Source organism: Lytechinus pictus, chromosome 7 (assembly GCF_037042905.1).
Source record: "Lytechinus pictus isolate F3 Inbred chromosome 7, Lp3.0, whole genome shotgun sequence".
NCBI lineage: Eukaryota > Metazoa > Echinodermata > Echinoidea > Temnopleuroida > Toxopneustidae > Lytechinus > Lytechinus pictus.
The window spans coordinates 43870909-44015087 of record NC_087251.1 but is presented as its reverse complement, the minus strand read 5'-3'; the positions used below and the strand labels follow the sequence as shown (position 1 = coordinate 44015087).

The window sequence follows — 144179 nt, the reverse complement described above, 5'->3', positions numbered from 1 at the left end:
CTCTGATGGCAAAGTCGAATCAGTCAATAAATTGCATTCAATGCGGAAATACTGATTTTGTAAACCATAAAGATATTGCAAATGTTATGAATAATTCATTTGTGGACGTATCTAAAACCTAAAACTTGCTAATTTGCTCACAATATCTCGATAAAACGGAGACTGTCTTTTCTTTCTTACAAAATAATCACTGGGTCAAAAGGGGCCTAAGCTTTCGATCCTAGCAGAATCTTCGTCGGAGGCATTTTTGCCTCCGACGAAGATTCTGCTAGGATCGAAAGCTTAGGCCCCTTTTGACTTTCTAATTTACTCCATTGGCTCTCTTTTATTAGATAAGCAGTTTTCTGCAGCTTCTTTTTGCCAAAATAATCACTGACTGAGCTTGACATCGTTAAGTCTTTTGACACCATTCCTAAAGATGAAAAGCAAAATTACTTCAAGTCTATATAGGCCTACTGTTTAAAACGCGTGAGACCAGGGGTGGATCCAGGATTTTTCGAAGGGGGGGGGGGGCACACTTTCCCGAGGAAAAATTTGACAAGCAAAAAAAGAAATTGTTTAACCAAAAATTAAGGGTATTTCGTCCACGAAAAAATTTGACTGTGCCCCCCCCCCCTGTATCCGCCAGTGTGTGAGACCATAATTATATCTCAAACTGCTATGTCATTTTTTATTGTTCATAATTTGGAGAAATGCAGAGAAAACCCAAATTAATCGTTTCATTGTAACGCAGAATAGGGCCCTTAATTCAAATTCAGCATTATACACCAAATTAAATGCTGAACCAATCGTCATCAGATGAAAAAAAAAACAAGCACTTGTATTAATATTTATGTTACTCAATAAGCTTTTACCACATTTTATATGTAATAGGATTAGTCTTAAGCATCATACTACCCACACAGTTCTATTCAAACAATATGATGAACTTAAAAACACCCAAAACAGACTTTTCACGTCATAGAAGCCTATATTTTGCCATACTTGATTTTAATTCATGGGCAGAACGTATTCGCACTTTATCAAATCTAAATTTATTGAATCTGCACAGCAAAAACTGTGGTGTTAACCGGTGTACATAGAGGACCACACCAGTTATTTTACACCAGTGTTAGTTTTACACCTATAGGTGTTATTACAACACCTTTGGTTGTTACATTTACACTCATTGGTGTTCTGTTCAATCTCTAGGGTGTAATTTTAACACCTCGGGGTGTGGTCCTCTATTAACACAAACTGGTGTCAGTTTTAACACCGCAGTTTTTACAGTGTGAAATCGAAAAAATCCTGCAATCTTGATTATCCTTTTTTACCCAACTTATTTTATTTTTGTTACAATTGTGTTTTTGTTTTCTGCTTTGATTTTGTTTCTGTTTTGTTTCATCCCCCTCTTTGGTTTTGTATATATGTTTTGTTTTACTTAGTTTATTTTGTTATGATTTGTTATTCTTTGTAATTGTTTGTATATGGCACGGCCTCTCTGAACACCAGCCATTGGCTGATCGAGGGCTTTTTACCGTGTTTAAATGAAATAAATCAAAATCAAATCCTTCTCCTCCTTCTTTTTTTCTCTTCTCCTTAAAATCGTCCTGAAAGATCAAATGTTGCACCTTATTTGCATTTTTAGTACCCTTAAAGACCCAAAGTTGCACCTTATTTTCATTTTTAGCATCCTTAAAGGTCCAAAGTTGCACCTTATTTACATTTTAAGTACAGGCGCGGATCCAGAGGGGGGGGGGGGGGGGCTGAAGGTGTGGTAGCCCTCCGTAGGATTAAAAATAAAAGTAGACGAATTGAGCTTAAATATAGGTGAAAACCTTTTTTTTGGGGGGGGGGGGCCAATTTCCAACGGGTAAAATGTGCCACCCCTTTTTAAAAATCCTGGATCCTTTAGCATGCACCCCGTAAAATTTCAACTCTGGATCCGCGCCTGAAGTACCCATTAAGATCCAAAGTTGTACCTTATTTGCAAGTTGCACTTTTTTGCACTTTTAGCGCTCATAACATTTAGAAGTAGCACCTTATTGCTTAGTATGTGTAAAATAACTTTATTAAGACAACCTGTCAGCCTTTTTCAGCTAAAATTAATGCTTAAAGCCAACAATGGCGCCTGGTGCGGTTCAAGGGAAGGGCACTGGGGGCGGGGGTTGATGAATATTAAAGAACAACATAAAGACAAAATATCAACACTAAAACAATCAAAATCACATGATTTTGTATCACCTTCCTGGTGAAATCAAGAAAAACTTTTAATATCATAACTTTCTTATTTTACATTCAATTTTAATGAAATTGTGTAAGTTGTATACTGACTCGTTTCAGTTTTCTATGTTTTTTTAAAATCAACTTGTGGTTTGTGCTGGCATGACCCTTAAGGGACGCATCATTAGATATCCGAAGGGGGGGGCGGAAGCCCCCCCCCCCCCACAAAAGAAACTTGACTTGCTATACGAGCACCAAAAAAAATTGACTCACCATCAAAGTAAAAAAAAAAAACTTGGTCCACTGACAAATCATCTGAAAGGTGCAAAAAAAAAGAATTGTCTCAATATAGTACGGAAAAAAAACTTTGCTCAAAGAAGAAAGGAAAAAAATTGCATCAACCCAAACTCCCCCCCCCCCTCCCGGGGTATCTAATGGTGTGTCCCTATTGCAAGACGCTAATGAATAAAAACAAAACTTCGATTTAAAAAAGGCATTAAAATTATAATACGAGAAGATTGAATATATAGCTGGCGCCCTTCAAATTATGTCAGCGAAATTGATAAACCTGTCAGCCTCAAACACGGAACAAAACCACCAGTCAGCGATGCTTGAAGCACTGGCGCCTGGTCAGGGGCACGGGGATATTCAAGTATCCCTCTCCCACTAAATAAGATAACGGCCATGATCAATATTTGTGGACAAAAAAGAGTCTATTTGGCACCCATCTAGTGATTGAAAAGATATATTTCCTACTTATGTTTATTGTATTTTTTTATTGAAAAATGCCTATTAATTTTACCTCACTCTCCATGCACCCACTCACATATCAAGATGAGGGTTATTGAAAAGAAAAAATAAATTCAGCAAGTGCGGTAACCATATAATAATATTTAAAGATGATAATCTATTACAGGTCAACGGACCCGTCATAATTTGCTTTTTTTTTTTTTACTGAGGTACAAAGTAGGCCTAATAATTTACTAGAAAAGAAATTCAAGTCCTTCGAGTACGACGACTCTTACCATAAACCAAAAATTGAGGAGCCCTATAGCCCGTATAGGGTTGAATAAACTTGAATTGTTTTTTCAGAAAGCAAATAAATTCAGCAAAAAAGTTGGCTGAATGTAATGAAACATTATTCATGGCATGTTTTCCAGTGGCGTAACAGGCGGGGGGGGGGGGGGGGGCAAGCTGCCCCCCCTGGCGGAGCTCACCGGGAAAATAAAAAAAAACGGGGGAAAAAAAAAGGGGGGAGGGAAGGGAAAGGGAAAAGAAAACTAAGAAAAAACATAAAAAGGGACAACGGAAAGATAACGGGAAAAGGAAGGAAAAAAGAACAAGTGAGAAAGAACAATTCGCCCCGATATACAAATACATTAGCATGATTAGTAAGACAGGGAAATAAATTAAAGATGACAAAAAGGCAAACAAAAGCGGGAAATAAAGGCAGAATGGAATTAGCCAAAATCTAAATTGGAAAATAAAGAATAGGGACAAGATAACGTACTGTGACGGCCTCTAATCCAACTTTCAGCTGACACGGTTTTCTTGTCAGGATGCCACCGTGCCTGACCGTCAGTTGCGTTCGTTTGGTCAAAGTATATGACCGTTGCTGATGGTTTATGGAAAAGACTGATTAACAACCATCACCAACCGTCGTCTCTGGTTTCTCCAGTCAGATAATCCGTCGATTGCAATCGATCACCTCTCTCGTCTCATTTCAGTCAATCGGACATCCGTCGACCATTCAATCACCAGCATTCGTTCCGTACACCAATCATTTGATCCTTTATAACACTCAAAAGAACGTAGTCCAGAGTGTAGGTTCAATGCTTGATCTTTACCTTTAATTTCTCAAAGATATATCATTGTACAGAGCAAAATGAGATACAAGAGATGAAGGGCAGCATTTGCACTACGATAAAGGGCCGTAACACAGAACGTCCTTCATAGCAGTTGGCTCCTCGTATTTATGCATTTTTTAACACTTCGATAAAACAGTTACTAAAGATGACTTCAACAACTACAATAACCTAATTAACTTTGCTAATCAACCAGCTTTCTCGAATAAAACAACTGGATAATGCTTAGGCAACTTTGCTAATAATAAATTAATCAAAAGGTTTCATGACAACTCCAACATGTTTATAAAATGTGCGATTTTGGCTAATTCTCGTTAAATCATAGAACGTCTACACATACGATTTCCATATAGTCTACGTTTACAGACCGTATAACATCTCTATGACATTAAATCGGAAACATAGTTCGTTACACGACTCCCTCCTCTCTCGAGCTTGGTCCCCAAGCTAATTAATAACAAACTGTCAACTACTAAACAGAAGGTAACGAAAAACTTCAAAACAACATAATTTCAACTTTAAGTTTCGAAACACAATAAAGACTTTGTCATATAGTTTCTTGTAACAGGTAATTCAGTACAACTTTTTTTTATACAATGCAAAGCAACACTGAAATTATGCATTGATTAAAGACCACAAAAGTCAATATTTTTGACGTCCGGTATCCGTAAAAAGCTTGAAGATTGCAATTGAGTTCATTATCATGTATCCTTCAGAACTGGTAACTTAGTCCTGGTTAAAGTTGTAGGAAACTCATGTCACAAAATAATCCCGCAGGTATGTAGCAGGTCGTCTGTCACGGGAGGGATACCGTCTGGCTGAAGTTTCTTTTTCAGGTGTGGTTTCTCCTGTAGCAGTGGGTAATTGTTCATTAGTTGTACCCCCTGCTGTTGCTCCATCTGTTGCGTCTGCTGGACTGTTGTCTGGTGGCTCTCCAGGTACATCGTCATTGGGTGGAATGTCTCCTGAGGAGCTTTCCAAAGTGTGGTCGTCCGCCGAAGCTTCATGTGGTTCACCTGCAAGGGTATCATCTGCGGCATGGCTTCTGTCTGGTGGATCTCCAGGCACATCAACATCTGGCATAACGTCTTCTGGGGAACTTTCAGTATCATGGTCAGTTGTTAACGTGTCATCTTCTGGTCTATCAGATGCGTCTTCACCTGCTGGCGTCTGGTCTGGTGGGTCTCCAGGCACATCAACATCTGGCAGGATGTCTGCTGGGGAGTCGGTTGTGTCATGCCTGTTGGCACTACTTGGCGAACTTTGTCCTGATTCTTCATCCGCTGAATTCTCCGGGACCAAGTCTTCTCCAGCGGGTCTGAATTCCCAAGTGGGAAGCCTTACGCCTTGATAGGGCTTCAGCCTGTCAATGTGTACGACCAGTGGTTTAGACCTCCGTGACTGTTGAATCCTAACTGTGACATCTGACAGGCGAGTAACAACTAGGTAAGGGCCAAGCCATCGTGGTTGCAGTTTCGGGCAGCGGCCCTTTTCTCTGGTTTTCTTTCGTAGCCATACAAATTGTCCCACAGCATAAAGAGCTGTATGCACCTTCCTGTCGTAGAACGACTTCTGCCGACGACTCGCTGTCTTCAAGGATTCTCTTGCTACCTTGTGAGCTCTTTCTAGACGATTCCGGAGCCTGGCACGTACTGTAGTCTGTCTGGTCATCATATTCGGCGGTCTCAGGAGGAGGGAGATCCCAGTCCATAGGCATGGTTGTTTCTCGCCCTAACATTAACATGTTGGGTGTTTCACCGGTTGATCCCTGGGGGCAACTTCTATAAGCACATGTAGCGAAGGGGATGAATTGATCCCAATTCCTTTCTCCATCCATGTCCAGGAATGCAGCGATTGTATCCACCAGGGTACGGTTGTACCTTTCGACTAGCCCATCGGACTTGGGATTATAGGCAGTGGTTCTGGTTTTGGTGACTCCCAGGATCTTGCAGACTTCTGTGAAGACTTCAGACACGAAGTTGCGCCCCTGGTCTGAATGGATATACCTAGGAACCCCAAACCGACATGTAAACTCTGTGACAAGTTTCTCTGCCACCGTCTCAGCTCTCTCATCGGGGATTGGGTATGCCTCCATCCATTTTGTGAAGTAATCCCCAACGACAAGAACATACTTGTTGCCATTGTCGGTCTTGGGTAGAGGGCCAAGGATGTCTAAAGCAATCCTCTCCATGGGTGAACCACTTATTCTTTGCTGCAAGGGGGCTCGTCTTGTTTGGCCATGTACTTTCCGTCTAGCACAGATGTCACATTCTCTTAGAGCAGAACGGAAATCCTCTTTCATTCCGACCCAGTAATACTTTAGTCTAGCCCTTCCCATTGACTTTTCCACGCCAAAATGACCTCCAGTTAAGGTTGCATGAGTCTCCTGGATGATGTCCTTGATCATGACTTTTGGGACGACCAACTGCCGGCGAATTGTTGCTCCATCCTCAGATTCCCAGCGTCGGTAGAGTACCCCATCGGTGACAACAAGTGCTCCCCAGTGTTCAAGGAGTCTTCTAGCTTTAACTGACCATGATGCACTTTCTTCCTCCAAAGGTTTGGTTGCTGAGGTCTTTGCATTCAGCACAGGGCTGATATTCTCGTCTTCTCGTTGTAAGTCACCAATGTTTGTTGCTGGCTCGGGTGCAACCTCCCATGTAGCCATAATCTGTCCAACACAACCTTCATCCTCCCGGCAGCACTGCAAACAAGGTTTCCGGGAAAGACCATCAGCATTCGCATGACTCCGTCCCTGCCTATGTTGGATGTCAAAGTCGTACTCAGCTATAATCTCCATCCATCTAGCAAACTGGCCTCTTGGATCTTTAAAGTGAACCAGCCATTGCAGAGATCCATGGTCTGTTCTGATGGTGACATGTCGGCCATATAAGTATTGGCGGAACTGCCTCAGGAATACCACCACTGCCAAAAGCTCCTTCCTGGTGACACAGTAGTTCAGCTCTGTCTTGTGTAGAGTGCGACTAGCATAGGCAATCACCTTCTCGACACCTCCTTGCACTTGAGAAAGGACAGCCCCTATGCCCATGTCACTAGCATCGGTGTCCAAGATGTAGCGCCCTTCTGCAGATGGATAAGCAAGGATAGGTGGAGTAATCAGTCTCCGTTTCAGCTCTTCAAACGCTTCCTGACACTCTTTTGTCCACTCAAATTCTCGGTTCTTCTCCGTCAATTGATGTAATGGTTTTGCCACCATTGCAAATCCCTTCACAAAGCGTCGATAGTAGGACATTAGTCCAATAAAGCTTCGGACTTCTTTAACGGACCGTGGAGTTGGCCAATTTCTGATGGCTTCTGTCTTTTCTGGGTCTGTTGTGACTCCATCTGCTGATACCACATGCCCCAGATAGACGACACTGGTCCGGAACAGATGACACTTTGACGGTTTTAGCTTCAATCCAGATTCCCTCAAACGTTGGAAGACAATTCTTAGTCTAGCTAGTTCCTCCTCAACCGTCTCCCCATACACGATGATGTCATCTAAGTAAACAAGCAACATCTTCCATGTCAACCCGGACAGTACTCTATCCATCAGCCGTTCAAAGGTGGCGGGCGCATTGCACAGTCCAAAGGGCATGACACGCCATCCATACAACCCACCATTGGCCATGAATGCTGACTTCAACTTGGCTTGTTCATCCAACTGGACTTGCCAATAACCACTGGCAAGATCTAGAGTTGAAAACCACTTGGCACCACTTAAGGAATCCAGGGTGTCGTCAATCCTGGGTAGGGGGTATGCGTCCTTCACTGTCACCTCGTTCAGTTGACGGTAATCTATACAGAACCGCTTGGTGCCATCCTTCTTGGTAACCAGAACAACATTAGACGACCATGGACCTGACACCGGTTCGACCAGCCCTTTAGTCAGTAAGTCACCAAGTTGCCTGTCGATCTCTTCCCTCTGGCCTGCTGGATGTCGTCTTGCTGGCTGTTTTACCGGTCTTGCATCCCCTGTGTTGATCGAATGCTGTACCAGGCTGGTCTTCCCCAGGTCATTTGCACTTTGTGCAAAGATGTCTGCAAAATCCTGTAGCAATGCCACCACTTTTTCACGCTGGTGCTCAGGGAGTTGCTCTGTACTTCGTTGATACAGATTTTCTAGATGTTTTGGTACAGAGTTCGACATCTGGTCAGATTGGGGACAGCGGGCTTCCTCCATATCTTCTACTTCTTGAATCGAACTCAAACTTGCCACCATCATGCCCTTCTTGACAGTGGTTTGCCTTCTAGTTGAGTTGAAGATCCTTATTGGCAAAGTTTCTGCATCTGCTGGAACCACAGCCCTGGCTACTAGGAGGCCCTTCTTGCTCAATTCTGTCGAACTGGTAGGGGCTTCCAACAATCCGACCCCGCTAATGGTCATGGAGTTACATCCAGCCACTTCTCCTTTGAGAACAACCTCATGCCCGGCAGGGACGATACTGGTTTCGGAGGCCACGACTCTGCAGCAAAAGTGTCTGCCCTCCTGGTCTTTACATGGGATGGATTGCCAGGGTGTTCGAAGTTCCATCTTATGGCAATCTAGTTCAGCATGCATCTGAATTAACAGGTCAAGACCGATGATACCCTCATTCTTCAATGTAGCCACGGTCAGTTCGACCATGAAGACCAATCCTCCAATGTGCAGTTCCATCGCGGCTTTTCCCCTTGTGTCTAAAGGTGATCCATCAGCCTGCTGCACCGTGTTATTCATTTCCTCCAAGACTGGCTGCTTTTCCTTGTCGATCATGTTGAAAACATTGTCGGCAATAAAAGATTGCGACGATCCAGTATCAATCAGGAATGTTACTGACTGCCCATTGACTTTAGACTCAATGAAAATGCCTTGCCGCTTGACGTTTCCTGACGTACCAACTCGAACGTGTCCAGCTCCTGGTTGGCCATCCGGTCTAGATGTTTGCTGTCTGTTCCCTCCTGAATCTTTTCCATCTGGACTGGAATGACTGGATTGCCCCCTCTCAATATCTAGTAGATTATTTGGGCAGTCCTTCTTGAAATGTCCGGTTCCATGACAAAGGTGACAGCGTTTGGTGTCTTTCTCTTCATAAGGACAATTTCGGGCGAAATGTCCCTGCTGTCCGCAGTTATAGCAGATTCCGTCATACTGTCGTCTCTTTTGGAGTTGCGGTCCGGTGTTGCCTCCCTGTGACGCACTGCTTACATATTTGGTTAGCAAATCCAACCTAGCTGTAAGATCAGCTAGCATCTTTTCCATCTTTCTGACGACTTCTGCTGTATTGGGGCTAGCAGGGCTCTGCGGCTGCTCATTGTTGGTCAGTGCCCGACTATGACTGTGCCGGGGAGAATGTCTGAATTCGCTTCGCTCTGTCTCCATCTTAAGGAATGCCTCTGTGTTCAGAGCTGCCTGTATGGCCTCATCCAAGGTACGTGGTTGAGCTCGAAACAGACCTTCTCGAATTGCCGGGTTCACCACTGCATCCATGAAATGACTTCGGGCTAGTTTATCTTGACCATCTGGGTCAAACTCTTGATAGGCCATCCCTGCCAGGTCTCGGATGCTTTGCCCAAGTTCTTGGAGTGTCTCTTGTGGCTTCCTACGTCGTGCTCTTAGCTCTGCTAGAAATACATCAGCCTTCCCTGAAGGACCAAAACGTTGTTTAAGCCTGTTGACCAACTCCTGATATGGCAGCTCCATCTCACCATGCTTCGCCAAAAGTTTCAGTGCCGGACCCCTCAAACTAGCTGCCAGGAAATGTGATGCCTGCCTGTCCGTCCAGTTGTTGATGACAGCACATGCCTCGAAATGCTCCAAGTAATCAAGGATTGGAGCCTTCCCGTCGAAGCGATCTGGTAACATGCAAGGCTTTGCATTAATGTCCTCTGTTTGTCCTTTGAAAGATGGTCGATTATTAAATCGATCATGGTGGTCGCTCATTCGGCCAGGGAATTGATAGTTTGAGGCAGTTTCATCCCTAACTGGAAACTGTTGGTACATCTGAGGACTATATGACCCAGGAAAGGAAGGCCGGGGAAGGGGCGCGTTGACTCGAGGGCTCTGCCGAATTCCCTCTACTGTGTGGTCAGACGTCGTAGGCAAGTTATCAAATGTTTGGTGGGAATTTCCTACAGGCGGCATGCGGGGATAACCGATAGGAGTTGTTGAGTCAGCCGCAATCTCATGTGCGGTACTCCCTCTGATCAGCCTTCTCGGTTGAAGAGATGGTTCTGTTTCTCGCACTCCGTCATTCATAGCCGATGTCCTAACGCCAGTGGGAGGCATGCTAGCAATCCCTGTATCACCAGAATGTTGGAAGAGCGGAGTGCTCTGCTGTGAGTGACGACGTGGCAGTGGAGACCCAGATGTTCGGTGCAAATCAGTGAGTTGTTCGTTGATTTCTGTAATATGGTCTTCCACTTGTTGGATCAGCTCCGCAGGTGTTAAATGATAAGCAGGATTCCCCTGTACTGCTTCCATGTTCGACAGCTTAATTCAGAAAATGGTGATTGTCAACTGTTGTAAACCGATTGATCTTTCTCCAATTTTTGCTCCAACCAAGTCCTTCGCCAACCAGTTCCCCAGGTAACAATACAGCGTTGGACCAACGTTGGATCAACGTTGGGAAATTTTTTCCCAACGTTGCCTCAACGTTGGCAGGCAAACGTTGCATCATCGATAGAAGTGCACGCGCATACATCGTCAGACCAACAACATTTCCAACGTCAGTTCAACGTTGTCCAGCAACAATGTTTCAACGTTGTCTGGCAACGTTTATCCAATGTTGGCTAAATAGTCAAATACAACATTGCTACAACGTTGGTAAGCAACGTTGCATCATCGATAGAAGTGCACGTCCATACATCGTCAGACCAACAACATTTCCAACGTCAGTTCAACGTTGTCCACCATCAATGCTCCAACGTTGGTATAATGTCGGCTGAGTCATCAATAACAGCGTTGCTGCAACGTTGATGGGCAACGTCGAAGCAGCGATGGACGTGCACGTGCATACATCGTCAGTCCAACTATGTTTACAACGTTGGTTCAACGCTGTCCAGCAACAATGCTCCAACGTTGTCTGGCAACATTGCTCCAACATTGTTACAACGTTGTCACAACGTTGCTCCAACATTGCTCCAACGTAATTCCAACGTATGGCAGTAATTAACAAAACATTAATTGGTTTCAAGGTGAAGTCCACCATTACAACTCTACACTCTAATCTTTATCATCATGTCTTATCCTATCCTAAAATCCTACATCCTAATCCTATATCCTATTCCTATCATCCTACACCTATCCACTGTATCCTGTCATTGACTCCTATATATAGAGCAACTTTGCTATACTTGGCAGAATACAGTTAATATCATTTTCCACACTTAACCTTGAAAATTTCACTTAGAATAATATGTTTTTATCATAAATGATATGGTAATGGAGCCACATACTTTTCTGAAACTTTTCATGGTGGAAATATTGAATAAACATAAATACTCTAATTATTATAGCAATATTACCTAAAATTTTGGTCATTTACTGATGTAATGAATATTCATGAGTGCATAATCATTATGTCCAGATGAGGCAGGTATGGCAGCGTTGGTTCAATGTTGGTCCAACGTTGGGTGACGTTGATCCAACGTTGGTATAATGTTGGTCCAATGTTGATGGAAAGTTGATTCAACTTTAGTCCAATGTTAGTTCAACGTTGGCGTAAACGTTGATTCAATGTTTGTCTAATATCGGTTAAATGTTGTTGTAACGTTGATTCTTTGTTGGTCTAATTTTAAACAAATCCAACGATGCGCCATCTCCATCAAACAGTTTTCAACACTGTGCCATCATCATCTGTAACCTGTTCATGATTCTATCAAAACATCACAACTATTATTACAGCTATTCATTTCTTTTCATTCTTTCTGTTACAAGTCTCTTCACATAATTAAGAGGAATCAAGATAATTACGTGTGATATTTATTGAGGCCTTTGTAGCATTCAAACTTTTTTGACATCCTCTTTTTCTCAAACAAGACTAATACCAAAAAAACATATGCATATGTAATAAGAATTAAGATGTACATGTATTACATTTTCTTGCGAGTTGCAATCTCTGTTTCTGTCTACAATGGTTTAATGACTCGGTATGCAATGCCAATTGCAACGTACGTCAGTAATCATCACAAAAACTCACATGTGTAATTGCAGTCTCTCAGTATTTACAAAATCTAAAAAGGAGGTCGCGTAACTTGGCCTCACTCAGAGTAACGTAGCTACTGACTCTTTTTGATTAAGATAGAAGTCAACTGATATCTCAATATGCATGGCCATGGCCTAGTCTCGCTCGTGCCATAACTATTAAATGATATTTCAGCGTCAAGTGTAGCATGCCTCACATAGCAACTACAGGTTTGACTGCAGTTTGAAAACACTCGGTCCAGGCTAGGCCAGGCAGGACCGACCAGGTCAATTCAAGGCAGCGTATAATAAATAAGGCAGGAATGCCAGGTAGCAAGTCATTTGGGTGATTTCAAGTACGGTGTACGGTGTTAAGAGCGTGAAAGGGCTGCTGAACTGAGCTCCAACACCAAGCGTAATATTATTTTTCATTGAATTGTATTAAAACTCCAATGATTTGCTCTCATCTTAAATGTAAAAGATAATTTTACGGAGATGGTTCGTCGTGTTCGCCCCCTGTTCGTGAGCTACAGTTCATCAACGCCAACACTGAACTTTAAATCACGATTCTCCCAATCCCTGGGGGTCGGTGTTGCTGAATGGGGAAATTGCATGTAGATATCATCAACACCATGCAGCCACAGTGCAGTGTTGGGTTCAGCAGATGACAATCAACACCAGCCTTCAACACAAACTGCCGGAAATACACCATATTTTCTGAGGTCAATCTCAACACCAGCCTGATTCAAGTACGGTGTTGTCACAACACCAACACCAGATTTCAACACTGTACTTTAAATTATTGAAATCACCCAATGACTGTTGCCTTGCCCTGGCCTTGGTATCGCATACTCGTTCCCACTCACACGTATTGCGAGGTTAGTATTAGTCACTCACACAAGCTTATTACGAGGTTAGTTAGTATGTTATACTGTGCAGTGACTGGTGTTCAGTACTACTTTACAACTACTTACACGAATATACTAGCGTCGGACTGTACGCGCACAGAAGCTGACTTTGCAAGTGCAAAGAAAATTCCACTGTAGATTGTAGGTCCTAAATATGCAGCTTATAAGTACTATTCCAGATCACTAGATATTCTGGAATTTAATTGTCTATATCCAGCCCACATTCTGCCAGATTCTTCAAGTTCAAAATTGAAGGAAGCAGACTACACAGACATGACAGAAGGAGTCCGACGTCGCGATTAATTATGCGCATCAGAATAGTATGGTATTTTTAAATAGGCACATTTGATGCTTGTATTTCCTTCTTCAATTTCTTCTATAGTTATGTGACGGTGGGCCTATGACATATCTCGTACTTACTGTGAAAGGCCTAGCCAGCTGCAAATTAAAGGACGAGGGCGTTTCTGGAAATTCTGGTCTTGAACTACATTTTTTTCCTTGTTTTTCTCCTTTATTTTCTATATTAATCGACACATTTGCATCCCCCGGTGCATGCAGCCTCTCTATTCTACCCCATCTTTATTTTTGTTATCCCCTTAGACTTAGTTTTAGTTCCTCTTTCCCTTCCCATTATTTTCCTTCTCTCTCGATTTCTTTTCCCCTTATTGCTGGGAGATACCAAGGGTGACATGGATAGACAAGCAAACTTACTTGATCGACCCCCCCCCCCTTGGCCCCATTGGAAATTATGCAAGTAGTCGTCTGTATATCATTATCAATTCTCCAATGAACCAGTTTCTAACGTTCTCAACACTGTGTATATTATGCCGGGATATTATGTTGACTGTCAAACAAATATCCAACAAACTATAGTTTCTAACATTGTGTCAATGTTAACTGTCAACAACTATCCAATAAACTATTCCAATTACGCTGTCCACGTTGTGCCATTGTCCGTTGTTCAACAACTCTCCATCAAACTAGTTTCCAACTTTGTCAACTTTGTGCCATTGTCGACTGTCCAATAAATCTCCCAAAAATAGTTTCCAACGTTGTTCCTTTGTCGGTTGTTCAGCAACTCTCCATCGAACTAGTTTCCGACGTAGTCAACGCTGTGCCTTTGTTGGCTGTTCAACACCTATCCAATCAAACACGCGTTTCCAACGTTGTGACGTTGTTGGCTGTCCAACAAATCTCCAACACACTAGTTTCCAATGTTGTGCCATTGTCTGTTGTTCAACAACTTTCCAACGTTGCCAACGTTGTGTCATCGTCGACTATCCTACTGATCTCCAATCTACCAGTTTCCAACGTTGTGCCAGTGTCAGTTGTTCAACAACTTTCCATCTAACTAGTTTCCAGCTTTATCAACGTTGTGTCATTGTATACTATCTAACTAATCTCCAATCTACCAGTTTCCAACGTTGTGCCATCGTCGACTATCCAACAAATCTCCATCGAACTAGTTTCTATCTTTGACAACGTTGTGCCATAGTTGGTTGTTCAACAACTTTCCATCGAACTAGTTTCCAACGTTGCCAACCTTGTGTCATCGTCGACTATCCAACTAATCTCCAACCTACTAGTTTCCATCGTTGTGCCATTGTCGACTGTCCAACAACTCTCCAACTAACAAGTTTCCAACGTTGGCAACGTCGTGTCATTGTTGATTGTTCAACAACTTTCCAGCGAACTAGTTTCCAACGTTGCCAACGTTGTGCCTTTGCTGGCTGTCAACAACTATCCAATCAAACGTGTCTCCAACGTTGTGACATTGTCGACTGTCCAACAACTCTCCAACTTACTAGTCTCCAACGTTGTGCCATTGTCGACCGTCCAACAAATCTCCAACAAACTAGTTTCCAACTTTGTCAACGTTGTGCCATTGTCGGTTGTTCAACAACTTTCCAGCGAACTAGTTTCCAACGTTGCCAACGTTGTGCCTTTGCTGGCTGTTCAACAACTATCCAATCAAACGTGTTTCCAACATTGTAACATTGTCGACTGTCCAATAACTCTCCAACTAACAAGTTTCCAACGTTGCCAACGTCGTGTCATTGTTGATTGTCCATCATCTTTCCATCAAACTAGTTTCCAACGTCGATTCAACGTTAATCCATCAAGTTTTTCCAACATCCAACGACTTTCAAGTTTCCAACGTGGAACCAACGTTGGCTTGTTACCTGGGCGATCTGCATCGACGAGTCCTTCGCCAACCAGTTCTGCACCAACCAGTCCTTCGCCAACTAGTTCTGCACCAACCAGTCCTTCTCCAACCAGTTCTGCACCAACCAGTCCTTCTCCAACCAGTTCTGCACCAACCAGTCCTTCTCCAACCAGTTCTGCACCAACCAGTTCTTATCCAACCAGTTCTGACCAACCAGTCCTTCTCCAACCAGTTCTGCACCAACCAGTCAAACCAGCAGCAATCCCACTTCTGACACCACGTGTGACGGCCTCTAATCCAACTTTCAGCTGACACGGTTTTCTTGTCAGGATGCCACCGTGCCTGACCGTCAGTTGCGTTCGTTTGGTCAAAGTATATGACCGTTGCTGATGGTTTATGGAAAAGACTGATTAACAACCATCACCAACCGTCGTCTCTGGTTTCTCCAGTCAGATAATCCGTCGATTGCAATCGATCACCTCTCTCGTCTCATTTCAGTCAATCGGACATCCGTCGACTATTCAATCACCAGCATTCGTTCCGTACACCAATCATTTGATCCTTTATAACACTCAAAAGAACGTAGTCCAGAGTGTAGGTTCAATGCTTGATCTTTACCTTTAATTTCTCAAAGATATATCATTGTACAGAGCAAAATGAGATACAAGAGATGAAGGGCAGCATTTGCACTACGGTAAAGGGCCGTAACACAGATCGTCCTTAAAAGCAGTTGGCTCCTCGTATTTATGCATTTTTTAACACTTCGATAAAACAGTTACTAAAGATGACTTCAACAACTACAATAACCTAATTAACTTTGCTAATCAACCAGCTTTCTCGAATAAAACAACTGGATAATGCTTAGGCAACTTTGCTAATAATAAATTAATCAAAAGGTTTCATGACAACTCCAACATGTTTATAAAATGTGCGATTTTGGCTAATTCTCGTTAAATCATAGAACGTCTACACATACGATTTCCATATAGTCTACGTTTACAGACCGTATAACATCTCTATGACATTAAATCGGAAACATAGTTCGTTACAGTACACTACCGGGCTGCCGAGGATTGAGATAACGAGCGGGAAGAAAAAATGGATGGTATATAGCATAATGTCGTATGAAAGTATATCATAAACTTGCTAAATCTCCAAAGGCTCTGTCCAAGAGTCAAGACCCCGTGCAGTGGGGGTTCTTCATCTGTAACATTTAATGGGTTCTCTAACGGGCCCCTATATGGACCCTTCCTGCATTAAGCTTTACGTTGAAGCACTGGCGTACCGGGGGGTGGTTCCACAGCCAAGGGGAAATAAAAGAAAATAAAGGAGGCAGCGAAATGAGATGAATGAAAAAAAAAATGACATGATATTTGCTATAATGATGTAAAAATCTATCACATAATTAGAATTTCATTTTAACAGGCCATTTTTTTTCTGGCTCGCTTCGCTCGCTGGCGACTTTTTACAAATTTTCCCACATTTGCTATGGTGTGCCCCTCACAATATTTGGATGATTACGATACACAACAGTATTGAATTTATGTGTTGTGTTAAAGCTATATAAATATACACGCAATTTGATTAAAATAAGTGGCCATCTGTAAGGTTTAAAATGGCTTTGATATCAAGAGGTTCCGGGGCTCTGCCCTGGACCCCACCCATAAAGCACTGTTATATGGATGAGTTTGGACCATGGCCCCCAAAAGTTCTACAACCAAACAAAAAAAAATGAGGAAAGAAAGGAAAGTGTATTATATTTGTCTGAATATCACGTTAAAATCTATCTTCATGTTAGATTCTCATGAAAAGGTGCTTTTTTTATCTCACTCGCTTCGCTCGCTCGGGACCTATATTAAGCTACTTCTTGCCAGAAGCGCCATACTCAGCCCCCTCGAGCATATTGAGCTTCGCCCTGATGCTCACAATCATAACAAAAATCCTGTTCACCGTGGCGTACAAAAAAAGAGAGAAAAAAGGAAAGAGAGGAGGGTGTAATATGATATCATCTTTTTAACATTATGTCAAAACCTATCACAAAATTGTATTTTTGCAATAAAAATGTCAAAATTTTTTGCTCGCTTCGCTCGCTCGCTTATATATTTGCCCGATACGCCATATCGCCCCCTCAAAATTTTTGCCTTATTACGCCATTGCCTGTTCCATGATATGACCGGGAATTTTTTGGCTCTTGCCCCCCCTGGCCACCGACCCCTGTTACGCCGCTGATGTTTTCATGAAATGATAAAACTTCCATCACGAAAATGTACTTCCACGTCTGTTACGCTTGTAATATATGTATTCAGGATAGTGTTGGAGATTTAAGAACTGATTCACTTCTGGCATCGACCCTTTGCTTTGTTGTTGGGTTATTTAGTTCAAACCCCAAGAAGCCCCCCCCCCCCCCAAAAGAAAAAAGGTCTAAAACTTCGCCCGAGTGACGTCAAAGTATTATCTTTTAATGAGAGGGAGATGTCTGATGACCCAAGGATGATTATATCTAAATTATTAAACAGGGCCTATTGGGGTATTTCATATCGGGGGGGGGGGGGTTGCCCAAATGACGTACTCAACGGGAAATGCTTTGCTGCAAGTACATAGAAAAATAACTAAATAAGAAAAAAACAAAGTAAAAGGGAGTTGAAAAGGGCCACCATCAAATTGTTGAGTCCAATTGTACAAAGGCAATTGTAGTAATATCTCTATCTCTCTCTCTCTTCCTTTTGTTTTTATTCTTATTTTCTTTTTCAGATTTTCATTCTTTCTTTTGTTTCTGTTTGTATATCAGGACACATACCTCATGGACAAATATACGCCTAGACACTTGAAGAACCCCAAGGACATCCGCCTTCTGTAGGCCATGTAGTCCAGGGCAACTACAAAGCTCTATGAAAGGCATCCCGGACCAGAGGACCTACCAAATGGGCCTGCCCCTTGGGGCTCTTTGATAACTACTCCCTAAAGGACAACCACAATCAGGACAAGTACTCCAAGGACATCAACCCAATGGGACAACCACTCTCCAAGACAAATATCCTCCAACAATCCTGGTGGGTTTTCATAAAGCTGTTCGTAAATTACTACTTTGAGTGACTGGAACTGAATCAAGTTCAATGAAAATCTGGTGTGGGGCCTTTATCATTAAAGGGATGGTCCGGGCTGAAAATATTTATATCTTAATACATAGAGTAGAATTCACTGAGCAAAATGCCGAAAATTTCATCAAAATCGGTTAACAAATAATAATGTTATTGAAGTCTAAAGTTTAGCAATATTTTGTGAAAACAGTCGTCATGAATATTCATTAGGTGGGCTGATGATGTCACATCCCCACTTTCCGTTTTCTTATGTTATTACATAAAATCAGTATTTTTTTTATTATTTCATACTTGTGTGAATGATATGTCTCCCTTATAATGAAATAAGTTGCAGCAATAAATATCTAATGCACTAAATTAGTTGTCAATCCAATTTTTCTAGTTCTTGGAGGAAAAAATTTGAATAAACCTAATTTCATATAATAAAATACAAAAGAACAAGTGGGGATGTGACATCATCAGCCCACCTAATGAATATTCATGACTGTTTTCACAAAATATTGCTAAACTATAAAATTCAATAACTTTGTTATTTGTTATCCGATTTTGATGAAATTTTAAGCATTTTGCTCAGTGAATTCTACTCTATTTAAATACTTTCAGCCCGGACCATCCCTTTAACCAAAAGAGAAGGTCATCAGTCATTTGTGAAGTCGCTTGTAACTTACGAAAAGCTTTACGAAACACCCAACTACCCCTAATAATTGATGATGATGAGAACAGCAATAATGATTATCATCATTCAAACAGGGTAATATAGTTGAATCTAATACTACTGTACACATTGGAATATCTTTTTATCAGTGGCGCAGGGAGCCAAAAATTTTGAGGGGACTAGGTATGGCGTGTCACATAAAATTTATGAAAAGTTTTGAGTGAGCGAGCAAATATTCAGACATTTTATTTTACCCCCAAAAAAATCAAATTTTGTGATAATCTTTCAAAGTTTATCACAAAATTGGATTTTCCACTCATTTTTTTTCGGCTGACTTAAAAAGAAAAATAATTCAAATGATCACACAAAGCGTCAAAATCTATGCAATGCTCCATTCATCTCTACCAACAAACCCCCGCATAGAGGGCACACATGGATCGGACACACCTTTGCGGGAATGGAATTCCCATTGGCTATTTGTATGATACCTACTCACAATATTACACTTAACATAACTTAGCCATTTCTGAATATAGATTCTTACACTGATACGCAGCCACTCTCATTCCAGCCAACTTCTGAACCCTGCATATAACTATAATATGTCCATCGGCCAAATCACAAACATAATACTGAAAATCATTTTACTGTAAATACATACGGTAGACGGTAGTACAATGATAATTTTTCACATTTTAATGTAAATACATTTCACAAGAACAAGATGGTAAGACTGCACAGGGAGGGAGGGGGGGGGGGGCAACTAGGGCTGACTGTTAATTTCTTGTGTGGGTGGGGTGGGGTCCACTTCTGAACCCTACATTTAATTTCCATCAGCCAAACCACAAGCATAATACTGAACAATATTTTACAGTAAATAATGGAGTGCAATATCATTTTTTCACATTATGAACAAGATAATCTGTATCTGTGCGGGGGGGGGGGGGGGGGGGGGGCTGACTGTTAGTTCACTTTGTATGAGAGCGTGCGAGGGATCGGATCAGAGTTTAAACTTCATTCCTAAACAATTGGTCTATCAAAACAAACATAACGAAGCATGGGTTTGAAGCACTTCAAACAAGTAAGCTCTGGCCCCTTGAAATAATATGGCAATCATCTGATGACACAATGGATGTTTGGGTGCAGTTCAGCTTTTACATAGAACAAAATATTTGGGATTGAATAGCGAATCACAATGGCCCGAATTCACAAAGGTGGTTTTGAAAACCATGGTTGAGTCCATGGTTTATGCAGATTTCCCGTATAAATTACGCTTATTTTACCGCGTATATTAAAAAATGTCCAATGCTGATGCGCGCTTTTGTCAGTGCACAAAATTGACGCCTGTTGCCGTGGTTATCCACGCTTTTTACTCATGAGTCCACTGTTTTGAATTAATGAGTCCACTCTTCAAGCAGTGGACTTGTGAATAAAATAGCGTATCTAACCATGGTAACAGGCGTCAATTTGGCACTGTGATAAAAGCGCGCATCAGCATTGGACATTTTTTTATTAACGTGTCCGATACGCACTAAATTAAGCGTAATTTATACAGGAAATCTGCATATCCATGGATTCAGCCGTGGGTTTTAAAAACCACCTTTGTGAATTCGGGCCATAGAGGTACAAAAGGTCTTACAAAATAATGATCTCAAGTTATGAAAACAATTTGAAAGTATCTTCAGCATTTCACATCAAGACAAGATCAGCTACCGACGATACTCTCAATGAAATATGACAGATGCCTATTTGGAAAGAAAAGTTCATCCAAGAGTGAAACTACTGTGTAATCAACTCCCTTTAATATGAAGTGACAGCTTTGTAAGGTTTCAGCTCTTGTTGATTACATTCACAATCCTGGGCCCTGTATCACAAATTGAAGCATTTGATTGTAGAGCTGGTTTTTATGATTGATCCCAACATGCAATCAAGCACACAGTTCAACTGGATGATCAATCGCTACACTTTGTTTTGCAAGCCCCATAATTGTTTTTAGCGAGTTTTCTGAACAAATCTTAAACTGAAAAAAAGACAAAAAGAAATGGGGTCCGATACATAAAAGTTACTATTATGATATCATTGCCATGCAATGGTAACTTCAATAAAATCCTTGATTTTGATTGGCTGTCACGCATTGTTACCATGGTAGTTAACATTGGGTGGCAAACTTACGATAAAAAGTACTTTTATTCAACAGGACACTTAAACTATCATCATTTATTATCATCATCCCATGACAAAATTATACTGTTATTTCACAACTGCACTGACTAATGAATATATAAAAAATCATATAACTGCTTCAAGATAAATAAAATGGTGAAAATGCAAATCCGAAAGAATAGATTACAGTACATGAAATTGAACTGTATGCCATGGGACTCGTATAACAAACCAAGCATAGAAACCATTATCACAGCATGTGTAATATCTAAGAAAATAAAACTATACATTTGATTCTTTCAGATTTCAAATAAACGTTTGTAATGCGCAAATGTAATAATATCTCCAGTAATGAAAATTCCAAAATGAACTGCATAGTCAGAAAGTAAACATGCCATGACACAGATAACTATCATTATCATTTCAGACTTGCAATTGAATTCATAGAAAATCTCCCCCTTCAAAACCCACCTTAGGCTAAGGTCACAACCCCCAAAATTAGGCCTGCTCGGCTGGGAACCACTGGTTTTTGGGGCATCGCTCGGTTGCAGCTCAAGATTTAACACAGAGTTACAAATGTGGCGGAGTCTGCTTACTTTTCACTCGCCGCCCTAAATACGCTTGGTGCCAGGACGTTTGCCGTCCGGGCGCCGACGTAATCGACAGGGCACTGCTCGGCCACGGATAAGTTTTTACAGCCCGCTTGACTTCTACACAAATCGTTTGGCGATGCCTCAATTCCAGCGGCGCCCGAGCAAGCTACTAATCGGTCGGTCGCTGCTCTGAGTTGTGACTGAAGCCTTAGTATTACATACAAGATTAGTTTTTAGAAAGATTGTAAAATTATGCAACTTACTCTCAATACAATATAAAATAAATGAAGACAAAAGCATATTTGTTATATTTTCACATTCGTGAAAGTTGTTGGTTGAAAAATGACAAAACATTTTGTTCAATCTCAGTATCCCAAAGAATACTATAATTTTAGTAAACATTTGGATATATCACAAGCAAGTAAGAATCTTGAGAATAACCGGGACCCAATTGTCCTAAGTTAGTTCACATATAAGGAAGTACCATATTTCTTCATTTTAACTCACCTAAATTGAATTAATCAAAAGTGTTTTTTTCACAATTATCACTAACATGAGATCGACCTAACATATTTTCGATGCAATAACTCAAACTTGCAAGGGACATATTAGTCTTTCAATAGCAAACTATTATGTATTTTTTCAAATTTGCTTTTGTAACTCGACAACAAATTTTTGAACATTGGCTAAAATGCCTTCTAGATGATGAAAGATATATACTCCCATGAGTATTTTACAAACTGGGAAACACACACAGACACACACATATATATTTCGCTTTGATTTATAGATTTTGACTCTACAACACATAAAGGCCAGTCCGTGCGGCAGCAAGTTTGAGGGCTCGCATTAAAGCAATGGCAACTTTCTCTTCAAATTTCAAGGCAAGATGCTTCTTTTTAAAGTATCAAAACTAATTTCCATCCTATATGATACTTTGCTAAAGTGGCTAATTCGGTTTGTTTACAATAGGTTAATTAATCAAAGTAACACTTAAATTGTTCATCAAATTTTATCATTAGTTTCACGTGTGGAGAAAATCTGTGAAATTGTTTTATTCATTTATTTATTGATTTCACAGAACAATTTACCTGACTAATCTGATTTCTAATTATTCATTAATAAAAATGCTTTAAAGGAGAATGAAACCCTTGAAACCAGCTGAATCCATATCAAAGAGAAAAATCAAAGAAACATATTGTTGAAAGTTTGAGGAAGATTTAATGAATAATAAGAGAGTTATGAGCATTTGAATATTGGGATCACTAATGCCATGTAGATCCTCCCATTGGCAATGTGACCAAGATCTGTGATGTCACACACGTACAACTCCCTCATTACTTTAGTACTTATTTCACTTATATTCTCACTTTTATAGAGTCTATCACAAGGTGAGGTGTTCTCTTTATGAGAGGACAAGTACAGAGGTTTCACAACATTATATCATTGATGAATCGTTTGTCATATGATTAGAATGAGCAAAAAGAGATGTTTTGGGGTATATTTTCAGTGTCCAAAAGGGGAGAGTTGTTCATCTGTGACATCATAGATCTTGGTCGCATTGCCAATGGGAGGATCTCCATAGCATTAATGATCTCGACATTCAAATGCTCATAACTCTTCTATTGCTAGTCCTAATTTACTCAAACTTTTGTTGATCTTATTCTTTGATTTGTCTGCTTTCACAAAAGCTAACTTGCTCCAAGAGTTTCATTCTCCTTTAAGGATTTCACATTTAGTTTTGACATAGTCGAAAACGAGAAAATCATTTCTTCACATTACACGGAGGAATGAAATGCATGTATCTAAGCCTAGTTTAACACATAGTGCATTTCAAGCAGCGTTGGTCTGATCTGCATGAATGCTTACATGTTAGGAAAATAAGTGAACTTCCATCCTTGTTTGTGATAGGACGTGGAAATCACAGGAAATGATCACTAAGAATCTTAGAATTATACCACAATAGAATAGCAAAAATAGTCAAGACAGTATACATACATCGAATATATCAAAGTGCGGTGAATCAGACATGAAAAGTCATCATTAATCGTATTCGTCAATTATAATATCATCATAAAAAGCATATCAATTCAGCCACTGATTTATACAAACATGATTAATTAGATTGTTATTTCAAAAGATCATATGCATAATCAAGTATCGTCACAACCTTGTTTAAAACAAGGTGTTCTTCATTTACTTTTCATTCAGCTTGTCAATTTCTGAAATAAAATCACGTCTTCCATTCATTCTAATATCTATACATTATCTCAATGACTATAGAACATGATTAATTCATATTGTAATAAAAGTCACACTATATCACATTAATTTCAATACAATATCATGAAGGAAATGATGGGGGAAAATAGTATTTGGTGATTCACAACAGGAAAGAAATTGGTAATTATAGAAAAAAAAGTTTTGGGTGACAACAAAAGCGGGGGGGGGGGGGGGGGGGAGAGGGTTTAGAAACAGATTTCCATAATAAACATGACCCAGTTTAATAGTCTATTCATTGTTATCCATTATCAGATAATATCATAGAGCAAAGATTCGATTGACATGAATAAATATTCTTCAATAGATTTTTCCAATAATCATCAGAAATAGTCCCAAATGACAATTTTTCATTCAATATTATCCGTCAGAGAATATTTCCAGGATTAGTTTTTCAATCCTAATAGTATTTAAATAGAGAAGGGAAAAATCATCATATCCTTTCTATTCAAACCATCATATAAGAATGCAGCAAATATGGGATGCAATACAAAACTTAAATTAGAAAATGTTGTTATACAAAAATCAAGGAAATGATCAATCGACTATAAAACTTCTTCATATTCTGCAATTACAGCAGCACATCAGTACAAAACAAGAGAGTACCATTTAATGAAAGAGGCAGGCCAATGCTTTATAAATCTCTAATCAAAGTCTTGTTGACCTATAAACTTCATTTATATACAATTTCACCATAAAAAGAGGCTGAGGTATCATAATACCAGTGTTTGCTTTTGCAATAAACAACAATGTGGACACAAATATTTTTGTACATATAACCCCCTCCACTTATTCATACCATGATTTAATTTTTTTTTTAAATTCCATATAGAATGCTTTAGATAAGGAAATATTTCTTGCAATTACATCTTCCAGTGTCTTTACCCTACAGAGTATTCTTAAGGTATAGTTTCTAAAGCGATGATTGATTATGGTACATCATATAGTCTGAGAATGCCCATCCCTTCCAAAACTGTGGTCAGATTTCCCCTACAGTGCCCACATGGTGGATAAAAAACAGCTATTTTATTCAATTCTAATAAGCCACCTGGTACAAAGAGCGTGATTTACTTATAAAACGGCTGTTTTTGAATTGCCATTCGCCCTCCATAGGGGAAGTGTGACTGCGCCATTGACAAGAACCGTTTGTGAAAAATACTCTCTGTTCTGTGTTAATAAAGAGTCATGGATAAACACGATACATGAGACAACTTATCAAGTGGTCCTCGCTTTATGCGTCAGATCTTGCGTGAAGTTGAAACTTGCAATCGAGATGTTGTCGACTCCACCAAAGTACTTTCCAATGACCACGTACGCTGTCATGATGACGACGGATCCCCAGAGCACGAAGGAGGATGTGAGCATAAGGTAAGCAGAGAACAACAGACCGTACACCCAGCATGCAATAATGAAGTAGACTTTCCAGACAGACTGGCTCGACAGGTTCTCCAGTTTTCCATCCTCCTGCCCCTCGAAGGTCTTGTTGCCGGTGTAGAACTTCTCCAGACGATGCTCCTTCTCCTTCCACTTCTCGACGCACCAGTTGTCAAGGTCTTCCTTGTTCTGCGGGAGAGCGCTGACGGGGTACTTGTGGATCAAGAACTGCATCTCCTTGGGGACGTTGCCTCTGAAGATATCGATCTCACCTTTCTCAGGGACGGTGTCGCAGTAAGCCACTGTCACGTCGTACACGGTATCGATCATCTTGGCTGAAAAGGGTAAGACAACGACGGAAATACGATATCATCAAGACATGATCACGCAAAAAAATTTCATAACACTGTTTCTTCAAGGTATTTTTGTGACACAGATATCATTGAACATACAGTTGAATAGGCTTAATGTAGATGATGTTTTAAGGTTTGGTTGGTAGGATGTGCAATCACAGAAGTGGTTTACAGTACAACAGGTGTAAAGTCCTGGAAAGGACTAAGAGAAAGTGGATACAGGTAGAAGTGTATAGTGGAAAGGCAAGAAAATGGAGGTAAGAAAGTAGAGTATCTCTCCGGAAATGAGTGTAGTCCTTAAAACGACTGTAAACCAAAAGGAGTAGGACAAATGAGAGGCTTAAGTGGAAGGCTGGTTGAGTTGAAAGAGGCTTGAGAGAAAGCTGGTTTGAGTTGGATAGATAAGAGAAGGCTTGCTTGCGTCCGCGAGTAGAGTTGTATAGCAGTGAGCGGATGAGAAGACTCGACGTGTCAGGCAGGTTGACTGTTCGTCTTCACGAGTGGGTTAACTTCAAACTCAAAGAGAACAAACAATTATGTTGAAAGAGTAGTTAATTGGTAGGTACTCACTCTGTCTTAGGTAGTCCACAGTAAAAGAAAACCCAGTAGTGTGAGGGTGGAGTACATATTTATAACGTGGTAGGTCATGTTTCTGGGCATACGCATTGCTGATCTCCTGTCCAGTCCGACAAAAGTTGATTCCTAAATAGCAAGATAAAAAGATAAATAGGAAAAGATTAGGTTTTCAGTTAAATGTACATATTTCCATCTAGAATCACATTGTAACAATTCATAAACATATAGAATACCATAACTCATATCATACATATTACTTGTAAAAATTAACATTAAAAAAATGAAAATATTTTTAACCTTACACAAAATCATTCATATTACCTTTAATAAAAATGCATATAAATTAAATGTAAGTATTTTTAGCATTAAACAAAAAAAAAAAAAAAAAAAAGGGAATGGCTCAGATATGATTATTGTACTTCACAATGAAAGATACATCTTATTTCCAAATTTAAACATTTGAGATGAAAAGAAATTGTAGTAAAACAGTTTCTTCTCAGCTAGGATGTGGCAAATATCTGCCCTGCTCTAAAATAAAAATCAATTAAAATAAAATGAATAATAAATAATAAAATTATTTCACAACCAAGACAATGGAATAATCCAGCTTGGATTCGGCAAAATATCTGTAAGATTGTGATGTCAAGATTTGTCAACTATCCCTTGATAGGATTTAATGCTTGCTGCCATCTGTGTATCCTACATCGTATACATGTACATGTAGTATTTCATTAGAATATACAGGTACCGGTAGTTCCTATTCCTAAAATAACAAACCTTCTGTAATTATTGCATAAGATTACTTTTTTTTTCTTGGGCAACTTTTCACAACCTCCTGCCTAAACTTGCTGAATTGAAAGCTTTTTAAAACATTGCAGTGAATGGAGTTTTTTTTAAAAAAACTATCCAGGGCTCTTTTGAACATTTTGGGGGCAAACTCGCCCCGAGCCCCCATGCAATTTTACATGTACTCACTGTTTACTGACACAATCCGAAATAAATGGTCAGAGTCAACCAGGCTTGATCTATATTTGGTAGTTCTGTGTTTGAATATATTTACAAGGATCATTACAGATCTCTATTTTACAGTGTGTATATTTATAAATCATTATCTATGTACAGTAATAAAATAAAAAAATATAACCTAAGTTTGTACATGTTATTTATCTGTTAAGTTTGTACACATTGTTCATCTGCTGATTTTCCTTTATAGTATCGTTGTGGCGTTGTGGCCCAGTGGATAAGTCTTCTGACTTTGAAACAGAGGGTCGTGGGTTCGAATCCCAGCCATGGCGTAATTTCCTTCAGCAAGAAATTTATCCACGTTGTGCTGCACTCGACCCAGGTGAGGTGAATGGGTACCCGGCAGGATTAATTCCTTGAATGCATGAGCGCTGAAAGGCAGCTCGAGCTAAAGCCGGGGGAATAATAATAATAACAACGTGCCTCGGAATAGAATATTTCTAGATAGATGGCGCTATATAAATGCCTATTATTATTATTATTATTATCGAATGTTATTTCATGTCATGATTTTGCTTTATATTTTTGTTGGAAATGAATTAATACAAAGTTGGAACATGAATGTGCTTTCATTGATACTCTCAACGCTCCTAATATCTCAGATGGAAAGTGATTGGATTGTCGAGAAAAGCAAATTCTGTATTCACATTCCATCTGCGGTATGAAATGAAATCATACACACAAATCTTATTTCACAGAAGGGGCAGAAAATATGGTTGTAAAAGAACACCCCCTCCCCTTTCGCCTTCACCACCCTCATACAGTAGCTACTGCATTAGATTTAGATCTTACACATACAGTTGAGGCCAAAAGTGTACACCCATGGAATCCTGTGAAATTTCTTCGCTTGCCACACATCGTAAAATTTACAATATCTTCAGAAATTATATAAATTCTACCATGACGAATTTGGTATCAAATGAAAGAGCGTATTTAACTATCAACCTTTTTCACATGATTGCGATGAAGTTGGGATTAGAAAAAAATAATATTTGTGCCAAATGTATTCTATTGTTTATTATATTTTCAAACATTGTTTCACAGAAATATATAAATGTCAAATCTATGATTTATATTACATTTTTTTCATCATGATATATGTATGTCACCACTGAACAAAAAGTGTAATCTGAAATGTTTGTGTTGAGAAGTAACTAGCACAAATATGAAATGTTTTTGTTAAGTTTTTATTTTCAATTTGTCTGAAAACAAAATGTAAAGAGTTTGGGGGGAAACATGACATATAAATATTTTTCAGCTCCTGATGACAAAGCAATGTGATGAAAGGCGCATGACACACTCATTTGTTTGATATCAAATTCGTCATGATAGCACAGATATTTTATAAGAAATAGTAAATTTTATGATATTTGGCAAATGTCTACTATTCTTTGAATTTCCTGGGTGTACAATGTATGTAAACTTCTGGCCTCAACTGTATGTAGACTACATATGGTTGATCATACAGTAGAATTTCCATTCCAGCACACCATTGTATTATCTGACTGGATCGTAGCGTCTGACAGGAAATTTCACCTCATAATTGATATTGTAAACAGTCACAAGGCCACGGCAAACTTTTTTTCTGACTGAAGGTAAGCCAAACTTTTAGGTACAAAGTGTCTTCTATTTGGACTGCTGTCAAATATGTATGCAGTCCCACAATATGATCAGGGTCAGGTAGAATCCGGTTTAAATCCAAAGTCATTTTAATGAAGAAATAAATATAACGCAAATATGCTTTTCACACTGCACTTTTTGTCCTTAACCCCGAGAAATTGGTGGGGCTAAGGGGAGGTCTTAGCCCCACCAATTTCCCGGGGTTTAAGCTTAGCTTCCCACTTCGTTTTCACACTATGTTTTGGCAAAGTGGGCGAGCACGGTAAATAGTATGGTACTATCTGGCCCTGCAAAAAGGCAGGGTTAGCCGGCTTATTGTGGTGCTAGCACCACAATTGCAGTGCTAAGAGATGCAGTGTGAAACGAAACAGGGCTAAGGAAAAGTGGGCTAAGCATTAGCCAATCACAGAAGTCGAAATTGCACATTAATCGCGCTCTGTCTGGTAAAATCATCAATATTCATGAGTTGTGTGATAGTTCGGGGTAAGGCATTAACCCCGGCTAAGCAAATAGTATGGGGTTAAGAAGACAGTGTGAATCGAAAAAAGGATAGTATGAGGTTAAGGATAGTCCGGGGTTAAGGAAATGCAGTGTGAAAAGCATAAAACTGTGTCTTGCAAGTGTTTTTCCCCTCCTAAAATGCAATGTGACCTTTACACTTTATGGAGCAATATTTTCTCCATTAATCCTCCCCCCCAAAAAAAATGATATCAGAATAAAACATAAAAATTATCTAAATTTGCTTTGTTACTTTTTCTCCCTTCACCTTCCAAAAATCATATGAGAAATCTTCTAATTCTACTATCTTGCACTCTAGCGATTCCTGTTTATTTGTACATCATTTGGTCTTTTTCTCCAAGTGCTGCAATATCAGGCAAAGAACAAAAAGATTTTCGGGAGCAAAATTGCCCCGAGCCCCATGCAATATTTTTCCCTGCACTGCATTATGGATGGACCTGGGTTCCTCAATTAGTTTTCCATTCAACAATTTGCAGCATTAAACAAAAACAAAATTAAAACCTGTATCACTGGTGACCCCTAGTGCTTTCCATGGATTTGTCTGTTACAAATGAACAAGCTCAAATATGAGAATTGATACGAAACAGGAGATGTCATGATTGGAACATTGGATTAGAGTAAACAAAACTACATGTATGTATCAGATATGTCACTCGGGTGTTATAAGCTTGTATCACAAATTTGAAAATTTTGAGGACACCTCAAAAAAGCTCAATTTTCAAGGTTTCAATATGACATAGACCTACATGTAAATAGCAACCTTCATTTGCCTGAAAGTGTTCTCTACTGGAACTAGGAGATTGTTTTCAGACAAGTTGTCACCATTCCATATTTCTAAAAATCAAATATATATTTTTTCATAGCTGCCATCAATTCTTTATCTTAATTCTGAGATACATGGTTTTAACACCCCAACCCAGCGATTAAATGCACGTACATCTCCAAGTAGGAGGTTATTGAACTTGCATCTGGGCAATTCCATAAAATAATTTATATGTTTGTCATTTTGCCTCCGACGAAGATTCTGCTAGGATCGAAAGCTTAGGCCCCTTTTGACTTTCCAAACTTTTTATACGTCCGATCCCAATTTCTCTCAAGTTTACTTCACTTTATAAACTGACCAAATCGTGGTCATTTGAGAGCATTACAGACTGTCAAAAGAACAAGAAATCAGAGACAGACATGTCTATGAAGGTCCCACATATAGGGGGTCGGACGTAGATATTTTATGAAATTGCCCATCTACTATTAATTTCACAATATGATACTGTCAAGATCCCTACACAGATTACAGAGATCAGTTCAAATCATATATACATAAAAACATATTTTCTGGTGGTTATACAAATTAAAAAACATGTATTACAACGCATGTATGCATGTACAAACATGAAGAGTTTGGTTAAAAACTAGAAGAAGATAAAGAATCCTGGGTCACATGTCTGAAAGCATGGAACTTTGGCAGCCATATACAGGGTTTTAAAGGGGAGGGCTTCACAAGATCTTGAGTGGCAATTGACATGACCTAATAGTAACCGTAACAACGTAATGATATTAAAATGATGCTACAGATACTACGTCATCACATTTTATGGCTTCTGAAATTATTGATGATTTTGAAATAGACATAGATGATGTAAATGAAGAACAAATTTTCAGACCCAGTCAGCAATCTTTGACAATATCTGACATGGACACTCAACTTTACACTTGGAGCCAGAACAAAAGTAATGTTCCAGTAAATCAATTTTTCTGGCTTGGTCACTCTATTTTTCTGGCCCTAAGCGTCGAGTCCAGTGCAATTACAAAGTGGCCGTTCTCATTACGCTTTCTAAAACTAGTTTACTGGAAACCGATTCAGGAAACCACTTTGGAAGATCGCTTTGCTAGCGTTCCCACTTGATCACACGAAAGTGGTTTTCAAAATCACTTCACGTAAAGCGCTCTTGTTGCTATGGAAACGCTCTCAGTGGGGTGACACGTTTCGCGCGAAATTCGAAACCGCAGAATAGGCATTCTCCACCTGTCGTGTGGAGTAGCGCGCTCAAAATGTGCGAAGATCGCTTCAAGAAGAACGGTTGTGTCCTCACTTACGCTAAAACCAGTTTAACGAGGCAAAGCGATCTTGAAAACTACGGTACATCGCGAGGTGGTTTTCCAAACTGGTTTGGAAGATCGCTTCCAAGACCGCTTTGACCGTTCTCACTACGCGTTAAACTAGTTTCCACTAAACTAGTTTTAGGAACGTAGTGAGAACAGCCTCAAAGATAAAGATTGCCGACTCCCACTGTACCTGGTTACATCATGAAGCTATTAATAGCTTCATGGTTACTTGTTGAATTAAAGATAACTGTATATATGTAGGGCAATCAGTGGTGTGGATCCAGGGGGTAGGGGCCGCGGCACATCCGGCCCGTGCCTTTTAGTGAAATATGTAATGCATCTAGGCATGTGAGGACCTTTTTTTTCTTTTCCTTTTTTTTTTGCTCGTCAAATTGTTCATGAAACAAAATGACATAAATTCAAGAGTGAAGACATTTTTGCTTGTCAATTTTTATTTTGTGGAATAAATGACCTTGATTTTGGTAGTGGAGATCTTTTTTTATGGGGGGGAGGTTGTCAAATTTTTCCTGTACTAAATGCCCCCCCCCTTGGAAATTCCTGGATCCACCCCTGATGACAATCTACACGTACATTTCATAAAGCATGTGCCACAAGCACTCACTATTACAGGGGTGTGAGTGGTCACAAATAAAAAGATCTGAAAAAAGCTGAAGAGTGTTGAAAAAGTCTGAAATAGAAAGAGCTCCCATACTTTTTGTACAGAGGAAGGCCAAAAATAAGCTGAAATTAAGCTGAAAATCAAAACAAAAAAAATCTGAAATCAGATAAAAATCTGAACTCTCACACCCCTGCTATTAAGAGCAGCTTGTGGGTCAATCACTTTTTCTAAAATACATGTAGCACGAGTTGAACATGAAAATGAAAAATTATTGAAAAGAATTATTTTGCTAAACAATGAATCCCAGCGCAGGGAAGAAAAGGGATTTAAAATCAGTAGAGCCAAGGACGTGAGAGGGAGATGTGAGATCCCAGGAATACTGAAGTGTATTATTGCTAACTTAGTCACTTTGAAAGAGAAACATTCTGATTAATGCATTTAGAGTTGATGCAAGTGGTCGACCAATCTCTCAGGATTGATGCTAAACAGTGACATCCCAATGCTTATGGCTGGCTGCATGTATTGTGAATCACATGAATTTAAAGTACGAGTACTTTATCTACAGATGTTACAACGCCAGGTATTTTAACAATTAACTTGTGATGTGATACACATTTTCAAACCTGTAATAGATCTGTGGTTTAAAAAAAAAATTCTTTCTGATAAATAAACTATGTACAGGCTAATATTTCATTGTGTTTCAATATCAGCTCAGTATTTACTCATGCATAGAGCCAAGGACCTACGAGTAAAGCCATGGTACATGTACTGTAGAGCCAGAGACATGAGGTGGTTTCAGACCGCCTTGAAGTTCGTCAGTTCCAGGTATTCTCTGATCGGGAAAGTTACCCCGATCAGAAAATACCAGGTATTTTGGTAATGTGAAAGCAAACTACGCGTAATTTCTCCGAAAGAAAATACCCGCTAAATAGTAGGTACTTGGCGAAATTACGAGAACTTTCGCGGGGATTTTTCCAAGGTCGCAGGTATTTTGGCAATGTGAAAGCAATTTACGGGAACTTTTAGCCTAGCGTGTCGTTAGGCGCGGGCGCCGTGGGTGGCTGCTGGGCTAGTGGTTTTGAATCTCGCGCCTTGCCTGCTTATTAGACCATACTGCGCATGCTCCTAACTTCAGGAATTTATCCCGAAGGGTATGTTTCGGGGCGGTGTGAATGCAGGAATAATTAATGGGTATTTTTTAGCCTAAAAATGTTCTCGTAATTTAACGGGGATTCTTGTGATCGAGGCGGTCCGCCTATGTACAGCTTTCCCTGGGATAGTGAGGAGCAATAGGTCTCACGGTATGCATGGGTACGGTATATGGGTGGATAAACTCCACGGGACAGAATGTGATATGACTTTGTATTTATGGAATTAGCATAATACAATATTCAATGCTCACCTCAACGGCTTGTATAGAATGAGTAATCTCCCGCGTCAATGCTCTTCAATCAAACAATTGTAAAAGGAGTGGAATAAACAATTTTATAAAGACAATGAACGTCTTGCATCAAGCCATCCAGCTTCTATATGTTAATTACATAAGCCATGTTTTACTGTTGTACTTGCACAAAAAGATACGGAGTCTATCAACATAATAATAGCGCGCCTCATCTTTGGAATAGATTGTATGTAGACAGACGGTGAAATGCCACCATATTACAAATACAATCCATGTTTTATCATCATTATATTCATACAGGTATAACCTCCCTGAAGGGAGACACACGTATAAAATGCAAACAATTAATATACAGTACACTGCCCATTTTTTTTTGCCAGCTCGCTTGCTTTGGTTATTTTATCATCATTATATTTATACAGGTATAGCCTCCCCGAAGGGAGACACACGTATAAAATGCAAACAATTAATATACAGTACACTACCCAATTTTTTTTGCCAGCTCGCTTGCTTTGGTAATTTTATAATCATTATATTCATACAGGTATAGCCTCCCCGAGGGGATACACACGTAGAAATGCAAACAATTAATATACAGTACACTGCCCAATTTTTTTTGCCAGCTCGCTTGCTTTGGTTATTTTATCATCATTATATTCATACAGGTATAGCCTCCCCGAGGGGAGACACACGTAGAAAATGCAAACAATTAATATACAGTACACTGCCCAATTTTTTTTTGCCAGCTCGCTTGCTTTGGTTTAATACAAATTTTGACCCTATCTAAAAATATGCCAAGTCTGGTCCCATCAAAATGTTTTGCTCATTACGCCACTGACATAGTACATGTATGAAGAAAAGTGGTTGGTACACAAAATGAGAAGTATAATACCCCTTTCATAAACCCAATAAAAACCAATTATACGGCTAATAGCAGCATAATTTGGTCGTAAAATCAGAGGAGGACAAGAGTTATCCGCATTATTCTGATGCTGCTATTATCCACATAATAGCGGCATCGGGACAAGATTTTGAGTTTATGAACATATTTCCAAATAATGCGGATAATTGCCATGGTGCGGTCACAAGGTCACCCTTTTCCAACACAACCGCATCGGAGGGGGCGTGTCCAGTTGTCATGACGATTATCCGCCTTTTTCAGGACGGGCGCTCGTAAAAATAATGCGGATAATTTTCGGAGTTTGTGAACGCAATTTTTATTGAATTATCCGCATTACTCTTAGGCGGCTAATTGGAGGATAGGTTTTATTGGGTTTATGAAAGGGGTATTAGTATGTCTTTGAATGGCGCAAATTTCAGAATTTACAAATTTTGAATATAAACCTTCGGCAGAATGTTTGAAGGGCCTACTGAGTAATATTCTGTTCCTGCCCCCCCCCCCTACTACCTGTCAATCTCTCTCACACTATTAACCACAATGTATAATAGCATCTTATCAACTTGATTTCATTTACAAGTACCCTGGAGAATCGACGGAAAAATGATTCATAAGGTGGTTTCAGACCGCCTCGAAGTTCGTCAGTTCCAGGTATTCTCTGATCGGGAAATTTACCCCGATCAGAAAATACCAGGTATTTTGGTAATGTGAAAGCAAACTACGCGTAATTTCCCCGAAAGAAAATACCCGCTAAATAGTAGGTACTTGGCGAAATTACGAGAACTTTCGCGGGGATTTTTCCAAGGTCGCAGGTATTTTGGCAATGTGAAAGCAATTTACGGGAACTTTTAGCCCAGCGTGTTGTTGGGCACGGGCGCCGTGGGTGGCTGCTGGGCTAGTGGTTTTGAATCTCGCGCCTTGCCTGCTTATTAGACCATACTGCGCATACTCCTAACTTCAGGAATTTATCCCGAAGGGTATGTTTCGGGGCGGTGTGAATGCAGGAATAATTAATGGGTATTTTTTAGCCCAAAAATGTTCTCGTAATTTAACGGGGATTCTTGTGATCGAGGCGGTTTGAAACCGCCTATAGACATATCTCATCAGTTTTCAAAGTTGAATAACTGATTACATTTCATTGCTACCTATGTGTACTAGGCACTTCAGTAGCATATCAAATCTGAAATTGATCATAAGAACAAACACAAGAAAGAGAGAAGGACAGTCAAAGTCCACTTTGCTCCTCATCCAAAGACTTTGCAAGATTTCAGCTCACCGGCACGCGTATATCACAAGCACATGTGTATGTCATGACCTTCTTCAAGGAGAACTTCAATTTAAATTATTTTTCATTATCAATTATATTTTCACAGTGAATTAAATAATATGAAAGAAGAAATGATGGCAGAGTTCGTGGATCCGTGGTCTTGTAATCTGATGACCCAGGTTTGATACCAAGTCATGCACTAGTACACTATTACCAGGTGCATGGGAGAGGATGTTGAGAAGTAAGTCCTCTAGTCGTTTCTTTAAGAGCATTCAAACTTATTCTTAATAGCAATTGGGGTAAACTAAAAAATTACTGCCACCAAAATGAAATGGTACTTTATTTAGAACTCTAATTAAGACGAGGATGATAAGGAGAGGAGCTGGAATGGGTTGATTTGATAGCAGGCCTGGGACCTTTTTGCTATTTGATTGTTTACCAGGGTAAACAATTGAATCGTTTGAACAATCAAGATTCCTAGATTATCAGAAATCACAAAAAAAGTTGACCTATTAATACATGACCTACAAGTGGTCACACATAATGGTGGGTCAGAGGAGTAGATGCAAGGAGGAAGGAGGGAAGGAGTGTTAAAAAGGGAGTGGAGAGGGGAAAAAGAGGGGAGGAACGAAGGGGAGGAGGAGAAGAAGTGGAGGAAGGAGGAGGGAAAGAAGTGAGGGTGAGAAGAGTGGGAGGAAGAAGGGGAAGAAGGAGGGAGGGGAAGAAGGAGGGAGGGGAAGGATTAAAGAGTGGGGAGGAAAGAGGAAGGGGTAGAAGAGGAAGACAAATGAGGGGAGGAATAAGGGTGGGCAGAAGAAGAAGAGGTGAATGGGTGAGAGGAGGAAGGAAGGGAAGAATGGGGGAGAAGGGAATGGATGAGAGAAGGAAGGAGGGGAAGTATGAAAGGGGTGGGAGAAGAAGGAAGTGGAGGCAAGGGGAAGGGGGAATGAGGAGAGGAGGGAGGGGTAGAAGGGAGTAAATGAGAAGGGACAAGGAGGGGATGAATGAAGAGGAGGAGTAGAATGAAGTGGAGGAGAGGGATGAAGAGATAAGGAAGGAGGGGAAAAATAAGGGTGGGGAGTGGTAGAAAATGGGTGAGAGGAGGAAGGGGGAATGAGGGAGGGGAGGGGTAAAAGGGGGTGAATGAGAAAGGACAAGGAGGGGATGAATGAAGAGTAGAATGAAGTGGAGGGGCGGGGAAGGGGGGATGAGGGGATGATGAAGGAGGGGAGGGGTAGAAGTGGAGAGTGGAAAGAGGGAGGGGAGGGGTAAAAGAAGAGAGGGGAAGGAAGTGAGAAAGAAGTGGAGGAAGGAGGGGGCAAAGGAGGGGGGCAAAGGAGAGGAGAAGTGAAGAGGGGAGGAAGAAAAGAAATGATCGAAGGGAAGGAGAGTACAAAGGAGGGGAGGAATGATGAAGGGGGTAGAAAAAATAGGAGGGGAGGAATGAGGTAGGAGAAAGAGTAAGGGGGGGGGGGAGAAAGGAGGGAGGGAGGGGGGAGCAGAAGGGAGGTGGAGGTGAGGTAGAGTGAGAGGAGAAGTCAGAGTGGGATGGGATAGTGAGGGGTGGGGAGGAGAATGAGACAGAAGAGGATAAATAACAGTAGGATCACTAGTTACCTTCTGGGAAGAGAAGGAGCTGAAAGTCATAACGCATCTCTGAGAAGTACTTGAGCACAGAAGTCAACCACACACAATCCTTGGCCCACTGACGAGCTAAGAAGATAAAGCATGCTACCTGCATAGCCCAACCTGTACAACGGAACATTCACAATTCAAATTTATATTGTATCAAACCATTCACTGTACATGTACGTTCTACTGTTAAAAAAAAATGAAATCATCAGTCACATTTTTTAGTGTTCAATTTATTTGAAGCATTCATGTATCTCTAATCAAAGCATGCTGACTGACAGAATCAAAGATAAACTCTGGTAAGTACTGGTAATAACAAAAAAAAATAAAACGGCAGAATTGAAAAAAAACATTGTAACACAGAATTATAAAATTTATAAATAAATTATATAGATCTGCCAAATTGTTTTTTTCAGGAAAATTTATAATTACAGCTCTAGTAATGAGCAAATGAAGATCAGAAAAATTACTGGAAAAATCCCATTCATTTAATTATATTGTGCTCCCACATGTTGTGTCCAGTGTTAGCTACACCATCAAAAGCATATGTGAAAGGAATATAAAGTCAAACAAGTCTGAATCATTTTAATTAAACTTTGCTGTTCCAAATAAGCATTGCAGCGTAAGGAAAACACTCTAGGATTGCTTCCAACCATTTCCCATCAAAATTAGATTTCTAGATCAGAATTTGACGCTGATTCCATGAAGGTAGGGTCATTCAAAACAATCATCATTGAATCGATTGAGGTTTCCATGATGTGCAAGTTTATTCAAACATATCTGGTTTACTTTTGAACAAATGCAAAATAGACACACTATACAGAAATACACAAATCAGTGATTTTCTATTTTTTTTCAAAAAGGAAAGAACTTCCTTTACAATGTCAACCTAACAATGACAATTCCCTCTCCTTCTTAAAAGATCGGTCGTTGAACCTACCAAGACAAGGAGATGATTTGAGCTGATTCTTAAGAATGATTTTAAGGTTGGATGGCTGGGTGTGTCTCAACAAGCAAGCGATGAAGAACAGCCAGTCCAGCCTCGTCCGATGGTTCATGATGAACAAAGTTCTTTCGTTCGGCTTCAGCTTGTCACCAATGGCTTTGAATTGCGTTCCGAAAAGGGTCTCTGTTAACAAAAACACACAATAGGAAATGGAATAAAAATACATGGCAGAGATAAAGAATATACAATGAAAAGATTAATGCACATCATGCACGTTCAACATACATTCATCGGCATGAAATGCTTATACTACAGTATATTTGTAATAAATAGATAAATATGAAATTTATTCATTATAAAATTCTAGAGATTCTTAACATTCAAATTATTAAAGGTCAAGTCCACCCTATAAAAATGTTCAACGATGAAAGGACGTACTTTGGGGGAGGGAGCAAAATTTAAGCTTTTTAAAATTAAATTCAAGTGTTTATTTGAGACATTAGAATAAATACATAAATAATCAGATATGAGGTGTTAATTCAGATGACAAGACATTTGAAAAGACTGCCAAATATTGTCCATTAATATCAGACGTAGGCCTACAAATAACCTACTCCTCAAAACTGATGGTTTGTATTATCATTATCATTACATCAACATTGATCCACATTAATTATTTTCATAAAAGAAAAAAATGTTTAATAATTGGTACTGACATATATAGCATTAAAATCAATTTGCATCCTAAGAAAAACAGAATACAGGTTGCTGTTGTAATGAATATTTTCTGAAATTATATCAAAAATCCATGACAAGAATTCTACATTCTAGAGTCTAGACTATAATACGAATAAAAATCAAATGCTTTTACCAGTACAACTATAAAATAACTTACCCATCAAAGACTGGATTGATTGATCATTCAGAGTCAGCAAATAAAGGGCATGGAAGAAAAGTGGAGAAATGGGGGAACAAATTAATATTAAATGTAACCACAAAATGTAAATAAATCCTGACTTTTATGAAGTATATTGCATGACAATGTTCAGAGGAAATGCAACAAGATTTTTTTAATAATAATGATATGATGATGATGATAATAATAATAATAATAATGGCCATGTGTCAAGAGGTCGCCCATCAAAAAGGGCGCTGCTGTTACATACAGTATTTTGCTTAATTTATCAAGTTATTCCTTTAATATTTTCAGAACGAAAGAAACAATGCCAATAAGTTTGATATTGATCATTTCAAAGTTGAATTCTTTGGCTAATAATCTAAATTCTCATTGCTCTATGATAAATATAACTTGAGTCCAACACAAAGTCAATGGGTATTCTCAATACTTTGTGTCAGTTTGGGTAAAACGTTAATATTTTTGTGAAAACTTGACTTCCAACTATAAATTTGGTATCACATTAAAGCTAGAACATTCTTCTTTACTGCTGATTGATTGAAAAGTAAGTTTATCATAAATGAAAAAAAAAACAAGGTCAAAAGAAATAGAAAAAATGTCAAAATTTCTCATTTTTCACAACAATTCTTCCGTATTGACACAAGTATGTATACTACATGTATTACAGTGTATCCTTAATTTAATTATAGTTTTTAGTAAAAGCAGACAATGTGATTTCTACTATTCTGTAGGATGACAGTGATACCTGATTTTGTCACAGATCTTAAAGGTCAAATGACACAGGTCAGAGACATTCATGAGTGGAGAATCTTAGAAGTAGTCTAATACATAAAATCAGAAAACACAGTAGACATATTGACCATGTAATGGTAATGCAGGAAAAAATAGAGCACACAATAGACCTCTACATGTATACATTTCTTATTTTTTTATTACATGTATAATAAGTTCCCATAAACCCAATAAAATTATACATTGATAGAAAGGTCTCACTCTGTACTATACAGAAATATGAGTATTTTGGTCATAGGGGATTATACAAATTATCATGATCGCATATGAGATCTTAGAAAATTAATATTTTTCTATTCAACACAATATTACACTTCCACCTTACACCTAATGCTATTTCTGAGTGCATATTTGGGTTCATTGAACAATTTCCTTAAAAAAAATATATACTTTAAGTATCATAGGTTGTATACGTAATAGTGAGATAGAAACTTTTGAAGTTAAAAAGGCGATGCAAAAGTAGGCACCCTCATAACACATGACCTACACCTACTACTCCTACTACTACTAATAATAATGATAATAATAATAATAGTAATAATGATAGTATTAGTAATTATAAATAATAATAATAATGATAATATTATTATCATTATTATTATATTAACAATAATAAATTCTATTATAGTTGAGTGTTCTTAACTTCTTATTTTTCCCTTTAAAACTTTCAAAGAAAAAAAGAGTATCCTACACACAAGTCCAAGCATACATGTTCATCGCAAAATAAAATGATCATTAGGACTGACCAAAACAGCTCTTGAAAAAAATTATTACCAAGTAACCAAGTTACAATGGTCGAGTACCAATCAAAGATTATGCTTGCAAAATACAACTAGCAATTGTTCACAGATCATCAAATTAATGTACCACAAATTTCTATCCACTATTGACAATTACATGCAATGCATACATGTACATCATATTTCACAACTACACCTACCCTAATAATCTGCAAACATGTAAATGTATAGTCTTTGGTATCAACAGGTTTTACAATTGCTCTATTAAATGCACTTTTCTTGTATTAATTCAGAAATACTTTCTGGAAGTTTATTTCATAGAAGCAGGAAAGCAGTCATCAGACCCAACTAATGGTTGGGCTGCAGTAGTGTATTAGAATAACACTCCTGGGGGCCGTTTCATAAAGCTGTTCGTAAGTTAAGAGTGACTTTAAGAATGACTGGTGATCCTTTGTTACGCGCTAAACCATCGCCAATGTATATACCATTTACCACAAGAAAGGATCACCAGTCGTTCTTAAAGTCGCTCTTAACTTACGAACAGCTTTATGAAACACCCACCTGTACATGTACATTTCACATACTACATGTATTTGGAGAGATGCCAAAAAAATCAACAAAAAGAATTTTATATACATACAACACTGAATTGATGCAAAATAATCAATGGTTGCTTTGTTCACTAAACAATTCAGCTTTTGTTAAGCTTTCTTTGCCCTACCCCCTACCAACCGACCAACTTTCCCTTCATCTCTTCCACGCTGAAGTGAAGGCACATATTTTTTTTTTAAATGACAATGTATTGGTGTAAAAAAAAAAAGTTTAAGGTACATGTACATGTAAGGTTCAGTATTAAGAGCAGAACACACATCATGATACTTGTACACAAATAAGTTGGAGTGCAGAACAGATTACAAAAATACAAAATATACTTTGCGCAAGAATTTTAAAGTTTATCCATACTGTACATGTGATGTGTACATGAAATTAATTTGTTTTTCTTACAGTTGTAGCTGACAGTGATATAGCCACAGTGGTCGGCCAAACTGGCACAGAAGATTTCTGACCACCACTCATCATTGAAAACACTATTTCTGACCACTACTAAAATTTCAAATGAAAAGTGTTTCAAACAGCTCCTAGCTTGCAAAGTAAAATTGCACTTGCATTGATTTCCATCTATAATCTTGTTTTATTTGTAATATTTACACTAAACATTCTTATATTTGATGAATATTAGACTATTTTCAGAGATTTGCTTATGTCAGGTGTCATTACATGTACGTGATGTACCTTTTCTTTCCACTTTAAGACCACTAACTCAGCCTAAAAAAATTGTATTGCTATGAATTGCGACCACCACTAAAAAGGCCCTAGCTACAATGTAGAACACTGGTACCGATTAAATTAGCCTACTGATAATTTCTCCACTTTAGACAAAAAATAATATTTTTATTTATATGTACACTAACAATATGTACCTATGAAAAAGGGTTGTCATAAATAGGGAACATATTGGTCTCAGTCTTGAGTGAATTACCAACACTTTGTACCAAAATAAGCAATAAATTGGTCATCCAAATGAAAAATTGGAAAGGTCATTGAGAAAAGTTTATCATATTCATAAGCTATCGGTGAACTGGCTTATCTTGGTTGTGATCAGTGAAATTTTTTAAGGGTCACTGCACTCTAATCATTCCTGATCATATACATATGTACTTCCTCAATGAATGGACACACCCAAAGTCTCATCTGGCAATTCAAAAACAGCGGTTTACAAAGTACAAACACATTTTTACGAGCGCTATTCTTGCAAATTTCATGATTCAAGTTCCATATTTTTCTTCAGATATTACAGTACTTAACTAAGTTCAAAATTGTTTGACCCACATCATAAACAGGTAGTTTATCCTTACATCAGGCTGGTAAAAAAGGAGAAAAATGAAAGTTCTAAACATTGGATGTACATGAAAGTTTGACAAACATCCATACAAAATGGTCATAAATTTGTGAAGCAATCACAGCAAGCATCCCCTCTAAATGTACTGTACATATATACAGTCCATTACCATTCTTTAATATTTTTATTGTTTAATATCAGAAGAAAATGTATGAAATAATTACATTATATTGGACGGCTCAGAAGGGAATACCAGAAATATTTCAAGAGTTTGAACAAATATTGGCCCTAAACGAGTGGAATATTTCTGGTATTCCATGAAATACAGCCATCTAATATAATTATTATTATCTATACCCCCCCCCCCCCCCCGAGGGAAAATTTTGATTGAGCAAGTACCACAATTATGAATATGGACTCATTTCCTATTAAGAAAAAATATGATCGTTGAAATGCGATTTATTATATTACTATTCATTTTAATTATGACATCATTGAGTACATGCTGTGCATCGCATCACGTTCATTGTGGGACGCATTGTTTATTTCAACCATTCGCACATGTATGCAACCTTGACAGTTGATTACAGTTGAATATGGTCTCACATTGAACAGCAAGATTTGTATGTACAGGAGCCTACGTGATATTCGTTGGATTTCGGCCCTTTTTGGAATACGCTCTCATATTGTACAGGCAATTGATGCAGACCAAAATAAGCATTTTTGCTGCATCGCTAAAACACACACACAAAAAACAACAACTTTAATTATCTTTAATTTGATTAGATTTTTCAAAGCTAAATTGGTAGACACCATCCCCCCCCCCACACACACACAACCAATTCACTTTAATAAGAATAAAAATCCCCTAATATTCTCTAACTTCTTTGTACAGATATTTACATTAACAATCTCATACCCCTTTCATAAACCCAATAAAACCCAATTATGCGGCTAATAGCAGCATAATTTGGTCGTAAAATCAGAAGAGGACAAGAGTTATCCGCATTATTCTGATGCTGCTATTATCCGCATAATAGCGGCATCGGGACAAGATTTTGAGTTTATGAACGTATTTCCAAATAATGCGGATAATTGCCATGGTGCGGTCACAAAGTCACCCTTTTCCAACGCAACCGCATCGGAGGGGGCGTGTCCAGTTGTCATGACGATTATCCGCCTTTTTCAGGACCGGCGCTCGTAAAAATAATGCGGATAATTTTCGGAGTTTGTGAACGCAATTTTTATTGAATTATCCGCATCACTCTTAGGCGGCTAATTGGAGGAGGTTTTATTGGGTTTATGAACGGGGTATAAAACTACTTTTTATTACACTGTAGGCTTGTGTCTGGTTTTGCTTTCATACTGGGGGCGTAGGTAGTATTTACAAAGAGGTTGTTGATATGTTCAATAATGTACATAAGACTTAATGGAATACTTGTCTTTGTTGTAGACCCTTTCACGGCACAAATTAGAAGGGTTGCAATTGTACTTGTTAGGGTAACATTTGTTATGGAGTGCTAATACTGTAATTTTATGTAAAAATACATTTTACTGTCCATGGATAGATATCTAAATTTGACCACTACATGTACATGTACATGTACATGTATGCCCTATTTCCGCACTGTTCCGTACACGTAGCCAGACAGGTACATGTACAAGATAAAGAGCTCTGACAAAAGAATTATTTTTTTAAAGCATACTCTCAAATTTATTTGTTCAAACATCAATACCTTCATCTGCATACAATTCATATTTTCTCATTGTTGTTTTTTTCCTTCTAAGTATTTTGATGCATTAATCAAAGCATACATGTAGGCAATTTAATATGAGAGCAATGACACAATGAATGAATGTTTTTCAAAATAATGCTTCTTGATAATTTACCTTGGATTGGGTTCCTTTGTAAAAAAAAAAAAAAAAAAAAATAGCTACCTTACAGGGCCGATCTAACAATGAGTGGTGAATAAACAAATGAATTCAATTGGTCTACACTACAGACTCATCCCTGAAGAGATGCAGTGCTCGCTGCTCATTCAAAGGTCATCTATTATCCCATCAGTAAATAAAAATGACAAGGCTACATGTACTTAAGCTGATCATAGGAAACCACAATGCTTGGTCCCCCTATTGTTTTCAGACCTTCATTTTCTGGATGGGCAGATGGTACACAGTTTCAGATTTTTAACAGTTATTCCAAAATGGCAACGGTAACAGTCTCGGGGAAGTGAATGGTTCATAAATAAATGGATTATGAATAATAAACACTCTTAAAGCAGATACGAACCAATAGCGCCATCTCGAGTCCTCAACTACTCATACCTGGCCAGTGTCCCGACCCATAATGCTAATGTAGTCTAGTAATATAGACCCACTTGAATGACAACATGCTAATTAACTACTCAATACATTTATACCGCAATAATTATGTAATACCAAGTAGAAAAACAATTACTTTTCCTCTCAAAACATTTTAGTTTCTCTAAACAAAATACAATTATATGTCAATTTATTCTCTGAAGTATTACATGTAGTAGATATCTGAAAATGTATATTTTAAGACTATGTATTTATAACACACAGTCAATGAGAGACCACACACAGTTCACTCCCCCTTTAATCAAACAAACATGTGCACATGTCCATTCTTGCTTTCTTAGGAATCGGGTAAAAAATCACTACCATTTTTAATACCATTAACTCTTTAAATGCCGTTGGCAGCTATGCGTGCCCTTAGCCCTCTAATGCCATTGGCACGTATACGTGCCCAGATAACTTTTTTTTTTTTAACCAATTTTACAGCCAGAAAATCAACACCATATTCTCTGTTTTTTATGTTGTTATACTGACCAGGAATTCACAATTCATTTTATCATATGAAAAATAGTGGTTTACATAGACATTTTTTGAGTAAAATTGTATTTTTGCATCATTATTTTCAAGAGTTGATTTTGGATATTGCTGCGATCTGAATCAAGATTTCCCCTATTGACACGTGTGATATAACGGTTGTGTGTAGCAATACACGTACCTCTATGGGCAGAGCAAAGGCGAATGTGCAAAGACATTCAGCTCGGAATTGACCAATGACCGAGCGGTACGATGTTCCTCACCCAACACTACTCGCCCATTCGCTATTGTTACATGAATATTCATGAGCTATCGATCGGGTCTTTTGCAGGCCAGTATGGTAGTATTCTTGTGTCAAGGCTTTTTTCTGCCTGCAAATGTGCACGGTTTCGGGATTTTTTTTTAAATTTTTTTTTTTTTTGGGGGGGGGGCGGGGGAAAGGTCTTATACATTGTTTTTAGCATTGTCACAAAATTGTTCTCGTTATAAATATATGAGTAAAGAAGCCTGTCATTTCCAACTCTCGTCTGCGCACTGCAATCATCACACTCATTATTTATTTATTCATTTATTATTGTTATTAATATTATCACTATTAGTATTACTATTATTATAATTATTATTATCATTATTGTTATTGTTATTATAATTATTATTATCATTATTCTTCTCTTTCACCTTCTTCTTAGTATAAAAGGGATGGTCCCGGCTGAATGTATTTATAGTTTTATATACAAAGCAGAATTCACTGAGCAAAATACCGAACATTTCATCAAAATCGGATAACAAATAACAAAGTTATTGAGTTTCAAAGTTTAGTAATATTTTGCAATGCGTTTTTTTTTGTCCATTCTTCCTCATTTGTTTTATTAGCGAGAAATAACGTATATTAATCAATGTATAATTTCTTCCGATGATCCGCTTTCTTTTGTTTCTCCCTTTATGCCAGCAAAAAGATGATGGGTAAATTCCCCTACACGCTGAGCTCTTATGTCAAATCTGATATCATATACTACTAAATGAAAAAAAATGAATCAAGCAAATTTGATAACAACACCAAATTACGTACCAAGTTTGGTGGAAAAAATAAGCATCAAATTTGCATCGGTTACAGAAAGAAACCTAAATATTATTTTGATCATCAACAAAATATATGTTGTCAATGTGGCAAGGGCGAAATAAAAAGTATGATGTGTGTAAGGAAAAAAAAAGGAGAAAATGGGAGTGAGCGAATCAAGCGAGTAAACGCACTTTTCATGATCTTTTATTTACAAAATTCTGTGAATGTCATGCATTTTCCGCAATGCGTTTTTTTTTGTCCATTCTTCCTCATTTGTTTAATTAGCGAGAAATAACGTATATTAATCAATGTATAATTTCTTCCGATGATTCGCTTTCTTTTCTTTCTCCCTTTTTGCGTGCAAAAAGATGATGGGTAAATTCCCCTACACGCTGAGCTCATATGTCAAATCTGATATCATATACTACTAAATGAAAAAATGAATCAAGCAAATTTGATAACAACACCAAATTACGTACCAAGTTTGGTGGAAAAAGTAAACATCAAATTTGCATCGGTTACAGAAAGAAACCTAAATATTATTTTGAGCATCAACAAAATATATGTTGTCAATGTGGCAAGGGCGAAATAAAAAGTATGATGTGTGTAAGGAAAAAAAAAAGAGAAAATGGGAGTGAGCGAATCAAGCGAGTAAACGCACTTTTCATGATCTTTTAATTACAAAATTCTGTGAATGTCATGCATTTTCCGTAATGCGTTTTTTTTTATTCTTCCTCATTTGTTTTATTAGCGAGAAATAATTTATATCAATCAATGCATAATTTCTTCCGATGTTCCGCTTTCTTTTGTTTCTCCCTTTTTGCCAGCAAAAAGATAATTGGTATATTTCCCTACACGCTGAGCTCATATGGTAAATCTGGAAGCATAAACTGGATTACTACTAAATGAAAAAAATAATAATATATCAAGCAAATTTGATAATTGGAAATGTGATATGTACTAACTTATCGAGTATGATGATTGTGCATAAGTCCTACCGCATGAATATTGACAATGCACGGTATAAAGAAATTTAGTGGTGTCACTTATATATCATTTGAACAGCAAATAATGTCCATTTAATAATTTATTTCAGGGAAGGGGAAGTAAAATTAATCCTTACTAGATTGATATTTTTAATGACGGGGTAATTATAAATATCACAAATAAAGAGGTGTAGAAAATATAATTTCTGATATTGTCGAAAGCAATATCTTACTTTTCTGATATCGGATGATCCATTACAAACATATTATTTGAATAAACAATCATAAGGTTCAACAAAATATAAAGATCTAAATTTCTACAAATTGTTAGTAATTTCTACCTTCACACCCCATTGCTTCGTTATTTCTGTTTCCCCTTTTATCTTTCAATTTCCTGTATTTTTGATTTGTCAAGGACTATAGCCTATACATTTCTTCAATCTTAAATCTCATCTTTATCCTTTATTTCTAAATATGCAAAATAGGCTTCAGCTACAATTAAATTTAATTATTTTAAACTATTTGTTTTTCTTTATGCTTTTGATAAGTGGAAGTAACGATGCCAGTGTTTGTGCTGGTGGTCGTGGTGGTGGAGGTGTTTTGTTTTCCCCGTGATTTCTTGTTATCATTCTCGACATTATCCATGCCATCTTTACCATCATCCCTATCATCATCATCATCATCATCATTTAGATTACAGGACATTTGACGTATATTGTCGATGCTAAATGTCTTAAAGTCGAAACAAATATTTGAATAAAAACTATATACTTTAATGGCAATAAGTCAATGGAAGGTGTTGGGGAGAGAAAAGCTATTGTTCGTATCGGAACCTTTGAAAGTATTAAATTGTCAAATCAAAAGACGCGCGCGTGGCCCGATTTCTATGAACATCCTGTGCTAAATTGCTCTCCTCGATAATAGGTCAGGAGGGAGTGCGGATTAGACATTCCTCATGAAAGGGAGTCTGGGCAGCTATTGTTCATGACTTGGTGGCATGAACAATAAAAATGTAGTCGCTATCAGACAGGTGGTTACTTTGGTCGAAGATTATTCTTTTTAATACCGAAGCAGATATAATTAATATTTCACCCCCATCATGAAATATCCAGAGTGAATTTTACCTGTTCTGTTTATCGTTCTTTCACTGTTCAGCTACGATTTTATATCAAATAGAGATCCCATTGGGCTTCCTGGCATGTCGACGTAGACAGTTGCCTTTTTTTCAAACCGCTTGCTATGTATGCTCGCTTGCGGAATGAATGAAGCCTAAAGTTTGAAAATAATCAATTATTCAAAGACATAATATGCAATGGGGCCCTTTTCTTGTCTAAAATTGCCATTATATTTTCATATTTATATTGCATTATATTATCCACACGAAAAAGAATATCCGGCATCTATTGTCCATTCCTTGGCATGTACGAGATGCATAGTTGGCCCAGATTACAGTCTTTAAATTGTCAGAATACCAGTCTTATAATGACTGTAATCACAAAATTCTAATTGCGTAATTGTTCATTATATTTATCTTAATTTTGGTTACCCTGGAAGCCGGGGGGGGGGGGGGGGGGGGTCTCTTACTTCAAAACGGCTCAACATTAACATTTTTTAGACAGTTTTAAAATGAGTGTTCACAAATATCAACGTTAATAATATTTTAAGCGATTCATTTGACCGACCAGGACACCCAGTTTTTGTACTGCTGTAAAAAGTAGTTGTAGTGTGGTAGTAGTAGTAGTAGTAGTAGTAATAGTAGTAGTAGTAGAAGTAGTAGTAGTAGTAGTAGTAGTAGTAGTTAGTAGTAGTAGTAGTAGTAGTAGTAGTAGTTAGTAGTAGTAGTAGTAGTAGTAGTAGTAGAAGTAGTAGTAGTAGTGGTAGTAGTAGTAGTAGTAGTAGTAGTAGTAGTAGTAGTAGTAGTAATAGAAGTAGTAGTAGTAGTAGTAGTGGTTGTAGTAGTAGTAGTAGTAATAGAAGTAGTAGTAGTAGTAGTAGTAATAGTAGTAGTAGTAGTAGTTAGTAGTAGTAGTAGTTTTGATACTCTCATTATAATTTATTAGCTCACTGTAAATTATCATTTATCATTAAAGCACAGAATCTATGCAAAGGTATAAAAGTAAAATAAAAGTGAAAAAAAAAAACACGAGATGAAAAAGAAAGGAGAGAGAGTCCAGAGATTACGAGAGATGTATAGATAGATAGATGGAAAGAGAGAGAGAGATGTGAGATCAGTTAGTTACGTAATAATGATAACGTATGAATATTATGCTAGAATTATGTTTTGTAATAAATACATTTAATTTTGTATTCAACCTTGGTCACCACAAAAAGGGCTAAAAGTCAACATAAACATTTCCACCTGACCTCACATTTTTTTTAGGCGAGGTGGGGGGGGGGGGGTCAGACCAGAAATATAGAACCAATAGGCCTATTTTCTTTTTGAAAATTTGTATTGAATTTTTAGTTTGTAACTGATCTGCATTTCTTCTTCTTGATTCACGAAAAATAAACATTTTTTTCTTAGTTCTGTGTACTTTGCCAAGAACGCCCATATTATGTTGTGGGATTTTACACCCCAAACCTGTTAGTATTGAATCTGTCCGATCCCTCTTTATCTATATTTCAATATATCATCTTTAGTTTTCTATATTTTGTCTCCTTCTGACTGGCAATAACTTTGTTACAGTACGAAAGCCCGTATAGTATGTACGACGAATCGACCCTGACAAAATATGACCAAACTTTACACTGATTCATGCTTTAGAACGACAGTTGAGTGGGTCGCAAATGTTTGTTGCCGACACTGGATAGAAATCGCCTACATTATCCAAAACAGTATATAGTTGAGTGCATCGCACACCACAAATCGTATCCAGGTTACGATTTTCTAAAACATGTTTTGCAGTACGACAATATTGACAAGAATTGAAATGACATAAAATTTACACTGCGCTAATAATTTTGTTTCCCCCATAGCGGTTGTTTCGGAATACCGCGCATTCTGAAAAATGACAGGGTCTTGTTTTGAAGACTACACGAATGTAAGGGTACGGTTGGCTGCACTGTGAAGATACATGTCTCTAATCTATTATTATGTGTGTTTGCGTGGGGATCGCAGCTGTGCTGTGATTGGTCACTTGATCGACGACAATGCCCTTTTATGGAAAGGTCGGTTTCAATTTCGTGTGTATAAACCCTCTCACATTTCAGAGGAAATAACTTGAATAGCAAAATAGTATTTCATTAAAAAGAGCATTATTTTTCATATTTCTGTTTGTTCAATTTCATCAATAGATACGTCATTTGAAAGGGTAAACATTGAACTTTCATTTTATCTTCTTAATTTTTTGGTATCTCTACAATTACTCAGGTTATTTACTCTTTGAAATGTTAATGAAATCATATTTTTTCAGGTTTTACTTATTGAAAAAAAACGATGTAAAATATTTCATCTTTTCTCAATTTTTCCGATTTCAAATATGAAAGGTCATAACATGATCATAAAGACCATGAACCATGCATCATTTCATGTGAAGAAGGTTTCATTATACAACGTACGGGTAAAGAGTTATGACCGTTTTAAAATCAGTCTCTGCTTACGTTTCGGTCAATTTAGGATTCCCTCGAATATCCCTGGCACTAGAGGGGTATTGGGCCTGGCATAGTAAGAGTTAACCATTTACCTACACTGTACATTTACTACGTATAGGAATGCATTTCCAAGAGTCAGAACATTAATCTCATTTAAAGCAGCAAAGAGCTTAATTCAATAATCAATCGATGCAGTATTTAAAGGCAATACAGGTATGATGATATCATCTCTGAATCATCTGAATGAGCATCTCATAAATCCTACATGTACCGGTATGCAATGACTCACACAATTCGACTTAGAGTACCGGTACATGTACATCACTCTCACTGAAATTAATTAAGTGAAACTGAAAAGCTCCATGTACATGTACACCAGGCAATAATTTTGAGCGAGTCAAGCGATCTTCATGTACAACTAAGAATATAACATGGAGACACTACTTCTTACACAAAACATGTACATGTATGGTTCACAAGACTTTCATACCCCTTTCATAAACCCATCCTCTAATTAGCCGCCTAAGAGTAATGCGGATAATTCAATAAAAATTGCGTTCACAAACTCCGAAAATAATCCGCACTATTTTTACGAGCGCCCGTCCTGAAAAAGGCGGATAATCGTCATGACAACTGCACACGCCCCCTCCGATGCGGTTGTGTTGGAAAAGGGTGACCTTGTGACTGCACCATGGCAATTATCCGCATTATTTGAAAATGCGTTCATAAAGTCAAAATCTATTATGCGGATAATTGCAGCATCAAAATAATGCGGATAACTCTGGTCCTCCTCCGATTTTACGACCAAATTATGCTGCTATTAGCCGCATAATTGGGTTTATGAAATCAGACTTATATTCGAGCGAGTCAAGCAATTTTCGTGTACAGCTAAAAACTGAGGTACGTATGGCTCACACGACAACTTTCAGATTTATATTAACTACACGTAAACATGTATGATTTAAACTTACATGTATCTATTCAAAGGCATAGAAAAAAAGCTTAGAATTTAAATCTGAAATATTGAAAATGTTTCTGAATAATATTTCTACTTTCAAACTCCTAGAATAACTTGCAATCACTTAATGAAATGGATAACCATTTTTTGAATTTTGAAACCTTACAAAGAAAGATATTCGTTAAAAAATCTGACTCAAAATGGTGGAAAAATGATGAATTTTGGGCATTTCACCTCAATATGCAGCCTTTCTCATCAAAATTCCCAAATTGTGTGTAAAAAGAATGGGTGCGCAGCTCAGACATGCATGGAGCACAATCTTTTTGTTCAATCTGAAAATGACTGGCAAAGGTTCTTTACAAGAAAATCATATACGGTACATGTACAGTATTTCTCTCAAACTTTTATGAGATTTTTGGCACACTTTCTCTTAAAAATATAAGGAACATTATCAACTTAATTGTTTGTGAAATTAAAAAGACAATCATCTGATCATGATTAATCTCAAGTGAAATTCATCATGCCCCACTGCCTCCTAAACTTGTTGCAGCATGAAGGAAGCTGACAAGAATATAAGTGCAATGGTGTGCAGTGATGAGAACAATTATTTTTGCAGTCTAGATCTAAAATTGTAGACTAATAATATATAATGGCTGACAGGCGGCTATTTATCGTGAAATTCAATTTTGCTTTCAGTTTCATTAGGTGGTCTGTCTATGACAGATCACCTCTTAATTTCGTCAGAATTTTCTTTATTTATTCTTGGCAACTATGTTTGTCGCCAACTTTTCTCCAAATTGGCTGAATCAATTTGGCTGATTTTTCTGTCATATTTAGAGTCTATCATAGAGACGGCATACTAAGCTTTTCAAGGTCATCTGGTCATGATGACATCATCTACGCGCCATTTTGTAAAATTCTTAATTTGATCATATCAACATAACGGATAATCAATCATATATTTACATCAAATAAACTTAAGGTCAAAGGTCGTCTGTCAATGTCATCAAAGGTCATGTAAAGGTCATGACGCGCGTGTCAAAGCTAAAAAATTCTCATAATGGCCTATACAAATTTTGGGGTACATTTCAGGTCATTTTAAGCATTTCAACATTTTGCGCGTGCGCACATATGTGCGCGTTTTCGTGCGTAACGGTCTTACGCAGCATAAATTTGCTCTTTTTTCTATGCGTATCTGTTTTGTTATTGATATAATTCTGATCAAATTGATACCTCGATCAGCTCTCTATGATCATTAATGAGGGAATGAGCACCCATCAAAGTTTGCAGCACGCGTGCGCGCGAGCTCTTCCCTTAGGCTCTATATGGGCAAAACATGCCTATTAAAAATTCACTGTACTTAGCTCTTTAAATAGTCCGTTGACCCCCAATTTTTTTTTCATATCGATAGAGTATGAGTTGTAGATTTTATTACATGTCACCATTGTCCCTCAATTTGATCATGACGTCATCAAAATCGCGCCTAAACTGAAAATTTCATTTTGTCAAAAATGACGTCATCAAATTTATGCAAATTTTGCTCTAACTCCTTGAATATTGGTAAATTTTCAAGGACGCGTGCATCGCGTAACGTTGGGGAAGTACAATAGGAAACAAGATGGCGGCGTAAACATCGGGCAAGTCTCTTGAACCGTCTTTTCACAATATTTTTCTCATTTTTTAAAATGAATTCTTGTTTAAAAATAAAACCGAGAGCGTAGAAATGTCGGAAATTAAGTTTTTATCCCATGTACTTGATTTATGGCTAGATGTTTTAGAAGTAGAAATCTCGGGGGCGAAAGTTTCAGGGTTTTTTGCGGTACACGCAGATGAATAGGAAGGACTCCCTGGCTTCATTGAGAGTAAGCATACGTTAGTAAATAATTTTTACTCTCAAGAAGCCGCCTGGCTACAGCATCCAGGACCCGTTCCAAGACGGAGGACCGCCACATTATCATCATCCTCATCATCATCGTAATTTTTGTCATCAATCATAATCATTATCTATCTATCTGTCTATCTATATATCAAGATATAATTTATCAACCTTTCTTTTAATTATTCATCTATCCACTTATCATTTATCTCTCCATCCATCTATTTATCTATCTTTCTTATGTGTATCTGTTTAAATATGTATGTCTATCTGACTGTCTATTTATCTTTCAATCTAATATCTACCCATTCATGCCATTTGTTTAAATAATTATGTCTGTTAATCAATATTTATCTTTCTACGACAGACCACCTAATTCGTCTGCATGACGATGATGACGAATTAAAATCTAGTTCATATTATTATGATAATCAAAGTTCAAGTGGTAGACACTGTTATTCCTTTTAGAAGTTTTAGCAAACATAATGTTAAACTTGAGTCATTATAATCAAAATAAATGTCAGTTTGATTTCAAATCCAACACTTCAATCATTGCACTTTCACCCGAATAACTTACCATGGGCAAAGCGAGCCACATTCCAATGATTAGGTCCGTTAGTCGCCGGTAAACCTGGGGGGCGAGGATCATGAGCGGTAGCACCGGGCCCATCAGTAAAACGGAACCCACAAACGCCGATGAAAAGGAAAGAAATAGTGCCCCGAAACCCTTCAATTTTAGGTAATTCATCTTGGTTGATTATTGTACAGCGAATATTGAAAACAAAAGAGTCAGACCGCACTTTATATGTCCATCTTATTCCCTTTCTTCTCGTCGTACGGATCCCTCGGATGTGGCGGCCGCCTCCGTAAACGATTCTTACATACGCACGACCGACCACAGCGCGGCATGCACTGGACACTACGGTTAGGCCGCCGAGGCTGGGCGCCTGGGCTAGCCCGATATGCACGTACGGTACGTTCAGAGAGTGAGCTGACAAATAGGTTTGATTTGCTTCCAAGAAGAGGGGAGTGGGAAGGGCGGATTTTTTAAATCATCGTGCATGGGACGGTGGACAAAGGGTGACAATCTAAGGACCTGTCATCCTGTCACTTTCGATCACTAAATCACTAGTCGAGTCCCAAACCACATCAATCATATGAAAAATTCAAATTACATACGCCTACACTCGACATTCACTTTATATAATATAATTTGTATGTAATATGGTATAACTGCCACCCGGACTGCCACCAAGTTATGTCGACAAAAGATCCAACGTTTAGATGGATGTTGAAATTCGAAACATTTATACATTCCAAACAGTGCCGTAACTGTAACAAAACAATGAACAGTTCAAACAATTAATTTCAAATTGAATATGTACATTGCAATAATATCTTTCCAATTAAACATATATTAATCAAGTCTTATTAAGCCATTCTTTTTAATAGTGAATTTTCCTCAACTGTGATATTTCAAACAAGACATATACGAGCATATTTCTTATCATTCATAACCAATTGTCATGCCACTAAGTTTCAAGTACATTTACGTAATATAAACAAAAAACACATCAATACTGATCGATCAAGTTCTGAAACATAAATATCCATAACGTATTCCACAATCATTAAAATAATATTACAATAAAATAAAGAATTAATTAATAATTTGTATCAGCAATATCATAAATAAGAAACACTTCTTTCGATCCAACTCACCTCGTTGGCTGGACATAAATAACTTTTGGCAGTAAAGCTAAAACAAATTACAAAGAAGGGGAGCCGTGAACGAAGGTCTCCTTCTAGGTCAAATAACAGCAAAATGACAGAATCAAGAACATAGTTATTTTGGGTTGTCATGGCACTTTGCGCACATTGATACCATAAAATATAATCAAGAAAATATGTTTTATAACTATACTGTATTGGCACGTGAGACCGGAGAAAGTGTTGGAAAATATATAGAATACTATTATACACAAGAATTATGATACAATTCGTTCGATTAACAATTTCAATAATCATAATGTTCAAATAAGGAATTATCTTTTATTATCGAAAGAATCAGTGGTAAAAAGACTTAAAGCTAACTAGCGCAGCGCGTAGATAATAAGGTAAAAACGCGCATCCACAAGGGGCGCGGGAAGCTGCCAAAATGAAATCGGAGGCAGCCACATATGGCTTTAAATGTTTAATATGGTATTTTGATGTTTGTTGTCAAAAAAACAAATTTCCAATATGGATAAATAAAGACGAACTTTGAACGCGATAAAACTGCCAGATTCACTTTACTCTCAATGACTATAGTCCCAGACCACAGCATGAATATATCGATACATTTTAGGATGAAACTAGATAAAAGGAGTCGAAACGAACTGAAATGATGGAAATAACGACTCTGTTTTGCATTTGATATGCATATCTTTTATTCTACATGTATAGTGTAGGTACTGCCTTTCATTATACATTTGGAACGTATCAAGCCCGGGGGAGGGGCCAGGGGGTGGGACCTCTGGGGGTTCGATCAATCCCCAAAATTTCCAAAATAATAAAACAGGGAAGGAGTTTTTCAAGGAAAAAATTTCTAACAATTTTTACTGAGACAATTTTGAAAGCTAGACCTTTTTTTTTTTTTTCCTTGTCAAATTTTCAGACAAGGGATTAAAACCCCCTAATAGACAACCCTGATTACGGGGGCTGAGAATAATATGGTCATTTTCAAAATTTTCAATATTTTCTTACTATGTTAATACTAACTATTCAACTATTTAAATAAGGTAGTTTGCAAGTCTCTCAGGGCTACTGGGAATTAGGAAGTAAACAAATTTTGAGTGAGAGAACAATGACAAAAAAAAAAATTGCGAAATTTCAACTTACATAAGATCTACTTAATCAAGTTTGAATCAAAGTTTGTTAAAAATTGAATACAGATATACATGCATTTCATGTTGAAAAGGGTAAATCAATACTTAAGTCCCAATAATGAAGATTATAATTGTTTTTAAAATACTTCATCTACCGGTACTCTGCATACGTGCCTAAACTAGACATGATTTTTATCAGAATTCACTCACTTCTATATCAGGAACAGGTATTCCCATATATTGGAATACAATATTAAAAAATAAATGCTTTGGTATTCAATTATCGAAAGAAGTACCCTGATTACATAACTGCAGTTGGCAAGAATGCTACACTCGCAAACAAATGACTCCTTTCAAATATTAATGACAAAAGTCTCTCATTTGGTTCATTCATTTTATTAAATCATTGTGGCCTGTGTATATATATCTTATTGTAACACACAACTTTGCATATTGCCAATCAGACAATATAGACTGATAATAATACTATAAACAAACAATGAAATGAACAATCCTGATATCCACCATCATGATTCATACGTAAAATACCAGGGCCCCGTCTTACAAAGAGTTACGATTGATCCGATCAATCACAACTATGGATGGCCAGCAATGTCAACATCTATTATGCAACTTTGTTCAAAATATTTTCTAGCTGTGATGTATATTCATGCATTCATTGTTTTCTTAAAAATTCACTGCGCTTCTCTTTGCATACAAAGGATATTGTGCAAATTTTCGTAGATAACTATGACACTGATGGATTTCCATAGAATTACGATTGATCGTATCAATTGTAACTCTTTGTAAGACGGGGCCCCCGTGGGTGTTTCATTGTCTTACACGCATTCGTGCTTTGTTAGCAATCAGGTAAAAAATCAAGACCATTACCATTTACCAAAGTTGTTTGTAAGTTACGAGCGACTTTTGACGAACGACTGGTGATCCTCAATTCTTGTGGTAAATGATTAGCGCCTAAGAATCATCAGTCATTCTCGAAGTCGCTTGTACACATATGAACAGCTTCATGAACACCTACAGCCCCCGTCTTACAAAGAGTTGCGATTGATCCGATCAATCACAACTATGGACGGCCAGCAACATCAACATCTATTATGCACGTTTGTTCAAAATATTATTTCTAGCTATGATGTATATTCATGCATTCATTGTTTTCTTGAAAATTCACTGCGCTTCTCTTTGTTTACAAAGGAAATTGTGCAAACTTTCCTGTAGAAAATATTATGACACTGACGGATTTCCATGGAGTTACGATTGATCGGATCAATCGTAACTCTTTGTAAGACGGGACCCTGATTATCTTTGACAGGAGGAGGTCCAATATCTCACTATGCTGCTATCGACATGTGCAAGCATGAACGTTAATGTCATTGAATATTTCACAATTTGAGTTGAATAACAAAACCACATAATCAAGCTAACATACATGTGTATTCAATCATTTCAAATTATAACAAACTATAGGGTGCTTGTATAGTGCACATATCCACCTTATTAAGTTGTTCAAGGCGCTCCTATATGAACCCTTTGACCTATTATTCTTAGTGACAGGCAGTCGACGTCATGGCCCGTATTCTGAATTCGAGTTAGTTTGAACTCTGGTCTGATTGTGGTTTAACTATGGAAAGCCAACTGTGACACAAATCTTAGTACAGGTTCACTTTATCAGCTTATTTAACACGCGGATAATTCACAACCAGCTCGGAATAGAAACTGAAATAGTTTTCTTCACCATTAAAGCATGAGAAATGAGCAGAGAGAATAGAAGATACAAACAGTGCATAAACTTGGATATTGTCAGCTTCCTATAAATTGAGCAAAGAATTAGACCACGGGCTTAAATAAGACTTCAGAATACATGCCAATGCCTATCAAATAAAAAAATAACCCCCACCCCTAAAAATAAAGCAAAACAAGTATAAAGGCACTGCCAATTATTATAACATGACCAGCAGGTAGCAATAAAATAACAAATTTTTTTCGTTTTAAAATTCGAAGTTAGCGTGTCTCATACGAGCCATAAAAATGAGACATGAAATACGATATCAGACCAAACGCCCACCAAGTCCGTTAAACAGAGTTTCTTGTATTATTTCTTCATTTTCTCTGAAGTGAGTGACCAAAAAGGCTTCTGATTTGGGGAGAAATTTAAAGATATATACATAATTTGCTTCCACTGCAATGAGGACATGACAGATCATTAAAGAGATTTTCACTATTAAACTGTGGACAAAAATGGAGGTAAACAAAGTTCTCAACACATTCCATACTTGTTGAACAGGATTACAAGTATATACTGCGACCAATAGTTACTGAGAATAGAATTAGATCAGAATATTCCGTTTGATTAACCCACAAAATGAAGTATGTTGGACCAAGAACAATAATCCAAATCCATATATGTTTATTAACTTCCTTGATAATAGAGATAAAATATCTGGAAACATCAATTGGCATATTCTCTTCAATAATTCCCTCAATATGATTTAAGTTACTTGATTGCTATGAAAGCATGGATGTTTAATTTTGTAAATCTGAAAATATTTGAAATATCAAAATCGTTGGAAAATTACCTGGACAGAAACAAGAATTCTGCTTCACAAATTTTGTTTAAAAATATTTATATCCATAAGCATCAATCGGTCTTTACATTCTCTGTATAATCATTTAATTAATACCCCTGCATTCATTCCTGTTTGTGTATGTGTGTATATTTGACAGGGGAGAAGCCAGAGAAAGGCCTTTGGCTTTAGATATACTCGATTTTACACACGCTTATTGCAGTACTGTGAATCAAGTGGTGGTGTATTTCAACTAATACCACTTTTATTGAATTTGAGAGCGGGGGAATCCAACCAAAATATAAAGATGTTGTTAAAAGAAAGCGTAAAATCATAGAATCTGATAAGTGACATTAAAAGAAAACCCAGGACAAACAAGAAAATTATGAAAAGGTAGAATTTGTAAATACTAATACCCATGGGGATTCAAATTTGGCACAAGTGTGATGTCTCTGTCATATACGGCCTTGCATTCATTCCATTACAAAATATGACTAACATTTCAAAAGATGTACCTAGAATCACATTTTTTTTCCAGAGACATTACCAAAAAATAATGCCCATGAATTGAACCAAGGATTACAATCAATTTAATCTCTTATAACTCAATTCATACATCTTTGAATATAAACAATAACTTACATGTACATTGGTAAAATCAGGTACAATCAGGCAATTGTGAAAATGGCCTAAAACATTCATTTTTGTCAAAGGGAATAAAAATACAATAAGTCTTATTATGCAATACCAATATATAATAACAAATTGAATTCTCTTACTCCATAACAGGTAAAAATCAATAGTTCATTCAATCAATTTGAGCAGATTATGACATCTGATTCAATTAATTAAATCAAGAGCAGTCTTAAAATATCATGTACTTAGTGGATTAAACTTGTGATTTGCACTCTTGATTGTCATGAATAAAAATACACTTTCATATCATAATCTACATGATGCACTACCAGATAGCTATTTATTTGATTTAAAAAAAAAGGACAAAGAAATAATAAACTCAACATTTTCAAATAATTTTTTCCACAGGCATAATAATCCACCCCACCCTCTCCCCTTTCAATAAAACAATTATCCACGACCTCATAACCCGAACAAGCAAAAACAGCCCAAACGTTTCATGACATAGCTATAATAAATAGACGTATACACCAAACCATACAAACACGACAACTATATATATATACTGGGGATCGGATTGATATTTTTTTGTCATTTGAATATAAAGATACTGCCATAATACCTGCATAAATTTCAAGTCATCATGATTTTTAACTATTTTCCATGAACCAATATTAATAATCAATAACATAATTTTGAACAATCAAACAGTAATATGAATTTTTAGTGCTAAATGCATAACTGCTCTTTCAATAATGTGGGCCTTAAATACAGCTTAATATTATTCTACTTTTCCTGGATTTTCCACATATTTTTCATATTTCAAGCATGAATCTTAAAACACCTCTGAGGAAGAGTATATGGCCACTTCCAATCTTGGTTGCCAAATATGCCATTGCATTGAAAGTTAGAACACATATTCCAGATAGTATTTTTTCTAAAAAGAAATCTGAATTGATCATGATAATTAAATCAAACCTGAATTTCGCTTGAGACGTTGTAATTTCTAAACAGTAGACATTTTAGCATTTTACCATTTCATAACTTTCTAATATGAAAGTTACCAAAGGTCTAATTTTCTTTTGTTTTATAAAATTACATTAATTACTTAGTGTTTTTTTTTTAATTGAACTCGGTACATAGCCATGAACAAATTTAACTGACCCAACATGAACTAATCAGAATAATTAACATCTTTTCATGAAATTCATGACTGAAACCAGATTCCATCAAGCCTTCACACAAATCATATACATGTATATGAGCCATTTATATGGACTCTTAGCAAGATACTGTCATGTGAAAGGTCACATGATATGCCACATGATATAACTTGGTCTCAAAAGCTGTACAAAAATTGTGTGAAGTAATATGTATGTCTGCACATTTTAATATAAAAAGAATGTTAGTCAGATGAAAATGAAACATTTTAGGGTATTCATTAACTAACCGATGAATGTCCTTCTGTTTGTAGGTCCATGGTATGACAAAATTTCATGATACATATGTCCTCTCTAATTATGCCAGGAACAATATTAACTCGTTTGATATTACTTATAATATCCTAATTCCCTTTATACATGATTCATTGCTTATCGTAGCAGGTGGGTTAATGAGGGGTATATCTTTTCATAAATGAACAGCTGAAATTTGATATAACTTTGATTTCATGACATTTAAACACTAATTTCAGATTTCAGAATAAGGAATTAACAAATATTTTCTAAAAATCTCTAAAATACACATATGACACTCCCCATTCCTTGGAAATGAATCACATTTAAAGGCTGTTTTATGCATAAGTTTGAGGGGATGTCAGATGAAATAACAAAATTCTGGCCCGAATTAACAAAGTTGGTTTCCAATCCATTGGTTTCGAACTACATCTTATGCAGATTTTATCCTCCATTACCCAAATTTCAGCACCTACATTGATACGTCCAAAAATGAATTCATACATGCCACCTAAGCTAAATTGACGCTTGTCACTAAAATTACTGTATTTATAAGTTACATGTTTATGTAACTTAATCCCAACAAACAGTTGACTCATTAAAAAGCACCATTGTAGAGTGCCGAGATAAAGCACACTTTCATTACTGGATGATTTCTCAATATACACAATGAATTAGGTGTAATTGATAACAAATATCTGCATAAAAGATGATTTGAATCCACATATTCAAAACCACCATTGTGAATTCGGGCCATGGAGTGGCCTTGATACCACAATAAATGGCTTAAAAATGTACAAATCCATGATAAAACACAATCAATTTAATCTCTTATAACTCATTTCATACATCTTTGAATATAAACAATAACTTACATGTACATTGGTAAAATCAGGTACAATTCTTTACTTTTTTCACAAACATTCATTATTCCTATTTTGTTTACGAAAAAAAATCACATTAATGCAAGTAAAGAGATTACTACCAATGTCCAACAAAGAAATACCCAATCAGGCAAGACATTTAATGATAAAATGCTCTAAAATATTGCATGATACTTCATGTACTGTGAATGGCTGGATCTGCCGCCTATAATGTTCATAGGCAGCGAAAAACGGTATTGCTTACAGAGTGAGCTGCCAAAGAGAGTTACTAGTCAAGGATCCTGCACACACTCACACTTATGTAGAACAAAGAACATATTAGCCTCATAAACTACGACATTCCACATTCATTGATATATTGACGATTGGTTGTGTGATGGACAGGGGACGTCGAAAAGAGATGGAAGGAGAGAGAGATAGAGATAGAGAGACAGAGAAAGATTCATTCAGCTCTTTACCCATGCATACTACCACAGACAGTTTTTTGCCTTGCTCAAGTAAAATCTGATATGCATACCCATCGTTCTAGCTGACATTTGGATCTTAAATTTCTAATTTTCAACAAGGAATTTTAAACTAGGAATTTGGACTGTGTTATTTCATCAAAGAATGCTGCAAGCTCAATGGCTATGGAGTTATGTACAGGTCCTTGTTTCATCAAGCATCTTGTCAGTGAAAATCAATGACAAACTTGGTTTGAGCCAATCGGATGCAAGAATTTTGGTAGCTTACAACAAATAGTCAGTGAAAATTACTGACAATTCAATCCATGAAATGCTCCCCTGCTGTATAACTGTTGGCTTCAAGGAGGTTTTCAAGAATTTGCAAAAGTTTACATTTAAACTGTTAAACATACGCGTTGGAAAAGGGGAACACTCACAACATCATCAAAGAAACAAAGAAAGATATGGTCCCTTGCTTAATCTTCTTTCTTCTCCTGACTCGACTTCTCTGCGGCTTCGATAGAAGGCGTGGCGCCCCCATTGACGGCTGCATTTTGGTCTCCGGCTGCATGCATTTCACCCGTCGTACCGAACTCGTTGACTCGCTTGTAATCGGTTGGATAGATGTAACGTTGATATAAGAAGATAAGGAAGATGACATCTGTGGTAGTGAAAATTAAAAAAAAGTGAATTGCTTCAATCACAGATTTGCTGGTAATTACTGTAGAAACTCAAAGCCTTACAGATTAATAAGCCAGTTGTGGTAACGATTTCAAAATGAATTTGTATAAAACCCAATAAAATAACCACCCAAGTGTCTGTATGTTTGAATAAAAAAAATATGTGACAAATGTTCTGGAAGAATTTGCGTAATTACTGAGAAATTAGAAAACTGAGCATGGTAAAGCAGCCCAATGTCGGGTCTTAAAAAAAAAAAAATAGTAATTCGATGTCCCACATGTGCTTTTGTGTGCTAGTGATCTTCATTGTGAAAGTTTTTCAGCTAAGACTTCATGATCTCACACAGTTCGGTTTATGTAAATTTACCAGAGCAAGGTCTAGGACGGCAATTAACCTCGCTTTTATAGAATATCTCATGAAATTAGTGTTTTCTGCAACCGAATTCATTCATTTTTAGGCTCACCAGTGGATACCATTTGTAAGGAATGAGTGAAGATAATTGTCTTCAATGATAGTATTTCTTCAAACAATCACAATCATCATCACTATCAATAATGCAATAATAACGATGATGATGATGGGCTGTTTTCTTCAGCAAGAAATTTATCCACATTGCGCTGCACTCGACCCAGGTGAGGTGAATGGGTACCCAGCAGGATAAATTCCTTGAATGCACAGAGCTGGAAATGGCAGCTCAAACTAAAACAGTGGTAATAACAAGAATACACCTTGGAATAATTGGTGAGATAGATGGCGCTATACAAATGGTTATAATCATCATTATATGCAGTAAAAAATGTCCTTTTTTAAAAACTAAATTACTCAAGTTTGAGGAGGGAACTCACCATCTCTTAGGCAACCAATGCGATAGAGGGTGGGCATCTTGATTACAAATGCAAATATATCGTCAATGAAGGTGTTAAGTGCTTTGTAGGTCAGCATACGCCAGGGAAGATGTGCTATAGACTTCATTTTGTAATTAATGAAGAGTTGGGGTGTCATCATGATAAAACCTGTGGGTACATCAGAGGAACAAATTCGTAAAGATGGAATCAAAACTAGGACAATTTACAGAAGGTTCACGATTCATCAATCATGTCTTATACACACACTGAGTTGGATATTCATTAAAAGCAAGCAAAAATGTAAAATAAATGAATTGATTAATAAATAAACAAATAAATGAATAAAAAACAAAAATATTTTCTTTCCCTCTATTAGATGTTGATTGCATATGTGTCATTTCAGAGGCACAACATTCTAAGATACATAAGTCACAAAATTTGCTTGAATACAGTCAATGTGCACTGGGGACAGCAGACCTGCCAATCTCTGGGAATGAAAAACTGTATTCTGTGATAAAAAAAACTGTATTTTTCCCCCAAAAAGTGTATTTCATAATAAAATGCTTGGCGCACTCGCTCATCGCGGCGCTCAAGCTGCATGCAAGCTAAAATGCGCACTGCTCTTGCATTTGAAAAAAAACCCATTAAAACATGTGTATATCTTTACCCTGGTTTGAACAAAATGATTGAAAAAAAAACAAGTTACCTAAAATTACATTGATCTAATAACCATATTTGTGCACGTTTTATAAAATAGAGACATATAGAGATTATTTTTCTCAATAAATTACGATTTAGTTTTAAAAAATAATTTTTTTTTTTATTATTATTTATTTTTTTTACGAAAAACTTATTTTTCAAAGAAAAAACGTACTGCCGTATTTTGGTTGCAAAAACGTACTAAATACGGCTAAAACGTACTGGTTGGCAGGTCTGGGACTGCCTGTATAGAAGCACCACCTGTGAATAAAGACCACAAATTGGTTTCTCTGCATTTTTGTTTTTTTAATATGCATCTTTGATATATTACTTTTCAGTAATATCAAGTTAGAAATATTATGACTTTCTGTCACTTACTACTAGAGATTTATGTTCATTTCTTTCAATAACATGATTACTTTGGGCTTCACTAACACTACACATAATTTGTTTCGATTAAAATGATTTTGTTACAAAGATTTTGTCACAGATGTCATCATCGTCATAATCATCATTAACACCGTCATCATCAATCATCACCATTATTACCACCACCACCACTGCCATCATTGTCATCATCATCATCACCACCACTACCATCATCATCATCATCATCATCAACACCACCACCACCACCACCACCATCATCATCATCACCACCACCACCACCATCATCATCATCATCATCACCACCACCATCACCACCATAATGATGATGATCATCACCATCATCATCATAACCACCATCACCACCACCACCACCGCTATCATCACCACCACCACCACCACCACCACCACCACCACCACCGCTATCATTATCATCATCATCATCATCATCATCACCACCATCACCACCACCACCACCACCAAGACCACCACCACCACCACCATCTCTTACCAAATGTAAGTAAGAATCCATAGAGCATGCTGAGCACCCATGAATACCAGCCTCTATGCTCTTGATAAAAGAGAGAGTAGACGGCAAAACAAGCCAGTAGAGGAAACAATAACCAGGACAGGTATTTGAAAGCCATCTAGAAGACAAATCGAAAAGAGTGGCAAATGGTTACTGAAATCAAATTACTGTAGAAGAGATACAGAGATAGAGACATAGGCCCGTATTCTGAAGTCAGGTTTAACTTAGACCATGGTCTAACTCTTTGCTAAAATTATGGGAAGCCAAAAGTGTCAAAATTTTTATTAAGGTTGATGTTTCATATGTTTACTGTGCTCTTCCCTAGAGAATTATGAATGACTTGAGAGCCAAATGAGCTGAAATATATGATATCTCTACTGTTAGTGATTTATGTAACAATTGGCTATCCATACTTTAACTACAACTTTAAACCTGAGTTTAAGTTAAACCCGACTTCAGAATACGGGCCAAAGAGTTAGAGGGGCAGAACAGGAAGACAGGAAAGTACTAGATAGATGAAGTGAGGGAGAGAAGGTGGGGGGTGATAAAAATGTTACAAAGGGGTTGCTGGATACGCCAATTTCACCTTTCAAATGGGCACATGGAATCAAGTCTGTTAAATCTGCATATTAAATTCTCTGGATAATCATGTAAGATTTTATAGTCTAACATTTTTCCATGTTCTGAAGATTTTATGAAACAAGGGTCTGGACCATGGAATATGAAGTCATAATTAATTTGTAGGAAGGAAGTACATACAGGGCAAGAATCAAGACAGGTATCTGAATACAATCATTGACATGGAACGGAATGTTGCCAAGCATTAGGAAATCACAGAACTATAGAAAACTATAACACCGGTGTGTTGGCTTAGTTAGTAGAGCGTCAGTCTCACAACCGGGAGGTCGGGGGTTCAAACCCCGGCCGCATCAGACCAAAAGACGTTAAAAGATGGGAGTTGCTGCTACCCTGTTTGGCGTTCAACAATGCGGCTGCCGGGCCCACGATCAATTGGGCAAAGCAAATTTTCGGAGTATTTCATTTCATGTCTATTTCGAACAATAAAATTTGGATTTTCATCACTTTCATTTCATTTAAACAACGGGTCCAGGTCAATTTGGCACTTGAGACAACTCACTACTACTACTATCCTCATTCGTGCCCTGTGGCACATAAGACCTCCACGCTTTCTTTCCATTTTTGGCGGTCTCTAGCACAACCCCTGGCCTCATTCCAACTCTTCCATCCGTAGGTATTTCTCTCCAGTTCTCCTCCCAAGTTGTTTTAGGTCTACCCTTTTACGTTTTCCTCAGCCAACTCAGCCCCACCGAAAATTAGGTGCAGACTTTTCTGTCGTAAAACCTAACCCACACCCTAACCCTGTGGTAAGACTGATACCAAAATACAACAAATGAATTGAAATCATAGTAGAAAACATTGCAATAAATTGGAATTCAATACATTTGTCATCAAAATAATATTGGACAACTCAGCACCTTATTTTTCGGCAGGGCCAGGTTGTCTCAACTGCCGAGTTAGGTGGCACCAAAAACAACTAACTAATAATATTAGTCGATGGGAAATTATTAACAGGACCCTAATGATGAATATTTTTTTTAAGATTTCATAGAGTGTCTGAAAAGCAGTTACAATTGACATGAGAAAATAATCAGAAAAATGTGCTGCTATCATATAGGTACTGTATGAGTGCAGATTCAAATGTGATCTATACAACTGATTTGGAGCTCATATATATATATGTAATTCACAAATGAAATTAGACTAAATGATTTCAGAAAAAAAAAAAAATTCGGACAATGGCGTACCTCTGCAATTTATAAATATCAAAGTTTTACCATATATGTAGACAAATGTACAAATGGAAACTTGTCCAAAATATTTTTTAAACCTCCCTTTCCTTCCTCATATTAACCCATTGTCTACTGGAACAATGTGGTTCCTGAATGAAGCCTATGGGTGCTATAAATGTCAGTAGTCAACGGGTTAAAAGAAATATAATGAGCTTACTTTGTCATACTGCTTTGTACTTGATTCTGTGTAGGAGTCTTTATCAGCAAACTGCAGCTTTGGTATGAATCCAAGGATTAAACTCTCTCTGTCAAACTGGGTAAGAAAATATAAACATAGAATGAGACATCAAACACATATCACATTAATATACAAGTGGGATGGCTCCTAGGTGCATTATACATTATAAGTACTAGTGAACATGTGGTCTACTAGAAATCTAGCCTACTTAGACCCTTGTTACGCCGGATTTCGAACCTGACACCAGTCTCGGGACATGACTCGGGAAACGACTAATTTTTTCGATAAGTTCTCCCCATACGCTTTAACCCTTATAAAGATCTCTCAAACTCATCTCGGCCATCGACTGCGCAAACACGCGACAAAAGTTGGCACGCATGTTACCCATGGGATAACGTACAAAACTGCAAGATCAAATTCCTCGAAAAATCTCATTACTGATAAATTATGCTAATTTATGTGTAAAATTTAAAAATTTGCTCCAACTGACTAGCTGCTTGTCAGCCCTCTCCCAGTCGCAATAGGGTTTATATACACGAAACAGCTAAAACACAGTGAACTTTGTTCACTTCCCACACTTTTCCTCATGGTGCCTGGGCTGCAATTCATCTGGCATATCAAGAGTTAAGTAAAGCCACCATCTAAACAATGGCAGGAACTAACCTGGAGATTGGTGACCTTGGTGATCTTCCAGCAGTCAATGAGGAGCCCGATGAACACACTGACCTTGACTACAAAGTTAGTCTCATTGTCTAAGATGTAGAGAAGCACCACAAGGGATTGGAACACACCAAAGAACACTGAACGGACTGACAGACCCTCCAGAGATTTGCGGCTGTTCCAGAATTGGATATCTATGATGGAAGCAGGAAAGTTCAAAACATATTGAATTACAGTGAAAATCTATGATTACCTAATCAACCTGCTAGGTGGCTGTTTCAGAATTGGATATCTGTGAGGGGTCATACTGAAGGAATTTTATCCAAATTAAAAAATTAAATTGAATTACTGTTTTAAAAAAGTCCTTGTCATGTAGTCAATTTTGAAGAATTTTGCTAAAACCTGCATTCCACAGAAGGCAAGACCTCTGAAAGACCGCTATAAGACCATGAAACTTACTTAATCTTGAAACTTTCAGTGAACTTTCAAAGATCTCTGAGGTCTTTCATAATTCCTGATTGATCTTTCAGTTATCTTTGTGGTCTTCATGATCTCCAAAACTTTTTGAAACGGTTTAAAACAGTTTTTCAGGAAAATGGTCTTTCAGCAGTCTCTTGATGAACTTTCAAAGTTCTTAATAGTCTGTCCATGATCTTTAAACAGTCTCTCAAGATCTTCTCGGAGATGACTGAAAGACTCGTGAGAGATCATTGAAAGATCATTGAAGGACCAGGGGGGTGTTTCACAAAGACTTAAGTATGACTTAGAGTCGCACTTAAATACCGTGTTGCGTACGGTATGAAAGGCTTGACCGCATTGGTCAGATCGTGTCATGAGGACGCGCACTAATGCGTATCTATCAATAAGATCGCGCGTTGCATATCATGTACGCGTCGGCATTTAAGTGCGACTTAAGTCATGCTTAAATCTTTGTGAAACACCCCCCAGGAAGTCCATGGAAATAATTCTGAAAGATCACTTGTTGCATAAAAGGTTTCTGCAAGACCATTGACAGATCTCTACAGGACTAGTCTAAGCCCAGGAATACAAGATGTACCAATCATTATTTCAGAGTTCTTTGCTGGGTCTTTCAGAACCATTCCACAGAGATAACAAATTTCAGTGATCTTGGAGACTGCTGTTAGACCTTGCCAATTTTTTGGCTTTCAATGGTCCTTCAAAGGTCTCCCTTCTGTGGAAGTGGGGCCTTAGACATGGGCTTGTATTCTGAACTTTGGTTTAACTTAAACCATAGTCTTATTCTATCTATGATTTAACCATGGGCTAGTCTCCAGGCACAGACCCTTGGTTTTTGCAATTTGCATACAGGGGTGTGAGTGGTCACAAATAAAAAGATCTGAAAAAAGCTGAAGTGTTGAAAAAGTCTGAAATAGAAAGAGCTCCCATACTTTTTGCACAGAGGAAGGCCAAAAATAAGCTAAAATTAAGCTGAAAAAAAAATCTGAAATCAGATAAAAATCTGAACTCTCACACCCCTGTGCATAGTGCATAATGCAGAGTCTGAAGTAGTGAGACTAGATTCATTATGCACTGTGGCTGGCTTTACCCATGCAGACAGAGTTTGGCACCTAGTCTTCATCTCTAGACATGGTATTGGTTAAAGTGTCAAATATGAGCATGTGCAGACCCTACATGACCTTGATCATGTGACCTGAAAGCCATGCAGGATGTTCAATGATACTTGATTGCTCTTATGTCTACGAACTAGATTCATAGACTTTCAAAGTTATGATGGCAATTCAGCAAAAACACCTACTAAAAATTAACCTTGGTTAAGATTTCAATGTTGATGCCGCCGCTGCTGTCGGAAAAGCGGTGCTTAGAGTCTCGCTCTGCTAAACAGGCGAGACAAAAATCACACTAAACTCTTCATGAAACACTAGGTGATTTTACGTCTGGTGTTGGCATTGGTGTTGGTGTTGGAAGCACAATTTGGATTGCTTCCCCTGACTCCAAAATCTATCCTGAGTTTGTAAAACTGATCCAGATTACATTATTGACACCTCAACAACTAGTGAGTGACTTTTCAGGACCATCTTCATTTTATGTTTGGTGTTATACTCGTGTAAAAAAAAATGACCTAACACCAACACCAATAGGTCAACACTGAACTTGAAATCACCCACTGCCTTGAAGTCAGCTTCCCTGATGTGACTGTGGTATTACTAAAGAACTCACCGTTCTTGAATGCCAGGAACTCAAAGATGCTATGTACAATGGATACCACAAATGTCATGCCAAGCAGGTAAGGGTTGGTTTCTAAGATGGCTCTCTGTCAATAAAACAGTCAACAGAAACATTGTTACGAGATGAGATTTTTACGAGTGATCAATCACAATAATCAATTCAATCGATCATGGAAATCAACCGCATGATCAATTGCCAAGTTTCATGTTACGAGGGTCCAGGAGAGCATTTCATCAACATTTGTTATCCAAAATGTTGTCAAATTAGACAACTTTCCTTGATTCGGATTGGCTCTGAACCAGTGTTGCTACGGTAAGTGCCGTACGAAACAGGATTTGACGTATAAAATGTCCGACAAGTCCTTTCAAGAAACGCCCTCAGAACTTATGTCTATCGTGAATGAATTCCGGGTTGTCACTAAGGCTTGAATTTAAAAAGTCTGAAAGTCATATAGAATGAACCGTTTCTTACGTAAAAAAGATGTTTTCTATGGCCCAAAAATATGATGAAAGAGTCAGAATTCAGACTTCATTCAGAGAAGTGACGTCCCTGATTAACATCTCAGACAAACTAGCAGCTTTGACTGAAAAAAAGTTTTTTTTTTTGGTTACCTTAAGACCATCTTCTTCTTCATCTTCATTTCCTTGTTCCTCTCCAAGAAGTAGAGACCATTGATTCCTCATGGTTTGTGCTGCGTAGAACTGGAGCTTGAACAGACCCATGGGGGTATACGTCAGTCGGAATGGCAATTCTCTATGTGGAAAATAAAATGAGATTCATTTAGTGAAGGTCATGATGGACTTTGAGACTTTTTTTTATCGTAATGCATGAGATTGTATTAATACCAAATCTTACCAATCTTAAATGACTTGATTTACCAAAGCAATGGGTCCTGTGTTAGTACTTTCACCTTAGGAAAGATATGAGAAATCAACTAATGCAAGACTAATTATACTAATATAATCATTTTGAAGGGAATACTCACTCTGTAGTTTCATTGATTGGCTGGTATTCGCTGTTAAGATTCCAGTAGTCATTGACGAATACAATGGGATAATAGTCACCGGAAGGATGGAATTTTATCACTGATGAAATAAGACACATGAAAACAATATATTAGAAAACACTGCATGCCCAGAGCAACATGTCCCCTTGCCTCCTAGATACCCTACTGCATGCAATTACGTAAAAACTTTCTCCATAATAGAAGGTAGAAGTGTTTGACAGATCCCTGTAACTGATCTAACTCATTACAACAATAACTGGGGGGCTTCCGAGAGTATGTTAAATGGATTATGCAAGAAGCCAGGTACGTATCTATGTCAGTTCACCAATTATCTTTTGTTTGCCATACATAAAGCCTCCCCCACCCCACTCTCCGTTTAGAAATTACCATGAAATCAGCACCCAAGATGCGTTGGTTTAAAGTATGGTGATATATATAAGAAAATCTGTGAACAATTATTTACAGTTTGGGAAATGATTATCAGACCACTTTCCTACTAAGCCCCCATACGGCGTGGTCCAATAATTATCACGCTGTCTATTAACCAAATCACTCTAGAAAATTACTTACTTTTGTCCAGGGGTGAAGGAACGCTGCCTTGTTTCCATGGCGAATGATCGTGCACAAGGGCGATTGTCAAATTCGGATGCCAGTGAGATAGAATTTCAATAGGCCCTTCCGCTTCTGCTCTCTACAGACATCAGAATGAAAGAGAAAAGAATTGGAATTGAAATGAACTGATGAGAAAATCATACTGGACCATCTTAATGGTGGTAAATTGCCTGTCAATCAACAACCACTTCGTCAACTTTCCATTTGGTCTCATGCCATGTGATCTAATCTTATTCCATCTACAACTAGTTCATCTTCTAACTGACAAAAATATCAATCACAAGGGAGAATAGGAGCTCACAGACCTGCCAACATCTGGGAATGAAAAATTGTATTTTGTCATAAAAAAACCCTGTATTTTTCCCCAAAAAAGTGTATTTCATAACAAAATGCGTGGCGCACTCGCTCATCGCGGGGCTCAAGCTGCATACAAGCTAAAATGCTCTTGCAGATGAAAAAAAACAACATTTAAACATCTCACCCTGGTTTTAACAAAATGATTGAAAAAAAAACAAGTTACCTGAAATTACATTGATTTAATAACCATATTTGTGAAAGTTTAATGAAATAGAGACATATAGAGATGATTTTTCTCAATAAATTACGATTTTGTAAAAAAAAAAAATATATATATATATATATATATATATATATATATACAAAAACATATTTTTAAAAGAAAAAACGTACTGCCGTGTTTTGGTTGCAAAAACGTACTAAACACGCCAAAAACGTACTGGTTGGCAGGTCTGAGCTCAGCCACAGAGCTTTCAGGAACCTAACTTTGATTTGTTACGTTCAACGTTGTTTCCGACTCGCGATCATCAAGCATGTCGTTCGCATCAATGAACCCAGTACACAAGAACATGCCCGGTTCCATGACGTCATCAGCTTTGAAGGTATACAAATAGCGAAGAGGCATGAGTGCGATGGTGCGAGATTTCGCATGAGGTGAAAGAAAGATGCTCTATTCAACAAGGCGTTAGCCGATTGAGAATATTCGCAATTTGTGTTGTACAACGCCTCAGAATTTAGCGAAAATATGAAGAAAAAAAAACAAGAGCTTTTCCCAGCAGTAATCTATGAAAAGGGAGCAAAAATATTGAAAGCGAAAAGCAAATCCCACAAGCGCACATGACCTCGGGCAGCATCGCACATTTAGCCAGCAGGCTATATGCGTATTTCACCTTCATTTTTTACTGAGCGCAATGGATTGAATCGTATTGTGACGTCACCTCCTAAAGCCATGCGACGGTACATTTTGGATGGTACGTCGTGTGTGCAACGGTACGAATGTTTGACACTCAGTCTCCCATTCGCTCGCGTACAACAAGCTAAGTGGGCGTTGGATTGGCCCATCAGCATGTCACAAATAATACATACATTCACATCTCTGCCAGAATCTAAAAGGCTGGTCTTGCTAACTCTCTACTCATCTACAAAACAGAAAACTTGGGTCCCTACCTTAATCACTTCTGGATCAGCCTCCGTCTCTCCTGTCAATAAGTTCTTAGTCTTCTGGAAACGCCTCTTCTTGAATTTATTAATTCCTGTCAAGATTTAAAAAAAAAAGTGTCAGACAGAGATCTCAAAAACTATAACTTAATATTCATTCATAAATTAACAAACAGGTAATAGTCGATAGTAATGTAAATTTAATAAACCAAAATAAAATCAATTTGTTTTTTTACTCTTCATTGTTGTAATGTTGGTAACAAAGGGATTAAAAACCAGAGAAATACATAACAAATTGTAATAAAACTATACACAAAAAAATTATTTTGAAAGTAAAAACTTGTACTTGTAAAAAGTAATTTTGTTTAAACTGCTACATGTAAAGATAATTTTTAGAGAAAGTATTGGCCCAGTCGAGTCAATATTTAATGACATAAGAGTGATAAATACAAGATTTTATGTAAAAAAATTGCATAATGCCATAATTTAGAAAAGAAAATTGTTAAGTGAAAATTTAAAGGAAACCAAAACAGAGAAACAATCTTATGGAAAGAGTAAAATGTGAGGAACAATTCAAAACAAGTTTCATCAAAATCTGGTATGAAATAAGCAAGTTAATGGACGTTTAAAGTCTCGTTGTACTTTCTATGGGGATCCTCATATTGGCCACCATGCTTCAGAATCACAGATTTCGTGGACAACTATCCATTTATTTTGTACAAAATTTTTCAAATTTTCCCCATCATCTTTCAAACTGCATCTTGTCTCCTTCTGAGCATAACATATGTCTTGGGAAAATCTAATTCACACCACATATATCAAGGTCAGAAGGAGATAATGTGAAATATGTAAACTAAAGGGGAAAATCTCAAAATTTGTGTACAAAACAAATAGAGAATTGTCTACAAAATCAGCCATTTTGAAGCATGTTTGCCAATTTGAGGATCCCCATAGAAAGTACAACAAAACATGATGAAACAAGTTTGAGATTGCTCCTCTCACTTTATTCTTTCTGATAAGATGGATTCTCTCCTCGTATTTTGGTTTCCTTTAATGGTTCAGACTTTGAGAATACATCACAGGCAACATAAAAGCCAATTCATATTGTGATTATACGGTCAATGGCCAAGATCTTGCACGGCTAATTCAGCCCCCCACTCTCATATCTCAATGAAAATAGGGTTATATATTTATTTGGACTATATACCTACTTTTTGAGATCGACACTGTGTACTTCTTGGCATACTTTCCCCTCTGCCTTGGGTCTGGAGAATACCCTGATTTTGTGAAGAATACATGGAGGTATATTGATGCATTGTTCATCATGCTCTGCAACAAAACACACAAACAGTGGGGTTAGGAAACCAGCATCAAATCTATTTCTTCAAATTGTATACAAGAGTATTTACAAACTTTTGTGTGGGGGCATCTTGGTCTAGTGGTTATGACTCTCATCTGTCAATCTGAGGGATTGTGGGTTCATTTCCTAGCCTTCAGCAAGAAATTTACACATATAATGTGCCACTCAACCCAGGTGAGGTAAATGGGAACCCGGTAGGAAGAATCAACTAGGTAGCAGAGCTAAAGCCAAGGTAATAATAATTGCAGCATCCACTGGAACTGGGAGACCAGTTTTCAGAACTGGGGCCCGTTGCAGAAAGAGTTGCGATCAAACGCAACTCAAAAAATCCTGCGCAACTTGATTTTCAGCCAATGAAACACCTGTATTCGGGACTTGCGCTTGATATTTTGACTTGCGTTTAAATGCAACTCTTTCTGCAACAGGCCCCTGAAGTGGCTCCCGTGAGTAGGTATACAGTTGTTATCATATTCATTGTAGATCTTTGAAAAAGAAGTCTAGATGGATTCTTGAATCTTGATAGCGTGCAATTGCAACTTATGCCTCTGCCATTGCCATATCTAAAGTATATTACTGAACAGGTAACTTCTACAACTTTCAAATTAAGAATTTCTCATCAGCTCATGAGTTATTGTGACTATTAGCCATGACGTATATCAGTCCAGTGTTCTGGTCACTGTGGTCGGCGCTGGACGGGACCGACTAGTATGGGGCATTTCTAACAGGCATTGAGACAAAAAAATTCATTCCCTTTGCTTCGAATTTCTAATAACAATGAATGGGGATTTTCCTAAGGTCCTTTTTTAGTTTCCAGAGCTCTTTTGAGCATTTCATTTGCAAAATTGCCCCGAGTCCCCATGTAATTTGTCCCCTAGTTTTTAACCATAGAAAAAATACCCAAGTCAATACTGTTCCTGATCAAAAACTTTCCAACTGTTCCTCATCCACAAATGATCAAACTGGTACTTACCTCTGTCGCTTGAATTTTAGCATCCAGTTCAAATGTTCCATCGCCACTGGGGCCACCTTCCCAATCGCCATACTCTAATTCTTCAATCTCCCAGAATAAATACTGAGAATTATTAAACTCTGTAAAAGTCTCTTCTTCTGATATGTATACTCTTAGATCCTGATGGGAAAAAAATATCAGGTAGAATGGAGAAAACAAATTTAGGAAGAGCATACAGTTAGCAGAGTAGGAAAACAAGAGGTGTAACCCTGATAATATACCTAAAAATAACCTTTATAATGCATACTAGATTCTTCACAGTTCATGACCCAATTAACAAATAGGCAGTGATGTTCGCAGACTTGTTAAGAGCCCCAAAGACCCCACACTGCACGGCACACTCGATGGCGTTGTCTACAGGATCAGGATACCCTGTGGGACTTGTGACAAGGTATACATCAGGCAAACGGACATTTGTGGAAAAGCCTTCTGCTGATGACATAAAAAATGTACCTCTGTCAAGACTTAAAAATCTTCTCAAAACTCTTTTATTTAACTCTTGGCTCCTTATATGCCTTGAGCACTCTACAAAGTGGATTTGGTGCTTTAGAAGTCACAATATTATTATCATTATTATTAAAGAAAGAAAGATAAAGAACGAGAAGGGAATATTAAAAGGGAAGAAAGATGAAGAATAAATGAAAGAAAGCAAAATAAATATAAGGAAGAAATGAAAGAAAGAAAGAAAAAGAATGAAAAGGGAAAATAACAAGGGAAGAAAGATGAAGAATAAATGAAAGAAATAAAAATAAGGAAGAAATGAAAAGAATAAAACAATTAATAAAAGGAGAATGAAAGAAAGAAAGAAAGACAGACAGAAAGGAATTAGAAACACAAAAAAGAAGGAAAGAAAGAAAAATAAAGAAAAAAAAGGATAGAAAAAGAGACGGACAAAATAAAGGGTGAATGAAAGAAAGGGTGGAAGGAATATTCGTTATATATTGGTGGCCGTCATTTTTTTAGCAAAGAAGAACGCGGCCATCATGAGATGTGATAACCCTCTAGCTATTGTAAATATTATCTTAAATATCGTGAAAGATAAGAACGTTTTCAGAATACCACTCTACATTGTTATCTTTTAGTGTGCTTTGGTATTATATGCGCGAGTAAAAATTTACGCGCTCAGCATAGGATGTAAAGCAAGAAAGATAAGAAAAAGATAAGAACGTTTTCAGAATACCGCCCCAGGTCTCTGAATATGATTTACATGGATGACATGCTTAGAAAGAGAAATAAGAAGAGATGGGAGGGGGATGTAAAGGAGAAAGAGAGGGAGAGATAAAACGATAATGGGGGAGTGGGCAGTGAGTTACAACAGAAACCCATCTTACAAAGAGTTGTAAATGATCAGTTCAGCCTCAACAACTGGGTACATGGAAATCGATCAATGTTATATAATTTTCCCATGGAAAATATTTCCAATGTCCTTTTGTAAACAAGAGGAGCATACTGTCAATAGAACAATGAATGTATGAAATCTAGAAGAAAAAAAATGACATTGCTGGCTTTCCCAAATTGTGGTTGATTGGATCGATAACAACTATTTGTAAGATTGAGCCCAGGAAGGCAACCATACCATGAGAGTTCCAGTGGCAAAGAGATTGGTGCCCGGCCTCATGGCCACTTTGCCTGGTTCATCAGCTGGTGTGTCCGATGGCGTGCTGGATCTACCCCTGAAGAAGCTCATGATCATATAGATGACAAACATACGGAAGGCCATACCCTTGACCATCTGCCACATGTTGGGCTGTTGCTGCTGTTGCTGCGGTTGGTCCCCTTCCCCTCCGGCCTAAGATGGGAGAAAGAACTTGTGTTATTGTTTTATTTTCATCAATTTCCCTAGTAGATCAATATCGAAATTCAGCTTTCAGATAATTTCTATACATAGTAGACCGGCCAAAACGATTTTTTATACTTTGGACGGCAAAATTTGTTAATGCTTGCTAATGCTTGGCATCCCAGCTAATAGTCTTGCAAAAATACCCAGGAATAGCGTACGGCCGGATGCCAAGCGCAATTTTGCGTGAAACTGTCATTTTTAGCGTAAAATCTGAAAGAATGTCGAAAATCACGCATTTTGATATTTTGACGGATTATTTTAATATTTTTGATCATCTTTGATATGCAATTATTTTTATTCAGAGTTTCAAATTATAAGTCTCATAAATATGCATTTCAAATTTGAATATTACACACACACATATGGCACAGGGAAACATAAAACCGCGATTTCCTCAAAATAAAAGTTTGTGAAAACTATCAATAGTTTAAAGTTTTTTACGCAACTTAAATTCTTCGATTTAAAAGCGTTTCTCAATCGAATGTATAGTAAATGTCCTAATGCCACAAAAATTAAAAGAATTTTCAAGTAAGATGGAATATATCTCATTTTATGTTATCCGAAAGGAGACAATGTGCATTTTACCAGGCGCGCATTTTGAAAGAAAAATTGAAAATACCGTACATTATGTACATAATTACATGTAAAAGTACACACTTAAAGCGAGTTTTTAATTACATGTATAAGTACATACTAAAGCGAGTTTTTAATTGAATAGCACAATTTGTCAATTCTTTGCATCCCAGCTCAAATTCTTGCGGAAATACTGAGGAATAACGTACGGGCGGATGCCAAGTGCACTTTTGCGTGAAAGTATCATTTTTTGCGTGAAATCTGAAAGAATGTCGAAAATCACGCATTTTTATATTTTGACGGATTATCATCATATTTTTTATTATCTTTGATATGGAATTATTTTTATTCAGAGTTTTAAATTATAAGTCTAGTAAATATGCATTTCAATTTGGAATATTACACACACATATATGGCAATATGAAATATAAAATCGTGATTTACTAAAAAATAATAGTTTGTGAAAACTATCAATAGTATAATGTTTATGTTCCGCATCTCAATTTCGTCAATTTTAGCGCTAACCGAATAAATACATAATAATTGTTGTCATGGCACATATAGTGAAAACAAATGTTGAAATAAGATGCAAGATATATCATTTTATGTTATATATGCGAAAGATAACAATGTACATTTATCGGATGCGCATTTCTGATAAAATACAAACAGCGCACAATATTACATCTATATTGCACATACTAATATTAATCAGTGCGATACTCGTCATGATAGTATATAGGATTATGTTTACTTTTGTAGAGTTCGATCTTCTTGCTATTTCCGTGAATTAATTGGTGCTGAACATTAATCTACCTGTGGCGATATTCATAAATAGGTCTTATATTTAATTTGCCGTTAACATGGTAATACTAATTTTGTAGGAATATCTATATCCAAAATCATAGAAACAGTAGCGTACCTAGGATTTTCCACGGGGGGGGGGGGGGGGGGGCAAACCGTCGGCCAAAAAAATTGACAAGCAAAAAAAAGTCTTCAAGCTCGTCAGGGGGGGGGGGGGCAAAAAATGTCTTCAAGCTCGTCGGGGGGGGGGGGGGGGCCGGGGCATGGATACGTCTTTTGCATGGGTTGGGACTCGTCAGGGGGGCAGACTGCCCCCTCTGCCCCCCCCCCCCGTAGGTACGCTAGTGCATAGGAAATAAACATGTATGAATAAAACGATCGAATTAGCATTTTTAAACTACTCTGTCAATCTACATTTTACTTCAATTATTGGATTATCAAAGTCTAAAAAATATGGCCGTTGCCACGGCAATACCTATTTTTGTCTCGCCTGCATGCATAGCAGAGCAGGACTAAAGGAGCCAGGGGGGGGGGGGCAGGGGTACATCCCCTGCATGAGTTGTGACTCGTCGAGGGGCAGTCTGCCCCCCCCCCCCTTCACGCTAGTGGTATATTATCTTGAAAACGGGACACTTTCAGCTCCACGTAATCCTTTCGGACACTATACATGACCTTAGGCAGCGGGGGGAGGGGGGGGGGGGGGGAAGAGGCAGATGCGGCCAGAAATTTTGTAACTCGTTTTAAGTATGTACTTATTCATGTAATTATGTTAATAATTTACAGTATCTTCAATTTTACATTCAAAATGCCCCTCCCCCTCCCCGCTAAATTTTGCATGCCCAATTATGATGAACCAATTTAAATCGAAGAAAATAACTTGTAAAAAAAACTTAGAACTATTGATAGTGTTCACAAACTTCTATTTTGAGTAAATCACGATTTTTTATGTCATATTGCCATATATGTGTGTGTAATATTCCAAATTGAAATGCATATTTAGTAGATTTATAATTTGAAACTCTGAATAAAAATAATTCCATATCAAAGATAATAAAAAATATGATGATAATCCGTCAAAATATCAAAATGCGTGATTTTCGACAGTCTTTCAGATTTCACGCAAAAGTGCACTTGGCATCCGCCCGTACGTTATTCCTCAGTATTTCCGCAAGAATTTGAGCTGGGATGCAAATAATTGACAAATTGTGCTATTCAATTAAAAACTCGCTTTAGTATGTACTTATACATGTAATTATGTACATATTAATGTACGGTATTTTCAATTTTTCTTTCAAAATGCGCGCCTGGTAAAATGCACATTGTCTCCTTTCGGATAACATAAAATGAGATATATTTCATCTTACTTGAAAATTCTTTTAATTTTTGTGGCATTAGGACATTTACTATACATTCGATTGAGAAACGCTTTTAATCGAAGAATTTAAGTTGCGTAAGAATCTTTAAACTATTGATAGTTTTCACAAACTTTTATTTTGAGGAAATCGCGGTTTTATGTTTCCCTGTGCCATATGTGTGGGTGTAATATTCAAATTGAAATGCATATTTAGTAGATTTATAATATGAAACTCTGAATAAAAATAATTCCATATCAAAGATAATCAAAAATATTAAAATAATCCGTCAAAATATCAAAATGCGTGATTTTTCGACATTCTTTCAGATTTTACGCTAAAAATGACAGTTTCACGCAAAATTGCGCTTGGCATCCGCCCGTACGTTATTCCTCAGGACTTCCGCAAGACTTTTAGCTGGGATGCCAAGCATTAACAAATTTTGCCGTCGAATCCTTATCTAGAGCACTTTTTGACTTTTGGCCGGTCTACTAACACTGACATACACAAAAATGTCCGTTTTCAACTTTTAGTGTATTTTCTTGTGATCACGTGTGCCAAAACTTATAACATGTGGAGCGCCTCTGGCAGTCATGCCTGCATTACGCAATTTGATATAGTAGCAGTGCTACCTTTGAAAACAACTATCAAATAAATATTCACAAAAAACACAATTCGTATAATAATATTAGAGGTGGGTTATAAATAGGTGATAATTCAAAACCAAGTGTTACATATCTCAATTGAAGCAGAATTTTGCCCTGATCGATATGACACAATTTTTAAGAAAATCGGTTGAAAAATGGGACAGTGCAGGCCAAAAAAAAAAGAAGATTTTGAGGGGGCGTGGCCTATCAGTGCCGAGTTGTCTCTTGGGAATGAAAAAGTCCTCATTTTCTTATTTGAAGGTCTATTGAGCTGATTCTGGTGTCTATTCATATGTTCAAGTTTCGAAAACGATTCGTATTGATGAACCCATTTGAACCCCAAAATTCACAAATGAGAAAAAAATGTGGATAAACATAAAATGAGCTATCGGATTCTCCGAATCATCAAATAGAATTGAGCTTATTTTTCATGGATTACGTTGGATTTCAAAGCTAACGATGCCGCCGTATGCATTGTACAGGGGTATAATCACAGAGGGGGAAATTGAGTATTCCTCCGCCCTGCCATAGCTAGCCTGGAGGCTTCTAGAGAGTAAAAAGTAAAAAAGTATATACTGTACGTAGGCTTTCTCTCCATGAAGCCTGGTTCGGTTAGCCATTGGTCTATACCGTAAGTAACGGTCTATTAACCGCACCTTTTTCTCGGCGGGATAGAAGCAAAAGTCGGGAGTGCGGTTTATCCACGGTGACGGGTCTAAGCCAGCCCGCCGTAACTCCTCCCGAACATGTAAGACGTCTGCCAGTTCACAACACATGGAGTGGCCGGGCGTAGCCGCCCAGGGCAATGTCGTTTAGAGGGGTATGAGCCGCGGGTAATGGGAAGCGATTATTACGATCTTAATCAAATATTGTCCATAACAAACGCACCCACCTTCATGACACTAATTTCGACTTTATTCTCGATTCAAAGCAGCGAAGTACCCTGGCTAAGTTCAAAGAGAAACCAAGCATACTCGGTAATATTTTGTCACAGCTGAGCGAGAGTTGAGTGAGCTGAGAGCTAGCTTGCGTTGTATTGTGGTTATATAGTGCGACTTAAGCTGGCGCTATTCGTTTTAACCCCTCCCGGCCGCGAAAGTCCCGTTTCGCGCCAGCTTATTTTTTCTTTCTCGTCTGCTTTTCATAAGATACCATGTACACCACGCACGAGAGAGACGGCACGAAGCCGTCAAAACAATTGGAAAAAATGCAAATTTCTTTGTTTCTTGAACCTTCTTGTAATCCCGTATCCAAAATTCATGCTAAGACATCGAATGCTAGACAAATTCTGAAAGTGATTGTGAGGTTGTGATGCAAGAAATGTGAATGTTTCTTCCTCCTACGCCAGGAAAGACACATCATACTTTGATAAGAGGTACTGCTGGTACCGTATCGTAGTTTGCAATGTAAGAACGGCAGTGCTGTGTGTGTACACTGTGACTGTGAGGTGAGTGAATGTGAAAGTGGCCAATATTGTTGGGACTTTTCTTTCTTGCTAACATTTAGATGAATTGATCATGAACAGCAGATTTCTGCATACCGGTAATCTCTTTGGATACCTTAAAATCTTTAACTGAGTTTTTGTTTCTTCGTACCTCAAATATGCATGTAAATGTGAGGATTTTTTTTTTAGTCCAAAGTTGGGGCTGCGGTTAATCCACGGGTGCGGTTTATAGTCCGTTACTTACGGTACACACCGTAGGTTTTCCCACGGTGAAACTAGACCTATATCACACGTCGTTTTGCTTAGGATTTTGAGCCAAAACTAACGTACATGGGCCAAAACAATAAAGCAAATTTTATGATATTAATCGACCGATGCAAGTATTGTACGATTCATATTTATCGGCCGATGCAAGTATTTTTTAAATTTAAATTGGCAGCTATACACGCGTGTGGTATCTAGGTATCGATAACAAAGACATCAAGATGGTGACCAAAACAGACTGGGTAAGTCAACACTCATGCTCTTAATTATTTTTATATTTACTACTATTTATTGAATAAATATATACAAACATATTAAATTTGGGGGGTAAATGTTGTTTTGGCCCATGTACGTTAGTTTGGGCTCAAAATCCTAAGCAAAACGTGTGATTTAGGTCTAGTTTCACCGTGGAAAAACCTACGGTGTGTATAGACCAATGGCTACCTGAACCAGAAATACGTGGAAGTCGTGTTCATCGCCGGCGAACTCGATAAGTCACGTGACCGCCGCCATTTTGCTAGGTCAATTGTTCGAGAACACGCCGGAGAAGGCTATTGAAAGTATGTGCAAGATGCAATATGTTTTCTCTATGTATTTCTAGTTCAGTGGTTGAAGCGGGACATTTTAGCACTTTTTAATCTAGCACCGCTCATGATTTTGCCGCCCTCTGTACTAGGTTGCATTAACAAAGGATCAAAGATGGCGATGTCAACAAGTGTAAGTAAGTAAACTCTCTTCTACTTTTATTACTTCATGTCATTTTGGCGTCATTTTGTAACCATAACTATCCATTTTTTGCCAAACGTTGCCAACCAATATTTTTACCCATGTACAGAAGTGTTAACCTCAGATTCTAAACATAACTAGCAGTTTGGCGTATTTTTATAGTTGCCTTTTTCTTTGGTGCGTGGGAGCCTATATGTACAAACGCCAGGCGTTCGGGGAGTGACCATACGTAGACTCTTACTTTTACTCCCCAGACGCCTCCAGGCTAGGTATGCAGACATGGGTTACCATTTTTCCTTTTCAATTACTATTTTCAAAAAAGAAAGTCAGTAATTCTTTTTTACTTAGGTCTAAGACGAGTAACGCTGTCATTAGCGACTTTTTTCTTTGATTTTGACTTTGTACTAGACGTAGACCTAAATTTAGTGTGTCTGGAGAAAAAAATTATTTTTCTTCTTTCAAGAAAATATCACATTTTCTTTGTGAATTTGAAGAGAAATGACCTTCAGACTGGCAGAAATGTAACATTTTTGAAAAAAATCAAATTATTGGCTGCAAAAAAGAAGAATGAAATTAGGTCAATTTTCAGCATTTCTCTGCCATAGACTGTGTAGTTAAGAAATGGACACACACAAATCCAAATTTTTAGCTTCCGAGAGCTGTTATAAATTTATTATTAATGCCAAAAACTTGTCCATAAAGAGTCCAATAGGATTTTTTATGCTCTATCTGATGGTGTGATTTTTATAAAGATTTGGAAACCAGATCACAATGAAAAATTGCGACAAAGTGAAAAAAATTGTGCAAAACAGAAATTTCATTTTCCCATAGAAAACGCATGGGGAAATGGCAATCTCAACACACACAAAAATAAGGGTTTGCAATTTATCTCTAAATCCTTATTTAAATTGATCATATAAACTTGTCCTTATTGACAAAAGAAGCCCCTGAATTTTCTCTTTCCATACATGCCAAACACAAGTTAATAATCAATTCAGATCACATTTTTCTAGTAGCCTGAACTTCCCTGAAAAAATGTGCCACATTTTCCCCTAAAGTAAATCAGCCTGTTTTATGCTGACACTTTTCAGTGTGGCTTCAGACACCCTACTAAATTTAGACCAAAAGCTTCGGTCTCTGTTATGTTGGTTGTTCAGCTGAACTCCGTTGGCTTCACTCACCAAATACAGAGACCGAAGTTCTAGCGCGATCTGTACAGGGGACTCAATGGCCATATGTTTATGTACTTAAGATCGGATAAAACGGGGAAGTGAATTTGCGCGACAGCCGAGGTAAGTCACTGTTTTTGTTCCTTTTAACTTGATTTTTCTCCGTTTTTTGGCAATTAATGCCAAGAGGGAATATTAATTTGCATTTTGGTCGCGTTAATTTTCAAAATTTTTATTCATTAAAGACAAAAATTGAAGAGCCCCGACGGGGGGATTTTGCATTGCAAGTCCCCTAATGGTGGCTGCACGCTAGCGAGCCGTCTGTGTACGAGGAGAAATTTAAAAAAAAAAAAAAAAAGTAAAAAAAATTCCTCGAAACAGACGGCTGCCAGCTGCCTATACTAAATTTTGCTGGAGATTTTTTGCACAAACTATTCTTGAGAGGAATCAACCAGGTCATGAAAAACCTTGGAGGAACTTTTAAGAAATCCAAATTCAATTTCAGGGGCACATACATGTCCCTTCCCATCCCATACAATAAAGCTCATATAACACTGAAACGTGATGACGCCTATTAATTTGCATGCACAAAAAATCGCTCATGCCGGCAAGTTAAGAAATGAGAATGCCTGAGTCAGCTCCCATGCGGCATTTCCTTTAAAACATTGTCTATAATCTTAATTTTTATGAAATGAGACTTGCATTTTTACCCAAATGATTTTTCCCTTCATCTCTTCAATTGAAGCAATACTCACCGTCCCATTCTCTGGAACTCCAGCATTTTGACTCTCGCTTACTTGCACATTTTGACCGTCAGTGGACGCCATTGTCACTCATTGTCTGTCTTCAATACGATAACAACAAGAAAACAAAATGTAAAAGGAAAATCGGATAGAGGTCCTCGTCGCGTCAGGCCCTTTCATAAAAATTGTTACTACAGACTTTACTTTTATCCAACGATGCTTGTAGGACTGTGCCTGTTCATAACATAATAATAACATATTTACAATAACAGTTAAAAGCTACTGAAATATTTCAATCTGATTGACTGATATTAAATTTGTTATGAAAATTGTGCATTTGTTATTATAACAAGTCTTATGAAACGGGATCTTTTTTTTTCATCGATGAGTTTCATCGCATGTTCATATCCCGGTACATAATCATGAAAAAAAATAATGTTCATCGCCCATTTTAGAGGTAGTAATTGTGAAATAAAGCAATGAAATCGAATATCCATATCCTGTAAAAAATTACTTTTGTAACTTAATATGCGCTCTTCGATCGATCAATCACTTTCATCTCGGGTCTCATTCAATTCTAGAATTCTGTGGTCCCATTCGTCAGGCAAATTGTCTTGTCAGACTATTTTCATTATAAAATAATTTCATAAAGTGGTAGCGACCGACCCTGTTGACGTGTTTTATTTAAACTATGAACCGATTCAGAGGTTTATAGTGTCACCTTTCCATTCCCGTCTGCATTAAATCCCTGTCTGATGCCTTTCTGGCACTTTGGATAGATTTACATTGGTAGGCATATACCCTTTTGATATTCTAGCCCATAACGCCAACTATGTCTCAAGTAATATTTAAGTTTAATTCCTCTTCGTTTTTTTATTCAGTTTCAGGGCCGCAGCCAGGGTCCATGGGTTCAGCGGAACCCCGCCGCTTGCCGGGCCGCTTGCCAACAGCAAAAAAAAAAATCTGGAGAAAAGGGAAAGGAGAGGAGGAAAGGTATATAACGATAACACAAGTATATACCGTTTTCTCTTCAATTTAAACAGATTATCATGCTCACTATTCGATTTTTGCAAAAAAAATTCAGCGAGATACGCGATGACGCATCCTGTTCATGATTTTAAAAAAGTGCTGAATATAGAAGAAAAAAAAAACTTTTCCTACGCGCTCGCATCATTTCATTAGAGATATATTATATATCCTGTTCCTGAATTCCAACTTACAATCTTGAAATATCACATTTTCATGTCAGTAGGCCACTTGGCCTATTATATATCAATTAATTTCAACGCTTTGCTTTCTCATGAATTGTTTAGTTAGATACTCATCCTGTTCATGATTACAAAAGGAGTTGCTAGAGGTAATTAAGGTATACCCCCACCAAAATTATGCTCGCACATCGCGCTTGCTTCACTTAGGGTCGGGGGAACGGGGGGGGGGGGGGGCACTTGCCCCTAAAAAACTTCCCCGTAGTAAAAAATGCACTTTTTCAAAATGGAAAATGTCCTTTTTTTTATAATGAAATGTGTCTTTTTAAGATGGAATATGTATTTTTATAGTAGAACACAATACACACTTAAAATTTGGGCAACATACTGTCCACTGTGTTGGTAGAAATATATATATGTATTCTGGGCAATTATTATCCAATCGCGCAAATTTATAACCTAATTGTAAGTTTTTATTACCAAATTTGGACGGAGTTTATATAGTTGTGTGGACAGTATGGCCAGTATTCTGAAGTTGGGTTTAACTTAAACTCAGGTTTAAAGTTGTAGTTTAAGTATGGGAAGCCAAAAGTATCAAAATTTTTATTAAGTTGTATGTTTCTTATGTTTACTGTGCTCTTTCCTGATTCATCGATGGTGAAGACAATCATCTATTTATACTTCCTACACAATTATGAATGATTTGAGAGCCAAATGAGCTGAAGTATGATATCTCTACTGTTAGTGATTTATGTAGCAATTGGCTCTCCATACTTAAACCACAACTTTAAACCTGAGTTCAGAATACGGGCATATGTGTCCCAGGGTTAATTGGTTAAAAGTTGGGCAATTTTTCCAACTATTCTAAGAGTGTACGTTTTTTTTAGATTAGAAAATCAAAATTTGTTGGGTCGCGCTTCGCGCTCATTCTGTTCCTGGAAACAAAAGTGCTTATAATGTCCAGTTTTCAGGTTGGAATATCACAAATCTTCGGCTTTCGCTTCGCGGTCGCATTGCTTGATTGGTGAGATATGTATCTTATAAATGAGTCACAAAATGCAGTCCTTAACAGGTTACTTTTCTGGTCAGTATATAAACAAATTCCAGCTCGCGCTAATTCTTTAGTGAAATACACATCTTTTTCATGTTTACAAAAACTGCTCAAAATGTTAAATTTCATGTCTTCTTTCATGAAATGTCTAATAGTTTGAGCTCGCGATTCGCCGCTTGCAAGATCTCACAAGGATTCAATTTTAACAGAAATTAGCGCCGAGTTTCACAACTGCAGATTCGATTATTTTCCAAACCGCGGATGAGCCTAAATATTAATCAGATTATCAGAAATAACTTTAAAATGGCTTTGTTGAACTTAATTACTACAAAACACACAAGTACTTTACCCATGCAGATGATAATACGAGGGTGAAAATATCTGTTTGCACCAAATTGACCATTTTGACATATAAGTGCCTTTTTTTTAATACTTTGCATCCCCCAGCGAAAATACGTAATTCTGCCGCCCCTGGCTTCACTTATAGTAAAACCAATAAAAATACGCTCTTCACAATGGTCCTACATGATAAACAGGGCGATCTTCACGCTCGCATTTATTTGTTAATTGAGAAAACCATTCAAACACTAACTTTTTTTTACTAATCGTTATTTTTATACCCGATCGACGACACATATAGGCCAACCTTTCACAAGGGAAACCGGGAGAAAGAGGAAAGGAGGAATCTTAATTGGTGCGCCAGAAAGGGGCCGGGGTGGTGGTGGGGGGGGGGGAGCAAATGTTTCCGCAATCGTCATTCATTGGTTTAACTGAAACATGGTTCTCGGATAATCCATGTTCCCTCTTCTCACTCCCCAATTTAAATTTGATTGTTAATAATAGAACAAGAAGACCAGGGGGTGGTGTCGCACTTTACATACCGCAACAATGCGATTATATTCTTTGTAGCTATAACATGACCATATCTAACGATGTTTTAGAAACACTTTTTGTTGAAATCATAAATCAAATGGGTATAAACTTTATGCTAGGTGTATTTTATAGACCTCCACATTCAAATGCCAATGCTTTTTAGAAACTCTAAATGAAATTCTACTAAATCCTCTTTTAAAAATAAAGATTTTTTTTTATGGGTGACTTCAATATTTACTTAGTAAATTGCAACTCAATAGCACCTCGCAAGAGTTTCTTGAAATGTTTTTATCACATTCTTTTTTACCCCTCATTAATAAGCCGACAAGAGTGACGAATAACTCAGCCACTATAATAGACAACATTTTCAGTAATACAACTCAACAACATCATAAAGCTGGTATTATTCTTAATGGCATCTCTGATCACTTTCCAAATTTTGCTAAATTATCTACGAATAAAAGTGTCAATAAAGAAACATTTAATCCTGCATTTCGAAAGATAACTGACGACAACATAACCAATTTGACTAATAATTTAGACACAACAGACTGGTCTACTGTATATGACTCCTCGGACGCCGACGACGCATACAACTGTTTTATTACCATACTTACCTCTTCTCTAGATACCCATGTTCCCCTTACAACTAACAGAAGATCAAATCATAAAAAGATCCCTATCCACCCTTGGATTACTAAATCACTCTTAAGATCCATCAAGCGCAAGAACAACCTATATTATAAATACATAACTAAACCAAGTGATACATCTCGCTTCAAGTCGCTACAAGTACACTTCATATAAAAACACTCTTACATCTTTACTTCGTATTGCGAAAAAAGAATATTACACTTCTCAACTCGATCTAAACAAAAATGATATGAAGAACACATGGAAAATCATCAATGGTGCGTTAAACAAAAAGAAGAAGAGTTCTACAATTACAAAAATACAATCAAACAATACCATCACTGATGACAACAACATAATAGCAAGAGAGTTTAATCCATATTTTTCACAAGTTGGCAACAATTTAGCAAGCAAAATCCCTCAAACGAATAAATCTTACAACAATTTTCTCGAAAACCCTAACCCAAACTCCATATTTTTTAATCCCACAAGCTCAAGAGAAATTATAAATATTGTTAATAGTCTGCTGACCAAAAAGTGCCCGAGGTTTGACGGTATTTCCAACTTCCTACTTGAGAAAATTATCTTGGTTATCGTCGATCCTTTGGTGCATATTTTTAATATTTCTTTGAATACAGGAAGGGTACCAATCTTATGAAAATCGCAAAAGTAGTCCCTCTTTTTAAAAAAGGAGATAATCAGCTCGTCTCCAATTACCGTCCCATATCATTGCTCACCTCGTTATCAAAAATTCTTGAAAAACTTGTCCATACACGAACTAGTACCAGGCACGTAGCCAGGGGGGGCGGTGGGGGCGGTCGCCCCCCCCCCCCCCAAACGCCCCCAAAAAGAAAAAAAACAGGGGAAAAGGGAGAAAAAGAAAAAGCGAAGGGAAGAAGGGCATAGCTTTATTGGTTTTTTCTTTCTTTTTTGTCAAACATGTCAAAAATATAAAAACCTAAATGTGATGTTCGTTTCTCTCTTCATACAAAATTTTGCTTCCGCGCTCCGCGCGGGAAAAATATCAGAATTGCCTTTCCCCTTTGTTTCCCACACCTTTTTTCTACTCCGTTTTTCCCCTTCCCCGGCCATGGGACTCGCATTCTTGCCAGAAATTATAAAGTATACATGGATAGTATGAAAAGTATTTTTTTAAGACACAAAATTTCGGCTCTTCTGTTCAGAGCGGGTAAACTTTTATACCGTCCCTCCCCGAGTCCCCAAATGCTATATCAAAATTAGAGCAGGTTAAAGTTTCAGAGAAATTTATACAATTCAGAACTTGCCATTCGCGGGAAGAGATCCCTGCATGTATTAGCTTTCTACAGTCTGTTTTGCGAGTTAAAGAAATTTAATGTGGCTAAAGTTTTTACAATCAAATCTGATGTGACTAAGGTTGGTATTTTATATCACTTTTGTTCTCATTAAAAAAAAAATAAAACGTCTTAGCTTTCGCGCTTAGCGCGGTAGAGGAATTATTTTGAATTCCTAAATCTTTTCCCATTTTGTAGGCGCTCATCTTTTCTTTTGAAAACAAGTTTTGTTTTTAATCACAGCAAGTCAATTGAATTTGTGTTGATAAGGGTATTAGGGACGCAGGAGACATCTTATTTTGATTGAAATTTGATGAGATATCTAAAACTTCGCGCTCCGCACGGGAGGGGGAAAAAGGGGGAAACTCCCCCTCCCTGCACCCTCCCCCCTAGGGAGCGCGCTTCGCGCGCTCTGTAAGTGTTGGCACGCTTCGCGTGCACTTACCGCCCCCTCCAAAATTAAATCCTGGCTACGCAGTTGACTAGTACGTTCTTTAAAAGAAGCAATATCTTTTCGGACTTTCAATTTGGGTTTCGCGAAAATCACAGCACCTCGCATGCAATTTTATTTTTCGTTAACAAAATCACTATTTCCACTGATAAAGGTTGTCATACTGTCGGTATTTTCCTGGACTTCTCCAAAGCCTTCGACACCATTAACCACGGAATTCTCTTGCATAAACTATCTCATTACGGTATTAGGGGGATGGCCTTGGAGTGGTTCAGGAGCTATACCTTACAGATAGGACTCAGTTTGTATCAATAAATAACCATAATTCATCCAACCTTCCAATTACTTGCGGGGTACCACAGGGTAGCTTACTCGGCCCTCTTCTTTTTATCACTTACATAAATGACATCCACAAAACTTCAAATTTACTTTCATTCATACTCTTTGCTGATGATTCCAACATTTTCTTTTCTCATGATAACATAAACCAACTTATTAGGATTGTTAACTCTGAACTCATGCATGTGACTGAATGGATCAAGGCAAATAAACTCTCCCTTAACTTACAAAAGACCAATTATATGTTATTTAGTAATAGAATAAACAGTTTGCCCGACAATATCATTTTTGATAACACTGTCCTTGAAAATGTTTCTGAAACAAAAATTTTGGGTGTACTTATTGATAATAAATTATCATGGAAACCACACATCGACAATATATGCAAAACAATTTAAAGAAATATTGGAATTATCAACAAGCTCAAATTTTTTCTTCCATCTCGTACACTACTTACACTATATCACACCTTAATATTACCATACATCAATTACTGTATTTTGGCATGGGGTTGTGCAATTCAAACGCAATTACATAGGATACTTTTGTTACAGAAAAAGCACTTAAGATAATAATTCATACACATTTCAGATTTCACACAGATGAATTATTTTTTGAAAACAAAATCCTTAAAGTTAATGATATATATCTGTTCCAACTCGGCCAATTTATGTACAAACTAAATAAAGATGATCTCCCAGCAATTTTTTCAATTATGTTCTGCAAAAACTCTTCTGTACACGATTATCCTACAAGACAACGAAACTTTTATCACCTACCTCCAACCCGAACTTTACTTGCAAAAAATTCTTTTGTCTTTTCTGGTCCCGTATATTGGAATTTCTTGCCCAACGACTTCAAGGAATCCCCAAGCATCACTATTTTTAAACATAATTTAACATTTAACATAACCTTAAAAAGATGCTTATTTGCCAATACTTTACACAAACAAGTCAATCTACCATATAACTAAAACTACAACAAAAACTACAAAAAAAAACTTCTTTTTTAACCTCCTTTAAACTTGCCTGCCGACCTGTTCCCGCACCTGCCATGCCCCTGTTTGCACCTCCAATTGTACCTGCACCCCTCCTCTCTCCCTACATTTGCCTCTCTGTTTCTCCCTCATTATCACAATTATTGTAACCATATTTTTTTTTCTATTTTTTTTTTAATTATTACTATTATCATTTATTCCAATTTGTGTCACTCTTTCGTTGTTACCTTTGATATTTTGTATAGCCTCCTTTTAAACTGTCTTCCGTCTCTCCTTTATACTATAGTTTTGTAATGTTGTCTCTAAGTTACGTATTGAAACTAAGTTATACAGGGGCTTGCCTCCCAAACAAGCTTTGCTTTTCTTGGCAAGCCCCTCCGTTCTGTTTTATACATGTATAGCCTTAGTCAAAGTTACTTTAGTTCTCATTAGTTCTCATCGTTTATACCTTCTAATTCTTACGTATATTCCGATTGATATTGTACTTTAAATTTGACTATGTATTGTTACTTTGATTTTGTTGTGCTTTGTGAACGGAAAATGAATAAAATCTAAATCTAAATCTAAAATCAAATAAGGGCCCAGGGTGAACCATTATGCCGCGAGCTAATAAAGCAGTGTCTTGAAATAAATATGGTTCAAGTGTGTCTTGTTTTTTACGTGCAATAAATTGTGCCAGATAGCGTACCTACGGGGGGGGGGGGGCAGAGGGGGCAGTCTGCCCCACCCTGACGAGCCACAACCCATGCAAAGGACGTATCCCTGCCCCCCCCCCCCCCCCCCTTGACGAGCTTGAAGACCCTTTTTTTTTTTTTTTTGGCTTGTCAATTTTTTTTCTGGTTACGAAATCCTTCATTTGTGATTGAAGACCTTTCTTTTTTTTTTTTTTGCTTGTCAATTTTTTTGGCGGACGGTTCCCCCCCCCCCCCTGTGAAAAATCCCAGGTACGCCACTGTGCCAGATAATCAATATATAGTTGACCTCGAGCAGGCCATATATGGATTCGCATTTCGCTCGTATATACAGAATATATAACCAATTTATCTCCCGGGTTTAATCTCACTCGATCTCTCACCACCACTACCGCACCGCACTGCAGTGCAGTGCTGATATATACTGTACTGTTTTGCTTTGACCTCATTCATTGCGAGTACACATGTACAGTGAGTGCTAGTGTCAACTGCTACCTACTGATGGAGGCGTTATTGCAAATTGTATTTTAATACGTTTAATAGGTCTACTAGTGTTCAGCATGGCAGCGGAAAAGGGTAGAACGAAGAGAGTGGTCGTTGTCGGCGCTGGCGTTATAGGGCTTTCGTCGGCTGTCAATATCATTGAAACTATCCCAAATGTTGAGGTTACATTGATAGCAGAACATTTTGAGGAGCATATGGCATCAAGCGTATCTGGTGGCTTGTGGAATCCCCGGGAAGTCCCCCTCAACGGCACACCCATGCATGTTCTTCGGTATGTTCTCAAAGTCAAACTTAATATTGTAGCATAAATACTAGTAGTAGTAGTACTACTACTAGAGTATTCATTCCTAAACTAAATAAAGCAATAATAAGATGGTGTTTACATCGTCTTATGAGCTTAAAAAATGCCACTTTCCTCATTCTCCCCCTCAAGCACCTACATGTATCTTGGACATAGGCGGTGGAAGCGGGGGGGGGGGGGGGGGGACATGTCCCCCTCAACTTTTTGTTGATAACCTTTTTTTTTTTTTTTGCTTTTTCCAGCGTCCCCCCTACATAAGATAACCTTTTTTTTTTTTTTGCTTGTCAAAAAATTTTGGTGGTCCCCCCTAAAATTTTTGGCTTCCACCGCCAATGATCTCGGATCCCCTTATGGGCCCTTTTGCTCCCCTCTCCCCAATTCCCCTCCTCCCCTCCCCCTCTTCTTCCTCTTCTTCCTCCACTCTCCTCATCCACCATTGACATTATTATGGACCTTATACTTTAGGCCAAAGCAGTGAGTTTAGGGTAGCTTGGGGGCTCAGTGCCCTCTGAAATAAATTGATTTAATTGCTTGTCTGAATTTATTTTTACGGGAAAGTGCTTCTGGAAACAGCTGTGACATTTTTAAAATGTTTTATGCTTGTGAAACTAATTGTCATTTTCTCCCTGATCCTGTCAAAGTTTCACAGTTCCACAAGTTCAAGTATGTATTTACATCTATTTTGCATTCACTTTATCTATCATACATGTATATTAATGGTAATTTGAGTTTAAACAAAGGTTTTGTTTTCAAAGAATATGATATGTGATCACGTTTTTCCAAAGAGTTCTATTGCAATACAATATATCCAATAAATCTCTTATTCCTGGACTTGTGCAGAGTGATCTAAATGAAGATGACATAATGATTTATTCATGCTTTCCAGGAAATGGGGCAAGGAAACTTGGGATCATAGCATTCCTTTGGCATTGAGTTCGGAAGCATCCAAAATTGGAATAGAGTTCATCCCCGGTTACCGTTTGTATCCAGAGATGATCAAAGAAGAAGTAAGTCTTCATGTTTCGGAAATTTTTTTTTTTTCACTGAAAAGAGGTGAAAGAAATATAATTTGATAAATGTTTTACACAAACTTTTGGTCAGACATGAATTAGCAGAGCTTTAAGACTAAATAGTTATTCAATATTGATACATACCAAGATATTTATAATGGAAAATTTCACATCTCAGAAGTCTAATACCATAAATCATTAAGAAGATCTTTTGGTAGGATGAGTTCTCAGTGGATGTTTTGAACCACACTTTTGGGGCAATATTATGCATGGTGTACGGGGAACTTCCATTATTATTATTATTTTAGATTTTTAGATTTTAGACGACTCCTTCTAAGACGGGCTCCAGATCTATGGGCAGTGTGTGTGGGTCTGGTAGGAGTTGGCAGACCAAAAGGTGTTGCTTCATCTGGTCCTCCCCATGTTATAAGCTACTGAAATCCTGGTATCTAATTGGCTGAGAATAAATAAGTCAGTGAAAACCAGTCACTTAAAAAAAAAAATTATGAAATAGTACCTTGATGATTTTTATTTTATGTTATGTGCACATCATTATTCTGGTGTGTTGTGTCTTGTTGAATTTATTATTTGAATACAGGAGGAGCCATGGTGGAAGGATGATGTTATAGGATACAGAAGAGTTCCTCAAAAAGAAATCAAACAACTCTTTGCTTCGACATTCAAGTAAGTTCTTGGGCCCGTATTCGGAACTTGGGTGTCATTTCAACTCTGGTCTAAAGTTGTGGTTAACTATATGGATAGCCAATAAATTGTCATTGCGTCAAAAATCTCAGTATGAATTCAATTTGACCGCACATTTGGTGCTCAATCCCGGGCTCAATCCATTCAAAACTGTTTGGGAGTGATAATTAAGATAGTTTACCCTGCCATTTAAGCCTGGGGAAAAGGACACAATTCAGCTTATAAATGATGTTCATCAAATTTAATTGTAATGTAATTTCTGGTATATAGCTCAGAAATTTAGCTTGCTTTGACAAAATCTATTCCACCACTGACATTGATAACTGGTGTTATAACGGCATTTTTACATTACAAATTTTAATTGTGCCTCTCAAAAGGGGGGGGGGGCACTGGCTGGCTTTGCCAACCCCCCCCCCCCCCTCCCCTGGATCTGCCAGTGCCTAGAAACTTTTCAAAGACTTGTTTGTTTTCCCCTTTAGATTATAGGCCTAATGTTTTCAATGTTATCTATATCTAGGGACAGTGATTTTCAATTTTACCGGTAAATAAAACAGAAATTCTGTTTGGTTCTTACACTTTTCATGTAAAAATTCATGGAATTCACCTTTGCAAAAATGGAATTCAGGTTTTTGCTGTGTACATTTTCAGTGACAAAACAGAATTTCAATTTTTAGATCAAGTCGAAACAGAATTACAGATTTCAGAAACTGAAGACAACCATTTTTTGAAATGGAAAATCACTGTCTCTAAATTATTGCACCTAACATATACATTTATGTCACCTTAACTATCTTCTTGTGCTAACTTCTCAGTTCTTATGAATTATTTTCATGGAACATATTGATTATAAATTTGTAATTTCATTTTCAAAGTGAGTTGAAAATTTCTGTTGAAAATATATCATACCTTGCTGTCAATTATGAAAATCCATATTTTAATGTTCGAAAAAGAAATGGAAATCCTTCGAAAATATGTTTTGCCCAATTAATTGTGGGCCCCAGCCGGCAGCCACTGTGCAGCGCCAGATTGACGTAGCTCTATCCCTTGTATTGTTGAACGCCAAACAGGGTAGTAGCAACTCCCATCTTTTAACGTCTTTCGGTCTGACGCGGCCGGGGTTTGAACTCCCGGTTGTGAGACGGACACTCTACCAACTAAGCCACCACACTAAGTGAAACTGCTCATTAATGCATATGAACCTTTCAGTAATCTATTTCTTTTGTTTTTGTCATTGACAGGGATGGATATTTCTACATGACAATGATAACCAATTGCCCGATCTATCTCCCTTATCTCATGAAACGGTAATTTACAACTCTTCATCTCTACTTCATTATATAGGCTTATGATTTTTTTTTACATTAGAAAAGACTACTGGTAATTGTGTCAAGTCCTTATTAATTGTCATGTATGCACTATTCTATTAAAAAATGTGTTTGAAGCTCCTTGATAAAACCCAATCAAGTATTCCATTGATGTAGCTTGTTTTTATTTTTATGAGACTGCAACTTTATGTTCATGATGTAATTTTCTCTGTCAGAATTCGCAGAATGGGGGTGGGGGGGGGGGGGTTAGGATCAGCCCCTCCCACCCTATAACCAGTCATTTCAATGGAAAGTTGCCACCTGGTATAATTAAAGTAGAGTCGTTGACTAATTGGAAAATCAGAGCATATGGACAGGAAACTAAATTGCATTTTAACCAAGTGATAGTGGAGCCAAACGGTAATAAGACCAAACTTATAGTATGTCAAGTGTGTTTAGCAATGATGTTGTTAATAGGCACTCTGAGAATAAGACCATCAGGGCCTAGCTGTCTTACAAAGAGTCACGATCGATCCAGTCAACCACAACTATGGAAAGCCAGCAACGTCAACATCTAAAATACATGTTTGTTCAAAATATTTTCTCGATATGATGTATATTCATACTTTCATTGTTTTCTAGATAATTCATTATGCTTCTCTTTGTTTTCAAAGGACATTGTACAGATTTCCTAAAGAAAAATTTATGACATTGATGGAGTTCCATATACTTGAGGTAGATCGGATATCGTAACTCCTTGTAAGATGGGAACGTGGTAGGAGGCCAAGTGGGTTTTTATAGCCATGATGTTGTTAGGCACTCTTAGGATTTAGACCATCTGGTAGTAGGCCAAGTGGAAGCAAACCATTTCAAGGATGGAGTTTGTATATCCCACTGCTGCCACCATAAAGGAAATAAATGTAGAAGTTAAAGGTGAAGTTCACCCTGATGAAAAGTTTGTTGTAAAAGCACCAGAAAAAACAATAAAAAACATTGGTGAAGGTTTGAGGAAAATCCACTGAACATTAAGAAGGTTGTTTCATTTTTAAGTTTTTGATTTTTACGTCATATGAGCAGCTGCTCTATATAATATGCATAAATTTCATGATGGTTCATGATGACTAAAATTTTTCATCTTTCAGCAGTGGGAGTAAAATAATTTGTCTGTTGATATACTGAAAGTACAATAAAACCCATTTTCAGCTTTTTGAGAAAATGACATTATATTGATTTTTTTTTCTTTTTGCTTGCATATGACGTCACATTCAAAATAATTAAACTTCTAATAACTTTTTAAATCTTTGATGGATTTTTCTCAAACCTTCGCCAATATTGCTTATTATTTTTTCTGCTATTTTTACAATAAACTTTTTGTCAGGGTGAACTTCCCCTTCCTCTGTCAAACCTGAACACTGTAACAAAAAGGTTAGCGATTAATCGCTAAATGAAATGACCTATCAAGATCATTGTTGCATGCACATTTTGCTCAGCAGACTGACTAGGAACGAATCAGATATCTTCTTTCAAATTAGCGATTAATCGCTAACCTTTGTGTTATAGGGCCCTGGACATTTTAGCCAGCATTGGCCATTTATGGCCAATGTGCGTATCACAAGTCATTTCTCATTTGATCATATTTCTTGATATGAAGTATTGCCTCTTTTCAACATTACAAAATGATATCTTGATATAAATAATGTGATTTCTTGATGTTTTGTGTTGTTTGTGAAATTAAATTCTTGATATCCAAGAAGGGAATGCTAGATATTAAAAAAATAGGATTAAATGAAGAAATGGCTTGTCATACTAATGGTAGCATACATGTTAACAACGACCCTTTCAGTTGGGAGGTATATGGCACTGGGATGCCAGACTTCAGGCTGAAAAATCTGAAAATCTGAAGTCAAATATATCTAATAATAATAATAATAATAATTATTATTATTATTATCATTATTAATATTATCATTATTATTATAATATTAATATAGGGCCATATTTTCAGACATTTTGGCCTTGCAGATACTATCCTTTGTAAAAGGGAATTACAAAGGTTGCATAACCTTAAATAAAGACCAAATGAACTAATGGCACAAAACTAGCAACCTCTCACTCTTTCAATGAAGTTTCGATAAGGACTCTTTATAATACATGTATATAAAGCAACCTTTTTCTCAATTTCCCCCTAAAATTGTTTGAATGCATACAGCTTTCTACAAAAGGGTGGAAAAGCCATTCAGAGGAAGGTCGACAGTTTTGGAGAGGTCAGTTAGTAGGTCACTTTGATTTCTTCCGTTTTTAGGGCAGTATTTGATCTATTATTCATTGTGCATGTACTTTGAGTCTTCTATAATAATGATTTGTCTCAATTTATACTCTCAGACTTTTTACACACCACACGTGTGTAGTGGCTGTGATGTGTATGGCTGGTTTTGAATAGTTGTAATTGCAAGAAAGAATTATTCTGTACAGCAAGTTGCAAGTAGCTTAGGCACAAGTGTTTCCAAGACTCTGTGGCCCTGCCTTGTAATAATAGGAATCAACTTATAAAATTTTGCATTTTCACATATGACTCCCTGCCATTCCCACTGTTTTATCTGTACTTGAATATTAGGATTATCAACGAAAAGACGCTTGTGAGGGGCCTACATTGGGCAAGGTGCCTAAAAAGAAAGATCTTTCTTCATTGATCGATTTATCTTCAATAGAGATATTATTTGCAAACTAAAAGGTGGAGGCAAGGCCCCATTATCACCATGAGAATGCTAACACATTTGACATAATGAAGTAGTTCATCAATTTACACATTCTTGTTTAGTAGTTTGTAATGGTGACTTATAATTTGTCCTAGATATCTAATTATACTGTAAAAGATAACAAGAAAGACATAAACATATATATGTTTCTGTGTGTTTATTACGCTTTATCTGGTCTTCTAGGAATTCATGTGATATTCCTTTTCATGATGGCAAATATAACCATAAAGATCTGTGACTTTAAGGAATGGAATATGTTTGAACACCTTTTAAGAATTAACATGATTTCTCTTTTGTAGTTGACTGGCCTTGAGGGGAACATTAAACATGTTGCCCGCAACAGAATCGTATTGGCCCGAGTCTTTAGATAAGGGAAATATGGTTCTTTTAAGGGCAATATATTTGATGTTTCGGCCCGAGAGAAGAGCCAGTCAAATTATTATTATTACCTACAGCTGTATGATGTGTAATTCAAGCTATCATTTGGAACAATTTATATGCCTGTTTGCTTATCACTACTTCTGATGTCAGGTTATTCACGAAATTGGCGAAGTAATCCTTTCTATGTTATTAGGAAAGACGTCTTAGCTGTGTTCCGTTTTGAGTCCATTTCGCTGGGGTGACTGTAGTGTAATAGCTGTTGCCACCACTTCTCTAATCAAAATTTTGCATTCATTTTCTATTCAAGTGAGATCATATTTTTGATTAATTTCAATCCTTGTTTCAATAAAGTATTATATTCTCTCAGTTTGCAGGTGTGTATGATGTAGTAGTTAACTGCACAGGATTAGGAGCAAAGTTTCTGGCACAAGACGATGCCCTGGAGCCTCTGAGGGGTCAAATTATACGGGTGAGTGCAGAATGAACCTAGATCTCTTCAGTCTATATTCTCACTTGGTCTGATAGTCTTAATACCACGTGGGCTAAACCTATTTGGTCTACTCTCAATTTGGTCTAATTGCTGTTTGGTCTACACGACACTTGGTCTAATATCTATCATTCTCATTGGCCAGAATTCACAAAGGTGGTTTTTAAAACCATGGTTTATGCAGATTTCATGTATAAATTATGGTTATTTACCGCGTATATTAAAAAAAAATTAAATGCTGATGCATGCTTTTGTCACAGTGCGCCAAATTGACACCTGTTACCATGGTTAGATAAGCTATTTTATTCACAAGTTCACAGTTTTGAATTAATGAGTCCACTCTTAAAACAGTGGACTCATGACTAAATTAGCATACTTAACCATGGTAACAGGCATCATTTTGGTGCATTGTGACAAGCATCAGTATTGGACATTTTTTTAATATACATGGTAAATAAGCGTAATTTATTCAGGAAATCTGCATAAACCACGGGTTCAACTGATGGTTTTAAAAACCACCTTTGTGAAACCGGTCCATTAAGATGGTCTTAACTCCACCTTCTCTTAATATTATTTTGTACTCAGTCAAATGAGGATTTGATTCATAAGTTTATTTAAAGGTAAAAGAAAGTATTCCAGCAAACAATTATTTCTTTAGAAAGTCTTTTAAATCAAGCTTAATTATCACCATGTCATCATACATCTAGATCTGGTAAATTAATGAAAACTCATCTAGGTGAAATCTTAGCTCAAAACCGATAATTCAAATGATCACTAACATATAAAAGCGTGGGGCAGTGTATTGATATTGCTTGAAAAAATACAGTGCTTATTTTGCTAATTTCTTATCAATTATGCATTTTCTTCAACAGTCATGCAAACGTTTGGGATGTAATTTTATGGGATTATTTTTAACTCATTTTGCAATCGTTACCAAAACGGGTGGGTGAATCATAAAGGTGTTCGTAAGTAAGAGCGACTTTAAGAACGACTGGTGATCCTTTCTTGTGGTAAATGGTATATTCATTGGCGATGGTTTGGCACGTAAGAAAGGTTCACCATTCGTTCTTAAATTCGCTCGTAACTTTCGAACAGCTTTATGAAACGACCCCCTGGCATCTATCTTTAATCATATAGACTATAAAATGTTGGTCCAAATAAATGGATTATAGGCTACATGATAATTAGACCAAATGGCTCTAAAACAGTTAATGACCTGGGGGCCGTTTCATAAAGCTGTTCGTAAGTTAAGAGCGACTTTAAGAACGACTGGTGAACCTTTCTTACGCGCTAAACCATGGCCAATGGTGTATACCATTTACCAAAAGAAAGGATCACCAGTTGTTCTTAAAGTCGCTCTTATCTTACGAACAACTTTATGAAACACCCACCTGGTTGCAGAAAAATTAGGAATAGACCATGTAGAATTAGACCAAGTGGAAAGTAGACCAAGTGGGAGTAGACCAAGTGGCAATTAACCCTTTTTTCAGACAACTTGGTTTAGTAATGTACACAATCATCAGGATCAAGACTGTAGGGGGGGGGGGGGGTCATTCTTCAAAGAAAGTTTAGGTCATGCTTGAAACAGATAGTTATCTTTTGGTTTCCTTTTGTTTAATATGGAATAGACTTGTTAATTGCTTTGGATTGATAATAAACTCTTGTATCATATGTAGCAGAAAATGGATGGTCGCTAGACCCTGAGGATATAACCAGAATACAACATCACATTTGTTATGTTCTGATTTTATTATCTCCCCATCCCTTCCTATACTTAAAATCAATTTTGCATAAAGTACTTGTATGTATTTTGCAAACAAGTGAAATAATAATCAGCTTGTTCAGCTAATTGATTGCTTCGTTCAAAAAGAAGAAGAAGCATGAACCACTTTGGTCAATGATCAATTTTCAATTAATTGATCAAAGGAATAATTATTCTTAATTCAAGCCGAAATGGCAGAAGGATCATCAGAAAATACGACTTTATAACTCAACCTGTCAAAACACTAAACCTTTGATTTATAGTCCTTAAAGGGAAGCTCCAGGTTGAAGATATTTATATTTCAATAAAAAGAGTAAAACTCACAAAGCAAAATGCTAGAAATTTGATCAAAATTGGATAGCAAAGTTGAATTTTAAAGATTTGCATTATTCCGGTGAAACAGGTCTAGGCATGTCGTCATGAATATTCATTTGGGCTGATGATGTCATATCCCCACATGTTCTTTTGTATTTTATTATATGAAATTAGGTTTATTCATTTTTTTTCTACCAAGAACTAAAACAATTGGATTGACATCTGAGTAAGTGCATTAGTTATTTATTGCCGCAACTTATTTCATCATAAAGGAGACACATCATTTACACATGTATGAAAAATTAAACAGTTATGATTTCATGTAATAACATAAGAAAAAGGAATGTGGGGATGTGACATCATCAGTCCACCAAATGAATATTCATGACGACGTGCATATACCTGTTTTCACAAAATATAGCTAAACTTTAAAATTCAATAACTTTATTTGTTAGCGGACTTTGATGAAAGTTTTAGCATTTTGCTCTGTAAATTTTACTCAATTTATTTAGATATAAATATTCTCAGCCCAGAGCATCCCTATAAGGTCATATCCCTTTGGAAGACAGAGTGGTAGAAAATGTGATGAATTACTATAAAACATGATTAAGTATAACTGAGCATGTGGATAAATTTACTTGATCAATATGAAAGGTCATTGGTAGAATCATATATTGTTCACATGCAGAACACTGTCTGATATACTATAAATACTATGATTTGGTGAATTTCAAAGGCATTCAGTCAAATCAATTGAATTGCAGATCGAGTTGGGGAATAAATCGATTCAAGCCCCAAATGATCGACCTCACTCGCCTCTTCACCGGCCTTTGATATTTTGTGCCCTTTTCAATTTTTCCTATTTATGCTCTATTTTTATAAATGCACCATTATGAAACATGGCTTTTCCCGAATGATATTGAAATTTGAGGCCATTAGAGAAAATACATAATACAATTCATTCATTTTTGCATCATATTTGGCTCATCAACACTACATATAAACCACGTCCTCCTCTCTTCCTGTTGACATATTGTCAAAACAAGGGAATATATTTTATGGAAGTAATCATAACATAAAGTTGTTTTATGAATTTACACAGTTAAGATTGAGCTATTATCTGTTCAAAGTTGATATGATGTCATTTCATTTCATTTTACGTTTTATTTGTAATCTTTTATGGGTACCTTTTATTGGGGTGAGTGTTGTGTACAGCACATACTTCTTTACTCACAACTAAAATGCAGTGGAATATGGACCGTCTGACAAATAAAGAGGTTCAATGTAGCAGTTATCCAGTTTTTATTGGAAAACTGTTTGAATGCATACTCATGAAATACATAAAATGGCAGGGTTCTTTTTTATTATTGTGATACTTTTTTGTTGATTGTATATTTTAGATGTTCTGGTACCAGTTATTTACTTAAACTGTAGGGATTATGCAATCCTGTTTATTGTATTGACTTGATGTACCTGACTTTAATTACTTGATTTATATTTTGTTGAAAATAAAAGAAAAAAGGAAAAAAATCTGGATAATAAAATGTCATTTATGCTATTGAATGACAAGGGCTACGGTTTTGGTTGGGCTTCAGCCCCACCCCCACTTTTTTCCAAAACCGTGTAGAAAAACATAAAAATTACCATCTGATTATGATTTTCTGAATGGTCAGCACACCACTTTTGACTAAGCCCCCCCCCCCCACCACTTTCAAAACCATTCTGCGGCCCCTGAAAGAGAATGTTCAACTTTAATCAAGAGACCGAAAATGTAAAAGTATTCAAGTTTATTTAGATAAATGAGACAACCACTACCTACTACATGGCCCTGGGAAGCAGGGGTGCTGAAGGTGCTGAAGCAACCCCAAGATTTACCTGGGACCAATTTTTTTTTCTTTTCAAATTTACATCAACTCCCCCCAGTAAAAAAAATGTTCCTAGGGCCCTGGCCTACTGGGTTGATAATATTACTACTTTGAGAAAGTAATTCAACCAAGGTTTGGTATTTGTTTATCATTTACCTTGGGATGTTAAAGAGATAATGAACATCAGTTTATCCTCAGTTCATTTTCTGTCATTCTTGTCTTTCTTACTGTTTCACTTCACCTCCCTCCCTCCCTCTTTCAGGCTAATTTCTTTATCATTATTTCATATGACAAGTTCTTTTTATTTCCGAGTCTTAAAATTGAAAAATATTTGTCCTTTGCAACCTTTATTTCATTTAGGGATGGGGTGGGGGTCCGTCCTGCACTGCAGACTCTCACTCCTCCCATCCGTGATAATTATCATCCTTTTGATAGGCTGTTTTATTTAATTATATTTATTGAGATTTGAGCCTAGTATAAATTACATATTTAAAAATTGTGCAAAGAAACTTTCAAAAGAAAAAAAAAGAAAAACATGTAATTTTACCTATGCTATAAGAGGTCAATAATTGATTTGAATATGTATCGAATATGTTTTAGGGCTCAACATGAAAATTGTTAACCATAATTTTTCTGTATTTTGTATATTGATATTTATTTATATGTTTGATTTGTAACTTTGTGTCTCGCTGTAATCGTTCATATAAGTGTTTGTTTGTAAAATTGAGAATGATCCAATATCATATGTGTGGATTTTGATCAATAAATTTTGGAACTATATTACAAACACATTCACACACCTCCATCTCTCCCCCCTCCCCTCCACTCCACCACCCTTCCCCCTCTCTTCTATCTCTCTCCCCACCCCACTTTTGCCTTCTTTTACCACTCTGAATTCTTCACTCTTCAATAGGGCCGTCTGCACCATCCCGAGTTTTCAAATTAGCGCAAATTTCGTAGGTGCAGACGCACTCGGGATTATCTATTCACGGCGTCAGACCATAATGCATCGATGCCTCGCTCGAGCAGGAATCGCTCTTCTTGCGATGGTGGAGACGGGATTTCTTGAATCTTGAGATTTATCGCGAAGAGGGCCAATCTGGCTAAAATCTCGAGATTGAGCAAACTCGGGATGGTGCAGCACCGCCTAATTACTCTCCTTTCATACTTGATGCTCAAAGTGAATCTCATGTTTTCTTTCAGGTTCGAGCCCCGATGCAGCATTTCTTTATCCTGTACTCTCTCAAGGCCGGGATGAAAGGATTGGGCAATAGATCATTCTATGTGTTTCCAAGGTAACAGAAACAAATAAGTTCAAGTCCAAAAGGGGACTCATAGTCTCTCCCTGTTATTTGTCATTATTACATTACAGTACATTACATCGTCACAGTCGTATTAAAATTGAAAAGATTTATATTTATGGATATGTGACAATGTGCAGAATTTAATCTTATGACAGCCATCAATATCCAGCCAGCCACTTCATTATTTTCTTTCGATTCTACCTTGATGTCATCTAATAGATTAAACTCCGAAGCCAGTCTGTTTCGTTCATTAGTTGTTTTTTTTGGTTACTTCCAAGACTTGACTCTTTCATGGAATAGAGTATATCATAGTAGTTCATTGCAATGCAATGGAGTGATTAATGATCAAATCTATAAGAACCTTTGACATATAAAATGGTGGATTTGACTTCATTATCTCACAATTTCTACATCCTTTGTTTGCATACCATTATATTATGGAACTAAATATGTTTAGTGCCTTATAATTTGATTTGTTTCTTTTTTCTATCCAATTTTGATGAAGACATATTGTTTTGTATTTAAGTTCATTCATGTAAATTCATATTGACTTAACATCAAGTTAACTTTTGTTACATGGGCTTAAAAGGACGACATGCTATTTTGTCTTTTGTCAAATAATGATTTATGATTCAATGTCATCATTACCCCTCCCTACCCCCTTCCCAACCCCCACCCCCAGGAATGGACAAGTGGTCCTAGGTGGAACATATCAGCATGGAAGATGGGATACCAAACCAAGCCAGGAGGATGCTAAATACATCTTAGATAAGGCATCACAAGTACTACCAAATCTGAAGGTAAGTACTAACAGTTCCATCACTCGATCAGAGTAGCCGTGCTAAAGCCAGGGTAATGGTATGCAGTGCTTAGAAACATATTAAGCTCTTTATATATATTGAATATTATTATAATTATTATTATTATTGTTATTAAGGCAAGCTACGGAATCACAGCCCTTTTCCCCACTCTATAACCTCTTTACACAAGTCTACTGCTTCAGAAAAGGTCACTTAAAGTATCATACAGTATTATCATTATTATTATTATGGTAAGCTACAGAATCATAGCCCTTTCCCCCACTCTATAGCCTCTTTACACAAATCTACTGCTTCAGAAAAGGTCACTTAAAGTATCATACAGTATTATCATTATTATTATTATGGTAAGCTACAGAATCATAGCCCTTTCCCCCACTCTATAGCCTCTTTACACAAGTCTACTGCTTCAGAAAAGGTCAAACAGGTGATGATTTATCTATTATTTGGGCATCAAGTCTGTTTAAGCTCCACCAAAAATATGATCTTGCTTTTTTTTTTCTTTATTTCCGAAGTAATTAATAGACCTAAATGAAAAAAAAAGTCAAATATGACTTCTATTTCTTCTCCTAACCTATGTCCGAAGAAGGTTAGAAGCTGGAGACTGCATGCGTATCTACCAATGTATAAATATGGTATTGGTGCTTGAATGGCCAAATTCCATTAAGTTTTGATCGTATTTTTGTTTTTAGGGAAGTGAGGTTGTAAAACATTTGGTCGGACTGAGACCATGCCGTTCCAAAGGAGTCCGACTAGAGGCTGAAACTATGAACTTTGGTGCATTGAAAATAGAGGTTAGTAATCGTAGCAAGGATTTAAATGTACATCAGACTATTGACTGTAATATAAATAGTGGCAAACCCGTGATTTTTAAAAAGAGGGGGTGCAGATGTTAATTTTCTTTATTTATATAACAATATGAATATATATAATAGTTTGTTATAAAAATAATATCTAGTTTTTGTATAGTGCTTTTTCCATAACGGCTCATAGCGTTTTACAGCATATTGTTACCCCGGTCATTGGATTCATTTCAATCCCGCACAAAAAGTGCACAATTTCCACTCCCTGGGGAGCATTCCTTGCAGCCTCATAATGGCGCTGGCAAATTCAAACATACAATAACTTTCGCATCCTACCGGGTACCCATTTAGCACCTGGGTGGAGAGTGGCAAAGTGTGGATTGACGCCTGTGGATTATTATCAAAATGTAGATTGAGCTTGCATCCTTGCGCCCCCGGATTCGCCACTGCATAAAACTTAGCATTTGATCATGGGACTGACTTCTACGATTGATTGCATTGATTAGTTTGAATGATCAGTTGTAAAAAAAAAATCAGATATGGACATATGCTCCCTCTGTGTTTTGAGTCACCCATAAAGCTGAATAAAAATATATACATCTGTGCCCCCTCTACTTTCAAATTTTCTCTTTGCTCCTCCCCCCTAATTCAAATTCCTTTGAAATGTCTTTTTATTGTTCCTTTGACATCCTCCTCATTACACCAGGTTGTTCATAACTATGGCCACGAAGGCAATGGAGTGACTCTACACTGGGGATGCGCCAAGGAAACCACTCGACTCGTCCAGCAGATACTCGAAAAATCATCCACGTTGCAAGCAAGATTGTAAACATCCTTAGCCAGGGTGATGCAGGAAATATTGGCAATCAATTGCAAATTTCTCTTGCAACTTTACAATTGATATCAATCATTTTTTACTTAGAAGATGTAAATGATATTTTTGCACAAAGTGGTTGAAAAAAATACTTAAACTGTGGTATATGATTGACTCTGAGTCTAATGCAAACTCTACTCTGTTTTAAATCTGTGTTAAAGGTAAATGCCAGTTGTGGTAACGATCTCAAAATGACTTTTTACAGAATCCAATATAATGACCACCAAAGTGTCTGTTTGTATGAATAAAAAATATGTGCCAAAGGACTTTCTTGAAAAAATTGTGTAATTGCTGAGAAATAAGCAAAATAAGCGCGGATTCGGGCACTTCCGTCGGGTCTTTATTCCAGCAATAATAATATACTGTCCCACGTGTGCCTATCTGTGTTGGCGATCTTCAGTGTGATCGTTTTTCAGCTTAGATTATATGATTTCACAGAGTAACTGTACCAGATCTAGATCCACGATGATATAGTAATACTTAACCTTGGTTTTACAGACTTTCTCACAAAATCAGTGTTTACTGCAACTACTATCATTTAGCTTTAAGAACCCTTCCATTATATTTCATGTACATAAAGCCAAAGTCACGTTTGTTTACCTCAGTTCCTGTTCATCATTTCTTTTATTTTTATTTGATTGATAATGAACTCTTTGTGTGTGATATTTTGGATCTGTATCGTTACTCTGATTGTATTTTGTTTATTTTGTGAACAAAAAAGCAATATATTTAATTCTCATTCTTAAAAGTGCACAAAGAATTTGCAATGAAATAAAGGTCATGATTTTCTTGTCATATTATTATTATCATTAAAATCAACCTGAATTACCCCATTATAGAATAAAAATGACTTATCTTTCATACTAATATGGCTGATGATGATATTGAAATGTATGTGTAATGAATGGCCGTATGCAGGGGGGGGGGACAAGATGCAAGAAATTTTCGAAAAAAACCCCAAGGGAGGGGAGCGAATTGACTGGGTTTGTCATGGGGACGCTTTTGTATTTTCTAAATTGAAATAGAAGGATTTGTGCATGCTTTGGTAAAATTTGTGGAAATTTAAGTAAAAAAACAAGTTTCAACATTTCTAGGGGGGGAATTGCTCCCCTCCCCCCCCCCCCCCCCCCCCGCGTTGCATACGGCCATCATGTAATCTCACTTGGAAACATTGAGATTTTTATGAATTTATCTTCTTATAGATTGTTATTAGTGTTAGTACCATTTTAGTGTTTTGTATATATCATTTACTTATTTTCATATAAACTTTTACTGCCTTGTCCGATGTTTTTCGCCGGTTGTAGGTTATTTCTTACTTGCATGTATTAAAAAGTGTGAATGAAGAATATGTGTATGATTGAACTGATATTCATAAACTATGTTGTTCCCAGCTTAAAAATGGGATGTTTCATCAGCCTACAATTGTTTTTAATATCTGTTTATCTTTGGCTGGTCCAGGATTTTAAAATAAGGGAAAGAGAAAATTTGAAAATGAAAGGGATGCAGATGACAATTTTCTCATATTGTCTCACCTGCATAGCAGAGCAAGACTATAGGCGCAGCTTTTGTGTTGGCGGCGGTGGTATCGTCAACATTGAAATCTTAACCTAAGGTTAAGATTTTTGAAATGGCATCATAACTTAGAAAGTGTATAGACCTGGTTCGTGAAACTTGGATATAAGTGTAATCAAGTATTGCTGAACATCCTGTGTGAGTTTCAGGTCACATGACTGAGGTAAAAGCTAAAAGGTCACTTATGGTCAATGGACTTAGACCACGTTGGGGAAATCAACATTGAGATTTTTTTTGTGATGTCATAAGTTTAGAAGGATATGGATCTAGTTCATGAAACTTGGACATAAGGCTAATGGTGTTTCACTGAATATCCTGCCCAAGTTTCAAATCACATGACCAAGGTTGAAGGTCATTCAGGGTCAATAAACTTTGGCCATGTTGGGGTATTTCTTGAATTGCCATCATAACTTTAATTTATGGATCTAGTTCATGAAACTTGGATGTAAGAGTAATCAAGTACTACTGAAAATCCTGTGCAAGTTTCATGTCACATGACCAAAGTTAATAATTTAGGGTCAATGAACTCACAATATGTGAATATATTATTTTGATAAATATTATTGAATAGTTGAGATTTTTGTCCACAAAACAACTCAGTACTGGATTTGCTTTGTTACAATGTGTGAGAAATTGAGATTGACAAATATTACAATGATATATTTGATACTCTACAATATGCAAAAACTGTATGGCATATAAGACTTATATGGTGTTGTATAATTCATATGGATAGAAATATATAAAAAGCAATAATAATCAAATTAGTTGACTTTGTCTTTCTTGCTTATACATGTTTATGGAAATGTAACCTGATCAATAATACTCTGTTAGACTTTCATTTCTTACCATGCCACACCACAAGTTAATCTTAGAAAGAAGAAAATGATTATTGATATTGTATATCACAAATACGATATACAAAAGTACAAAAGACTTATTATTATCTAAAACTTAGTTTTATTCACAATTGAGTGAGTAAAACAGTTTAAAGAAATGATACCAGAAAGTAATTATAAGAAAATAATCCCATTGCTCGAAAATATCCTTAAATGTGCTCTTTTTCCCAATCAAAGAAAATAACCAGTGGATAAAAAAGTTTAGCTTTTTTAAATTAATGCTTCATTTCCCTTAATTTCATCAGGTTTTTATGTTTTACAGGCTGGCTTTTAATATTTTTATTATCGTTATTTTTCACAACATTTTCTTGATGATCAGCCATGCACAATGTCTTTTAATAACTCTGCTATTGCTACTATGACAATCAGTGTAAGTGTCCAAAATGGAAATGCAAGGATTTTGTTGAAGAAACCAAACTTTTAGTTATTTTCTTATTTCCTATTTCAATCCATAGATTACATAAGTAACAATATAACAAAGGAATAATAACTAAGTATATAACAAAGGAAATAAAACTTTCCTACTAAACGTTGGTGGGACCAATCCTGAAATACACCCCCTCCCCCTCCCCTGCGTTGCATGGGATCCCCATTACAAGAAGGATACCCAGAAGATAGAAGCCATTCAGAGAAAGGCAGCTTGTTCTGTATGGGGAACTACAGACGAACTAGCAGCGTCACAACCATGTTACCATGGTTACGGGCCTTAGAATGGGATTCGTTGGTGGGGTGGGAAGATAGACAGAAACATAGCTTGCCCAATGTTCCAAATAATAAAAGGTCTTGTTGCCATAAACCCTGAAAACTTCGTCCACGAAAGGTTTGCTTGATTTTCCTTAATTTCATTGTAGGTATTTCTGTTTTACAGGCTATAGCTCTTATTATTATTATTATTCACATTTTTTTGATGATCGGCCATGCACAATGTCTTTTAATAACTATGCTATTGCAGAATTGTCCACGACTCTGGGAAATAAACCAAACTCCAAAGTCAGCTAGTCAAAAGTGATGCTCATAGATACAGCTTTTTCCCTCGAACCACTATAAACACTGGAATGATTACTGAACATGGATACAACTCTAATAAACTCACTGGACTCCTTCAGATAAAAAAATCACCCAAAAGTCTAGTGTACTCGGTGACCTCGCGTTTCTTAACAAAGTTGGCGGAGTACAGCAAGCCTGCATGCCGACTTAACCCAAGACAAGCCAAGACGTATAACAAATACTACATTTACAGATTAATAATCAGACAGTTATATGAAACACTGTGTTGGCAGTGTCGTAAAAGCTCAATCAACCATTCATTCAATCAATCAATCGACCTTATTTTATTTCATTTTTTCTACTTTAAAATCATATATAATAATATAGGTATATTAACCCAGGGAAGCCACTTCAGTTCTGAAAACTGTTCTCCCAGCGGGCCCTGCTATTATTATCACACAGCAAAAACTGCGGTGTTAACCGGTGTACATAGAGGACCACACCAGTGATTTACACCAGTGTTAAATTGACAGTCTTAGTTTAGCACCTATAGGTGTTATTGCAACACCTTTGGTTGTTACATGTACACTCTTTGGTGTTATATTCAATCTCTAGGGTGTAATTTTAACACCAGAGGGTGTGGTCCTCTATTAACACCCACTGGTGTCAGTTTTAACACCACAGTTTTTACAGTGCACGGCTTTAGCTGGGCTACCTATAGGCGCTCAAAGCTTTCAAGGAATTTCTTCCTACCGGGTTTACCCATTCACCTCACCTGGGTTGAGTGCAGCACAGTGTGGATATATTTCTTGCTGAAGGAAATTACGCCTTGGCTGGGATTTGAACCCACGACCCTCTGTTTCAAAGTCAGAAGTCAAAGTCAGAACTTTGCCTATCCTCATTTATAAACCACGATGTATCATATGATAAATTTGGTATAGGCCTATTCAAGAGTATATTTCAAACCTTATCAAGTTGTTTGAATAATTAAGCGTCACGTACAATGGTATGTGAGTGTTACAAAGAAAACAGTTTTATTTCTTTGATATCAAAATCTCGTACATTTCTTATATATGATGGAAAAGAAATGTCAATTATAATATTTTAATTCTATCACTGAAGGTGATTAATACCCCCGCCGTACGCCGTTACCATGGCAACAGTTCCAAACACATGGAAAAAATATGTCTTGCCTACTTTGACCCCAAGACCAATATGTGAGCTAAATATCATAAGAATTTGTTATAAACTTATGAAGTAGTTCAAACCACAAGACTTTTGCATATTGTTTTTAAAATATATGATGTTACCATGGCAACACAATTTCTGACATATAAAGTAATATGTCTTGCACATCTTTACCTCAAGACCAATGTGTGAGCCAAATTCAATGAGAATTGGTTGAAAACTGATTTAGTACGAACCGCAACACTTTTACCTAATTTTGGGCATAAAAATTAATATGGTGTAACCATGTCAACACAATTTCTAACAAGCAAAAAATATGTGTCTCGCACATCTTTACCTCGAAACCTATATGTGCGAGTCAAATTTCATGAGAATAGGTAGAAAATTGATGAAGTAATTCTATCCGAAATATTTTTATATAACTTTTCACTTTATATATTATGCCGTTACCATGGTAACATAATTTATGACACACACAAAATTGGTTGAAAACTGAGGAAGTGGTTCAAACTGCAAGATTTTTACCATATTTTTGCCATAATATACAGTTACCATGGCAACACAATTTCAGGCACATGCGAAGTATGTGCCTTGCACATCTTTACCCCAACACCAATATGTGTTCCAAGTTTCATGAGAATTGGTTAAAAACTGAAGAAGTAGGTCGATGCGCAAGATTCGGACCGACCTTTTTTTCAATCAATCTGCTTATAATGACAATCCTTCTCTTGCAAACTGTGAATGTTAAAACTATTTGGTAGTAGATCATTTTTGTTTAGAATGACTTATATTTAGTCCAATTTTTTCTTTATGATTCATGCCAAAAAAAAAACAACCAATTATTATGTTTTTTATGTAATGAAAAAGTGTATTGTATACGAATGCTATGAATGCAGAAGAAAACAATGAATCAAATCAAATCAATAATGAGCATGATCGTATGCAGAATTTTTCTTTGTGGCGGCACGAATACGCGTAAATGCGTAATGAAAAGGTTTATCTGGGTAAGACCAAGACAAATAAAATAGAATATTGAGGGATGAAAATATTTCACAGTAGTAATAGAAGTATGAAGTAATAACTTCCATTGAGTGCTTCATATTTTCTGCTCCCAAATGTCAGTTTCCTGGCTGTACCCCGCTTATTTCCCGAAATTTTTAATTAAAACGGGATGAAGTTGCTAAATGGCCCATCAAATATCAAAAGAATGGAAGAAATAAATCATTGTTATGGGTAGGCCGATAAGGTTTATTTTTTAACTCTCAATAATAGCAAATATCATAGTTTCATAAGCAAACTTGAATTACGCCGAATAAAGGTCTATTATTAAACTTTCCATATAATGACAAATAATAATGGTTATTTTATGCGCAAACTTGGATCATGCCGAATGGGTCTATTCTTACACGTCTAATAATTCAACGCCAAGACAATAAAAATAAACCAGGCGATCCTTGCTTTCTGCACTGCTCCTCCTGAAATCGAGTTAGATATTATTTTCAATTTTCTCAAAACACTCAGCCCTGGCGCAAGGTTTAATCAAATGTATTCATCACAAACTTTCTGTATTGTCTTATTTTTTAGGTCCATCCGATAATCGATATCGTCCAATAGATGTTTTCGATCTCTGATGGAAATCCCTCATCGAACTCCTATGGATTGGTTCTAAGTATGTCTTATTGGATTGGATACCACCTGCAGATGACCGCCTACGAATAACATCTAATGGCACCATGCCCTCAGGGCGGGGTTGTTGGGAAATTTTATTCACAGATGGAAACGTATGTCGTCTGCTTGGAATCGCTCCCGCCTCCGCGACCATTGGCGCGTTCTTCGACCCACTTTCTTTCGTCGTAGAAGATTCATGTTGTCCTGTATCTGCTGTAGGTGAAGTTGGTGCAACGGATTCGTGCCAGTGCTGGAGCTCAGCGATGTTCATGAGTTTCGGTTCCCGTTTTAAGATCCCCGGACGCATCGAGGCGAACTCCTTCCGCGCCTTCACGGCAGCGAGGTGAAAATTCGTCCTCCGCTTGCCATCGGCAAACGTAAGACTATCAGTCTGCTTGATGGCGTTCAGAGTACGGTGCACCTCCCAGACCTCCTTCTTATGGTTCCTCATGAACTCGCGATACGAGGAGCTGATGTCGTCGATATTCTTGTGGTGGTCCGTCTCGAGTTTGTTGTGACTGGCACTGAAGAAGACATCCGACTGACGAGATTGGCGACGTTTTCCTCGATCCATTCTTCTCAAATACAAGAAGAAAATAAGATACAAAGAGTGTATTTCTGATATACCAAATCATTCAAGAATACAAAAGAGCGTGATGACGATTTGCTCTACAACCCATTCTTATCAAATCCAAGAAGCAAAACAAAATATAGTGTTTTTTTCTGAAACCATGTCATTCAAGACTTATGAAAAAAGTTTCCATATGATGTCGAGATATTTCATGACCCTTTCCTTAATGATCCAACCTTGTCAAATCCACTAAGAAAACAAAATACAAATACATGTAGCGTATTTCCTAATATCAATTCATTCGAGACAGAACTGAAAAAATAAAAGTTTACATATGATGACGAGAGTGGCGACGTTTTCTTCTGTGATCCATTAGTTCTTTTCTCATCCACGAAGCAAACAAAATGCAAAAAGTGTATTTCCTGATATCAATTCATTCGGGACAGAACTGAGAAAACAAAAGTTTACATATGACGATGACGAGATCGACGACGTTTTCTTCTGTGATCCATTAATTCTTATCTCATCCACGAAGCAAAAAAAAAAATGCAAAAAGTGTATTTCCTGATATCAATTCATTCGGGACAGAACTGAGAAAATAAAAGTTTACATATGACGAGATCGACGACGTTTTCTTCTGTGATCCATTAATTCTTTTCTCGTCCACGAAGCAAACAAAATGCAAATAGTCTGTTTTCGGGTATCAATTCATTCGGGACAGAACTGAGAAAATTAAATTTACATATGATGACGTGATTGACGACGTTTTCTCCTGTGATCCATTAATTTCTATCTCATCCACAAAGCAAACAAAATACAAATAGTCTGTTTTCGGATATCAATTCATTCAAGACAGAACAAAAAATAAAAATTCCCGTAATTACGGCGACGAGATTGACGACGTTTTATTCTATATGATGCACTAATTCTTATCTCATCCACGGAGAAAAAGAAATGCAAATACTGTAGTGTTTCTTCTGATACACATTCAGTCAAGACAGAACGTCAAAAAGAAGTTTTCTTAGGATGACGAGATTGACGGCCGACTTTCTCGTAGGATTCATTTTCATTAAATCCTCGAAGCAAACACAATACAAATATTGTTCCTTCTGATACTAATTCATTCCAGACAGGGTAGAAAAATGAAGATTTCGAGATCGTTTTTTAAAATTTGTTCTTACATAAAAGACCTTTCCAGTCGGTGTCGAGTTTGAAGAAACCGGAAACAAATGGATGCCGATGTTGCGATATTAATGACGACGCTTTACTATGATGGTGGACACTCCCATATTGGTTTCCAGCTTTTTATCCAGGGTACATGTACAAAATATTTCACATTTTACATCATGGTCGAGACTCTTCTTCAAAGTTACTCCTCATAAAAATCACATCAAACCAATTTATATTCAGTATAACTTCAAACATACAGGAACTGTTCGTCACACTTTTTCCTTTTAGATTCCTAAGAAGTGGGCTAGATTCCTAGATTTCGTTCTAGATTCCTAAGGAGGGGGGCTATATTCCTAAGGAGCAACAGATACCATACATGTCTCTTATCAAAATGAACCGTTTCTGAGTGCTTATCTCCTGTTCGACCAACTCTTAAGGTTTTGAAGAGCCTATCTTCTTATTCACCAAAAGTTACTTGTCTTCCCTTCTCATACCTTTTTAATGAATTATTGTTGCCCAGATTGAAGGTCCACTCTGTTGGCAAAATGCATGTTTCTTTTGTTCCGTCTTTTGTTTTCGAGTCCACCCTCTGTGTATCTACCTGATTTGCACTCGGTAACAGAAACCAATAAACTGTTCAAACAACCTGCTTTCAATTTACATTCCTGGCTCGTATTTGTTGTTACTTGTTCGTATGTATTGACACTCTTAAAATAGCCCCCTCCAGGCACCCTTCTACTTCTCTAAGGCTCATTTTATTTCATTCTTTACCCCTCTGTCCCCTCTTCATCTCTCTCTCTCTTTCTCTCTCTCCATGAATAGATATAGAGTATAGCTAAAAGATAATTCAGAAATTAATATATTCTTGCTAACCTTTCTACCTGCTATCTTTAATCTGTACCTTATTAATCTTGAGATTAATGCGTTCTTTCGTGAAATTTTACTCTTTTGTTTCATTATGTATGTGGTATAGTAAAATAATCAGTTTCAAACTTTTCAATTACTCTTTGAAGGTCTATATGGTGTTTGATGATAATTGTTCAAAAACTTTTATTAGTATTTTCTGCATGGTGATAGTAATAAACACAACACATTTTTATGCGCCATCTATCTGGTAAACTCTTTGGGTAAACTATTCCGAGGCGCAGATCATTATGATGTTCACATAACGCCTATCCCGCACCTACATATACATGTAAATACTCAACCTACATCCACCATGTCCACCTCCGCCTCGGTTTTTTTCTCTCTCTCTACCCCCCCCCCCTCTTCTCCCCATGCATTCTCTCTTCCTCTCTCCCCCTCCCTGCCCCCTCTCTACATATCTCCCTTTGATTGGTTTCTTTCCCACTCTCACCCTCTCTTTCCACCTCTCTTTTCAATCATCGGAAAAAACACCTAAGAGGAACGGGGGACCCGCCAGTACAAGGTGAGAGAAGCCAGATAACTTCACCGGTATTAAATCCGTTACTAGGGATTATCTCAACAAGGCTCGGACATCAACATCTTCACTTCGCCATGTTCGCAGTCACTATTCACCAGAGGGAGAAGATAGAGGGATTGTATTGAAATAACATCTGAAGCCCCCCCCCCAAAAAAAAAAAAAAAAAAAAATGGTAAAGAAACAAGACTGTTTTTTTTTATAATTTGAATTAATCAATCAATTTTATTTCTACATCTACTTCGCAGTCTATTCATCCGAGGGAGAAGAGGGATTGTATTGAAAAAAAAAAAACATCTGTAGCTTCCCTCAAAAAAAATAATGGTAAAGAAATTATAATGTTTTTTATGATAATTTTGAGTGATCGATCAACTTTATTTCTACATCAATAAGCTAATATCTGTTTCAGTAAGTCATTTGAAACTGTCTTCCCCATCCCCCCCTCCCAGTCTTCTTTTTTCGAAACACACCTCACACTTTTCTATCTTTTTTCACATTTTACACTCGCACACAAGCACACATCCTTACTTCATGTTTCATTTTCAAATTATGTCTCTACCCGAGGGGGGTGGGCATTACCAGTTTCGTTTGCATACACAACGTACATCTCTTTTGTAAACGTAATTTAGTTTTATCTATTCGACAACTACTATGATGATAAAGATATATTTGCTTGGGAAACATCATTTCACATTGAGAGTACTGATTATTGCAAATTTAGGCCAATTCACTAAAAGCATCTACGCTGAAAAATAATACATTTACATCAATAAAATAAAAATTCAAGGCACGCGTTTGATTGTCATTTACTACTTTAAACTATAGATATCATATACATTGCACAATTTACACATTCAAAGAAAACCAATGAGCTTTTCATAAGCAAATGAATAGAATAAGTTTGTTGGAATCGTAAATGGGAACGGAATAAAGCTGAAAAAGACAGAAATAAGATTATTATAATAAGGAAAATGAGAAAGATAACAAATTATGAAATAGGCCTATCTAAAAAGCGAAGAAATTTTCAAAAAAAATTGAAATGACATGGTAAAGATGAAACTTTCACCCTCTTAGCCAATACTTTCTTTTTGTTATTTGTATTGTCAGTTGTGTGTATCGAGGGCAGAGGAGGCAGGTGTCCCGAGTGGTACTTTGCGAGGACGCAAAATCCCGCAAAAGAGAAAACATACAGACAGAAATGTATTTAGAAGGTTTCACCCTCACCATTCAAAGGCGAATTTGATGCCTCAAGATATGTGCTATAAAGGGCGCAATTACTTTAAAGCTCGGTCGCTTTGCTTCCTCATATATTTCCTCTCAGAATCGCGTTATTTTGCACCCTATTATGTATCACCGCCTTTCACCGGGTTCCAGATATTAAACTTTAATTTTAAAAATATTTCAAAATAAAATTCAGAATATATATTACACGCAAGATAATATATAGATCTAAAGAGGTGTGAACAAGAGAATCCCAAATTATGTTATTCATTTAAGTGGCGTAAACATTGAAAACCAAATAAGGTTAAAGAGCGTCCTGGGGCCTGTAACACCAAGCTTAGCAATGATCGTAGAACATTTTTCTACGATTGATTGCATTGACTACAATGTACAATCAATCGTAAAAATCAAGCGTACGATTAATCGCTAACCTTTGTGTTACGGGACCCTGCTCTTGATTCTTCTCATCTAACAAAAGAGGCTCACGAAAATTTTTGTTAAGACACGAATCATTGGGTGATTTCAAGTCCGGTGTTGGCATTGGTGTTGGTGTTTGTGTTGAAATTTGGATACCTCCCCCTAGCTCAAAAACTTATTCAGATTTTGTAAAACTGATCCAGATCACATCATTGACCTCTAAACAACTAGTGAGGGACCTTTCGTGACCAACTTCATGTTATGTTTGGTGTAATAATCGTGTAAAACTTGACCTAACACCAACACCAAAAGGTCAACGCTGAACTTGAAATCACCCATTAACGTTATGAATTAAAATTAATTTACGTGCAACCCGAAATGTATTAACGAATGAGTAGGGGGCTTCCTCGCAGCTAGTACGCAGAACGCTTTTAAGAACATAGATAATTTATTGTCAAATGCTCTTCATGACAAAAGGCAACCAAGAAGTCTTTGTCGAAAATTGGTGAATCAAAACAGCAGTTTCATCCTGGCCTCATGGCAAACGACATCATTTGCAATTTTTGTCAGCTCTGAAACTTAGGACGACACTGCTGTTCCGGTTCACCAATTTTCGACAATGATCACGGTACGAAAACTCCTCATTGTGGAAAAAAAAAAACCCAATTTCAACTCCATTTCTAAAAGACGTCAATGATATATGGAAACCTGAAACGAGACAATTTTCGATGCCTTATTGACTCCTTTTTAGGCGTAAATATTCACATCTGGATGGGACACACCTTACATCCAAAATCAACAACAACATTCTGTATAATTGTTTTCGTTTACTGAGTATCATATCAAAGACTCCATTTCCTGAGGTCGTATTTCAATGCTGCATCAATACTAGCATTGGCCGAGTACGTATACGACTCTCTCCTCATACGAGCTCGCTGTCGTTGCACCACTCGAGTTTGTGCTCGAGCCTGACGATCTAACGTCAACGGATCTGCGAGGCTTATTGCTCTATCTCTTCCGCGATATACCTTACATTCATGATACGAATGGTGCCACACTTTGGTGCCATCTTTAGTTGTATCACTCCTCATCGAGAGTTTGACTTCGAACTCCGAGCCTTCTAGTTCTACCCCAGCATCAATCTGGGATCTGTCCTGAGATTTCAGCCTTGGTAATGAACCTAGACGTGTTGTTGAGACGTTATTGACTTCCCCGCCATCGACGACGAAGTGGACTCTCTTGTCGATGTGATTCCGATTACCAGGGACTAGATGATCGCCAGCGCGATCGACCTCCTTGATCAAACTGGACACTGGAAGACTAGCTATCTTCACCACTCTCGTTCCGTCGAGACCGAATCCACCATCAACCAACTCAATATCACACCGATCGTCGACATCCGATTCAGTGGGTCTCTTTGATCTGTCACTATTTCTTGGAGTTCTTGGTAACTTTGCATGACTTGATCGTCTGCTACGCGAGTGTGATGATGGTGGTAAAGGGGATACATGGCGGGAACTAGAACGCGACAATGACCAAGATGGGAGATGAAGAAATTGGTTTTCGTTCGTTTTCATGTCTTGGCTGTCGGGAACGCCTTTCCTGGAGTTGCTCTCTTGTCGCTCAACTATTTTAAGAACTGTTTCGTCGGTTTTGCTTTTTAAATCATCGCCATCATCCTTACTGGCACTGCCGAACCAATCGTCACCGATGCTATCGCACCATTGTTGAATCTTAGCATGCAGATGAGTCGGCTTTGAATCCAAGCTGGCTAACGTCGATCTCGTCAATGGTGGAGGTCGTAACCCGTCGCCGTCCTCACAATCGACGTCTGTTCGTATAAACTTCCTTTCGTCAACACAGCGACTGAATTGACTGAAGCGTCGCCTGAATTGAGCAATATCAAACTTTCGTCCCATATCTGAGACGGAACGCCTTCGTGCGTTAGGTCGAGCGTTGATAATTTTCGGCAGCTTAGGCCCAGCTCGCCGAGGTTTACAATAGTTCTCGTCGTCATCTTTGTTTTCCCTCTCGGAACTTTTTTTTAGGTCGTCACTTTGCTTAATTTCACTACAATCACTATCATCATCACTAGATGACTCCGTATCATCGTCACTCGTTGGTAAACCGAGACCATTAAGCCCTCCAAACCCAACAGAGAGAAACTTGGCAGCTGTGGTCTGGTTACTCTGATGACGTCTTATTGGTCTATCATCTTTCCCTCTCCTTCGTGTTTTCTTCTCCATTTCCTCTCTCCTTCCATCCCTCACTCCTTCACTTGGTGCAGCGTCATGTTTTCCATGGACACCACTATCGGTATACAACCCAGCCAGAAATTGTTTCAATTCACTTCTCCGTTGATGGTAGACCTGGATGCTCCCTTGTCGCTGTTTATCAATCTCTTTTGTTTTCCTCTGGAGTTCGTTCGTGGCTTTGATGGTTGCCGTCATCCGCGCGTCCACCTCCGATGCCTGGCTGGAGTAGATGTCTTTCGTTGGGCGAGACGGCATTTTATCAATACCATTCAGTTAGTTGACATAATAAAATCATTATCTCAGATGAGATGGTCGGATGATATGAGATTCAGTTCGTTCTAGGTCGGTTCAAGCTTGCATCAATATCAAGACCAGTTTTGGGTGCCCATCTGTCATATCTGAGGCCAAGTCTAATATGTCATGTATGCAGCATCCAGTTGCACACTAGTTTAATGCAAAAGAAATTGTGTATTTAATGCGCTCGAAAGAACATCCTAATTGCTTCACAAGATATAGGTGGTTCCAGAATTTTCAATAAATCGTTTGAAACCAAGCTTAATCAAAATTGATGAGCAAATATCTTATTGACGTATAACAAATCATGACGCGTGAGTCTGCATGTCTTTGCTGAAATGAGAAGAATTTTCTGAACAGTACCGTTACATTAAAATCCTTTTGTGCTCACCATTCATTTAATCTTCTTCTTACATTCTTAGCTGGTGGATAAATAGAGAAAATTTGAGACTAACTATACTCCTTTGTAACATTTCCTTTGAGTTGAAAAGGGTTTAAGTGAAGGGGCATGTAATCCGGTTTGAGCCCTTGTTCCAAATCGGATAAATTGACTGGTCAAGTAACGAGCATAAAGAGGAAGCGTCTAGTTGCTAAGCAACAACATGATAGGAAAGAAAGTGCAGATTGTGGTTTAGAAACGATTTATTTGCTTTTACAAGCATGCACACTCCACTATGAGTTCGCATGAAGATGCTGATGGTGGAATAGAAAAGACTATTGCTAGCCCGATTGAAGGCTAAATAATGATAAACATAATATATTGTATTTCCAAAGTGCTTGATATTATACCAAACGTTTCTAAATGCCTTACAACACATATAATAACGTAGCATTAATGAATAACATAACTGGAAGGTTGTCAAAGACCGACACATATTACAAAAATCAACCCCCTTTTAGGAACTAACAACCATACTGTTTCCGTGTGATAAGAAAAAAAAAACCCGGTTAGTAGAAGATACATGTATATATATATATATTTTTTTTTAAATAAAGCCGGATATAAAGCAGGTGACGGGTCAAACAGTATTTTAATTTGGGGCGTGTATTGGGACACCTTTCTTAATCGAGATCAAGATGATAAAGATTTGATAGTGTTATGGCTGTTGATGATCTCGATGGTGATGTCGACGAAAACGACGACGATGATGATGCTCATGAGATGATGATGATGATAAAGGGAACTAATAATAAGAGCAAGGATATTAATAATGATTATGTTTATAATGTTTATATTAAAGGTCAAGTCTACCCCAAGAAAATGTTGATTTGAATAAATAGAGAAAAATCAAACTAGCATAGTGCTGAAAATTTCATCAAAATCGGATGTAAAATAAGGCATTTTAAAGTTTCGCTTATTTTTCACAACTCAGTGACATGCAAATGAGTCAGTCGATGATGTCCATCACTCACTATTTCCTTTGTTTTTTATTGTTTGAATTATACAATATTTTAACTTTTACAGATTTGACAATAAGGTCCAACTTGACTGAACCATAAAGTATTAAACAATGATAATCCACATGTTCAGGAAGGAATTAATCGTTGTTTCACTTGATAATCAGAAGATTAGGAATATTTCATATAATAAAAAACAAAAGAAATAGCGAGTGGATGACGTCATCAGTCTCCTCATTTGTATACCAGCCAGGGTGTGCATATAACTGTTTTGTGAAATTCGATTTTGATGAAATTTTCAGTGTTATTCTTGTATTTTTCTCTTTTTATTCAAATCAACTTTTTGTTGGGATGGACTTGCCCTTTAACAATAAAAAGGACCTTAAGAAGGTTGATCTGGAAGTTTACCAAATTTGATGACATATTCGAGAAGAAAATTAGTTTCATATCCATAATGCATCAATCATCAATGATTAAGCAGCTCGTTCGAATACGCAACCTTTGGTGGTTTTTTTTAAACGTTGTCACTCTTCCAAAACGGACGTCGAGTTTATTTTTAGTGCTAATATTTTATTTACAAATCATATCATCAATTAAAACAATGTCAAGTGTACAGAAGAATGAATATTGATGCAATGAATATAGAGGCACTTTTGGGAATAGACTTACTATTCTAAAAAAACGATTGCTAATCAGGAAAGAAAAAAAAGGCAATCCCGGATTTGAACCGGGGATCTCCTGTTTACTAGACAGGCGCTTTAACCAACTAAGCCACAGCGCCGCTCGGTTCGCAGGGCGACTGTTTACATGTCAAATTGACTACTACGGCAAAAGCGACTGAACTATGAGAGACAGACCGTGACGGGTACGCAACCCCCCTCCCCTTTGCTGGCAAATAATTTCAAAGGGGAAAACGGGGGGAATACAGATGGGGAGCAAGGGTGAACTAATTGAGAGCAGGGGCGACCACTCCCTATTATTTTTCGAGAAGTAAAAACAAAGAAACAATACAGAAAAGAAGAAGAAAAAAGGAATTAGAAGGAAGAGACAAGAAAGAAGATAATAAAAACAAGGAGTGGCATAGCCTACTATTGGTCTTGTATTACGACTGTATTTCAATGAACATGTGGTTTATATGATATGTTCTAAAAATATGTATTTCAAATTGTTGAAAAAAGGATTGCATCTTGGAAGGTGAATCCTTAAAGTTGAAGTTATATATATTCTCATAAAAAAAAACACCAATTTTTTTTTTTTTTCAATTGAGAATAAAGGTCGTCATATGCCCTCGCCCCGCCAAAAATATCCCGGGTCGTCTTTGGTTGAGAGAAAATAAATTATGATGAAGTGTATTCTTCACACAACATTTGTCAGTGGGAAATGTCTTCTTTCCTTTCAAAATTCGAAGAAACAGGCTGTAAGGCCTACTAATTACATTCCCTCATTTATGAGCAACAATCTTTTTCATTAATTCCCTGCAAATCAGTAACGTACTGAGCCAATCATTTTGAAGGGGCACGTATTTAGGAAAAATTGTAAAAATGTGGGGAACAATGATTTTAAACGTTTTATTAAAAAGTTTTTAGATGAGATTCCAATCTTGTGACATAATATTCAACAAATGAGAACATGTTTCACCTTAGTGCTTGTTTCGTTTCTTTATTCTTTTTTTAAAAATTGGTTGTGGAACTTTTATTCTTCTTTTTTATCACGGGGGGGGGGGGGGCGTGATGTAAATGCATGTAATTGGATGCAATTTGGTTTATAACCCCTTTTCTCGTTTTCAAATATATGGACTTAGCTTATGATTTATGTTTGTTTCTTTAAATACACAACAAATATATAATATACATAAAACATTCGGTTTGGTGTGTTTCAGCTGGAATCTCTCTGTCTTTTAAGAATGGCATTCCTGCTTTACCCTTTTTTTTAATGGAAAATTAGAATGAGCAATAACAAGCCACTTGTGGGATTCCTGCATGAAAGACAGAATCTGGCTTCAGGTAAAGTGCCTTAAAGGCATTGGCTAACATTGATTTGACTTTTTAAAAATCTGAGCTGCGAGGTCCCACTTGTCACCCGTGTCTGTGATAATTATGTTACTAAAATGAAGCCCAGAAAAAAAATCGCGTCGGAAAATCACTATTTAGTGCTTAAAAAAGTGAAATATTAAGTGACCGGCAGGAAACACCATCTTAATTTCATCACATACACTTATGTGTTCTATATTATCGGCACGATAGAAATTACACAAAATCTTCAATTATAACGTATCAAAAGCATTTCTTTTGATTTTTTTTGGTTGGTTTCAGAGTTTTAAGGTTGAAAGAAAGGCATCCATGTACATATTTCATCACTCCTTTGTTTTTGTTTTTTTATTACATGTCTATAAAGTACACATATGCCTTTAATTTCAATACAACAGCTTGGAGATGCACTCTGAGCATGTGCAGATAAAGGCCATTTGTACTAGAATCTAAATACCGCTGATGTGAAAAAATGAACAGATTGCCTGGCATAGCAACAATCAATTCATGCAAACTGCATTTCAAACACCGAGCCTCATTGATAATCAGGCATATGATAGTGGGCAACAAAAATGGCTGAGAGTCCTAGCAAGGGGGGGGGGGGGGCAGAGCTCCTGCTGTGGGTCAGGGGCGAAGTCCCCTGAAGCCCCTTTGGCTACATTATTCCAATCCTTTTCAGTGCCAATACTCTGCACGCTGGATACACACATGCACTCAAATCGTAGCAGTGAGGCAAAAATAAAATCCATCACACCAATCACATCCTTTCTGTTGTCCTCACACATACACAATGAAATGCAACGCAATGACACACTACACAAACCATGGTACGAACTCAGAACCCCAACTCAAATCACCCAAAACCTCACATTGATCCCCAAAAAATCAGCCGCAACAAGATCGTTTTCTTTCTAAACATGATTGTTTACTACTATTTATTATCATGTGTCAAGATCATTTGTCAGGGGGCAAAATGAATTGGAAATCAGATAAATTTTGGGAGAATACCATGTCAGATTTTAAAAACAAACAATTAGAATAGCACATGTTTTGGAACTCATAGCTAAAAGGTACATACACAATTGGAACATCCTACGGAATCAGTCTTTATTCACTCACGATGCATTCAATAACGAGGTGAATGAGAGGGAATTTTGAAGTTATATACATGAGCAACCTCTGTCACCCTGATCAAAAGAGCACATAATTGCTTCTCCATGATATAAATTGTCTGCGGATATCAGAGGTCATTTGGGACATATCCCCACTACGAACTAGTCAGTCCATTATCATTGAGCTGTCTGACATCTTTAAACATTTCTGAACTCACAACTGAAATCGGAGCTACATATGCAAAGATGAACCCTGTAAACTGATCTCTGTTACAGACCGAGAATGACTTTCTGCTTCATGCCTTCTGTACTTGGACACAGATGAAAGTACTCACAGTAGACACTGCTTACAAATACAGAGTTCTTGTTTGTCTCAGGTACAGACACAGATCAAAAGAGCCACACAGCATCAACACTAAAGATGTTCATTCTGACTTAAGAGATGTTCATCACATCGAGGTCTGCAGTATCTTCTAGATCAATCTGATCAAAGGCTGTACAGAAGAGTTTCGATCCGATATATGAACATCATTTCCCCATGGTTTTGCGCTTCTTGGCCAGAGACGGTTTCATGCTGGAAGGTCCAGTACTTGTGAAGAATGTCCCACTGGCACTACTCGAACTGGTTGAACTACTATGCGAAGCAGCAGCCGCCGCAGCTGCAGCCGCTGCTGCTGCCGCCGCTGCAGCTGCTTGTCCAGTCACAGAGATACTATGTGAGCTCACGCTAGGAGCTACATTTGAGACCGATGAGCCGCTACTCGTGGTGTTTGCATTGTTCTGAGATTGATTGTTTTCCTCCTTGATTTCTTCTTTGATGACTGGTCTTGATGAAGCACTCTCGGTGCTCATCCCTTCGACCGGCACAGGTCTGTCACCGGGTTTCGGCTGGGTGCATTTGAAATAGACAAGGAAAAATTGAACATTAAGGGTTTTAGACGTTTCCATTACAGAGAAATCATAGGATTATGGTGCAGTCTCAGCTATAAAACAAAGTCCAGACTGACAAAAGCTATTATGTTACTTTCAATGACATATCATTGGTCGAATTCGAGTCGGTTTCGTTGCTGTGACCGTAACAGAAATATGGGTTCATGCAAGATCTCCCGATTCATGAATGTAACAAATCGTTACAAATTCATTAATCTTCCGATGCAAGAACTATGAACTCTCCCTCGAGACACCGCCCATCTTTTTACCAACTGCTAGGGCAATTTTCTACCATTGGAAAATGTTGATTTGAAATGGGGGTTGAATTAGATTCAACACATTTGAGAAAATGCATACTGAAACTACAAACATCGAAATGCATGTACCGGTATCTCTAAATCTCTGAAATATTTTTCTGAATTGAAAGCAAAATGAAAGAAAGAAAAATCATAGTGGAAAATAATAAATGATTTAAGCTCATCTTGATCAAATATCAACATGGATTCAAAATACAAGTGATTTTAAATTTGTCTTGGTCACACAATCATCATTTGATACTGATAACCAGATTCACTCCAGTATACCTAAAGATGAAACCATAATCAATGAAACAGATAAATTTACCCCTCCACCATATTTTTCATTACTCATTGTCCAATTTTTCAATCACACTTATTCAAACCTACACAGTTTTAATACATGTTTTATTTACAACTTAATTTTCGAGAGACTGGACAAGGGAGTTATATCATATTGACACCTTTCTGAATTTCATAAATACAAAGACATGGATTGCAAATTTTCTTTCTTACCTGAATGACTTTGAAAGGGAATTTTCTTGATAGATCACCAAGCAGAATGTCCACCCGTTTCCTCTGGAAAGCCGAGCTTAGCTCTTCTTTTGGCTTCTTCCTCTTCTTCTTTTCTGTTATCAATGAGATCAAGTATGCATCAGCAATGTACTGTTAACATTTATTTTCAAATAAACTTTAAAAAAAAAATCATCCTGTTTGTACATCTTGACCCAATTTTTCTACATTTTGAATTTACTTCATGAACTAATCAAGCTGTGATAATGAGAGTATTGCTCCTTTTCATAATTAGCATAAAACCAATTTCAGGAAGGTCTGTCTGTCAGGGGATGGATGGACATAATGGCACAAATTCACAAGGGTGGTTTTGAAAACCCATGGTTGAATCCATGGTTTATGCAGATTTCCTGTATAAATTACGCTTAATTTAGCGCGTATCGGGCGCGTGTGTAAGAAATGTCCAATGCTGATGCGCCAAATTGACGCCTGTTTCCATGGTTATCCACGCTATTTCATTCATGAGTCCACTGTTTTGAATTAATGAGTCCACTCTTCAAACAGTGGACTCATGAATAAAATAGCGCATCTAAGCATGGAAACAGACGTCAATTTGGTGCACCGTGACAAAATCGGGCATCAGCATTGGACATTTCTTACACACGCGCCCGATACGCGCTAAATTAAGCTCATTAATTCAAAACAGTGGACTCATGAATAAAATAGCGTGGATAACCATGGCAACAGGCGTCAATTTGGTGCACTGTGACAAAAGCGCGCATCAGCATTGGACATTTCTTACACACGCGCCCGATATGCGCTAAATTAAGTGTAATTTATACAGGAAATCTGAATAAACCATGGACTCAACTGTGGGTTTTCAAAACCACCTTTGTGAATTCGGGCCAATGAATCATAAACAGAACTTAGAAAGTAAATACAATTTGATCATGTATCATTGGGACATCAAAATAAACTTGATCTTTGAAATTCAGAAGTTGGCTTTCATTGACATTGTAAAAAATCTATCAAGTGTAGTGCAAGTTTCAAGTTTTGATATTTTTCTATTAAACACAAATCACAATAACCCGAAAATAATTTATGAGGCTTCCTGAAATATGTAAAAGTAACACAAAATCAAATATAGTTTTCGATTAAAAATGTTGATTGCAGTAGCTGGCAGTCACCAAAAGTACTCAAGGGTGTGTTTATGCTTCCATTGCAAGGACAGAATCAGCGTTTTCAAACGTCGTTTCAAAACGCCGATCGTAAATGTGGTTCTGGCACGGCTGTTTATGCTTAACTTTTCAGAGGCGAAATCACGAACTCCAGCTGGCTTCGCATCGTAATTTTTGTTGAGCAGGAAAGTGAGGTCACATTGGGCGCGCCCTTTTCGAAAGTTTTTTTTCTGAGTGTTGTTATGGGGAAGGTACATGTACATGTACGTTGACTGTTATTTAAACATCGAACGATTTCCGATATTTTAGTCATTGCATGGAGCTACTTGACATAGCCATATAATTTCCACCATGGTAAGGATAATAATGAAAAAAAAAAAGAATATTAAAGTATTCATAATAAAATAATAAAACATATTTGTTTATGCTACTGGGGCATCTGGCGATGTCTCCTCATTACAACTCATGTTCCAGTTTTCTTTTTTTGTAAATTCCTCAACATCCATCGTGATGACAAATTGGAAGAGTAGTACTAGTGATAGTACTTAAATCAATTATCACACATGCATATGTAACAAGGGAGATGAGAGGTAATTCCGTGGAGGTAACATGCGACCATGGAGCAATGCGACTGTATTTGCCCGTGGATTTTCATCTCACCGGAAGCATGTACCAAAATGACGTCATTTAAACACGTTTACGATCGTGGTTCTGTTTATACTACCCCAGAAAGCCTGATTCTGGTCAAACGACGTTTACAAACGCACCTTTTTGTGAGTTTACGATCAGCGTTTTCAAACGTCGTTTAAAAGAAAGTAAGCATGGACGCAACTGTGTTTTGCACTAATCACATATGGAAACGCTGATTCTGGCCTGAAAAGTGGAAGCATAAACCCAAGTGTCATCAACTGAAAGGAGGCTGGCTTCTTACCTGTTTCACCATCTTTCTCTTTAAACTCCCACCAGTATCCTTTACTTGGATGGTACCTCGAGTAAGAAAGGGATTCTTCAAATGCTGACCGGATATTGTGAAGCGCAGTTGTCTGTAAACATGAGAATAAAATGGGGGACTGATTCACAAAGAATTCAGTTCGACTAAAAATCACGCTTGAATTCACATCTAAGCGTGGTATACATCACATCCCCACATTGGTCAAATTGTACTTCGAGGACGTGCACTATTGCGTAGTCATTATGTTAGATACTGTGTATGCATTGATGTTTAAGCAAGACTCACACATCACATGTAACGCTAAGTGAAACACCCTCTAAAAAGGCTACTTAAAGGTCAAGTCCACCCCAGAAAAGTGTTGATTTGAATTAATAGAGAAAAATCAAACTAGCATTACGCTGAAAATTTCATCAAAATGGGATTTAAAAAAAAAAATTATGACATTTTAAAGTTAAACTTATTCTTAAAAAAAAACAGTGATATGCACAACTCAGTGACATGCAAATGAGACAGTCGATGTTCCTCACTATTTCTTTTGTTTTTTATTGTTTGAATTATACAATATTTCATTTTTCACAGATTTGACAATAGGGACCAACTTGACTGAATCATATTGTATTAAGCAATGCTAATTGCAAATGTTCATGGAGGAATCAATTGTTGTTTCACTTAACAATGAGGAGAAAATTCGAATATTTGATATTTCATGTAATAGAATACAAGAGAAATAGTGAGTGGATGATGTCATCATTCTCCACATTTGCATACCGACCAGGATGTGCATAATACTATTTTGTGAAATTAAGCAAAACTTTAAAATGTCATAACTTTTTTATTTTACATCATTTCAGTGTTTTGCTTGTAAGATTTTCTCTTTTTATTCAAGTCAATTTTTGTTGGGGTGGATTCGTCCTAAAATAAAGGTAACAATGCTTATGTCAAATCTATTGGAAACACAGAAATCCATTCGGCTTAGGAAAAATTAAACTTAGAAGAGGAATGTAAAACATGTCTTGCATAATCTGGATCCCGAAACACAAAGGTTTGCTATTGATCGTAAGCTTGATTATTCACGATTGATTGAACATTGTAGTTAATGAAATCAATTATTGATATTCTTCTGCGATGATTGCTATTCTTTGTGTTACGTATCACAGGTCTGAAGTATTGCATCAACTTCTGGCAGGTTGACTTTATTCACAAATTAATGTTTATTAATTATCATTATTAAAAATATTTAAATTCACCTGTATGCCTTACTCTAAATCATGAAAATCGTTAAGGAAAGCTTTCCTGCAGTACTGAGAATAAAAGTTTGGGAGCTAAGGATTAAGACTGGTTGATCAGGATTCATATGAAATAATATTCATTTCACAGAATATCGTTTTTAAGCACTCCAGTCAAATACACTTACAGTGCAGTGATTTAACTACACTTTACATTTTTTAATATAAATTTGATGTACTGTTAATGATAATGATTACAAAAACATCATCTGCATATAAACAAGAAATACAAACAAATCATCGAAGAAAGGGAACATCATGCACAATTTATAATTTTTAAAAAATAATAAGAAATATTAAAACAGAATACAGAAGAAGCATCTTCACAAGTTATTTGCAAGTTGTAAATGCATGGCACTTTGGCTTATGGGGGCAAAAAATAAAGAAACTGATAACCATCTACAATACCAAGGAAGTCGTAGTGCATACATCAACTTCTCAGTAAAATATATCTTACCATTCTTGCATTGATTACTGCACAAATATCGGGAGCTTGATACACTCTGCCAGCTATGATGTAATAATCAGCCAATGGGGTGGCTTCTTCTAGAGAATGCCGATGTTGTTTTCTAACAACGTACAGGATTGGTTCTTGGACATGCAGCAGGATATACTCTAATCCTGTCATTGACCTATGAAATGTAGGAATAAAATTTAAACAAGTGGAATGCCTCTGGCCGTCTCACCTGCATCACGCAATTCAATATAGCAGCAGTGCTGATTTTGAAAACTACTATAACTCGCACAAGATGTTCAGTGATACTTGGTTACTCTTATTTCCACGTTTTATGAACTAGACCAATACACTTATAGAGATATGATGGCAATTCAACAAATACCCCCAACGTGGCCAAAGTTCTTTGACCTTACATGACCTTTGACCTTGATCATGTGACCTGAAACTCGCACAGGATGTTCAGTGATACTTGATTAATATTATGTCCAAGTTTTATGAACTAGACCAACACACTTTCAAATTTATGACTGTAATTCAACAAATACCCCAATTTGGCCAAAGTTCATTGACCCTAAATGACCTTTGACCTTGATCATGTGACCTGAAACTTGCACAGGATGTTCAGTAATACTGGATTACTATTATGTCCAAGTTTCATGAATCAGATCCATAAACTTTCAAAGTTATGATGGCAATTCAACAAATACCCCCAACGTGGCCAAAGTTCTTTGACCTTACATGACCTTTGACCTTGATCATGTGACCTGAAACTCGCACAGGATGTTCAGTGATACTTGATTAATATTATGTCCAAGTTTTATGAACTAGACCAACACACTTTCAAATTTATGACTGTAATTCAACAAATACCCCAATTTGGCCAAAGTTCATTGACCCTAAATGACCTTTGACCTTGATCATGTGACCTGAAACTTGCACAGGATGTTCAGTAATACTGGATTACTATTATGTCCAAGTTTCATGAATCAGATCCATAAACTTTCAAAGTTATGATGGTAATTCAACAGATACCCCCAATTCGGCCAAAGTTCATTGACCCTAAATGACCTTTGACCTTGGTCATGTGATGTGAAACTCATGCAGGATGTTCAGTGATACTTGATTAACCTTATGTATAAGTTTCATGAACTAGGTCCATATACTTTCTAAGTTATGATGACATTTCAAAAACTTAACCTTAGGTTAAGATTTTGATGTTGATTCCCCCAACATGGTCTAAGTTCATTGACCCTAAATGACCTTTGACCTTAGTCATGTGACATGAAACTCAGGCAGGATGTTCAGTAATACTTGATTAACCTTATGGCCAAGTTTCATGAACTAGGTCCATATACTTTCTAAGTTATGCTGTCATTTCAAAAACTTAACCTCAGGTTAAGATTTGGTGTTGACGCCGCCGCCGCCGCCGCCGTCGCCGTCGGAAAAGCGGCGCCTATAGTCTCACTCTGCTATGCAGGTGAGACAAAAAACCCTTTATTTTAATGTTTTGTTATCTGAAATATTTTACAAATATGTTTACTTTAACAAATCAAAAGTGTAATATATTCACTGAATTTTCCAACATGAATTACTTTAGTTGATTAGAATTTATTTATATATTTTCATTTTGGTAACTCTTTTGAAACTTCATGTTAATCTGTCCTGCTTGGGTAATGTGGCCATGTCCAGGGATCTCTTTTGTTATAAATTTATGTGTTATCCAACATACAAAATATTTCTTGTCTTGGTATTTTACACTCTTCCTTTATTGCTAGATTCAGTCAAAAAGAAAAGCAAAAAAACCCAATCATTATATTGATCTTTGGTGATGATAATATCTATACATGGCAACTATCATAATTGTAATAATTTTGTTCACTGAAAACTCAATGCAACTCACCAATCTTGATTTTGAAAATATGGTGCATTTTTTTCTTGCATAAATGTTTACAAGAGAAGCTTTGCAGCTTTGGGGGAAATGGACAGATAAAACTTACTTGAGTTGTTCTAGGTTTAACCGTTGCATCTTGATGATCTCGTTGTTGCATGTTCGATCATAGAAAGGGTTGCTTCTATTTGAGAAGTAATCCATGATACTGGCTTGATTGAGGTGAGGTATCCATGCCGAGTCATGCCAGGAAATATGCAGTGAATTGTCTGAAAAATGTAAGAAATAGAAATATGGAAATGTTACAATTAAAATTCAGACTTTATTTCCAATTTCCAACAAGATATAGGACATACAACAGCAGCATGAATCTAGATCAACATCAATACACAATATTCACAAGAGAAATACAAATATAAAATAAAGTTGTTTAAATTTCAGATGGTGGAATACTTGCATATCATGAAACTCTTAAACAGAAGTGATGTGATCTTTTTAATTCAAAATTTCCTATAACAGTATACCTAAGAAAATTATAAATGTGGTAAAAAAAGGGACTTCTGTGCATGTGGAAAAAAAATTTCTGAAGAACTACTCAAAACAGATAGATTTATGTCTACTCCCCAATTAGACAGCTGGCAGCCGTCTGTTTCGAGGAGTTTTTTAACATTTTTTTATTTTTTAAATTTCTCCTCATACACAGACGGCTCGCTATCGTGCAGCCACCATTAGGGGACTTACAATGCAAAATCCCCCCGTCGGGGCTCTTCAATTTTTGTCTTGAATGAATCAAACTTTTGAAAATTAACGCGACCGAAATGCAAATTAATATCCCCTCTTGGCATTAATTGCCAAAAAACGGGGAAAATCAAGTTAAAAGGAACAAAAACAGTGACTTACCTCGGCTGTCACGCAACTTCACTGCCCTGTTTTATCCGAACTTAATACACATAAACATATAGCCATTGAGTCCCCTGTACAGATCGCGCTAGAACTTCGGTCTCTGTATTTGGTGAGTGAAGCCAACGGAGGTCAGCTGAACAACCAACATAACAGAGACCGAAGCTTTTGGTCTACTCCCCAATAAGTGTGCAAGGAAGATGCTATGGCAGTATGGGCGTGGCATGAGCACAGCGGCCATCTCATTTAAGATTGAGCTCCAGCCTTGCATCCTAGGCTTAAGACTGTGATGACATAAAAGGAATTTTTCGATGAGCGACTGATCAAGAGAGAGCAAGATAAGATTGCCCTGTGTTTCATGTAACTAGATTTGTCAAGTTTTGGCTTGGAACTAAATCATGGAGTGTGTCTGACCAAGAAGAGGTCAAAATCCAATTTACCTCAGAATAGGTAGCAATGGGTCATATACGGAATGGTGCATTTGTGGAAAGTCGGAACTCGCCGTAACACACCAATAGTACACAAAGTGATAGCAACAAGGCTTGTCGCAGGGTGAACTAGTCTAGTGATTTTTGTTTTCTCTGTTTTGTTATGAATTTTTTGAGTGAATTAGTTAGAATTATAGTGTAGATATCACAAATTATATTTAATGTAAAAAATTGATTAAATCTGTGGATTTTATTAAATGGTGCTTAAAAGTCTGACTACTCTGGCAGCTTTTTCCAACTTTATTGAGGTCCCAATGCAATGCACCCCCCCCCCCCCGTGATTTCCACCTGCATTCACTTGTAGTTGTATGGTAGGGGGTCCTAAAGCTACGCACCACTCATCGCGCATGCAGTTTTTAATGGCAAATGCGCACTCTGTGTGTGGAATTGTGACTACACAAGTCTACAGAGTGACGAACGATTCCTATTCAATTTTTTCTACAGAGGCTGCCGTAAATCTCAAAATGCAGAGAAAACCACAACTGTTTGGAATTTTGGAGTTATATTTGCTTTAATTTCATATTATTCTATACTAATATGAAAATATTTTAGAAATTGAGGCACAGGAAATACTATTTTTTTGCATGATAAATCGAGTGCGTAGCTTTAGGATCCCTTCTACATCGGGCGGCGAAATCAAGAGGTGTTCGGACAACACGGCGGGATATTCGTATTAGTGAGTTTTGCGATATTTTCTTCTTGGTTAACGATCTTTAGAATGTTTGCCACAAATTAGGGAAAGATAATTTGTTAAAATATTAAAATTGGGATAGTTTTTATCACAAGTCACAAGTCACAAGACACAAATCAAAGGCCACTTCATTTACAATCAGTAGAGGCGCACGGCCAATATGGGAGACTCTCTCCAATAGGGGAGACAATCTCCCACATTGGAGACTTGCTTTGCAAAAGGACAAAAGAAATAACACCAACAAAAGCATGATTTTTTCCACCGGAAATTTTGTCTCACTGAGGTCAGAAGCCCATTTGTTTTGTGTGTGATTGACAACAAAAATCCTTATCAAAACAAAAGTAGACGGTGAATTTTTAAAGTAGACGGTGAAAGGGGGTAATTTTTCATGAGGAATCTGCTTATCACATTTTTATTTGCCACCAAGGTACCGTAAGGGCACTAGTATTCAACCCATTTGGAGAGTTTCCTCAAATATATAGAAATATAGAATTTACCTGAATTTCAGACCCGTCTTATTTCCAAGAGCTAATGCTGGTTATTCTTTTTCCGTTATTTTTTTCTTCAACCAGTTGACTGTGTGCGCGGGCGATCGAATTATATGGCGACGGATTTTGGTACTAGTATTCAACCCGTCGGTACTAGTATTCAACCTAGCGATGAAAGATGGCCCTGTCTCTCAATCTGCCCTTGTCCCATCCGACTATGGACTAGACCATTTGAGATGAGACCAAACAGGGAATTAATCAAAGCCAGAGACTTACATAGATCTAGATCTAATTTAGCAATCTAAACCCTTTTGAGATTTGCTATCAATCCTCACTAGGTTGAATACTAGTACCATTCAGTGCAAAAGGCCATCGCCGCATAATTCGATCCTCCGCGCATACAGTCGACAGATTGACAAAGAAAATATCGACAACAGATTACCCTGGAAATAACAAAGGTATGAAATTAAGATAAATTCCCTATTTCTAAATATTTTGGGGAATATGTCAAAATCTTTGAATTATGCCGGGTTGAATACTAGTACCCATACGGTAATCCTTTTGCAGCAAATGTAAACAAAGGAAATTGGTCTCCAAAACTGGAGACTGTCTCTGAAATTGGATACCCAAATTCTTTACAAAATGAAAAGTCTCTGAAAATGGAGATAATTTCCCACATTGGAGACAGTCTCCAATATTGGCCGTGCGCCTCTACCGACAATCATACATATTTACACGTACCAACCGTCACCCACGCCTCCGTGATTCTTGACCGTATCCAGCCCCACCCCCCCCCCCCCCCATCCCCGGCTGCAACTCCCCGCAGAAGGAAACGTGAACATGCAATATCCAAAGCAAAGCAGGGCAACAAACATCATCAGATTGAACACATCGGACTGAGATCTAAATTGATAAGATCTAAAACAGATCTTTATGCTCTAGATCTAGGCTATCTGTTACATATAAACTAATAATATAAACAGAATTATAACAGTTGTTGGCTATCTTATTTTATTTTTCAAGATATCTTTGTAAAATAAACGAAAACTTTACCGTCATTTGACATTTTGCCGAAAATATAGATCTCGATCTCGAAAGGGTAGGATACCCACTGTCACTGATCATGATCAGTAAGGAAAACCAACACAAACTTCAAAGAAACTAGAGAGGGCGACATAGGGTATATTGCAGAGTTATCATATTAGCATGTTCGTCAGAGAGTAACACGTATCGCGGGTTCGCCTCCTCTCTCCCATTATGTAACGTGGATATTTGAAGTTGAAAAAATATCGGTAACTACGAAAATGTCGAGCGGTCATCGAGGGAAACAAGGCGGGAAACGCCCTCGACCATCTACCGGCTCTAGTCCCGAAGGACCTGCTCTCTTGCCTGCCATTAAGAATATGTTAGCAGAGGAGATAGGAAAGGTACTAGAAAGAATTCAAGTTTTGGAACTTAACTTTGGAGCCAAAATAAAGAAATTTGAAGAAAAACTTAACGATGTTGTGAATTCGGTCACTTTTAATGGACAAAATATTTCAGAACTTCAGCAGAAAATAGAGGAGGATAAGGAAATAGTCAACCAGGAAATTGACAGTCTCAAGTCATACATTAATCGAGAAAATTTACTTTTTCACGGAATAGTAGAAGGTAATCAACAGGAAGATGTGGAGAACCTTTTACGGGACTTTTTTGTGGAGCATCTTAGATTTGATAGAGCGATTGCAGATAGGATTGAATTTCAAAGAGCCCATCGGATCAACTCTGCCAGAAGACCGCGCCCCATCATTGCAAGATTTTTAAGATATAAAGATCGCACTGCTGTGTTTCTAATGGCGAATAATTTGAAAGGTTCACGCATGTTTATTACAGAGGATCTCCCACTGCGAATAAGAGAACGTCGAAGAGCTCAATTGCCAGCCTTAAAGGCAGCCCGGTCTTCAGGTAAGATGGCTTATTTCTCCCGAAGCGAACCTTGGAAATTGTATATCGATCGAGTTTACGTGCCACGGGAGAGACAACAAGTGTTCATTCGGCAACTTCCTACAGAGACACATCCCGGTAACCCAGGAATACGTCTTCAGGTAGCTACTGGTGCAGAGCCCAATCTCCCTGAATAAGCAACTGGCGCTATGAGAATACAAGGAGAAAAGCTTGGATAAGTATCAGTTATGTTTACATTCGCTTACACTAAGCATTTACTTTTCTAGACTACGGAGTTAAAGAGGTTTTCACAAAGTGAGACCCTTCTAAACACCATTTAAACTGTTTAACTGTGATAAGAATTTGGTTTGATGAATATTTCACAACAAAATGCGAGTCAACTAAAAGCAAAATTGTATATTATTTCTGAAAGATGCAATGAGGATGATTGAAGAATATTCATATTCAAACCAAAAAGGAAGAGAAATGCAGGACAAAGAAGACAGGAAAATATAACAGCAATAACTAAAGCGTGGTGTGAAAAAAGATATTGCGTACTCTTATCAACTGAGAACACTGCGTGATGGAGAATGAGTTTAATACTTAAAAAACTAATTTTTTTTTGACGCAAGGAAGGAAAGGAGATGCAATGTTCAAAAGTGAAAAGCTAGAGAGCTGATATTTTTTTATTATCAAAGATATTATGCAACGAGAAGAAACTAGAATGAAGAAACTAGAAGACGTTCATGGAATAATCACCCTTTATTTTGTGTAAAAGTAACATAGACCTGTATACATATATATTTTTTTCTTTCTTTAAATAAATATTTATTAGAGCCTAAAGTGGCTCTGATTGCTTGTGCAGGCTATTCTTAGGCCTTCTTATATGTACCAAGTAAATATTCAAAAATATAGGCCTACTAAAGAAAGCCTCTTCTATTTATTTTTTTTTATTTTTTTTATTTATTTATTATTTTTTTTTTTTTCACCATTTCTCTTTTATATTTGTGGGAATAAGTAATAACAAAACTTTAAGTTCAAACCAAGAGAAAGGTAGGAAAAAGGAAATGGCATTTTAAGTTGCAGTTTTTTTTTTTTTTTTTTAAACAGCAGTGAATTAAAGTGCTGTGGAGCTACTTTGTAAAATAAGTATGGATTTCCATTGCAAAATAACTATGGATTTGAAGAGATACTTTTTTATCCAATATAAATAAGTGGATATGCGTATACATTGTATGTATTTACAATATGCATTTTTATTTTATGATCTCTTTCTATCTCTCTCTCTCCCTCTCTATACGCTCTGGGGGACTGCCTCTAATAATGACAGGAATGCTAGTTAAATGTTGTAGGTCTGATGCCAATATCTAAAGCTACATGTATCTGGTTATGTCAATCTCTTCGCTTTGTATAGCGGATAGGAGGAGTAACTGTCTGAAAAAAAGGAAGACAAAAAAGGTAAATCTTCCTTCAATAGTTATGATGTTAATTGGATAAAAAAAAATAGCGCATTCCGATAGTACATTGGTATCGTCATTATTGTAAGCGAGAGGCGGAGGGAGAGAGAGGGACTGGCAAAAAGATGTTAAATAACATTCTTTAAATTCTTTAATTTTTTACATATTTTTGAGAGAGTTAATGCATTAATCTTTGGTGTGTTGAAACAATAAGGTACACAAATATTACCTAACTTGCAATTAATTAATTTTGAGCTTGAATTTGCAAGGTAGGAAGGGTTTTCTTGGCTCATTCACTATACCACTTTTAGCCAAAAAAAGTGGGAAGAAAGGAAAAAAGTAATGGAATGCACAGTCTAATTTAAATGCATAACCTTAAATCGGTTTATAAAAGAATAAATACTGCTAATGAAGGTAGACAGGATGAATAGCTCTGTGTGCATTTGCAATTTTGTATTAATTCATTCGTCTGTATGACCCTGAGTTGAAAGCAAGATCCTTTTGCTGGTGATTATGCATTAAGTCTTTTTTCTATCGCCCATCCCAGGAATTTTTGAATGATAATAGTCACATGGAATGACACTTCCAACAATTAGAGTCTTTGAAATTTCTTTAGGGGTTATTGATCTACATATTCAATGAAACAAAATAATGAAGGAGTGGAAGGATTTTGCTTCAGGCAGGTATAGCTTTAATTGGCAGAGTACATTATTTGGATATCTGTGTTACAATGGCTCTAAACAAATTAGCATAGGCAATTTGAATAGCTCCATTTATGTTATTGAAAGTAACCAGCTATTCGAGTGGCAAGAAATTTGCTCTCATTTGTTTCTGATTGTTCTGATTAGAACGGCGCTATTTTATATGGGATCTCAAGTATTTTGAAGAGTTTTGTCATTTATTCTGATGAACTGGGGGACAGAGCGATTTTGAATGACGTTTATTGTGTGGGGTAAATGTTTGTTCCGTGCATGCATTCATAATGTAATGGGTCTAGTGGGTGGAACATGCATGGCTACATCACAGAACGAGTCTGAAAGATTCCCGTATACATTCTTGAGGATAATCATGACTTTGTTGTTGGTATTGTCATTTGATTTGAATTGATTGAAAGGTGTTTTTTTTTTTTTTCTTTCATTCATTGTATCACTTATCATGCTTATCATAAATAGAGGACACATGGTAGTAGGTATTGGTATTGGTTTACAGAAGAATAACAAATATGCCAATGCAGGTATACAAGTCCTGCTGTATATGTTCATTGGAACGGTGTTATTGTTATTGGGAATTTTTGTGTATCCGGAAGAGTTTTTGCCATTTGCTTTTCTATTAGGATGTAGAAGAATAGGAATAGTTTGGACAGGTTGGAACATAGTATCAACTGTATCCTTTATCGGTGCAGTCAGAGAATACCTTTTACAATAAGAACCCTCTTGGATGTCCTGTATTCATTTTGATTGGTATCTTTAAGTATGCTATACGTTTCAAGTGAATGATATCCTATTATGTAGGTTTATTTGGGTTCACTCTTACATGTGTTCACTCCAAATGTTATGGAAGGTCTAAGCGTTTAAGTCTAGCTTTGATATGGGACAAGGGCTAAAACACAGAATCAGGTTATTCTTTCGGACTCTTTTATTTTTATTTTTTTTCTTTTCTCAGCGTTATATAGGTAGATATTTTATGTAGACAAGGGAGTTAATGTTAATATGGACAGCATACAAATGGCTGCTCTATAAAGGGGGGGGGGGGCGGAACTGCGGGTCTATAGGATGATGCTAAAGTATATGTCAATCATGCTGGTGTGGGTGTGTTGGGGTGTTTGTGAGAGTGTCGGGGTGTTTGTGTGTGCAAGGGATAGTCTATGGGCGTGTGTTTGAGTATGTTTGCAGAAGTGTATGTGTTATGTTTGTTGGGATGAAGTGGAGTGATACGTTGGGTGGTATGTTTTCCAGTTCTGGTGTGGATGTGAATGAGTGGGGTGCTATGTGTGTAATTGGAAGTTTCTGTGTCTGTCTGTACTTGTATTATTTTCTACTTTACTTAAAAGCTCTTATTTCTGAAGTAGGGAATGCACCATTTCGTGTCCTATCACTGTGGCAACTCTTCACCATGAGGGGTAATTTAAAAATACTCACAGTCAATGTAAGAGGGCTAAGAGATAAAGTAAAAAGAAAGAAAATTTTTCAATGGTGCAAAAGGTCAGGAAATGTAGTATTTTTACAGGAAACATTTAGCACACAAGATATTGAAAATAGTTGGAAGGCTGATTGGGAAGGGGAGATGTATTTTAGTCACGGGAGTAATCACAGTAGGGGAACTATTCTCATGTTTAAATCAAATGTTGATTTTGTGATAGAAAAAGTTTTAATAGATAAAGGCGGAAGATATATTATAATAAAAGGTAAATGTCAAAGTGAAAAGTTGATACTAGGAAGTGTATATTTTCCAACAGGAGATAAAGGAAAGGCCCAATGTGATTTTCTTTCTGATTTGGACAAAATAATTTCATCTGTATTTAGTGAAAAATGCTCTCTGATAATTGGGGGAGATTTCAATTTAACTATAGACCATGACTTAGATTACATGGGTGCGAGAAATGTTTCAAAAAATAAATACAAAGATTTATTAGGTGATTTTCTTGATAAGCTAGATTTGATTGATGTTTGGCGTAAGCGTCATCCAAATAAAAAAGAATTTACTTTTAGACAGAAACAGCCATTTGTTCAGAGTAGATTAGATTACATTTTCATCTCTTCGAAATTAGAGAAGCTTGTAAAAAAATCTGACATCTTACCCTCTATTACACCTGATCACGCTGGGGTCTGTGTAGAATTTAGCAACTTGGTTGAGAGTTTTATTTATGGGAAATCATATTGGAAGTTCAATAGCAGCTTATGTAATGAGAAAGAATTTGTAGAAGGGATAAAAATGGAGGTTTCTGAAATAGAGGGAACCTGGCGAGACCAAATAAATAGTAAAATTAAATTTTGGGATTTTATGAAAATGAAACTTAAAGAATATATTATGAAATTCTCTCGTAAAAAAGCAGCAATTAGAAAAACAAAGGTTGAAAAATTAGAAAAGGATATTAAAGATTTAGAACATCATTTGGTTACTAATTTTCATAATGGAATTCAAGATGAAATCGAATCGAAAAAAAGTGAATTAGAGCAGCTCTTCGATTACTCTCGTCAAGGATTAAAGGTGAGGTCGAGGGTGGAATGGTCCGAAGAAGGTGAAAGGAATTCAGCTTTTTTTGAACAATTATTGAAATCAAATAAAAGGAAAAGCGTGATTAAGGAGATATACAGTGAAAACGGGGAAATTTTGTGTGATAGCAAAGAAATTTTAACCACAAGTTTTATGCGCATTTATATGAATACAAAAATAGTGATAGTGCAGAAGATATTGACAATATGTTTTTTAATGAATTGCCCAAGTTGAGTGAAGAAAATAAGGATTTTTGTGAAGGGCCAATATCATTTGAAGAATGCTATCAAGCGGTAAAGGAAATGAAATGGAATAAGTCACCAGGTAATGATGGTTTTACAGCTGAATTCTATTTTACGTTTTGGCCAATTTTAGGGAAATTTATTGTTGAAGCATTTAATGAAAGTTTTGATACAGAAATGTTATCAAACTCGCAGAGACAGGGAGTAATTACCCTAATTGAAAAGGATGGAAAAGATCATTTGTATATGAAAAACTACAGACCAATAACACTTCTTAATGTAGACTACAAAA

The 144179-nt window shown here is 37.1% G+C and overlaps 4 protein-coding genes and 1 non-coding gene across 5 annotated transcripts; 1 reads left to right on the top strand and 4 right to left on the bottom strand.

Moving 5' to 3' along the window:
• Positions 1 to 24254: 24254 nt before the first annotated feature.
• LOC129264365 (lysocardiolipin acyltransferase 1-like) lies at positions 24255 to 26517 on the bottom strand. The gene is made up of 2 exons (XM_054902232.2): positions 26390 to 26517; positions 24255 to 25801 (listed from the first exon to the last, which is right to left on the bottom strand). The coding sequence occupies exon 2, from the start codon at positions 25794 to 25796 to the stop codon at positions 25308 to 25310; it is 489 nt and encodes a 162-aa protein (XP_054758207.2). The 5' UTR covers positions 25797 to 25801; positions 26390 to 26517; the 3' UTR covers positions 24255 to 25307.
• Positions 26518 to 57338: 30821 nt separating this feature from the next.
• LOC129264178 (putative lipid scramblase CLPTM1) lies at positions 57339 to 86154 on the bottom strand. Its single transcript, XM_064102774.1, has 14 exons — positions 86038 to 86154; positions 78039 to 78251; positions 76424 to 76582; positions 75305 to 75422; positions 74103 to 74188; positions 72597 to 72717; positions 72006 to 72105; positions 71632 to 71773; positions 71012 to 71105; positions 68816 to 69006; positions 68132 to 68227; positions 66086 to 66221; positions 64489 to 64656; positions 57339 to 63623 (listed from the first exon to the last, which is right to left on the bottom strand). The coding sequence occupies exons 1-14, from the start codon at positions 86107 to 86109 to the stop codon at positions 63439 to 63441; spliced, it is 1881 nt and encodes a 626-aa protein (XP_063958844.1). The 5' UTR covers positions 86110 to 86154; the 3' UTR covers positions 57339 to 63438.
• A 7794-nt stretch (positions 86155 to 93948) lies between these two features.
• On the top strand, positions 93949 to 111104 carry LOC129264367 (D-aspartate oxidase-like). The gene is made up of 10 exons (XM_064102773.1): positions 93949 to 94354; positions 95271 to 95391; positions 95993 to 96078; positions 97335 to 97400; positions 99610 to 99664; positions 100905 to 101006; positions 106170 to 106261; positions 106953 to 107070; positions 107781 to 107882; positions 108598 to 111104. Exons 1-10 carry the CDS (start codon positions 94140 to 94142, stop codon positions 108718 to 108720), a joined length of 1080 nt encoding a protein of 359 aa, XP_063958843.1. The 5' UTR covers positions 93949 to 94139; the 3' UTR covers positions 108721 to 111104.
• Positions 111105 to 124554: 13450 nt separating this feature from the next.
• Positions 124555 to 124627, bottom strand: TRNAT-AGU (transfer RNA threonine (anticodon AGU)). Its single transcript has one exon. It is a non-coding gene; the product is annotated as a tRNA-Thr (tRNA).
• Positions 124628 to 126776: 2149 nt separating this feature from the next.
• LOC129264368 (mediator of RNA polymerase II transcription subunit 6-like) lies at positions 126777 to 138322 on the bottom strand. The gene is made up of 6 exons (XM_054902235.2): positions 138106 to 138322; positions 134595 to 134754; positions 132598 to 132772; positions 130834 to 130945; positions 128728 to 128840; positions 126777 to 127873 (listed from the first exon to the last, which is right to left on the bottom strand). Exons 1-6 carry the CDS (start codon positions 138116 to 138118, stop codon positions 127514 to 127516), a joined length of 933 nt encoding a protein of 310 aa, XP_054758210.2. The 5' UTR covers positions 138119 to 138322; the 3' UTR covers positions 126777 to 127513.
• Between the last annotated feature and the right edge of the window lie 5857 nt (positions 138323 to 144179).

Coding starts and splice junctions, on each gene's coding strand:
- LOC129264365 (XM_054902232.2), bottom strand. CDS start 25,796: ATGATCGATACCGTGTACGACGTGACAGTGGCTTACTGCGACACCGTC.
- LOC129264178 (XM_064102774.1), bottom strand. CDS start 86,109: ATGGCGTCCACTGACGGTCAAAATGTGCAAGTAAGCGAGAGTCAAAAT. Junction 72,718..74,102: donor CTGATCCAGAAGTGATTAAG/GTAGGGACCCAA, acceptor TGATGTCTGTAG/AGAGCAGAAGCGGAAGGGCC. Junction 69,007..71,011: donor GTTCCTGGCATTCAAGAACG/GTGAGTTCTTTA, acceptor CTTCCATCATAG/ATATCCAATTCTGGAACAGC.
- LOC129264367 (XM_064102773.1), top strand. CDS start 94,140: ATGGCAGCGGAAAAGGGTAGAACGAAGAGAGTGGTCGTTGTCGGCGCT. Junction 99,665..100,904: donor AGGTCGACAGTTTTGGAGAG/GTCAGTTAGTAG, acceptor ATATTCTCTCAG/TTTGCAGGTGTGTATGATGT. Junction 106,262..106,952: donor TCATTCTATGTGTTTCCAAG/GTAACAGAAACA, acceptor CCCCACCCCCAG/GAATGGACAAGTGGTCCTAG.
- LOC129264368 (XM_054902235.2), bottom strand. Junction 130,946..132,597: donor CAGTAATCAATGCAAGAATG/GTAAGATATATT, acceptor TCATGTTTACAG/ACAACTGCGCTTCACAATAT. Junction 128,841..130,833: donor AGAGAAAGATGGTGAAACAG/GTAAGAAGCCAG, acceptor CATTGATAACAG/AAAAGAAGAAGAGGAAGAAG.